Source organism: Vidua macroura, chromosome 4 (assembly GCF_024509145.1).
Source record: "Vidua macroura isolate BioBank_ID:100142 chromosome 4, ASM2450914v1, whole genome shotgun sequence".
Taxonomy (NCBI): domain Eukaryota; kingdom Metazoa; phylum Chordata; class Aves; order Passeriformes; family Viduidae; genus Vidua; species Vidua macroura.
The window spans coordinates 4773126-4917304 of record NC_071574.1 but is presented as its reverse complement, the minus strand read 5'-3'; the positions used below and the strand labels follow the sequence as shown (position 1 = coordinate 4917304).

General features: G+C 41.2%; 1 protein-coding gene across 2 annotated transcripts; it reads left to right on the top strand.

Moving 5' to 3' along the window:
• Positions 1-26333: 26333 nt before the first annotated feature.
• RNF150 (ring finger protein 150) lies at positions 26334-142357 on the top strand. 2 transcript variants are annotated; one of them, XM_053975996.1, is made up of 8 exons: positions 26334-26799; positions 94086-94336; positions 100419-100490; positions 100864-100946; positions 107153-107249; positions 112871-113081; positions 134205-134364; positions 141239-142357. In XM_053975996.1, exons 1-7 carry the CDS (start codon positions 26334-26336, stop codon positions 134321-134323), a joined length of 1299 nt encoding a protein of 432 aa, XP_053831971.1. In that variant the 3' UTR covers positions 134324-134364; positions 141239-142357. The 2 variants fall into 2 exon arrangements, with proteins under 2 accessions (XP_053831971.1, XP_053831970.1); XM_053975995.1 differs by lacking the exon at positions 141239-142357 and having other exon boundaries at positions 134205-141209.
• Positions 142358-144179: the final 1822 nt, after the last annotated feature.

The following is a 144179-nucleotide window of genomic DNA, read 5'->3' as shown; positions in this document are numbered from 1 at the left end:
GGGAGAAGCAAACAAATTGTTGTGGGAGAATCAACAGCGGCCTCACAAAATTTGGGAGTGTCTTCCTTGTGAAAAACGCCAATCATTGTTTTTTTAAAAGTTTTAAAGTTCAATAATAATAAAATGGTTATAAAAATAGTAATACAATTAGAGTAATAAAAATTTAGAGTTAGGACAATTACAAGACAATAAAAAGCAAAGAATTACAGACGTCTGGATGCTCTTGGGCCCTTAAGCCCGATAAGCATCCCTTGTGAACAAAGGAATAACCTTAAAAGCAACAGCCTGTTGCATATACAAACCACTTCATGATTATGCATATATTTTATTTAAAACAAGAACTTCGTCTGGTACTTGTCAAAAAGTTTCTGTTAATTCCCAGGTGCCTTTGAATCCCAGTCAGGCTTGAAGAAGTTCGTTTCTGTTGATAAGGAAAGCCATAAATTCCTCTCCTCTGGAGAATTTAGGGGTTTCTGTAATTGTTATCCTTGTGCAAAGAATTCCTTGATTATCTCATCTCTTTCTTGAGCTAGTTAAAAAGTATCTTACATAGTATAGTTTCTATTTTAACATTGTGTTATAACCTAAAAATACATTTAACACACCACTTGAGAGAATTAATACAGCATAACTTTCCAACATTACACGTATAATATTCATTGTAACATTTGCGAAAAGCCAATCATAAAATATGCATTTTTCACATTCCTGGAAAGGCAATGATGACACATGAAAATCTGTGTCTCCCATGAAGTGAAAATCACATTCCATAAGCAGAAGGCAATTTTCAGGATGGATTATATGACCCAAGTACAATGTGAAGCAACACAACCACCTCACTCGAGGTTATCGACGCTCAAAGCACACCAAGCAATGCCCTAGATCTTACTAATATGAAATATGTATCAAACCCTTTCTGGGCAGAACACCACGAAATTCACTGGAATGCCATCCATGCACTCATCTTCCATTAAACATCTGTGCAATACATCTTCTAATGATTTTCACAGAGGGGTTTTTAGGCAATATCCATCTGCGACAGCGACTTGCGTAACGTCAGAGGAGACAGAGCTGCGTGCAGGGCTTTTTTTTACAGCACGAGTATAATTTCCCTTTTTCAGCTACATTGTATTCCTACCATTTAGGTTAAGCAAGACTTCATTTTAAAAACAGCTCAAGCCACAGATGAAAATTTTCAGGTGCCCATTACAACCACAACTAATCGTAATTACCATGCGCAAAATTCGGTCTCTTGACAAGTGGGAGCCGAGGTGCAATTGCCTCTGTGAAAAATGCATGTTTTATGATTGGCTTTTTGCAAATGTGAAAATGAATATGATATGTGTAATGTTAGAAAGTTAGGTTGTATTAATTCTCTTAAGTAGTGTGTTAAATATAGTTTTAGGTTATAACATAATGTTAAAATAGAAACTCTGCAATGTAAGATACTTTTTAACTTTTTTAAACTTTTTTTCTTTGGTTTTTTTTTGTCTCATAGTGTCCTAATCCTCACTGTCCAAATTTTTATTACCCTAATTTTATTACTTTTTTTAATAACTATTTTATAACTAATAAACTTTTAAGATTTTAAAAAGAAGTGATTGGTGTTTTTCACATTCAGCAACAAAAAAAAAAATCGCGGTGGTCGCTAATCTGGATGCTTCTTCTTCATGAGAAAGTGTGTGGAAAAGTAATTTTTAATTCTTGTCAGTAGCCATGGCCACACGCTGTTTAACTAAAAACCTAAGTAGAAAATACCATCTTTTCTGAGATGTTAGAGGCGTTTTTGTGTAAGTCCCACTTTTCTTAATGAATGTCATTAATCACCAACATTCTTGTATTCTGCTTGTGACCATTGTAGTCTGTTTTAGGCAGCCATGAATGCAAGAACTCAATCAGGATAAATGTTATAGCGTTGGAAAAGAATACAGAAAGTTTTAATCTATTTTATAATCACTATCCTAGTCAGCTAATCTGCTCTCAGGAATGAGTGTAGCTGTTGAAAAAAGGGCTATTATACATGCACAGGTGTGACTGGGCATTTTTACATAAACTCACGAATGAAAAAGAAGGAGAAATCTAGAAAAACCCCAAGGAGATATGTAGACACTAAGATTTTTATCTTAGTTTTATTTTACCCTGTGAAACATTATCTGCCTCAAATATGTTTCAGCAACCACCCTCTAGATGGCAGGAGTTTGTCACTTCACTCATGAACATCTTATTTTCTGAACCAATAGTGGCCTAGGGCTGTAATACAAGTGAATTTTAAAAAGAAATTAAATGAGAATAGCCAATTTAGAGCTTACAGAACTTCCATTAGCAGTACTGGACTAGTCTCTGGGGAGTTGCTGCAGACTTGTTTCAAGGAAAATGCAGAAAGTAATGAGAGTCAGCCTCATTTTTGGAGGTGTTCTTGGCCTCTTTGCGCGGGAAGGACGGTGAGTGTGTCTCTGAACGGTTATCACTCCTTATTACCTGACAGAGGCTCAGAACTGTCACGTCTTCACTTAATGCCTGCTGTCTGGCTGGCCACGATAACAGGCGAGGGCCACCCGACACTGCCTGGAAAATGTATTTGTCTAGTCAAGAGCTTTCAAGGCAGCACATGTCAGCACACTGGTGACTGTCCTAACCCTAAGCTGAGCTGCCTGCGGAGGTCACTGGAGAGAAAAGTGAAAGCCACTTCTGTAAGCTAAATGATGCAATGACAGCAGAGCTGCTGGGTCTTCCCATGCTAAAGGCATAACCCTGCAGCAGCATGCACTGGTTTTCTCTTCTGTTCCACTCTGCTGTGTCATCATGCATCTCATAGAGTTTTACCTGTCCAAAGGGCCAGAGGATGCTAATGAATCAGAATCTCTCAAAAATAAATGGATGTCCGTGATACAGAACTAAGAAGTTTTTAGCAGCATCTTTCCACCTCGCTGTCTTTTGTGTTAACCTTTCAGAGACGTGTGGCAAGTCAGAGCAGTGGCATTCTGGATTACATACTGATTGCTGGTCAGATACATATTTTTAAGGCAGTAAATTCACATTTCAGATTTTTGGGTGTTGCAAACAGTTGTCTGAGGGAAGGTGGGGTTGCTTTTTCCAGGGTCAAAGCTGAGTAGTGCCATTGCAGCACCATGTACCAGCTCACATGGACACTGACCATCTTCAGGGCTGTTCTGCTCACTTCCTCTTCTGCTCATCTCATAAAAATTCTTCCTTTGCTGCGAGAGCACGTTTCAGGAATGGACACTTACTTATTCCTTAAGTTACTTGTGTAATAATAAAGGATTCATGCCTTCTCACTTCTACTACTGAAAATCATAGAGATCAGGAAGGAAAATCAGGAAATTAGGTGTGTGCACAGCCTCTATCAGAATGGCAATATTCTGGGGCAGATAAGACCTTCATATGCAGTGACACTGGACTATGCTGGATGACAATGAAATATTTTTACTGCCTTTTGCTGTGATATCTCAGTCCCTTTAAAGATACAAGAAAGCATAACGTCTCTCAACTTGAAATAAATACTGACCTGAGTTGTTGTCATTTACTACTAATTGAATGAACAGAAATTTCTTTTTTCTCTAAATAGTATGCTTGTTCTGATCTATTTAAACCTCTCTTGCCTACCTGCCTATTACCATAATTATCTTCATTATTGCAATGTCTACTTGCAGCATTCAATATGTTCTCCTCCCTGGGGATTGCATTGTAAAATAGGTGCAGCATACACCTTTCTAAATGACCTTTGAAACAGCATACATTAAATTTAATTTGTTTTTAAATCCTGACCTTGCAGCAACAGACCTTAAAAGTCATGTCAATATTTGTTTCATGTAAGATAATTTTCTCTGAAGACATTTATACTTCCTGATTTAACTACATAAAGTAATGGGAAAAAAGGAAAATAACTTGAGGCAAAAATCTTTAGTGACATCTACTGAATTGGCATGTTCAAATATAATATTTTAAAATAAACATCCTAGAATTAGATGTTGTAGAGATTTTTTGTGTGTATCTTTTCTTTTCCCCCTGCTGTTATACCTGATGCTTGCAGTCATTAATCTTAGCCCTCGAAAGTCATCTCCCGAGAAATTTCTAGATGGTTATTTTGTCTGGTCAATGTTTGTGGAATGTATCAAGAGGGAAAAGAAGAAAGAGAAGAGATAAAACAAAAAGAGAGATTTTGCTGTTAAGTGATTAGGGTCTTGATTCAGGGAGCTCGCTCACTTGTCAACTTCTTTATTAAAATCTATTAATCTTTCCTATGATATTCAAGTTGCATTTTTTCACATTTCTTCCATGGCTTCAACAAAATACTGAACAGCATTTTTATCACGGTATCTTACTGGAGCTTTTATTTTGGTTTTTTTTGAGATGAAAGATATACAGTAAAGCTAATACTGGGATTTATGTGCACAGTTAATGTGCCATCATTTGTTAATTACCATATATTAATTAAGATTGCTGAGGTGAGGGGATAGTGCAAGACTAATCAGTTACTCATTTTGTAACATAAGGAGGGAGCTATAATTTTTTGTTACGGAGAAATAACTTGTTGTCTGCTGGCAAGTTATTAGTATTGTTTTTCCATTATGAGATTGCAATATCATAAATTACCTTGTTTCTCTTCCCTCTGATCCCATCAAAAGGCTGGCACATAGTGATATATCTGCTGCATAGGTGACACTGGGAGGCTTTGTTTGTGAAGAAGAGGAGGGAGATGCCTGATAAATGGCAGCACCTGCGTGACAGAAATGAAAAAGGTAAAAAGGAAAAAAAAAATCAAGGTCAGGCAGAGGATGACTGATGACAAGAATTTCTCTCTCGGTGCTGGAGGCTTGTCAGGTGGATCTGGCAGAGGAGAATGAAAAATGTGAATGTTTTAATTGGTCACAGGATATGAGAGCAAGTCACATAGGTGATCAGGAGACTACCAAGGTGATCAGGAAACTGAGAAGCCAGTCCCGTAGGACGAGGCCAAAAGAATGTGCTGTATCTGTCAAAATGAAAGGTTGGAATGGGAGAATGGGGTTTCTATTGCCACTGTGTCTGTGCTGAGTTAGAGGGGTGAGCAAAATGCCTATTCTGGCACAAGAGCAAACCAGCACGAAATTTTACAGCCTGGGGCCACTTGAGGGGAGAGAGAGAGAGAACAGTGGGAGAGAGTCAAGGTTCAGGGGACGTAGTTTTGTGATGTATGAAGAGAGCTGACACAGTTTAATCTGGAGAAGGAAAGGCTGAGAAAGTCTAATTGCTGTCTTTGAGGACCTAAAGGAAATTTATAGAGAAGACAGAGCTAGGCTCTTCTCAAGGGTACCCCGTGACAGCATGACAGGCAACAGTCACAAGCTGCAGCAAGAGGAATTACAACTGGTATACAGAAAAAAATGCTTTGAAGCAAGAGTGGTTAAGCAATGGAAAATCAAGCACTGAGGTCAAGAAGCTCTCTTGTATTTAGAATGGATATTATTAAAACAACACAATTAATTAGGTAGGAGGGGGCCTCTAGAGGTCACCTATGCAAGTCTCCTGATGCAAGTTTCTACATCAAATGAGGCTGGTCGAGGCCTTGTCTAGCTGAAACTTGAAAGTCGCCATGGATGAGGATTGCACAACTGCTCTGCCCTTTTCCCAGGATTAACAACCTTACCTGCAAAGATCCTGAATAGGAGGATCCTACTGATTTCAAAGGCAGTTGGACTGTGTCCTAGATAAGGTAGAATATTTGTTTGCCATATTTTTCTGAAGTATCTGTTCTAACAAATTCAACATTTCAGCTGTTCCGTGTTTTTCTTCTGTTATCGAGCTGTGTGACATGTTCCTCTTTGGTGTCACTTCATATCTAGATAGCAATTTTTCTCCTTTAATTATGGCTTTTCCTTATTTAGTAGAGTTCATTTGTAGAAATCTTATGCAAATATGAACTGAAAGGTTTTCCTGTCTAATTACAGCTCCATTTAGATGACATTAATATCAGTGGCACTGAGCACTGTCTGAATTAAATACTGAATTTATTCAGCTAATGAAAGATGAAGGACAGATCATTTGTTTTATGGCATACAACATGGGTGGCTTAGCTGTTGATTCAGAGGACTGAAAGAGAATTTTTGCATTCTCTGCAAAACATTGTAAAGACATTGTAAAGAGCTCTCTCTTATAATCTCTTTCACAAAATTAACAAGCTCCCATCTTACTTGCCCTCACCGTGTTTTTGAAAAGCACTGTGGGCAAAGAACAGGATTGCACCCAGTGTAGCACAGCATCATACAGCAATTCATCATATATTGAATTTCACAGTGTAGGTGATGTAATACCTGTATTATAAATAAGATGTTTGAATGCAGGTAATCGAGTGTCAAATCAGATGCTTATGGCACTATGAAAAATGACACTTAGAACAGGCATGGATATCAGTCCTCAGTATTCTGATTGATTTAGAAAACCCATCTGTTTATGTTCCACTACTGTTAGTTGATATTCTGAAAATAGTTTCTATTCATTCTCATTTGTGTTTTATTAGATTTCATTTATAACAGTTCTATTGCTTCTCAAGCACCTGTACATTTAGACTTTTTGAAATGTCATTCTAAATAGTCATGTGCTCACCATGGTCACTAAACCCCTTATTTCTATTTATTGTGGAGTAATGAATCTGTAGTCCTACTCTGAGCTAGAGCTTATCCACTGGTGATGTATTGTGCAGTACATTTCCATTTTTATAATAGGTTTTTGAAGCATAGTGCTATTAAAAAGCTGAGCAAAAACCTTTTTGATGGATTATGAGGGGGAATTGAAGGGTTTGCTCCAATTATTTAATTGTATTTACATATTATTTAAAACACTAGTGAAAACTGCAACACTGTTGGCAAGACAAAAAGCAAGACAAAATCAAGCAGTTTCTGAAAACAGCATTCTGGGCTGTGAGTTGGTTTCTTTGCTCATTTTTACTAGGTTATATCTCTTTTTGACAAGATAGAGTTCTGTAATCTCTGCATTGAGTGTGTGTCTGATGGGTCCTGGAAGTATCAAGGTGTTTGAGGAGTTGTTTGTTTGTTTAACTATGTTTCTTGTTGGCGTCATGTCTCTGGGCAGACTGTTGCCATCTGCACCTAGGATGTGGCTATGTATTTTATAGGAAGTTAAATATATGTCTGCAAGGGCCTCAAGGCTGTGGATTTGCAATTTGCATCATGATCAGTGAAGTTAGAAGGGAATAACTTTTGGTCACTGCCTGCTTCTCTTGGTCTGACCTACTCTGAGCTTGAAGACCTTCCAGGCATCCTACAAAAGCTAGTTGTGTAACAGATTTGGGTTAGGAGGTGGATGGGATGCCCCTGGCAGCCAGTATATTTCTAGAGCATTTCATTTGCATCATTACCCAGCAGAAGTAAAATGTTGCTTGAATTTTGTTTTTTGAAAGTGGCTGCTTGGTGAAGTTTATTTGCGTAGTGGTGTTTTTGTCACTGGTCAGTTAATTTTAAATCTAATTTGTTTCAGAGAGCTCAGGCCTTTTAAATGAGCTCACTGTTTTCCCATGTTAAATCCAGCTAAAACAGTCTAGAATGAACTGGAGCACTGGCCTATAAAGGAAAGGCTTCACAGCCCATTACTGATCCCCTGAGCCATCTCATCCCCTTTACTGTCATGTAATGTTTGTTTAATGCAAAATTTCCATATAAAGCCAAACAAAATAAAACCCAAAATGCAGAACAGCAGCTCTTTGCCATTCAGATATTAAAATGTGAAGGTAGTGAAAATGAGATTTCCTTTCATAAATGCATTACTGAACTGAGGGGTACCCTCACCAGGGAAATGCCACAGTGATGAGAAAAGTCTCATCTCAGAGGAGGAGGTGGCTGAACCTCTTTTGGCACCATGGGCTGGAGTCACTGGGGAGTTTTGTTTTCAGCTTCAAGGGAGGGGAGGCCCTTGTGGGAGCCTGTGAGGATTTCTAAAATCAGTGCTCCAGGCCAGGCTGTCACTGTGCATGTTGCCAAGTATATCTGGGCAGGAGTGTGTCACTGTGTGACTGACTGTGGATTTCTGTGCATAAGGAAGCACATCATTCCATGAGTCACTGCGGATTTCTATGCATGAGTGACTGTTTCTCTGCTCAAATATGAATAAATAACATTCAGAGCCTCCAGTCATTCTAAAAAGGTTTAATCAAGGCTATCAAATAACTGGATTGTCAAAAAACATTCCTTGCTGAATTTATTCATGAGGTTTTAGGGGCTAAAGAAAATTCAGCATCCCAGCAGTTTCTCTTGGGTCGTTTAAAGTTCCCAGAGAGATCAAAGGAAGACCTCTAATTAAGATCTTTGAAAATGTGAAGCCCAAATGGGATCACTTGTGTGAAAGGTGGAAATGATGCGTTCAGAGTCCTGTGCACATATCCCCTCCTGTGGGATGCTTTCCAGCTCAACAAGTGCCTCTGCAGTCACTGGTGGATCTGTCGAGTTTTGCACAGCATTGGGTGTTGACTGCAGCATCCATCCATCAGTGAGTTGGGGGTTGAAGGTACTTGGCAATGAGGAGAGAGCGTGTAAAATGGGAAAGACAGCCTGAAAATACTTGCTGAAGGTGCTGGGAGAAGGCAAGGGAGAGAATTTCAGAGCTCCCTTGCTGAGGATAAGGTACAGTTACGTGCTTTCCCATGGACCTGCTGAGTCTGGCACTTTGCACAAGACCCTCACCTGGCCTGCCCCTGTGTCCCGCTGCCCCCACTGTCACCTTGGCCTCACCCTGCCTCTGCCCTGTGGTGGCACCCGGGGGAACATTTGTGTCACAGCCTCCCCCACTTGCAGGTCTGTCCTTTCAACTCGATCTCTCAGAAGCTGCCCTGCCCCCACCACCACAGTGAGGAACAAATGAAGGCAAATGGGGTGAGTGGGCTGCTCTGTGGATGGACATAAAGACCTTCCAGGAATGCTATGGAGTTACCAGAGCCTTTCTAAAATGCTATTTTTTTCACCACAAAGTTGGTGAGTGAGTCTGAATTTGACCTTGAGAAGGTTTTGAAGAGAATGAGGCAATGGTCCTTGTTAGGGGGTGAAATTTCTTCATTTCACAGTTGGACAGTAACAAGCATAAGGAGTCTCAGGGAATAGCTGTGCCCTGCATCTTTTAAAGAGCAGTGGAAGCACTGGAAAGGTGTTCTGAAAGAAAGCTAGAGAAATTACACATTCTTCCCTCTGATTAACCCAATCTGCAATTACATCAGACTGTGGCAGCACATTTCTCTCTCAGGGTTTTTCATAGAGGTGTACAGAGAGAAAGAAAGAGAAAACAATTTCTATTTCTGCTCCTTGTTTTTCTCATGTGGAATGTGCTTGGAGAATTGTTTACCTGGGGTGATTGCTTGATTGGATTCTGGTGAGGATTGTTTGAGCCTGGTGGCCAATACAACCCACCTGTGTCTGGACTCTGGCAAACAGGGTCACAAGTTGTGAGTGAGTTAGATATGGTAGTTAGAAAAAGTAGGTTTGTAGTTTTAGTATCTCCTTTATATAGTATATTAATGAATTATAGCATAGTTATAATAAAGAAATCATTCAGCCTTCTGAGCTGGAGTCAGACATCATCATTCTTCCCATTGGGTTCGCCTGCATTTTACAATATTCAGCCTCAACAGTTGCTCTTCAGCCTGGTGGTAAGCTCATCCAAATGGGTAGGTATCTAGCAGATAGCCTTGTTTACATCTGACATGAAGTGGATGTAAAGTTTGGAGTGATTTAATTGCTACTTTAGCCTCGCTATGTAGCAATGCCTGCCAGAGGAATACAACAAATGCAATGTGACACAGCCCATCTAAGAACAGAGCTGGAGGTGAAGTGCTAAAATAAAAGCAGTTATTGAAAGCTAGTCAATTATTATCCTTGGAGAGTTTGTTTCCCTATCTCTGTTGTGCAGCTACATCTCTAGTGGAGCAGTTGCAGCTCATAAATAGGAAGTGGGAGTACTACAGAAATCCTTGGGAAAGAAGGATGCAGAGATAAATGCAGGCAAACATGAAATACAATTATCCAGCTTGGAAATGGGTTGCTACACAGTTCTTATTGCCTTTCCTTTGGGGAATTTTGCTGACACAGACTTTCCACTTTCATCCTGTGATAGAAGATGGCACCTCCCATAGTCCCATACACATTAGTAACCCTCAAAAGCTTTTGTTCACTGTGAACTGAAAGACAACATCCTTGCTGCCTACTTGATCACTGACAGGCAAGGCTGCGAGGTGTTCCCTGGTGGAGGCTTGTTGGCAATTGATCGATATGCAAAGCCTCTTGGCCAGCCCTGGGTAATCCTGAAGTGCCTGCCCTGTGTCTGGCTCTTACAGGGCAGGCTGTAGAGATGTCCTGGCTGGGCAGATGCTGGAGCTGCTGGTGGCTGTGACATGTCTCTTGGCCCTGGTTTCTGTCCTGAGCTTGTGGGAGCTGGCTGTTACCTTGTTTCTGGTCCTTGGAGATACGGCCCTGCTCCAGCCCCTTGGCCCTAACAAGCGGACCTTGAAATGAGCTGAGATTGGTTACACAGTTTAAGGTCGGCATTTCAATCCCCTCTCAGCCCACATATCACAGGGTTGTCGTCCCTGGTCCCTTGTTGGTCAGACTTGTTGGCCTGTACACCTAATCATTTTTCTATGTTTTTGGCACTTGCCTTTCCTGTTGCAGCTTTTCATGCCTTTCATGCTGATTTCAGAGCTGCTTCCTACAAACGGGAGAAAAAGTAAAATTGCAGTTCTTATTATGCCAGAAATTCAAATTGCTACATATGTCAGTATTATTTTGCTTTGAAATAGGATCTCATTCAGCAAAATAAAACTGTGAGAGGAGGAGGAGGAGGAGCAGGAGGGAAGAGAAGGAGGTCCCAGGAATATTCTGGATGGTTTAGTGCAGTATGGCTGTATGACTAATGAAAGCTGGCATACTGGTATAACCTGTAGGCATTAATAGAATATCTGGGCATATGCATTATATTATTTAGCACACAAAGTTCATTTGATGGAAGATATGAAATCTTACATTAAGGCTCACATTCGGTATAAGAATTAAGGGAATTTTGCCTGCATAAAGTATGTTGCAGTTTTCATGGGAAATACAATAGAGATGTAAAACAATTGGAGTTGGTTTTTTTTTTTTTACTCTACAGAAGGTAGCCATAATAATTTTGAAAATTTTAGATGATATATTTTTATCACTTTCCTCTAGATACAGCATAAAAATGGATTTTGTCAGGCCTAGTAATATAGTTTGAATATTCAGAGTGGTTGAACATTGGACTATGATTTATGTAATATTAAAAAAATAACTTTCTACATGAGCAGAAAGTCATCTATTTGATTGAGCTAGTCAGTATATTGCAGTGTCCAGGTGTAAGCCACAGTACAGTGATTTCCTTGTACAGTGTGTGTATGCAATTATTAAGAATATTTAAGGTATTTTGTCTTTATTCCCCCAACAGAATTCCTTTTTCTGTTTGACTGTTTCTCTAATGTTAATTAACAGCAATGCTGGTAAGAAAAAGTAAGATGAGGACAGTTGTGGATAAAATGTGAAGGAAATATTAATTGTGGGATTTTTTATTTAAAGTACAGTGACAAATATACTCTATAGCTAAAAAAATTGGCATGTAATATATCCATGAAATCACTGAATTGGATTTCTTCCCTTTTGCAGTATTTGTCCTGCAAACTTTTAGTATTTCAATAAATTGTGGCTACTTATGAGGATAGTCTGCCACTGGTGCTAATTGAATGTTCCTGGATTGTTAGGTCTGATCTGTGAGGAGGTTTCCATGGTGATATCCACAGATGATACTATGGCCACTAGAACAATTTCTTTGTGCTGATGTGACTCTCAAGTGCCTGTCTAGCTGAGGATGACATCCCAGCTTGGCTGAAAATCAGTAGGAGTTTGCTGTTGACTTTAGTGAATTTGGTGTTGTCTCTATTGTGACTGGGTCTGGAAACTGCTCTGGAATCATACAGGTCCCAAGTGAAGGCAGTCTGTAGTCAGGATAATACTTCTGGTTTAAATTGTTCACTGTGTTGCTTGAAACCAAGTGGAATTTACTGGCATTCAAACCCACCCCCAGACTGACCATGCCTCCACACTAAATAAGTTATGCAAGCCATTTCCCTCACAACTCAAGCCCTCTGGGATAATTTGATTCCATTGCATGGAAGCCCTTCGAATGGAGTGGGATGATCTGGCATAAGGGATCATGAAAATACAGAAGATGGTTCTCTTTCAAAGAACTTGCATCTGGATATGGATGGGCTTCTGAGAATGATTGGGAAAGAAGAAGGAAAGGAGAATTGGCAGTGATCAAAGCAAATAAGTTGCCTGGCTACGTTGAGATTGATGTGTTACCAGCTGAATAATTGGCACTGGTTTTAAAGAGGCTTTTGAAGGAAGACAAAAGGATTTGCTCTTCTGTGTGAAGCAGGTGGAAGAAAGTGTGGCAGTGCTTTTTGGGAATTGAGTGGGCAGAGGGTATCACTGTGGGCGAGGATGCAGCAATGGCAAGCTTGAGAGGGATTGCAGTGCCCATTTTAAGGGACAGTTGGAGGCAAAAGTATGGCATGAACAACAAGGAAAAGCTAGTGGATGAATATTAAAAAAGGGATGAAAAGGGCCAAGATATGATGATTTCATTTTAACAGTACTCTGAATTGCCCTAAAAATAGCAAGTGCCAGGACAAGACATAAGGAAGCTGATGAGATGGGTGAAGGAAGCTACATAAGATGGGTGAAGTTCCTGTTACAACATGAGATGGGTTCCTAGATAAGACTTTTAATGTACAAGTGTGGTTAAGAAAGTCTATAATTTTCAAGAGATTTTGTGAAAAGAAATAGCAAGTTTTAGAAGTAATCAGGGTTAGAGAATCTTTGGAGTATAAAACAGTTTCCAAGCTTTTCTACCTCCTTATTCCAGTGAGACAGTCTTGGATCAGGTAACAATAGAAAATAAGCATTTTTGTAATATTTCAACTGGTTTTTTAAGTTAAGAACAGGACAAGGGACAAGACTGTTGAAGGTCCAAAGATCTCTTAAGGACGGATGTGAACTGTGATTTTTACTATCTCTTCTCTGGGACTGATAAGTAGCCATTTCTCCTAGCAAGAAAAATGTCCCAAATAATATCCCCTTCCTTGAACCTTGTGTTAAAGTTGAACTATGAACAAGTGGAAAGGTTCAAGAATGAAATTTAAGGAAAGTGAGAAAAGATGTATTAAAGGTACATATTTTTTAAAGCCACTTTGAATTTACTACAGAAACTTTTTTTTTTTTTTTAATGAAGAAAACAAAACAGTTTTAGTTGTGTCCGCTTTATGTTCAGTTCTGTAACTCCTGAAAATACTGAGTAAATCCAGTACACTTGTGAAGACAGCTTTCCTCCTGGACTGCAGAGAAAGGGTTCTCATGGACCAAGGATGACCTCTTGTGGTTAGTTCTCTAGTAGAGATTCAGGCTTGGCCCATGTCTAAAAGAGTATGGATATTTATTAAATGAGGGAGAGTCACAACATGCACTAACTATTCCTATAGCAATCCTTTATTTAAGTGGGGAGCATGAACATTTTGCCTCTTTGCTGGAACTTCACTCATGTTGAGCTTAATGTTCCAAGCTGAAATGGTGCCTTTTTTTTTTTTTTTTAATAATCCATAAAAATGAAACAAAAAAAGCAAATAAACTTTGTGTAATTAAAGCCTTCCAAGTAAATGTTCCTATCAGTCTAAATGGATACAATGCAGAAGTTGTGGCACTGTGCTGGGATACAGGAAAGTACCATATTTTCACTGTTTATGCTGAGGTAGGGACTAAATATTCCGCATCAGCTGGAGAAAAATGTATTTCTAAAATGTCTTGCTTATAAGTAATCTAATTTGCTTTCACACTGGCTGGTGTTTTCAATACTTTGTACTGACAATGTTATTTTCAAGTTACCACTACCTCTAGTCATGTAAAAACTTGTACTATTTAAGTTTGCATTGTTTATGTTCAACCGTGGTCTGGAAGTTCAAAATCTATTGACTGACCTCCTTGTGCGTTTGAGAGAGGAAACAATTTGGTTTTTGTAGAGCACCAAAATCTTTGCTAGACCTCCTTTATGCCGCTGCTAGGTAGTGCAGAATGCTGTGAAGTGTGATATGCAAGAAGCCCTCAGTGCCTGTGGACAGACCTAACATTTGTAACATTGTTCTCTTTGGGCATGCGTTGCCAACGTTACTGTAAAATCTGTATCTTGAAGATTGGGAAGTCAACACAAAAAAAAAAAAAGTCTAATATCAGTATATCAGCGAAGGAGCACATCTAAACTTCTCAATAACCTTGGGAAGAAAGGCTTGATTAGAAACAGAGAGACTTCATTACCATGACATGTCACTGTAACTGAGAGTCTTGGAAAACTCAGAGACTGCAGTGTGAGGCATCTCAGGGCCATGTTTTCCTGATGGTTGATGTTAGCACAAAGCAAACATCTTGTGCTTTGCTATCTAAGCCAGTCATTTCTGGCAGGCAGTGTAGTATGAGCTGGAGGCAGTGATGGGAGGACAAATCAAGTGCATCCTTGTGCTTTACTTTATGGTTTGACACTGGCCAAATTCCATGCACCCACGAAAGCCGTTTGCTCACTCTCCCCTGCCACAGCTGGGCAGAAGAGAGGAAAAAAAAAAATAACAATGGGTTCATGAGTTGAGGTGAGGACTGGGAAAAAACACTCCAAGGGCAAAACAGGCTCAGCTTAGAAGTGCAAAGTGAATTTATTACTAACAGAGAGGAGAATAATGAGAAGTAAAATAAGCCCTTAAAAAAGCACCTCTTCTTCCCCAAATCCCTCCCTGTTTCCCACCGACAGCTCAGGGAGACAGGGCAGTCTCTTGGTCAGTTCATCACTGAGATTTTCCTCCACTGCTCTGGGAGAGGAGTCTTTCCCCTGTGAGACTGTGGGGGAGACAGTTCTCCACAAACTTCTCCAGCATGGCTGCAAATCTCACAAGCAGCAGTCCTCCCAAAACTGCTCCAATGCGAGTCCCTGCCACAGGCACACAGTCCTCCTAAAAATCCTCTCTCCACCAGGTCTCCCCCTGGACCAGAGCCTCCTCCAGGCTCTCCCACTGGTGAGGGCACCTCCCCCACGGGCTGCTGGTGGATCTCTGCATTCCCCATGGATCCCCATGGGCTGCTGGTGGATCTCTGCATTCCCCGTGGGTCCCCAGGGGCTGCAGGGGCACAGCTGCTTCACCATGGTCATCTCATCTCTGGTGCCTGGAGCACCTCCTCCCCTTCCTTCTACCCTGACCTTGGTGTCTCTATGTAGTTTCCCTCACATGTTCTCACCTCCTCTTCTTCTCTGGCTAGAAGAAAAAAAAAAAAAATTGTGCACTTTGTTTTGATTTTCTTCTTAAATATGTCATCACAGAGGTGTTACCAGCTTTAATTGGCCCAGCCTTGGCCAGCAGCAGGTCCATCTTTGGAGCCATCAGAGATTGGCTCTGTCAGACACCGTGGAAGCTTCCAGCAGCTTCTCACAGAAGCCACCTCTGTGCCCCCCCCGCTGCAACCACAAAACAGGATGTGCAAAACCAATACAGCTACCTACCAAGTACCACAGGCTGTCTTAAAAGCTTTAAATATAAATAATGATGTAAATAACCAACTAAATAAATAAAGTTTTTTATATGCTTACAGAGGAGGTAGAGCATTTTCTTTTTGGGGTCCCTTCCCTTCTGCTTTAAAAAAGAGATGGAAGATGCTCCAAGAGAGGCCACTTACCCAGAAGACCTTTCAGCAACATGCCCAACTGATCTCCCATTCTTCAAAGATGATTATGATGATGATAAAAAAAAAATAGCTATTATAATTATTAAAAACAGAACGTTAGCAGAAAGCCACAAGTGTATCTATATACCTCTGTAAAAATTGCATGCACACACATGTTTCAAATCACAGGATCTTCCACCACTCTCAAGAATGGAAAGTAATGTTTCTCAGACACAGCCTTCCTTCCCTTCTGTAGTGCAGAGCCCTGACTTGCCCCCACATGGTGAGGAGAGGAAGCTGGAGGCTTCTCCTGTCTCAAGGTGGAGAGAAAGTCCCTGCTCTTTCTTTGATTTCTCTGGATGTCCTAACAAGCTAAAGGGATGAGAACTTCATGAAAAATAATTGCAGCCTTTTGTCTTCAAAAACTTGCCTAAAGGCTGATTTTCTAAAAGCCAGAAGGCTTGACATTTGCTAAATATGGCAAAATATTTCTCTTAGACCTCTCTGGACTATTTGGAAGCAAGAAAGCATTTGGGGAAAAAAGTTTTTGATGGCTTACATGTGGCAGGGCGGGTAGCTGCCACTAGTACTAAACCAAGAACTCTGTTTAGAATTGAAGTATTTGAGGTAAAGAAACCAGAACAAGGCTATGCTGTGACTAGAGAAAAGAACATTCGTTTTTTACTAAATGCATGCTTTGCATTGTCATCAAAATACAGGCAGGGCAGCTTTGCTACCTACTGAAATATTTTGCTAGTTTTTATTGATGTTATGGATAGAAGGAAGAAAGTGATTTATAGTGGAAGTAAGTTTTTCTATATTCATGGGTAGCTTAGGAGTCAACTAATGAATTTCTACAAACTTACTTTGAAAATCAAAAATTAGTTTGTAATGTTTGAGAAGCATAATGAAATATAAACCTCTATATACATTCTTGAAATACAAACAAGTTGAAAATTTACCTTTTTTTTCCTCCTAATTTCTCATAAAACATGGAGCTAGGAATGATACCTGATAATAAAAACAATGTTAACAATTAAAATGTTAATAACATCATTAGTGTTGCAGGAAATCTGAGGAGGTGATCATAATGGACTCTCTTACAGGAACCCTAATTAGTCATTGCTATCTGTAGCAAAAAACAAACAAACCCTTACTGACTCCAGAAAAGCCTTTTCTTCTCCCAAGACAATGCTATAATAAACCATTACATTGACTCGTATGACAACAAAACTTTTAGTCTCTTCACAAAAAGCAGCTTTTAGACAACATATTGACTAAGGCATACGCCAAGTAAAGGTGTAATGTAATAAAGGGATTTCAGCAATTTAATTTTCTGTCAGACAAGCAGCAATGTTATTGCAAACTGCTGTGCTCAGTCTTTTGTTCAAAAAAAAAAAAAGATCCATATCAGAGATTAGGACTAGAACTTGATGAACAAACTTCCTCAAATGATTTTTTTTTGCTAAAAGTGTACTTATAAATCATTCATCAGTTCTTCCCCTGCATGGGCCATTTCTCTGTCACTCCAGCATGGCCATTTCTTTGTCACTGCAATTGTAGTGATAAACAGTTTATAAATGTATGAGGTAAGAGGATGCAATACAATGCAATGTCTGAAGTATTTGAGTGATGAGTTCAGAACACTTACTTTTGAAAACTAGCCTTACAGGAGGACAGAAATCTAAAGCACAAAGGGGATGAGAAGAGGTAATAGCCCAAAATTTTAAATCTGAGCTCTGTCAATTTTTTAAGCAAACACTCTGTATCCTTTTTCCTTTAATTCAGTTCAAAGACTTGATAGGCTGTAGTCTGAGCTGCAGTCCAGGAAATACCCTTCCTCTTGATTTAAGAAAGATCCAAGGAAGGAAATAAGAAAATGAGACAGCAAAATCTTAGGCTCTCATTTTTTTTTTTCATGGGCTTGGCATCCCTAGGATTTGGTGCAATTTTCATTCAAACTGGTGTTAAAAATACCATTTGAAGCAGAATTTAATATCTAGTTATGAAAGTGCTTCCCTTGAGCAGTAGCACTGCTTCTAAGAACCTGTTCAGTCACAGCTTTCAGCAGCAAACCATCTTAAGTAGCATATGTAGGAACATCATAAACTATGCTTAATGTGCCACAGTGTTTTGGCTATAACCTACAGATATGAGAGTCTGGAAGTACAGAGCTTGTAAAACTCTCTGTGACAGCACTGTCTGATGTCTTCTAATAATGTTATTTATGCTGTTTTTAGGGGAAGGAAAGGAAAGAAATCTCCTGACAACCTTTAAAGCTAAATTTGGATATGGACAAAGGGGATTTCCTGGATCATCTAGTCCAAACCTTGCTATTGAATGCCATCATTTAATAATTCCTTCACATCGGTTTATCATGTCTTCTTTAATTCCAGTTAGGTAATGAGAAAATTACACAGTTCTGTTAATTAAAAGCTTTCCTCTTTTTATTTTCTTTTATATTCATTTATATATGATCAACTTGCAGTCTTTTTCCTATGGGCCAAATCCTAAGTTGCTGTTTTCCTTCCACTGCATTTAGCTTTCCTGATATACCAACAGAGACCATCAAATCCTGTTTGGTTTTCCCCTTGTTGCCAGGCTTTTAACTTTCTCATAAATAATTCTTTACTCCCTTGGTCTCTCAGATGCCCTTTTCTGCATCTTCTACAAGGGCAGCTCCAGGTGGGTTTTCTTGAGGCATCACATGAAAAGGTTTGTATGCCCCCCCATCACTGCTGATCCTATCTGCTAATGCATTTAAGGCCACATTTGAAGAGGGAGGGGGTGTTAATGGGATCTTTGTGACACTGTCGTCTTCATGAACCACTCTCCCAGGCAAGAAGCTTCCAGTTAAGAGCAGAAATACGTCTTTTCAGTCTGTAAATTCATGACTGGCATTATGCACTACTGAATTTCATCACATCTCTCTCAGTTGCATCAATAAGATTTTGCTGTATTCCATACATGCCTTTCTCTCAATTGCCAACGGCACCTTTTTTTATGTTGTCAATGAATTTCCCATTTTGTTTGTATGCACAGTGATCATTTATGATCCTCTTAACGGTGATCAGTCCCAGGAATCTCTCTTGGGAAATTTCTTTTAGTAACCTCACCCATCTGTTTTCAGGAGAACGTATTACTGTCTTCCATTTGGCCAAGCATCTGTGACACTGTTTAAATCCTCTGTTTAAGGTCACTAGCAAGGTGTACTAGTACAGAATGCCCAATTAATTCAGGTATATGCTTCCTGTCTCTCAAGCAAGACCAGGAATCTCTGCATCTGTTTGAACTGCCCCAGAAAATCCCTCTCACCATTATCCTATCTATTTTTCATTATTGCATGCAGAGGCTTGTTGGTGATTGCTTAAGGAGCAAGATGCAGGATATCTGTTGAGCAAGTAACTTTTTGTGTGACTACTGTCTGTTCTACAGCATATTCACTGATAAGTTTCAACTAAAATAGTGCAAAGCAAAATTCTGCCACTAATTTGACAACTGCAGTAATGTTTTTTATATATTGTCCACAATATACAGGTTTTTTTCTGCACAGAGATTCAACTCTGTATTTCTTTTAGGCATTAGAGAATGGCATGAAGCTGGCAACTTCTGCTTCCAAGATTTATCATTGTACTGCAGAAGTTATGAGCCACCTAACAAGCACTTAGCATGACTCTCTTTGCTCCAGGTCACATAAACTTCCAGCATGATCATCTCTAATCACACATTTCTCTGCAGCTTCTGCTGCAGGTTCTACTCATTATGCAGTCTTGACTAATACATTTCCAATTTGTCTGTTTTTTAAGAAAGAATTTCTTTTCTTGGTTACAGTTTGGTTTATCTTCACAACACTTTCCCTGGAAGATGATTAAAACACTAAAAACTGACACCATTTTGGAGCTGTGTATTAAGATATCCTGCCTCAGCAGGCCTGTGCTTCACTCTCTGCGTGTCTGCCAGCACCAGAGCAGCGAGCGCAGATGCAGAAATATAAATCTGAGCACCATTGCACAGTTAAGCTAAGTGCTGTCTCCAGTTGGTCAGGGTGACTAAGGGAGATGCTCATCACAGAATTTCCCTCATTTTCCCTCATGCTGTGGACTGTGGAAGATGTTAAGTGTAATAACAGAAGCTTGTGGGGGTCCTGGTCAATCTTTGATATTTTTAATTATACATGCCCTGCCTTAGAGGGAGACAAGTAGGAAAGGAGGAGTACATAAGGTGAGAACTTATATTCAAGTTCCTGGTGTCCTGTAGGATAAGCCACCTGGCAGGAAATGCCACCTTGGCTGCCCTGCAGACCTGGGGCTTGGTTTTGCCCATTCACTTTTTCTGTGAGACATCTAAATACCTCCCTTTATAGGAGAGCAAGGGAATAACCTAATAACAGGAGAAAACTAACATTTTGATATTTTAACATTGCAAAGGAAAAGCCAATATTTTGACTAAGGGCTGAATAAACCTCTAGTTGAGGTTAGTGAGAAATGTGGAAAATGCTGAAAGGTTAAGGGAGCTGAACAAGCTATTGCGAAGCGAAAGAAACTGCAGAAAGGTGACTCTTTCTTTCAACATATTTTTAGGAAGCTATAATAGTATAAGGAACAGGCAGAAAGGGGTTCATCAGTAGTCATCTCCTGGGATGTACTTTACAAAAAAAAAATTAAAATCTTTAATGAAAGCAGACACTAAACAAATATGATGAAACGTGGCAGGTTTTGCCTTTGGAACACAGGGAGCACTATCTCACTATGAAAACTTAACAGAGATCAAAGAATGTAAGGCTCCTTTGAACTCTTTTCATAGTTTTTAAATGAAAATATCACTTTCCCTATGAATTCTATTGAACTTTTCCTTTAGCTCCAGTGAGCAGTTTATTTTGGCTGAAACACAGATCCCTTTTTGTCTGGGACTTGACTCAGAAACTTTCTTTAGAGCGTCAAAGTATTCTCAAGAACATTTCAAATTTACTTAAGTAAATGAAACCAGATCTACAGTGGCAACTGTAGTGATACAGAGAATGTTACAGTAGAATTAAACAGTATCTCAATCTAAGGCAGGATTCTGGAATAAAGTGACAGGTAATATAGCTATTAGCATATGAATAGGATGATGGATGGGGTATTATCAATGTCAGTTAGGATCAAAAAAAGATGTATGGTTCAATTAACTCTCTAAATGAGCTGGCACAGTGGAGTTTGTAACTCAAAGCACAGTATTGGCAGCAAATGGGTGAGGGGATGGTTCTGTTTCATTGTTTGCATGGTCTCGCAGTGTTAACATCTCTTCTGCTCTTCTCCAGATGTAGAAAAGAATCAATTTCAGTCTCATAGCCAGGCAAGGCAAAAGAATTTCTTCTCCTGAGCACACGCAGAGAGGTCATATTTCAGTCAGCTTTCCTGCTGTCCATGAGCATCAAGAAACCTTCAGACTGCACTGAAGTTAGCACTAACCCCAGGTCTCTCCCAGTCACCCATTCTATGGCCCTAACCCCGTGGGGACAGTCACACCAAGGCAGAGGGAACTGACCAGAACCTCCTGAGAGGAGAGAGAGGAGGGACTTCTCACCTACCCTGTGGTGTGTATTTTCTGTAAGTTTGCTTTTGCCTGTGCCCAGTTCAACACAGAATGACTGACCTTTGGGACTGTCTAGGTCCTGTATACAACAAGGCATCAAGTTTGCACACTCTCTATTGCTTCCTGGATGATCTTCCCTCTAGTGATAAAGGGAGCCAGCGCACCTAGTATAGGCTTTTCCAACATCCTGCAATGCCACCTTCAGTAGTCTTCTGGATAAAGATTCTTAAATTCCAGGTAAATCCTCCCCACTTCAGCAGAATTTAGGCAGCCTAGTACTTTAAAGTCTAATTTTTAAACTTTTTGCCATTTTGCCTCTTGGCAATGAGTGTGCCGAGAAGCTCAGACAGAGGTCCACAAAACACTATGGGATTCCATAACAGAGGGCTTTAGTAACCTGGTGGAGATTCCTCATCTTTAGCTAAAGAAATTTCTGCTATTTCCTTTGAGATCATTTGGGTTTTGGTACGGACACACAATCCAGCACAATGCAAGCATAGTGATTACCTTTTAAACGAGAAAGGGTATAAACTAAGGAATTTTACCTCATGAAAGGGCAAAGTGTTGTGGCATATACCAGAGATAGTCGTGCAGTGGATTTCAATGTGTCCTTTGCTCATTATCAGCTGTTGCCTAAATCCAGCTTCTGAGTTTCTCTATATTAAGAATCAGGAGCTGGAGTTCCTCACATGCCACTTCTTTTCTACTTATTAACCCTATTTCACACACTCAAGTTTGAATATGATGGTCTTGTAGCTTTCTGCAAGGTAAAGTTCTGATGGAATTATTGTCACTTCGAAAACATGGAAAACGGGGAGGAGAATTTGTATTATGTTGTTAAAGTCACACATAACATTCAAAATCCAGATATACACCTCTCATCCCAATGCTACTGATACTGTAAAATTATTTTCACTTGCATATAAAAGTAGAGATTGTGCTTCTCACTGTAATTTGGGCAATGAGATTTGTGACAATGCCTAGTATGCTTCTATGGGTTTGGGTTTTTTTTGAAGGAGAGGACATAGGGTAGGGTAGGGTGGTGGCAAATGTCTTGCTGTCCTGAGAAGAAACATTTACAGCTGTACTTGAAAGCATAGTGTTCTTGTGCCAGGACCAGAAAAGAGCTCTGGGGAAGAGATTTCTGTGAACAGAAAAAACACAGGAAGAACCACCATCAACTTTGACACCACACTGGGTGATTTTAAGTCAAAGCATTGATCTAGTTAATTTTAGTTCAGCTTTCAGCAACAAAAGTAATGAAGTATTCTGTTTTCTTTATTCAAGAGTATTTTCAAGGTGAGAAGTGACCACTAGATTATAAATTAATTGTGAAGAATGCCACATCTTACACTTGAAGCATGCTTTCGATCTGTGTTTGTTTGTTTAATTTAAATATAAAATCAGATTGTCTTTCACTTCCCAGGACCATCTCACTTCTGAATTTTCTCTAGTAGACAGGTACTGTTTAATCAGCTACTACTACTTAATCAGCTACTTTTGCTGCACTGTCTAGTTTAAACTTTGGCTCCTGTTATGTTTTATCCTCTAGCTTAAAGACCCTATTAGTACCTGCTATTATAGCCCTGTGATGGTACTTAGACAATGTAATCACATCACCTCTTTTCTTGAAAAGTTGAATAGATTGGGCACCTGAAGACTCTCCCTGGAGAGGGACTACTTCAAATTTTTTTTAGGGTTCCTTTCTTAACCTTCTCAAGGTTCTCAATATCTATTTTTACAATGCAGATACCAAAACTGGACAGTTTTCAACATTCGTCTCACTGGTGTTTCAAGCAGAGCAAAAATCTTCTATTTCCTACTTGTTGCTCTTCTGAAACATGCAGGGATAGCTGCATCCTCTTTAGGCCCCCTTTTCCCTATGAATATAGGACAATTCTTTCCTACATTGACCCCACACCCTTCCCTGTGTGCAGAGTAAACCACACACTGCTCCAGAGTGGCTGGCACTTTCTCATCTGGAGATGTGTTTTTACATCAAGCTCTATTAAAGCACATTCTGTTTCAACTAAGTTCATCTTATCTGGTCCCTAATAGGTTACAGTGTAATGAGAATGTCATGTATCATTGAATAGCACACTTGTCAAAAACCTGTTATGGATGTGGCTGTGTAACTTTGCTAACCACACTGATCACTTCCTCGCAAAAACATTAATCATATTTGCTTGGCAGGCCACTTCCTATAAAAACACTTTGTCCATACATTGGATCTTTTTTCTCTCTTGTTTTTTTTTTTTTTTTTTTTTTTTTTCGAGTTGTTTAATGTCAGCCTAATCAGCCTGTAACTAACTGGTCACCTTAATTAATTTTTCTGGACCTTATCAGGAAACTGATCACTAAATCTTTCAAGATTTTCCTGTTATGCCAAGATTTCCTTGAAGTAGTGTCAGAAAGATAGTTACTCTCTCAGTTCTCCTGTCCATTCTTTTGGTATTTTATTGGTACGTGTGTGCCATTTTTCTGGGTCTGCTGTTTTTCATATGTTCTTAGGAGATACTTCTTCGTTTTTGAGTCCATAATCTAGCAAACATGTCCTCCCTTTCTTTCAAAATACAATCCTGAAGTATTTGTTAAATATATATATATATATTTTAGCTTTCTCTTCTAATAATACTCCTTACACTTCTAAATATACAAATGCTTTGCTGCCCATAGCCCTTCTAGGCATGGATTTTCCCCTTAGGGCTTTTGCTTCCCTGATGAAATCTCAACACTTTCTAATTAATGTTGATTGTCATCTACTTTTGCATTTCAATGTTAGTTCTACACAGTAATTTTTTCTTCTCGTTTGCTGACTTTGCTTATTCAAGAATGGGCTTTCAAGGAAAATTTTCCTCTTGCTTAATGGTAGACCTCTTGGTGAATTACCATATTTCCCTGTAAACTTCTCTATTTTATTCCCCTATTCACATTTTCCTCCCAGGTGCACTTTTTTCAGCTTTAGGGAATTAACTTTTTCAAAGCAGCATGTGTGTAAAACATGGTTAAGGCTTGTTTGTTTGGATCATGGGCAACTACGAACATAATTTGGAAAGAGGCAAATATTGACACGAGTGAGATACTCAGGCACTCATTGAATGAAAGGGAATGGTGTTTCCAGCAGCAGGTTTTACTAATAGGGGCTATAATAGGCACTACCTGTAAATCATATAGGACATTCTTTTGTTACTGAACATAGTGATAGGAAAGTGGAATTTTGGCCATCATTTGCACTAGCATAGACAGATACAGAATCCAGCTGTCTTTTGATCGTTTTGAAAGGTGTCAGTCACGGCCAAAATTCTTTTGGGGTGTTTCATACACTGAAAATCCCCAATTCTGGATTTTCACCGAACCAAAATTAAACACATCGTTTAACTGCCTCCAGAGAGCAGCTCCATCATTCTTTGAGGCTTTCTGTGCTCCTGTCAGTCACATCTGATTTTAGTAAACTCGCCAGTCCTTCCCATTCCGGAAAGTACAGCCGGAAACGTATTCGGTGTGTCTTTAAAAACCACAGTAGAAGCGACCACCCCTCTGAGCTGCGCCCCGTCGCTGCACTGTAACACTGACATTTGCAAACTTCTTAGCGCCTGCTGCTGCAGTCAGGAGAAGTGAGAAAACCAGAGCAGAACTGGTGCTGAAGCTGGCGCTCGGAGGTGCCGAGCTGCGCTCCCGGGAGATGCCCGGATCCTGGCACGGGCGGCCCTGGGACCGGCCCCGCCGCTCCCGCGCCGCCGCCAGGTGCCGCTGCCGCGCCGCGCCCGCCGCCGGGGCTCCCCCTCCGCCGGGAGCCGCTCTGGCAGGAGCCCCTCCGCCGGGAGCCACTTTGGCAAGAGCCACCTCCGCCGGGAGCCGCTCTGGCAGGAGCCCCTTTACCAGGAGCCCCTCCGCCGGGAGCCGCTCTGGCAGGAGCCCCTTTGCCGGGAGCCCCTTTAGCCGGGAACCCCTCTGGCAGGAGCCCCTCCCCCGGGAGCCCCTCGGGCGGGAGCCCCTCTGCCAGGAGCCCCTCTGCCAGGTGCCCCTTTGCCGGGAGCCCCTCCGCCGGGAACCCCCTCTGGCAGGAGCCCCTTTGCCAGAAGCCCCCTCCGCCGGGAGCCCCTTTGCCAGGAGCCCCATCCGCCGGGAGCTCTTCTGGCAGGAGGAGCCCCTCCGCCGCGAACCCCTTTGCCAGGAGCCCCTCTGGCAGGAGCTCCTCCGCCGGGAGCCCCTTTAGCCGGGAGCCCCCTACGCCGCGAACCCCTTTGCCAGGAGCCCCTCCGCCGGGAACCCCTTTGCCGGGAACCCCCTCCGCCGGGAACCCCTCTGGCAGGAGCCCCTTTGCCAGAAGCCCCCTCCGCCGGGAGCTCTTCTGGCAGGAGCCCCTCCGCCGCGAACCCCTTTGCCAGGAGCCCTTCCGCCGGGAGCCCCTTTGCCGGGAGCCCCTTTGCCCGGAGCCCTCTCCGTCGGGAACCCCTCCGCGGGGCTGGGCAGCGCTGCCCCTCTGCCAGGAGCCCCCACCGCCAGCAGTCCCTCCACGGGGCCGGGGAGCGCAGACCCTCCGCCGGCAGCCCCTCCTCCAGGCACCCCGTCCGCCGGCAGCGCGTCCGTGGGGCCGGGCCGGGGCTGAACCAGCGCTGGGAACTGCGCCGCCGTGTGCGCGTCTGGAACTCCCCCCCCGCGCCGCCCCCTCCGCGCTCTTCCCCGGCCGCGCTGCCAGCAGCGGGGGAGGCAGCTGTGCGGGAAGGGCGAGGGAGGGGAGGAAGGGGCAGGAGGGAGGAGGGAAAGGGGAAGGCGGAGACGGGGCCAGCCCGAGGAAATCAAACGGCCCCGACATGAATTAGGCAGCGGCTGCAGAGGGGAGGGCCCCCTCCCCCGCTCGCTCGCTCGCTGGTCCCGCACGGCGGCGGCAGGAGCAGCGCCGCCCCGCTCGGAGCGGCGGCTCGGGGCGCGCACGCACACACGGAGCGGCGGCGGCCGGGCGGGCGGGCGGGAGGGAGGGCGGGGGGGGGCCGGCAGATGAAGATGGCAATGTCTGTGATCCAAGCGTGCCGCAGCCTGGCGCTCTCAACATGGCTGCTGTCCTTTTGTTTCGTGCATCTGCTGTGCCTGGACTTCACCGTGGCCGAGAAGGAGGAGTGGTACACGGCCTTCGTCAACATCACCTACGCCGACCCGGCAGCCGGCAGCGCCGAGCTCCGCAGCGAGAAGAGCGAGTGCGGGCGCTACGGCGAGCAGTCGCCCAAGCAGGACGCCCGCGGGCAGGTGGCCCTCTCCGCCTCGCCCGCCGACCGCTACGCCTGCGACCCCGGCACCCGCTTCAACGCCCCGGCGCCGGGCAAGAGCTGGGTGGCCCTGATCCCGCGGGGAAACTGCACCTACAAGGACAAGATCCGCCACGCCGCCGCCCAGAACGCCTCCGCCGTCGTCATCTATAACGTGGGCTCCAGCAACGCCAACGAGACCATCACCATGCCCCACGCAGGTGAGCCGCGCCACCCGCAGGGGTGTGCTGAGGGGGCAGACGGATGGGACCCCCTTTTTCCAGCCCGCTCTGCCCTCCCGCAGCCTTGAGGTGGGAGCTACTGCGGGAAGGTGTCCTGGCACCTCCTGACAAGGAGCAGGATGGGCTGTGGGCGTCTCTGGGTGATGGGTGCCCATCGTGGGGTCCATGGAGCTCCTCTCCGTGCTGCCGTGGCAAAGGATGGATGTGCTGCTATCATATCCATAGCAATGCACGCCGGTGCTCCAGGGATGAGAAGTTTGGAACACGTAAAGTTTGGGTCTAGTCAGAGGAATGGGACGCTGATCCCACTGTGGGGCACCGGTGTTTTGTTGTGTCCTGTGGCAGGTGCCGTGTGGGATCGAGTGTGGCTGAGAGCTTCAGAAGAGGAGAACTTGCTGGGTTGTGGTGCAGGCTTATCAGGAGGCGCAATAAAGTAGAGAACACGGTGTCCACAGTCTTGGCTGCAATGGTGTAAAAGCTGTGAGATCGAGTAGGAATGTCATGTCTCTGATTTGGTGAGAACATGAGATGTGTTGTCCAGGACTGGGATGTGGGGAGTGTTTCACTCCCCCAGGTGAATGTTCTGGTGGAGTTTGTGCTTGCAGTATCAGCACATGGGTGGTTGGGTCCCAACATGTGCTTGTCAGCTAGAACCCAGTCAAAATCCAGTCATTCAAAATAACCTAAACCCTGGCTTATGCCCACAAAAAAAACTCCACTGTTTCTGTACCAGCGCTTGATCTGAAAGAATGTCTTAAAAACGGTTCACCAGATTTATATTTAGGGACAATGTTTTCTGCCAGGGGTCACTTGTCTTTTATACCAGCTGCCTATGCCATGGAGATAAGATGCCACCTATTGTGAAATCTCAGTTTGGTTTCCATCCAGTTAACTAATCATGCCCAGCTGTTTTATGCCTGTTGAATCTCAGCAGAATTGGGGTAAGTTGAAACACAGAAATGCTGCAAAACAGGATGTTATTCTAATGACACGTTACATTTCCACAGTAAACTAGCTAGGTTGGATGTGCTGAAAAGCAATTTGTTGCCTAACCATAGTGCTAAAATACTGCTGATGCAAAAGTAGTGATCTCGGAACCTCTTGTGTCCAGCCTGTTTCAGAGATTAATCACTTGTATTGGGCAAATTAGTGTTTCTTTGGTAGGGTTGGTGGAAGATGGAGCTTTTCTTAGTGTTTTCCTTTGGTTTTGTGAGATAAGCAACTTGTAACCTCTTGAGCTTCCTGAAACTATGTTTTATAACCTGCCCATGGTTTAGCAGCTGTTCAGATTATACTTCTTGCTACTTTAAGTATCACAGATTATATACTAAGAAGTATAAAGTATTAGGAGCTTGGCACACTTATGCACCCTCAAAATAAAGCTCAAGCTGTTTTAAAACTTAAGATGCAGCCTAGTTTATTCTTCTCTAGTAAGTTTCTCTAAAACTGCCAACATGCTGGATTAATTGTTTGCCTGTTTTTAAAGAATGCACTGAGCTGTTTTCCCACACAAACAGTGTTTTATTAAGAAACGGTGGGAGTAAAAAAATGTGTCTAACCTTTTAAAATGTTTTAAAATGTTTTTAAAATGCTTTGGTTTGTTTTAAAGTCTAAGATGAAGTAGGGAAGGAAACTTTCGTACTGCAAGTGGCCTCAGAGTTAACGAATATGAACATAGTATCAATTATCCTGGTAGCAGCTTCTTCTGTGTCATATGATTCCGCAGGATTTGTTCTGAGAATCCTTTCTGAGTACTGAATTGATACCCAGCAGTGGGTTTGTACAGCACCAGCGGCTGAAACAAAAAGAAACTTTCAGAAATTAATCTGCCCTTGTGGAATATGATCAGTGAGACTGAAGGACTTTGCTCCTAGATTTCATGAAGTTGTCTTCGTTCTAAGGATTTTTGTTCAGCGAAGTTGAATAGTGGTTGTTGGGCTTACCTTAGAGAAAACCTATCCTCTCACATGGTCAAAACTGAGAGGAGTTTCAGATCACAAGTGAATTTTTCTTCTGATGAAATAGAAGAAAAAAAAAAAAAAAAATCATTCTTAGATATTTAGCAATCCAGCAGGGATTCAGAACTTTACTCTCCCTCTGGTACTGCTGTTACTCTGGGACAAAGTGAATAGTCAGGCTGTGTAAAACTGTGGCTGCAAGTTTCTAACTTGGAACCTTTGACATTTGCTTGTTCCCAGTCTAAATGATAGCACAAGATTCAAGGGAAAAATGAATCAGTTTCTTGGTTTCTGAGTTCAGCAGCATCTGCAGTGCTCTGCCCACGCGAAATCCTGGAGTGAGAAAAAGAAAATTCCATCCTGGAAAATACTTGGAGGTTGAGAGGGAAGGGTGAAATATGACCTAAAAAGCAATTTTATAGTCAAAAGAAATATGATGTTACTCCCTTATTATTTTCTGTTTCCCTCTCACAGTTTTTTTTTGAGGTTTCATAGAAGTTTAAACTCTTCCTATACAGAAAAGTGTATCCGGTTGCATAACAATGTGCTTCTGCCCTTACTGAATAACTTTAAAGAGTAATACTCCTCCTAAGAGTTTTTTTTTTTTTTCCCCTTACATACATTCTTCTCTTCTGTATGCTTTGCCTTCTTTCTCTTGTTGTCACTTTCCCACTTTCTGCTTCTTTTTCTGCTCCTCTCAGCCTTGTTTCTTCATGTCTTCCCCCGGGCTTCCTTCCCTGCCTTAACCACGTTACTTTGCCATTTCATAGTGCTTTGCCCTTGCCACTTTCTTCCCAAGGCACTCTTTCTCTTGCCAAAGAACTTACCTCATGGCTCTATGTTTAATTATATTTCCTGTTTTCTGCTACAGCCATGCCAATGTCCCATTGCTCATGTGGATCCTCCTGATTCTGAAATCTATAGGCAACTGTAGCAAGATACTGTGTGTAGGGTTCATAGACCTCCCTCCCACCACCCCCAAATCAAAACCAGGGAAGTATTATCTCAAAGCTTGTTGTAGAAATCTTAAAATATGACTCTCCAGGATTTATTTATAGAGCATACAGCACCAAGTGTGCAACTTGAACCGCTTCTGTCACCCCGTGGAAAGACTTTGCTTTCAGGGAGCTTGTGCTGAGGTCACTGCTTGCACACCCAGAAGGATGAGGTGGAGTTATGACATCTACATTCACAGGGAGTGTGGAGCTCTGGGATTCTCCTGCTAGGATGTCCTTAGCTTGTGTATCATCTGCTACAGCCTGTGCAAACAGGCATTTTTATTGGCTTGAAGGATGGCATAGGATCTGTGAGTATGACTTGGTTTGCATTGTGGCTAAGTAGGCTCCAACCAGAGAAGGAAAAAAACATCTAGAATTTCTATTTCAGGTGCTTTGCATTTCTTCTAGATCAACCTTCCTAGCAGAAAAGTACTCTAAAAATGCAGAGGATGTTGTTTTTTCTCCAGAAGAAATCCATGCTGTTGGCTGGGGTTTCTCATTGAAGACTTTTCTCACTCAGACCAAATTAGCCATTTTCTAGGTCTGAAAAGGCCCCAGCCACTGTGTCTACATTAAATAATTTAGTATTAATTTGCAGTAGTCTTAGTACCTGTTGTAGCTTATATCCTAACATTTCCTCTGAGCTCTGAATAGAGACACTAAGAGAGCCTTCCAGAAGGTGATTCGAGGTGAGAACTTCCTTCTCTACAGCTCATATTTGAGGGAACCTACATGGACCATTGCTAACTTGGGAACCTATCAGGTGCTTGGGGCAAGGGAGGTTAACTGTGATTGTACATGATTCATATGTGGGTAAAAATCAACTCTGTAATAGTCTACACAGTTTCTAAGATTCAGTTGGAATTCCGAGGTGCATCAGATTATGTCACAGAACGGATATTGTTAACATGTGAAGTAAATTGCACCCTGTGTATTTTTGCACCAGGCAGTGTTGCATTCTCCATATTCTGCTTTTCCAGTGCATCCCATCACCAATTTTAAGTCACATGCCTCACCTATGGCAGCCCCTTTGTAAAAATGGGCAGATGCCTCAGGTTTTTTTTTGTAGTGGCTTGTACACACAGCAGCAAGTAGCAGCTGTACCTTTGATACATGAATCTCAGAAGTGGTCTAAGATGATTCTGACTTCTCCCCCCCCTCTCTGGCCCTCAAGTGCAGGGGGTGTATGTGCCAGACTGCATGAGGAGGGTATGGCCATCCCATTGCAAATTCAAATGTGTCCCTCTGGGGCCCAGACTCAACCTGGGAGCATTCAGCTCAATAACAGTCTCTTCCTTTGTACTCAGATTTTTGTTCCTTCATCAGATTTTTGTTCATTCAATGACTGGTCTTACATTTTACATATTTTAAGATGTGCTGGTAATAGTTCAGGCTTTGGCCTGCCCTGTAGATTTGTAGTGATGTGCAAATTAAAAACCGAAGTTGAAGATTTCTCTCTTTACAGACTTAATTCAGTACTGTAGCTGCATTTGTTTCCTTATTAAAACAATTATTTTCCTAAACTTCTGTGGAATTCTAATGAGGAAAATGTGCTGAGAGCATTCACACTGAATTTACATATGGAAAAGTGTGAATTAACGGAGGGCTGGAGATTTCAGCCTTCTAGAGTCTGCCACAAGTTTTTTTCTTTTCCATACACCTAAGACTGATTCCTAATAGAAGCTCACTCAGTGGGGAAATGGAGATGGAAATCAGTGCATCTTTGAGCCCTGTCCATTGAGGCATTGCTGGGAGGTACTGCCATCCTTAAGAACTCAGAAGAGCTGCTGGATCCATCATGTAGGCCTGGCTTTCTGCAGTGTTTGAAAATGTAGTTCTCTGCGTTTATCAAAATTCAGGATTTCTAGCTGACAGGCTGTCCCACTGCATTCCCTGGTGAGTCATGCTTCTGCTGCTAGTTCTGCTCTGAAGAGGTTCTAGACTGCTTTACTGCCCCTGTGTTCAGCTGTGCCAGGTGGAGGGGCCACTTGGTGCTGGTAGGTAACTAGTTCAGGTTAAACTGAATTGAAAGGAATTCATTTCACCCCCAAGGACTAGAACAACAAAATAATACTAGTCCCTGGCACTACCTGGGGCTTCAGCTGGGGCACTGACTTTCACCATTAGATGAGACACTTTTTACCTTGAGTCTTGCATCTCTCAGCCTCACAGCTGGGTCCTGTGTCTCCTTGAGAGCCCACTGCAGTGGGAAGTCAGACACTGAGTCCAGTGAGCTTTGGATCAAGTAATAAGGTATGGCTTTCCCTACAAAGTGGTGAAGTATTGATTCATTGAAGATTTCATTGGTCCTTCAAGGTTATTGATTGCAAAAGCAATTAGATTTCTGCTTTGGATACAGTGACATTCATACAAGTGCTGTCTTCAGATGTCTGCAGTAGGAAGTGACACAGCAAGAAGAAAATCTTCTTCAGGAACAAAACTGTATCCACATCCACACTAACTGCTGACTGGTGATCTGGAGCAACTCCTTTTGGTATATAGTCCTTAGGAGAATGGCTTGCTTTTGAGAAAGCAGTGGTTTGTCTTAGTCCCTTTGATATTTTATCTTTAAAATGATACATCTTAGCTTGGGTTATTAGAATATTGTGGCTTAGTGTAGCTCACTAATTGATGCAGATATATTTCTGTGCTACCTCCCTTCACATCACAGAGGACGGGAACATTTTCAGCAAAAAGGGAGAAAAAACTAACTAGTTCAGTGTTGGCACTAAGTCTTCTCCTGGTGAGAGAAGAGGACACTTTCTACTTTTCTTATGTAAGCAAGGGCTTAAAAGAGCCCATTATTGTGCAACACTTGTTTGATGGAGCTCATGGTGCTTTGTCATGTGAGATGAGTGAGTTTCAAGTGATGTCTGCCTCTGTACACCACGAGCCAGGCTGATGAAGAGTTAAGTCTTTATGAAGGGATAGCCCAACAACTTCTCCACTTCCCAATTTCTGTGCATAGCTAACCTGCACAGAAACAGCAATCATTTCAAGACAAGCCCCACTTCTGCCCTTTCAGCTACATTTGAGTAACAGTCACTCGATGACTCCTTTGGTGCAGAAGGGAGTGAACAATACAATCATTGACTCATAGAAATCAGATATGGAAAAGACTGAGTAGTCCATGTAATCTGCCACCTTACTAATTCAGGGCTGCTTCCTACAGTGTTACCATCCACTCCCATCACAGTGCTTTTTGCTTAGCATCTTGCAGAGGAGAGAGTTTCGTGGTGCCTCAGAAACAAATGCAAGTCTGTGTAAGGAGAATGGTTCTGAGGCAAGAGATACAAAATGTAGGAAGATGTTAGTTAGGAATACTATACCTTGCAGTAATATTAAATTCACATAACTTCCACAAAGGCACAGCAACTAAAGGGTAAGGTTAAAAGCCAACTGTATCCATTGTATGTCACAGGGGAGTTATATGGCAATTGTGAGAAGAAAGAAGTGGCCAAATATTTCACAGCTGGTTGTGTGCAAACAGGCTTTACTGTGCTATGCCTTTATTCCACAGTGGGATGTGATCCCAGACTTTGTTCATGACCAGTGCTCTCCTCATTTCACTCCTTAGTGTTTCGGTTTCTCTGGAAAAGAAGTCTGGATGGCTGAACCATGCCCAGGTCAGGCACTGCACAGTTTGACTATCCTGAATGTGGATGAGCAGGGGTCAAAGACCCCCCAGAGTATCCTACTTTTCCTGAGTGCATTTGGATGTAGTATCTCATAAAGTAATTCTCTTGAGAACTACAATTTCTCTTACCTGGAGAAGAAAACCCAAAGCTCTTAGATGCAACCTTAACTTTAAAAAATTAACCATACTAAATCTACCATCTGTGTATCTACTATCTGATGCACTGGCCACATTAGTATAAGTAGAAGTAATTCTTCAGCCAGAGGAAAATTACTGAGTCAGGTTCTTACCAACTGCTGGAAACAATGGTTTTTAGTTTAAAAATGGGCAGGGGGGAAACACCTCTTCATTCACCAGTTCTAAATAAATAGGTTGTAAATATTGTTTGCATATGAAACATCAGTACTATGCAGCTGTGTTTTACAGGAGGGGTCTATCAGGGGCATTCTTTACTTTCTGTCTCCTCTTCAATAAATTATTTGAAATAAACCTGAGAAAACTGAACTGAGGAGAAATGAAGGAGATGATGAAAAAATCAAACTGTTTGTTTTATTGCTGTTCCACACTGAAATATGAAAAGCTAGTGTATTCTATTCTATGCTACTTAAAGAGAAGAGCTTTTAAAAATAATTGTTCATTTCTTTTCTCTCTCAAGAGTGGCCAGTAAATAATGTCAATAATCTGAAGTGCTTGTTCATTTGCCTCTGACAGTATAATCATAGTGATATTCAATTATACTGCTAGACCTGAGAGTCTGTCAGAGTTTTGGTCTCGAATTTGATGTGTTTCACTGTGTTCATGTACAGGATATTTCAGTTTGAGGCAAAATTAGAAGGAAAAAAATATTTGGGAAATAGTTCCCCAAAAAGTATTTGGGAAATATTTCCCAAACCCAGAAACAAAAATTGCTGCCATGTAACTCCATTGAGTGCTGGCTTGAGTATGCCTTGTATACTTCTTAAATGTAGATAGAAACATTAGATCTGCCCAGGAATGCAGTTCCTCCAGGAATACATGGAATAGGGTGGGCTGGCAAGTGCTCCCTTATGCTACACACTTAAAGACATAGCTTTTTAAAAATAATTTGCGTTCCATGGTGTTGTGAGCCTTTATCATGAGAGAGGACCTCAGCAGTGGGGTGCTCCCTAACAAAGCAGTTCTTTTTGTATGGTTTCCTACCAAGACAGCCCCTTACTACTGACATATTTGTCTATGAACCATCATCATTTGTCACTGAAATGGGTTTCATGACATATGATTTTATTCTTCCTCATAATTTGTTCCATATCTTAGTCTTCCTCCATTTTTTATATGCTTTTTGCTTTGCTTCTTACTGTTCAAGTCTCTCCTTACAAGCCATCTCTTTTTTGCAAGTCATTGTAAGAATACCTCACCACATATATGTATTATATTATTTAAGGAATTAACATCACATTAATCTCTGGCTTCCAGCTTTATAAATCACACATCACTAAATTGTGCTCCTCTATTTTTTGTTTCATTTTGCAGTCCTTGTCCAAAAATTCTCTTTTTTTTTTTTTTTTTAGCATGGTCACTGTTATTTTACATTGAATGTGCCTGTCATTCAGAATGGATTCAAGAGCCTTGTGGGTAGTTTCTTCTTTAACTAACATATATGCCTAATCTTAAGATGGCTGTAAACTGTGTCAGTATTAGTTGAATACGTGTTGTGCTGGGTTCAAACCCAGCACAATAAGCTCTGTGGTTCTATTGTTTTGGTTAAATTGATTTGTGGAGCACTTGAGAAGCTTTTGCACCTAATTGTTATTCTCATAGTGGCAGAGCATTTCCAGATCCTCAGGATCAAATCTCTGGGTGTCTAACAAGTTTCACTATAAAAGATTTCTTGCATTTTCCAGTTATGCAAAGGATCTCTATCAGTAACTGATAAACATCTCTCTGGTTTTACATCCTGTGGTGCTAGCTAAAATGTTCCTATTCTTCTTCCTTTTTCATTTCAGTAGCTTCTATTAGAAGACAGAAATTATTTCTGCTTTTCCTTTGCTCTTTCAAAAATCTCTGTGTTAGAGAATCTTAAATCTTCAGCCACATTTCTAGTACATGTCTGTGTACTCAAAAAAAAATCAGTTTTTAAAACAGGACAGTCTGATGCTGCAGTCACATTCATGATTGCTTCTTATACTTGCACAGAGTATGCTTTCCCCTCTTGTGCCTTTTTAAGCTTTTATTATATGCTTATTGTCTCCTAGTTTTACCTGACATTACCATGTTCCTTGACAGAGACAGCCTTTGCAAGACTGTAATCTCTGTGCCTGGTCTCTTATTTCTCTTTATGTGTCCATGTGTTTGAAGTACCATCTGGTTGTCCATCAAATCCATACCTTTACTAAACACTTTATCAAAATATCTCATGCTGGAAAATGAGGAGATGGAAAATACATTATGTTGAGTAAAATACATTATGTCTTTTTATAATTCCCTCTTTGATGTATTTGCCTTGCCTTCTCTTTCCTTCAATCCTTTATTTTCTACCTAATTTTTTCCCTCCTTTGGTTTTTTGGGTTTTTTTTTCATTATTATCCCTGCTTCCAGTAAATCTTTTCCATGGACTTCTCACCCTTTTTTTTTCCCTGGTCTTCTTCCCTTTCCCTTTATGTGTTCTGCACCTGTTTTTCATCTCTAATATTTTGATTTTTTTTTTCCTTTCTGTCCACTCCTTACCATGTTGACAGAAGGAGCCAAAGGCTATTTGCTTTGCATAAGCATTGACTGTAAGAGGAAGCAGAGCAGGATTATGCTCTTTTGGTGGTTTTTCCTTTGCAGCTGACTCTGGGTTTAAAGAGCATCTGCTGTCTGCTGCTCAGGGTGGGCTCAGAGGAGTGGGACACCAGCAACTGGGAAGTCCTCAGAAGAGTGACAGGCATAGCACCTTTGCTGTGCATAGAAGGGGTTTGTGCTGAACACTCCTAAGTATTTTCCATGAATTCTTAAAAGACTAAATTATGGTCTCCTCTCTTTCATGCTTTTATAGAAGATGATTAAGTTTCCCCACACTCTGGATGCTAGAAAAAAACTGATGGGAATTTTTTCTTATCAGAACTGGTTTTTTTAGGTAGTAAAATGGATTTTCAACAGAAAACTGTTTTGGAAAGTTTTTGCTCTCTGGAAAAGTCTTACAGGTCTGGTTTGAAGAAAAATTTTATTTTAGTAAATATTTTATGTTGCTGAATTTCAGTTTCAGAAGCAGTTTGGTTTCCCTTTTCCTTTTTATTTTTTTTTTTTTGATGCTGCAGTTTAATCAGCTTCTACTAGCTTTAGATACTAGTTCCCTTCCAGAGCACAGACCTGACGTTTTCCCCACTCCCTTTTCTGTGGGAATCTATGCATGCATCTCATCATCATCAGTATTATTTAAAGGTGCTGGCCTGATGTTTGCAGTGCTGAATTTCTTTTCCCTGTGTGTGTGTGACAGCAGCTTAGTCTTCCCACTGTGCAGTCCCTAGGCTGTGTAGGGTCTTTAGCCCCTGCTGCTTGTCTTTACTAGCAGATTTCAGCACCGTGTCTAGATACACATGGGAATGATACTCAGTGTGAGGTAAAGATTGCTCTCACAGGCAAAGGATAACAGGGATCAGTAGCTGTCAATGCAAGTGAAATAAATTCAGGCTTGTGGTATGATGCCAGTTCCTAAATGGTTGCCCATACCTTAATGTTATTTGCATGGGACTGGATAGTTCTCAAAATGCCAAATCCTGGTAAAAATACCCCATTCTCTGGGGCAATGATAGTGGTATTTGTACAAGGAAGCTTAGAGAAGGTGTTCATAGTAGTTGTTATAGTTTTAGGGTACTTCTCTGGAACTACCACCCAGCTCTTTTCCACACTTGGAGACTCAAAACTGCTCTCGCAGAAGCTCTATAGGATGGGCAGAGATAAACCCTATGGAGTGAAGCATCAGCTTTTCACAACAGGATCTCTGCAAAGCCCTTAGCTGGGTGATGGTGATGAACCAATGTCAGCTTGGTATTTCTTTGTGACTGTTGCTTATAGGGAGGAAGCTGCAAGAAAAGGCACTTGCTATAAAAACAGTCTGAGCCACTTCTATTTTTTAGTGTCTGAAGATAGCTAGCAAATGCAAATGCTAGCAAATAAGCCTCCACCAACCAACCATTTGCTGAAGTTTGTCTTGCAGCGTGAGCGATGTGAAAGCCTTTTTCTTCTAAAACTTTTATTTAACTGTTGAATGCCAGCACAAGGAAATATTGTGATAGAATGCAACCTAGAGCAGCAAAGCTATCACAGGTGAGGATGACATAGTTCAAAACACAGTTCAAAACATGATAGTACCATCATTCACTTTGGTCAGAGAAACAGCTGAAATAGCCATTAGATGAAAGTCACGTGGATGAACCTGAATCCTGGAGAGGTGAATTCATGTTGATGAGAAAATAAAAGCCATCAAAGTAGGTGGTGACCCCTGTGGTCTCCCCATCATGTGGGAAGTCTTTCTTTCAGAAACTGTGAAATGTCTTTGACTAATCCATATATCTTAAACCTCATTTCAGTTCTGCACTGACTCCCATTTCTCACTGGCACCGACTGTCATGATCTTTGGCATTTTCTTGTTTGCTGCCTCACTGCTGTTTGTCCCAGTTCCTTCCTTGCTGCCTTTGCAGGTGGTGGGATCATTCCTTGCGATGATGAGGTTCTTGGTCAGCTCCAGTTTGAGCTTGGATGTTTTTCTCTCTTTGCATTTAGCAGTTTTGCATGTTTGGGAATGGGTGGTTGCATTGCTCCCAGAGTGCTGCCCAGTTGGACCCACAGGTGAATTAGATAAGGAAAGCCACCAAACAGCTTAGCTGCCTGTGAAAGCCTCTGTCTAAGGCAGCTGGGATCCTCTAGGGCACACTGATTCTTCAGGGAGCTCATCTGTCATCTTCACTCCCCTGACTTACTGACTCCTGCTTAAGAAGATGCCCAGGAAAATGTCTTTTTTCAATGTTAGTGGGGGGTTGTTTTTTGTTTTTTTTTCTATCTATAAGCATTCACTTTTATTTATTGTATACCCACACAGCCTTTTTCCCTCCCTTTTCTTTCCTATCCTAGTCTAATAACCAGAACTTATTGAGATGCAAGTTAAGAGAGCCCACAGACAGTTTTTAAAACAAAAATATGATTGCATAGCTATTTATTTCCAAAATTATGGCTTCTAATGGTTGTTAGTGCAAAGAAATTTTTGGTGCCAGAGAATTGGTGTTATCTGGTTTCTCAATATGCATGACATCACTTCTTTCTGCAATAATTAGAAGTTTCATTCCCATTAACTAATTTATCTAACCATCTTTCTGCTATTAGACTTACAGAAAATAACAAAGCAAGCACTGAATTTTTAGTGGAAAATATCTCCTGTTGAGTAGATTTGCACATTTGAAGTGTAGAATCTGTTCTTAGTTCTTAACCAATGCTGTGTTGAATTAGCACCGTGACTACTGCTATCTTTCCATATTCTGGCCACTGACCAGAAATACTTTTTGGCAGTGCAAAGACAGCTCTGCAAATTCTATCACAAAGCTGTTATCTTTGGCTCTCACTAGCCAAATGTGTTGTGGATTAGCCCAGAAAACAGGAGCTGCTGTGCATATGTAAAGCAATAGTCTCCTTGGTAGTAACGATAGCAGGGAGGCAATTTTAATGGGGTCTCACCTGGACTAATACAGCAACTCCTAAAATCTCTTCCTTGCAAATGAGACCAATACTTAAAAACCACTTCTGACTTCAGTAATCTAGTGATTTGGCTGTCATAAAACTCAGTAGTAGGTATTTTAAAATGATCTCTAATGTCTACCTCACATTAAATTAATTTGGAGAACACTTCACGGCCCAGCGGAGAAAAATGTTTGCAAAAATAGTTATACTTAAGCTCACATTTAGTTCTTGCTGAGAATGGACTAGAAGTTGAGCACCTTGACTAAATGTCACTGAAAGTGGTTCTGTGAGGAAATGTCATCTATGAAATATGTAGAAGTGTCTGACATAGCCCAGGGGCTTATTACTAAGAATATTAGTGTGGTCATCTCAGGTGAAGCTTATGCCCTTCTATAGCACTGTGAATACTCGAGATTCTTACAATAAGCACTTTTATTTGAAATTGTAAAAAATAAGATACATATACTTTATATATGTCATTAAAGTGGTGCCAGTTAAAAGAGATTATTTAACTTTATTTCCTTTCTCCACATAGTTTGGCTTCTGCTTTCTGGGTTATCAGCCATGTCTGCATCACAATATGAAGCAAAGGTGCCTCTCAACTTCCAGTGAACACTGTGCCCCTTCCCTCTGTGGAAAAGCTGGCTGCCCAAACCCTTTCAAACCCAGCTGCTGTCTGCTCTCCACTGTGTTTTATTTGATGTTTGTCACCATTGCATGCAGAGGAACAATCACAGCTGTGGGAAGCATGGACAGCTGTTTAGTTATTTGCAGATGGCTTAAAGACATGTATCAACCAGTCATTTGTACTTGCTAGGTGAGCTAGAGGAGTTCATGTCATTTAGAGTAGCCACACAGCATTTCTTTGCTAATCAGGGAGTTGCCTAAATTGGAAATACAAGTATATTATTAGATATACAAGTATATCTAAGGCCAATCTGATACACAGCAGCTCCTTACGTTACACCCATTCCAGTTTGGGAGCAATTATTGTAATGTTTTGCAGTTTTGGTTCCAGTAGATAAAATTTTGCATCCTTCCTTGTGGTCTTATCAGTCAGCCAACTTCCTTTTGCTTTGAGGAATTCAGGATGGGTTTCCTTAATATTCCCAGTGGTACATATCAGTTTTGGATAGAACTTTTAGCCATTTAGACATGTTGAGATGATGGGGAACTGTAACCAAGGAGGAGGGAAGTGTAAAATTAACAGATGTTCCTCCTTTAGACATTCCTAAAAAGCTAACTGCCACATATAGTTAAAGGGCTCTTCCTGGAAAATATTCCAATTATTGCTTCTAATAACCTTTAAGTACATTCGGGTGCCCCACAACAACATGTGTTAACTTCACAGAAAGGCTTGCTGGACCAGGCAAATATTAATGTAGGATACACAAGTGCTAATGAATGCCTGGGGTGAATCCATAGTGTCTTGAGTGCTTTGCAAATCTGTATTTATCACCACAAGCCTCAGAGATGTTCCATAATCCATAATGCGAATGGCCTGCCGTGCGAGCGGAGGTGATTAGTATCTGCTTGTGAGTGCTGTGCTCTTCACAGGCCTGGGCCCTACTTTGCCTTCTCCTGTATCTCCTTGGTTAATAAAACAGAATTGGAATCCATCCATCAGTGAATTGCTGCAGGTGTGACTAATTTATAAATAAGCCTGATGCTCATGCTGTTATCCGCCAGTTGTCTCCACTTGTTGGCAAGAGTTTCAGGCTCTGAGAATGACTTAAGTCTTTATTCATAAAGGGCACGATATTAAGTCAACTTAAAAAAAAAAGTAATTACAATTTCGTTTTGGTTTCCGTCTTTAATAATGGCAATGTCCCTATCACTGAAATGGATCATGTTCACAGCATGTAAGCACCTCCAGGCTCTAGCAGGGAAGAGATTGTACCTTTTTTTTGGGAAAGGGTGCTGCTCTGCGCAGGCTTGATAGCATGAAAACTGAAGGAATGAAGTTTTAAACAGGTGGGTGAATTTTAGGTCCACTTTTATAGCTACTTTGAAGAAGCACACAAATGACTGGAAAAGTCACAAGAAGTTCATGGAAAAGAAAAGCTTCTCCAGCAGCAGTATTCTGATCTCAGTTGTTTATACATGGAATATTGGGATTAGACTGGGCTCTAAGCTGACTTTTCACAGGCCATACTTTCCATATCCACACTACTTTCAGACCAGCTCAGGTGCAGATTTCTGAACTTTTCAGGTTAGTCACTATTTAAGGGTCTCCAAAGTTCCCATTTCATTTAATTATATTTTTGCATGTTATGAAAAGAATTCCAATAACTGTCCTGTAAATTCCAACTCCCAAATCTTTCCTTTAGAAAAAGCATCCTGAGATTGCTGATTTCCAGAAATGCACTTACCTATGCCACTTATTTGTAACCTGACTTCTGAAATCCTAACCATGCTGAAGTCAATGGCAAACCTTCCTAAGGAATTCATTGCCAAATAGATCAGGAAAATGAATACCTGAGCTCATGATATCTTCTGCTGCCCTCATAGCATTTAACACTTTGTCAAGTACAGAAGAGCCACCAAAAAACATTTCACCAGCCCTGGCAATGAAGTATCAGCAGTCAGCATTTCATATGAATTGTACACATCTGTTGGATTCAAGCAAAGCATCAGACAACACCAGAGCTTCATTAAGATAATTCTGTAAGTGCATAAAATGATGGGTCAGCCTGTGAGTGCCTTGAGCCTGTAAATATGAACTGGCATCGAGTTCTCCAGCACATTTCACAAAGGGTCCACCTGGCCTCAAGTGAATCTATAAAATGTGTAGTCATTGTTACATTTATGATATAGGGAGAAGTTAATTTTCTTACCTTTTGAAGAGCTTGAGAATAGTAGGTCATGTCTCGTGTGTATTTCTGACAGTGGGCTTCAAAACATTTTTTTCTGAAACCTCCTGACAGCTAAAATCTGGTTCCTGCAAGGCTTATGGCTTTTGTGTGAAGTGAAAGGAGCTGGGTTGTGTGGTACTGCTAGAGCTGTGTTAGGAAGGGGCTGAGAAGCTTGGTGTGCATGATGCACGTTCCTTGTCTCCAAGGGCTGGGAGAGAGGGTGCTGCCTGACAAAAGTCACAGTCGAGATAAAATCTCCAGAATCTCAGGCAGGTACTGGCTGGATGCACTGCAAAAATACCTGCTCTAAATTTGGAGAGTGAGATCAATATGGTTTTCACACCTTTCTTCACTAACTGGTGTACTAAGAAGGAATGGCAATGATGACAGCCTCATCACGAGGGGACTGCTTCCGTGGTGGTTGTTAAGAGAATGCTCAAAATTAGCATTCACTGTCTCCAGTGAAGGAATGGAATCTGTGTTTTATGCCATCCATCTATATACCAAATAAATATGGACAGTTGTCATAGAAATAGTTACAGAGACAATGTCTATCTACATTAAACCTAGCAGAGGTCATTTCTAAACTGCTTCCTGTCTGACCAAGTTAAGATGGCATTTAATATAGACTGAATTTGTTCCAGACAGAGGATTATTTGTTATTAAGTCTTGAAATACAGGGCTGGTTGGTGATCTTTTTTATTTCCTTTTTTTCCATAAGTTTTCTAGAAATACCATTCAGCTGAAGAGACCACAGTGTAGGCAATGCCACATGGTGATTTGAGTGCCTTCATCCTGACATGCATATTGTGTTTTGAGTGGTGTCATTCTGTTTTGAGAGCTTGTGGGATTTTCAAAACCACTGCTATGTTAATCTCATTTGGGTTCTCTAACATACTTCAGATCACTCTCTCTGTTTTTCAGAGTCTGATTACAAGATACTGAATGATGATTTGTACAGCAATTGGGCTGTTTTCAGATTTTCACTACACCTTCATTTTGGAAATCTTTAACTGTTTAGCCTCTCTGTAAGTCTTCTGCATGCTGTATTACAGTGAAATTCTCTGCTAATCAAGGTGCTTGCTAATGAGAGAATCACTGTCTCTCGCTCAGTAGAGGCACTGCTGTATCCTTAAGACATCTTGCCTTTTGATCTCCTTGATCCAGATTAAATGTAGGAGGCTAAATTCAGACAGAAATATCAAATGCACAGCAGTGCTTAACAGAAATGTTACAATTACATACAAGTATGAGAAATCAAAGCAGGGATTCAGATAGGTGATTGAGCATGGAAATAACAGGGTAGCTGAAGTTCATTATTTCAGCTTGTAGTTCTATCTGCTCCTATGTAGATATTGAGTCATCCAAGGATAAATGAAGAGAGAGAATATAAGCTGTCATACAAGAACCAAGGTAAATGGAATTACCTGCCTTTCATGTCCTCTCTCTATGGGCTGAATTCCTCTCTGATGCCATCCAAACACAGAAATGCATGAGCAACACTAATATTACCAGCAGACGAAAATTTTCAATAGTTATGACTGGCATTCCTCCCTGGGAGCCAGCGTGCGTTTTGTTTGTGTTTGTTGTTGGGTTTTGTTAGGTTTTTTGGGGTTTTGGGATTTGTTTTGGTTTGGTTTGGTTTGTTTTTTTAAGGGGAGAGGAAACAGACGTGTGAAATAGCATGTAAGTATCTGAAACTGCATGATACAAGATCTGAGTTGCATACTCAGGGAATAACTAGAAGCTACCATTGAAGATTGGCTTAAAACAAACCTTGCTTTGGAATCAACTGTGCAACTTAAGTACATCCCTTGACATCTTCAGCTCTTTCTTGTGTACTAAATCTTGCTAAATTTGGGGCAAGATTCAGTTTCTGAACATCTGAAATCTGAAATGTTTCATATAAAATTCTTGTTTCGAGTAATTTAAATGGTTACAAAATTCAAATTCAAACTCTGAACCTTCCGGCTGCGGTACAAGTTCAGAAAATGAGATTTCAGTAGGGAAATATAACCTTTGCCTTATCTATTGCAAATAGATCCAACATGGAAAACTCTTATAATCAGCTGTAAAAATATTTGCATGGGTATTCACCTGAGACTTAAAAAGCAAGAATCTAATTGGCAATGTACTGTAGTATCAGCATTATGTTAAGTACTTTTGTTTTCATCATCCTCAAAGCATGCCTAAATCTCAGAGAGAAATGAGGAAAACCATATCATCAACCATACAAAATCAGTCACAGCTGTACAAAATGTAGTGTGGGCAAAAATGTACCCTTTGGTGAAGCCTGAAAATACTGGCAGGTAACTCTGACAAAAGCTTTGTTGTAGGAACGTGGGCACGTGTGACACACACTAAGCATCAGCAGAGCATCATGAATTTGCCTGAGAAGCATGTGTTGAGAGGAATGTATTTCTGACTGAAGAAGAATTTAGTTCTGAATTTATTTCTTCATTGCCATGTTCTTGTAAAAGTATAGAGGAAGAGCTCTGCCTCTTTAAAGATTTGGACCCATTTATGCATATCACTCCCATGCAGGCATAAATATCTTTATTTAGGAGTAGATAGCATGAATCCTTTGCCTGTGGGTACAGATGTGTGTATGCCTGTGTGTCCTTATTCACATACATGTATCTAAAAATCATCCAGGGAGACCAGCTACAGCAGGTAACCCTCACCTGGTGTTGAACCCACAGAAGAGCCAAGGATGTAGAGATCCCATATCATTATTTGGCCAAGAATGATCTATGTAGACATAAACAGCCCTATTTTTGATCTGCACATGGCATGGTGGTAGTACTTTTGCTGGTTTGCTTTGCGATTCATCTCGATTGCAGTTCTGCAGGACACAGGGAAAAAAAAGAAACAATAGATCTTTTAAAAATGTTTAGAATGTTCTTAGAAACCCCTCTTCTGTGTGCTTTTCTGATTTGGGGGAATTCAGGAGAGAGGCAGGAAAAACAAATTGTTTCAGCCAACTTGAGGTCTTAACCTTTCAGGTATTATAATGCAAATTAAATGTGTTGTCTTGAAATGTAAATCAAATGTTTGATACAGACAATTAATAATGCAATCCTGCAACTTGTATATGCACAGGTGTAACAGAACAGGGGACAGGGGACAGGAATTTGCCTTCTATTTGACAGCTTTTCAGAATACTAAAAGCAAGAGATTCCATCTGGAGAATTTCTAAGTTTCTGAGAACAAAAACGAAATTAATGTTGTTCCCATACAACAACAGAGCTGTTCAGGTAGAGCTTTTCTGCTCTACCTTCCTATAGTCCCAACTGCTTGATTAGAAATGAGTTAGAGTGTGATCTCTGTGTTCTCCATCTAGACACGTGTACTCCCTGGTAAGCTCAGATATGAAATTAAAAATCCTGTTAGAAGTGTTTAGATCCTTAGGTAAAAGCCTTAACTAAAAAGACAAGGTTCCTTGTAGGAAAAAGAGAGATTAGTTTTACAGTGTGGGCCCTCGTGCTGGAAATACTCATGCGGGCATGTACCATGGATGCAATGAACTTGCTTGATCTATTCATAGCTTTACTCAGTGTATGTTTTTACCCAGATGGTGCTCCTTAAATTTCACTGGACTGTGTGTATGAGCAGCAGTTCACACTAAAGATCACAGTGCAGAACAAGAGTCCAGGTAGCAAACAAATACGCTTAATTAAATAGACATTCACAATTAATTAATGCAATACTTATGACCTTTTTATGGTGTCTCTCTGCAAGAAGGATTTGTAAGTTTCAAAATTGCTAGTAATTACTGTCTTGTTTTTGTTTTGGATAATTTTATTTCCAAGGATAAATAAATAACATTCAGTTTTGAGAATGGAGAAACATGCAAAAAGGGTGGGGTAGCCAAACCTTACAGTGTGCCAGGAGTGGATTCCACCCTTCCAGCATCTTCTTCACTCTGTACTATTAGATTATTCTCATCCCTACAGCACCTTGCTTCTCCAAGCTTCCTATTTGATAGTTTTGGTTCCATATGTTTACTCTTTTCATATGCTTGAGCTCCCACCAAGACTGGTTTGCTTTTCTTTTCTAGCAAGACTGAAATTTCCCTCCATTTTCAATTGAAGTCTATTTGTATTCACTTCTTTCATAAGCTCTTCTTGTAATTTAATTTTTAAATGTTATCTTTTTCATATGCATTCTGAAATTCTGCTTTAATCTACCAATTCGTAGTTTTGCAAATTAAAAAGAAAAAAAAAAAAAAAAAGAAAAACATACCTGTAAAAGGGGGAAAACAATCCAGGCAATTACATTAAACATGCTTACATCAAACTATAGTTAGACCGAATGTCTTTCCCCATGTTCCCTCCCCTCCTACTGAAATAGTAGATTTCATGTTAAATACAAGAGTTGAATAAAACACTTTTCTTTTTTTTTTAACATCCCCAGCAGCCACTGAATGGTGTTTCACCTGCTGATACCCTGATACTTGTACAGTATGTATCTGGTACATATGAACTCACCCAGGATGGCTAATTTTTAAAAGTACAGGAGGTTTTTTGTTTGGTTTTGTTTTGTTTTCCTCTGCAGCATGTGTCAGGAAGCTGGCTTCCCTTGTGCTGTTTGTTACTTTAAAAGCATTTGAAAATACAAATGCAATGATTTAATTGAGCTCAATGATTGCCAAGTATTTTCTGTGACTTTTAACAGGTTCAATTACTAGATTGGGATCACATCAAAGGAGCTGAAGGATTATTAGCATTACAAATCTGCTTCCTGATCAGAACTACTCAGCACACTGAGTTTAAGGAGGGGAGATTAATGTATTTCTGTAAAATTAATTGAAACCACCTCAAGTTCTAAAACAGCCTCTTGTATACTCCATAAAACTTCCCTCTCTAGGGAGCCAGGTGCTGTGAGGTGCTGATTGTCAATTTTAAGCTAATGGCTCTAACTTTGGAGGCTCTACAGAAAAGCAGTGAACATGGGAATAGTGCCCCATTCCCTCTTGTTTTCTTCCTTCCTTGTCCTCCTTCAAGCTGCATGATTCCCACTCCCATACTGCTGTTTGCTGCCCTTTTAGATCTTCCAAAATGAGTTTGGCTTCAAAAAGACTTTTTTAAGATTAAAAAAGTCATGTTTGTTTTTTTTTTTTTTCTGGACCCTATCAGACCTGATTCAGCCCACCCCTGCTGGCCTCGCTGAAGGCTTGGTGAGTGGTAGTGCTGTGGCAGAAATGGCAGCCTGTGATGAGAGGACCATAACTCTGTAAAATGGCCTTGTTCCCACCAAAAAAAAAAGCAGAGGTTGGAACTGCATATGGATTAAGTCTTATGTTGAGCATCAAGTGCTATCTATCTGCAAAACAGAGCAAGTAGTGTGCAGGCAAAGCTCAAAAGCCCCTTAGCTTCCTAACCTGAGGTCAGTTGAGAAAGGGTTCTCATTCCTGGATTCAACTTCCAGTTTAGGGGAAGGCCCTGTACCTAAATCCTTTGTGCACTGAAATTTTGCTCTACAGAAAACTATCTGATGCCTTTTTTAGAGGACCAAGGGTCTGGAATTAGTGTAAATAACTTACACGTGGGAATGGGACTGTCAGTGTAATGTGTGTGCCCCAGCCTTCCAGCCTCAGACTGTTGACACAGTCCTTTCCTGCCATACATCCTTAGGCTGTTCATACTGGTTTTTGACATCATTTCTGTCACATCAGCTGCAGCTTCCCACTCTCCAGGTCTTGGCATGCCCTGTGGGTTGGCTGGCTCAATGATATTCCCTGTCCCTGCAGAGCCATCTCTTCCTGTGGAATAGCTGCTCTATCCTTGATGGCCTCCTGTCCCGTTAGCGGTTCACCCTCACTTTGCCTCTTTCCTCTCTCTTTTGACTGTGATTTCAAGTCACATCACAGCCACACTGTTCCAGGGCATGCATTTTCTCTTTCTTAGCCATGTGCTTGCCTGGTCATGTTTAATTAGTGGTTTTCCTAAGGGTGGTCTCTGGTCTTCTTGCACAATTTCAGTAACCACATCTTCTTGAAATTGCTGTAATATTCTGACATGTAGTGGAACTAAATGTAGAATATCCGTCTTCCTATCCAAAATGTTTTAAAGGGCAGGGGAAGATTCTCAGAGAAAGACAGCTGTGGTCAGGGAAGAGCAGTTACTTACACTGGAAAATCTGTGAATGCATGTTGGGTAAATCTGCCTGTGGCTTCTTTGTGGTGGTGAGGATGTTCATAATTCCCAGGAGCACATAGAAAGTTCATGCTCATTCTTCATGCAAGTGCTGCATGACTAGTCATCTCATGTCAGATGAGGAATATTGTAAAAGCAGGCAAACCTGGTGGGAAGAAATGATGATGTCTGACTCCAGCTCAGAAGGCTGAATGATTTCTTTATTATAACTATGCTATAATACATTAATATACTATTTAAAGGAGATACTAAAACTACATACCTACTTTTTCTAACTACCATATCTAACAACTCCTGACCCTCTCTCGAGACTCCAGACACAGGTGGGTTGGATTGGCCATCAGGTTCAAACAATCCTCACCAGAATCCAATCAAGCAATCACCCCGGGTAAACAATTCTCCAAACACATTCCACATGGGGAAAACAAGGAGCAGAAATAGAAATGGTTTTCTCTTTCTTTCCTCTGTGGTCCTCTATGAAAAATCCTGAGAGAGAGAAGAATGTGGCTGCCACAGAGAAGGAGCTAGAAGTGCAGCTCTTCTCAAGGAAGTTTTTCTCATCAAGGCTAAGAGCAGCATCTTTCTCTCTATGCATCTCCCTTCTGTCCTTTATAACTTCAATGAAAAATTAGAAACTGCTTTTCCAACATTTCTTTTGCGTACATAATGACCTACTTGGCCATTGTAGCTTCAAAGAACCATTATGCATTTCTGCTCTACCTTCCTATAGTCACAAGCCTCTCAGATCATCAGATGCTCTTCGGACCTAATAGCAGAAACTGAACAATGCAAATCATGTCAAGATTGTGAAGAGCCTGAAACTGAAAGTCCAGGTCAGTTGTAACCAGGAGTTGTTGGCTTTCTCTTCTGCAAAGACCCAAACAGGTATAGTTCAGTCTTTAAAATCAAGGCATATCTTGTTTTATGGAGTTCTATCTGATCAGTCTAGTTCATGAGTACCCAGCTGCACATCTCTCAATGGCAATGAATTAGCTAATTAATTTTTTTCTGTATTACACTGTCTAGGCTGTGGACAGCATCTTCTCCTTATTATTTTTCACATCTCTGCATTTTCTTGTGACTTGACAGAACTGAAATTAGATCATTGCAAACAAACGGGAACCCAAACTTAAGGTAGTTATGCAACTTTGAATATGACTTCTTTGAATAAGACTTTGTGAATAAACCTGTCTGTGGTTAGGATTCTGGACTTTTTTTAATCCTATGCTGTCTCCTTATCACAGATGTATTGTCATTCATTAACAGTTAATTATTTGTAGCAGACTTGGCAAAATATGAGATTGTAGCATCTGAGAGATAAAATGTGAAGGTATTCATTCGTTACACTATGACACGAAATAACTCACACAAGAAGGCTAGATGTAAAAGAGGGAAGAAAAGAACTAAAAGAGAGATTTGATTTTCTGACTCCACTATATATAGAATAGTAAAAGTGGTAGTGGACTGGAGGGTGAAATTGCCACCTCTCCGACTACACTGGTCAAAGCAACAATCTATCAATTCTCTCCACTTACAAAGAAGATTGTAAAACAATCATTATTTACAAGAACAGTGTGAGAAAATTCAGTAGAAATATGTAAACATCAGAAGGCATTTTAGAAGAACTTTAAAACTCTCAAAAGAACACGGTGACATTCATTGATTGCAGTAAGAATGGGAAAGCATTTTTCTCAGCAAATGAAAAGGTTTTTATTCTGTTTTGTAGATGGGAGATGGAATATGCTAAAAATGGAACTTAATAGGCTTCCACATTTCATTTGAATAGTCATCAAGCAAAGCAGAAGATCTGTGTGGCATCAGAGTATTTGGTCTTAGTACTGAATAAACGTGGATTGTTATTTCTTTGGCTCTTTGGGTCTCCCACAGAATACAGTACATACTTCACATTTAAAATATGTACTCACTTTGCATTTAAGAAGGGGCCTTTTTATATTAGAGAAACTTACACAAAGGTCTGTGATGGACAACAGAGAATAGCATTCACCTTCATTCAATATTGCTTTTAATACATCAGATGTTACAGAATGGGAGCAAATGCCTCTTAGGTCAGTGAAGATGGATGAGGAGTTATAAAGCTGGTACTAGAGTCTAGTATCAGTATAGGCTTATTGTGAGACTCTCCATCACCAGCTGGAAAGCAGTGTTAGGAAAAAAACTTATTATCACTGAATCTTGTTAGGAAGTGCATAGTCAGTCCGCAATTATTTTGTCTTAATGCAAGAAAAATGCATTCTTTGTGTCTCTAGAAGAAAAACAATTAGTTACCACATTAATACCAGAGAGATAGGCATAATTAAATGGCTTTCTATGATTTTATTCTGCTTTCAGCGTTCGTTTTCTGAATGCCATGTGTATCAAAGTTATCATTTACAGCTCTGGTATCTACTTGTCAGAGAGCAGTTTATGGCTCAAGCCAGTTGTTTATTTTGTTTGTTTAAACTTAATGAGGAGTGCAGTTGACTGTCCAGTACACATACCTTGGCTTGGGATATCTTTCTCTGGCACAGGATTGAAAGGGTCCCGCCTCAAGTCAAAGACAACTTATTTCTAAGGCTGGGCTTAAGGCAAGTCAGGCTGGTCACTGATGCAAGTGCACTGGTCTGTGAGGGCCTTTGACAAGAGGTCTTCTGAAGGAGTCTAATAACAGGTTTCCAGGTTTCCTCATTGTGTAGCACGTTGTCTCAGAGTTACATGTCCTGTGCCATCATTTCACACAGTTTCATTGACTCATCAGAGGCTGGTTGCCAACATTGTGCATCATCTGTTAATGCCGGGAGAACAATCTCATGGAAAGGCAGGCGTGCCTGTTCTGGAGCTATTCAGAGCTCCAAACAGGATGAATGCTGCAAAAGAGGAAATAGAAATGGCAAAAACGTACAAATGTTTGGAGAGCCAGAAGACTAGTGCAGGAGCTGTCAAAGAAAGAGCACATAACAGGAAAAAGAAGTAGATGAGAAATACAGGAATGTGAGATGTGGTAGAAAACCTTATGAAGGGAAAAACCTGAAATGTTTGTCAAGGCAAGAATTGTCACCACACCAGGAGCAGAGTATGGTATTTCCTAAGGTCTTTTCTGTTTCACCGCAGTTTGATGATTTGATTTTATTAGATAGGGTGATTTTACTTCTGTTCATTCTCATTTTCCCAGCTGAATGCTTGTGATCTAGCAGAAATATCATAGGTTTATGGCCTCATATAGGACTACCTCATTGTAATGTTTGATAATGCTCAGTAGAAGAGGAAAGCTGATTGTCTAGAGTAGCTGAAATAAAATTTGTGGTATTTGCTACAGGTATTTTAAGTGGTATTTTTATCAATATTTTGAAAAGAAGTACTTATTCCTTCCCTAGACCTGTGGAATGAAGTTCTGCTCTGTGTGTGCAGATGTTAACTTTGGTGTGATCAACACACAGTGACAACTCAGTGCTGAGCTTCCTCCCACAAACCAGCTTAAGGAATACTCACCGGGAAAACAGGGATGTAACACAAGTAATGCAACTCATGCCTCAGGAGAATTTTGTCTAGCTCCCACTGAATTCTTCACTGAGGACTGTGGTGCAGTCAGGTCCTCACAAAGAAACCTTTGGAAGGCAGGCAGGGAAGAAAATACTGCAAGTTGCATTTCCATGAAGTGAAAGCAGAATTCTAAATAGCAGCTCCTCTGTGTAAAATATCAGAGTAGGGTAATCTCAAATGCCTCATTTTCTGCAGTGCTTGTAAATATAACATCACACACTTGTTAATAAGAGAAAAATGAGATTGAATTTACCTGTGAAATATGAAAAGATGGCATTGACACAATAGTGCAGAGGTGGAGGGCTCTGAATGTGTTCTGGCATTACAGCTGTCAGCCTCCCTGTACATGCAGATGTCATACTGTCAGAATTCAATAGGGTGAAATAGGTTTTCATTTTAGATGAACAAGACCTCCAATTATAACCTCTTACGATTCCAATTACTGTACTCTGTGAATGTGTTTAACATCAATTCAGCCTGTGGCACAAAAGTCCTTTGCGTGTTGCCAGGAACTACAGTGCTGGTTGCAACACTCTGCTGTCTGTAGAATAGGGTGGAAAAAAAACACCTGTATTTGGGTTTTGTACCTTTTAAAAATGTGTCTTTCAAGCTTCAAGTTGTCACTCTTACTCTCAGTCGAGGACTTAATTTCTCTTGATAATGGGTGAAAGTCCCATCTGGCCAATTGCGAGCTCTATGGTTGTTTAGAAGCGATGATTTCTGATTAGTTAAAGAAAAACAGTCTTGTTCCATGTATTAACATTTCTGAAATACATGCGATCAGAGTACCGAGTCTCGTGTAGGAATTATGGTAGCCCTAACTGTAGGAATAAAATTTTAGTTGGCATTTTTCTTGTATTTCTTGAAGGGAATTATTTTGTTGAAAAAATCATGTAACTGGTGGCTAAGTGAATAAACTTTCCTACATTGTATATGTGACCCTGAAAAAATCTGTTTTGCAAATAGGTCCTCACAAGAGAATGTTCATGCATTGAAGTAAAAAAAAAAATGCTGCCAGGTCTTATGTATCTGTTTTAGTATTGAGATAAAAACACAGCTAAAATATCTTAAACAATACCGTTTCTTAAAAGAAAGTGTTTCCATTTTAATTCCCTGTCATAATAGTTTGGAATCACAATTGAGTTCCATTATCTTTTTATATTTATGACCTCATGCAACTTCCTGTATTACTTGTGCAAAAACTTTGCTTTTTCAGCCAGATGGGGTAATTTGTTACACTCAAATCTATACATTTTTAAGATATAAAGTTCTTATCTTGAAAGCTGTGCATTTAAATATACTAAGTTTCTATCTCCATTTAATCATAGTCCTGAGCAGTAAGTCCACTTGTGGTTGCCTGTGTGCTTAAGCCCACGTCTATTGTTGTGGCAGTGAACAGTTGTCTTTTGAAGCCTTGTCTGATGAGAGAATACTGAAGGTACACCAAGACTTAACAGCTAGAACAGAGCTCGCCTCATTCGTTTGCTTGTTTGCTAAATGTGACATCACAGAATTTTGCTTGCAGATTAAGAAAATTTGATGTGCAAGTTATTGAAAAGAACTAGTTAAAGCTTCATCTGTCTCTCTTCTCTGAAATTCCTTGCAGAATAAAAAAGTCGGTAAAAAAAAAAAAAATCTGTCACTGCAGATGGAAATGGTAGTATTAGCATTAGGATATATTTCTATTGTAATAACCAGAAAAAGCTATTTGTTTTGAAAGCTTGTCTACTATGACATATACATTTCTATAGCCTTGCAGCCTTGTTGTGTTCATGCAAGTATATGGTTTGCTGAGCATTTTCTAATTTAAAACCTTTAAAAATATGTAGGTTTAGTCCATGTATCTCCACCTTTTGATTTACTAGCTTTTAAAAAAATACATGAGATGTAATAGCTACAAAATAATACATAGCTCTAACAGATTAAAGTATATAAGAGTATTATTTATCAGACATTTTGTCAAATCCAGACCTGAAAAAATAATCCATATCTGGGCTCTGTGATAAAAATAACAGTCGGATATATTTTGATCATGAACTAAAATGAAATTCAGCTGTCTGACAGCACTGTTGATCTTTTCCTGTGTGCCATTTAATCTGGTAATGAAAGACGTGCTATCTCCCTCCCCCATATGTTTAACTGGAACAATTTTTTCAGGTGCTAGGCACCTGTGGCTCTAAACCAAACTAAGTGCTTTTTGTAGCACAAATCAAGAATTCTGTTTCAACACAAAACCCTCTTCAACAAGTTCTTTTTATTGCCCAGATGACCATCTGCCCTTGTAAGCTCTTGACAGTGCTATTTTGGGATGGTTTCACTAGTTAGCTCTGGAATGATTGGAACACATCCTAACAGCAGCAAAAAAAACTGATGCAAAACAAGTGTACTTAACTCTAGCTCTGACATGCTGGTAGATGATTTTAAAATCATATTATATTTGCTTCAAAGGAAAAACCTTTAGAGAAAATAAAGTGAATGAGCAGTGGAAGTGGCATTTAAGGCATGCTCGCAGAGTTTAATTCCAGATTAAGCTTTGCTGTCTGAATGCCAGTGTACTCACTCCCTTGCCATAAAAAGATCCTGTCTATATCTTCACTTCAGTTGATTGCTAGAATGTAGAGAAAATGCTCACTGATGGAGTGAGATACAAAAATAAGTGCTTCAGATTAGTACAGTCAGAATTTGGAGTGCATGGTGACTTCTGCCCCTGAGAAATGGTCCTTTCAGGCATTTAAAACAGGGCTTGGGGCAGAGAAGCTGTTTTTTCATTTTGTTTACTTAATGACAAATAGTATTTTGTTAATAGAGAAATCAGTTTGAGAGCAGGATATGTTTTTCACAAAATGAGTGTTTGACATGTCCCATAGTAATCAGTGCCTGGCTTGACTGTGTTATCTCACTGGCACCCAGTCTAAAATTACTGGGAAAAATGCAAGTGAAGTTGAGGGCAGAACCTGCTGCAGATTTACCATCCTTCTTCCACCCCCAACTGGGGCTCTCAAGAAATGAATATACTTGAAGAATTTGAACAAAAAATAATAAAGAAAGAGGCAGTCAAATGCAGAATGTGCCACAGAAAGTTACTGATGAAAGTTACTACTTTTAGGAAAAGCTAAAATAACAGTGGGTTAAGTCAGCACAGACAGCTTCAGGAGAAAAGAAAAAAAAACTTCTCAAACCTGTATCATATACTTCATGACATTAACGTGTGTTTTCTAGTTACACTGTAGGTTCTTGTACGTGCTGTTCCTCACCAAAAGCCATGGAAGCAAGAATTTATTCTTGAATCTCCTGGAGAGAATGGGCATAGTTGGACGGGGCATGCTGCTCCTAATGGACGCTGCAGTGCTCCTTGGTGATCCCTTGGAAGGGGAAGTAAGATGCATGTAGCACATTTTGTCACCACAGGTGATGAAATAGTACATTTTGGGGGCTGAACCTGCTTATACTAATAATAAATGTAATTTTTGGTCAGTGCTGAACTGGATCTTCAAGAACACTTTCTTTTGCTCTTTCTTTATTATTTTTTGCTCTGTCCTATGGAACTGGAATCAAGTAATGAGGTGCCTGAATTACTTTGGTTTTGCTGTGGCCAAGTTCAGCTAAAAGTTTGGTAGTTTTCTCTATTTGTTCAATGCTGGTTTAAAAGAAAAACATAAATGCAACACACTACATTTTAAGCACACATCCTTTTGTATAGGTGGACATCTTCATTTGCTTAGTTTAACCATGTTGTAAATTTGTTTTGTTGCATATCACTGCTCCAGGTTGTGTCCCTTTCAGTGAGATTTACTTTTATTATGCAAGCTCTAATCCGATATGAAAAGTTGCAAATAGTTAATGGCTATGGCCTTCAAGGATTTAACTTCGGTCTTTTTTGAGGGATGCAAAGCCCCTGCAACTCTTCTATTAGTGAAAACAGTGACTGCTCAGGACCTTTGAAAGGCACATCCCAAATCTACCTGTTTGAGAATAGCCCTCATCCTCAGAAGCCCATTTCTTGTTATTTCAGAACTATTAACAAAGTTGTTTATCTCTGGGCAAATTAAGTGTATAATTAAGGGCATAGTTTTGAGTGTTCCAACAATCAGAATGATTTTGACCCTGAAATATGCTATAGCATATGCCCAGGCTGCCTTCTTCTGGAAAGCATCACCTGAAGTTTATTAAAATCAAACTTTGAGCAACAAAAGCATTTTAAATTTGAAGTTTTTCTAGCAGGGCCTTTGCTCATTTTGAATTTCATCTTTTCGCCATCCCTGTGTGTATTTTTCCTTAGCACTATTTGTCTATAGAGATATGCTCACTGATTCAGGCCTATTAAGCAGGTTATTACAGCAGTGGAATAATTTTCACATGAACCTACTGTCTTGATTTGAAATAGAGGCGCCTGCCAAGGAAGGTGGGAACTTCCCTTGAAATGGAAAATATGATCCCCTTCCTTTCAAATTATTATAAGTTTGAAATTACAGGGCTTTCAGGCAAAGCTATGGGAAAAGGAGTAACAGTTCTTTACTAGAATAGATATGTGGAACAAGGCAAGCAGCCAGCCTCATGTCAGCAGCCCGGCCAGCGGAGCAGCAGCAGAGCCCCACCCGCAGCCGGCTCTCGGCTCTGGGGCGCTTTCCCCTGCGCTGCAGTTCCGCTCACGGCCGCCAGGGGCGCTGCTGGCTCCCGGCCAGGCAGGGCTGGTGCGATGATTCCCCCGCGGCTGCAGGGGGCGCTGTGGCGCGGGCTTGGCCGCCTCTCCGCATGGCCACGGTGGCTCAGGCAGCAGGAGAGAGGAGAGAGGAGAGAGAAGAGAAGAGGCTTTCCTTTACAAAGCTGCGGGAAGGAGCTGGTGTCAGTGCCCCTCAGGTCTGTAATGGACTACAGCAGGAACCCTGGAGCAGCAGGCAGGAACAACAGAGGAGAGCTCGCCCGGGGTGTCAAACAAAGCGTAGTGAAAACTCCAAAGCTGCGCCAGGAGCCGCGGGGGTGGAGCGGCCATGGGAGGTTGGGATAAAGCGTAGCAAAAAGCTCAAAGCAGCAGCAGAAAACAGCAGGGCCGTGCAGCGGCTGCCAGGCTCCCACAAGCAGCCTGGAGACGCTCCCCTGGCACGGGTTGAGGGTCAGGGTCCCGGGTTTTCCCCTGAGTCTCCCAAGCAGATGGTGAGGGGCCTTCTCACCGAGACCAGGTGTTGAAAAGGTCCCAGTTCCGTGGCTGCTCTTCCAAGCAAAGGCTCACCCACAGTAACGAGAAGCAGTAAAGGACAGAACTCCATGGTGGCAGCGAATTCTCCCCATAGCAGCAGCAGCACAACCATCTCTCGTCCAGTCCCGAGAGAGAGAAGCAGAGCCCAGTCCCTCACCCTGCAGCTGAAATCTCGAGGTATCTCAGCCTTTCCCAAGAGGAAGTCCCCCTGTTAAGGGACTGTAGCCAGCTGCACCACTTCCCCCCATCTTGGCCACATCCTTTATCTCTCTTAAGTATCCCTTGTTCAGGTCTCTTAGGCAACAAATGGGAGAAAAATTCCCTGAGGGAGAGAAAATAAAAAAAGGAACAAATCCTAACCTCTAGCACCTACTCAGAAGTGAATGCAGGTACCTATAAATAAGCAAAACTCACTTTCTTCTTCTGTCGTTGCAGAAGTGTCTAAAAAAAATACCAACAAGGGTTGATGATATCAGATAAAAGATGGTTATGTTTATGTAAATATATATATATATATATATATTAAAAAAAAAAGCAAGTGCAGTTAACAGTAGACCAGAATGGGGCTAGAAAGCTGGAAAACAAACTTGACCAGGTACATGTCATTATTGGAAAAGTTTCTGTAATCACCAAGTCATGGATTCTTTGAGTCCTTGGGTTGTCCCCTTCTCTTTAATATTGACCAAATATGCTTCAGCAGGTCCGTGGAATGTGCAGTGCCTATTCTGTCTGTGAGAGCTGTTACTTAAGATGCAGCAAGGCTCGTTTGTATGGAGGCCTGGGTACCAAGAACACTTGTCAGATCACAGCAGTTGTAATGAATTGACCTGCATTCCCTTCCCAGTGGAGTGAATACCAAGAGCTTCCCAATACTTACTGATCTCTTTTTGGAGAGTTTCCAGTGGAATAACTTCATTCCATTTTCAGAGTACTTTCTGTTGCATACTGAGGATTTGAGTAACATGTAAAGTGCCTGAGTGATTGCAAGCTCCCGGATAAAATTAGGACTAAGCTTCCTTGTGAGATATCCCATACTTTTTAATATTAAGGATGAATATGGGAAAGATTATGAGCAAGAGAGGACATGAGATGAGAACTTGGACAAGAGATGTACAATATATTGATGGTCAGGGATAATTGGTTTTGGCGTATTAATAATCTGGTTTTGTAACACCCTTTAAACATTATAAAACTGGATATATAGAGGTAAATGCTACTCTGTAAACATGGAAGACACACTGTCAGGTTTTAACTGGTGGGTAATTTGTCTGATGGTAGTGTTGGATCCTCAATATGCTCAGTGGGTTAATTTTGCACTTCAGTAATTTCCCTGAAGAGTTTTTGCAGTGCAGCAGCCACCTGTAACAAGAAGCTCACAGAGCAACAAAAATCAAGGCGATGTGTTCTCAGGATAGCCAGTGTTCCCCACTTGGAGCAGTATTCCACACACTCCCCAGTTGCCAGTGGGGAGTGTAAAGTTGCCAGTGGTGATGACTAGGTGGAAAATCAGATATATACCTTTATTTATTAACAATCAAAAAAAAAAAAAAAAAAAAAAAGGTCACTCTATTATCTCCATTATTGGGAAATGTACTGCATATGGATCAGCTGGAAGTCCTGAATGCTGCATAGCTCATGGGAACTAAGTACTTCAGGAGGGTGCACAGAGGCAGAGACATTTCAGGCTGTGGTTCTGGTGACTACACAAATTTTCAATGCAAAAATCCAATTTAGATGATGTTGATTGTCTTAGGTTGCAAATGCAAGATGTGGCTGGGGGTGTGTATGCTATTGCCATCTGTTAGAGGTGGGGCAGTTACCTTCTGTTCATTGGGCCGCCTGTTAGAACCAGGTGGGGCAGTTTGCTTTATCTCTTCCACAACCCATCCTCCCTCTGGGAAATATCTTCTGTTACTGGGCCAGTGAGTGTCACTGCATGGCTGATACAATTACATCATCCCACTGGGAGATGCTCCACCCAGGGGAGGAGCCAAGCATTCCCAACTGGATATAATCAGAGATTTGGAACACCACAGGCAGCCTTTCCCCACTGGATTCCCAGAGGAGCAGCTTTCTTTTCCACTGGATTCCCAGAGGAAGACCAGGCCCATCTACAACACCACTGGACTTTCAGAGGAAAACTCCACCTTTCTACAGGATCCCTGTTCCAACAGAACCACATCTGTCACTGCAGGAGGACTGCAGCCACCATTTCAATTGGATTGCCACCACCACCCTGACCCACAGGGTGTCAGGTCGTATTCTGACTCTGTCAGTGGTTTTCTCATACTATTGCATCTGTATTTTGATTTTCCTAGTAAGGAACTGTTATTCCTACTCCCACATCTTTGCCTGAGAGCCCCTTAATTTCAAAATTATAATAACTGGGAGGGAGGGGGTTTACATTTTCCATTTCAAGGGAGGCTCCTGCCTTCCTTAGCAGACACCTGTCCTTTCAAACCAAGACATTGGTAAAGTGGTGTCTCTCATCCTGGACCTCTGTTTGCATGTCACGGCTCACAGGCTTCCACACTTCACGGAGCTCCTGGTGCAAGCAGGAGGCTTTCCTGGCAGGTTGTGATGCACAACTGTGACAGTGGGCTCGGATACTGGCTGTGGTTTATATCTCTCTTTGTGCTGTTGGGAAACGTTTGAATTACATTGTCTATTCAGCAGCTCAAAAGTAGGGTTGCTAGAATGTTTCATTAGGTATCCTTTGACAACTTCTTTTTTGTCTTCTGTTCTGAAAGTAGAAAAAGTATTTCTAACCAAGTCTGAATTCTAAATTCTCATTATTTTGGTCAAAAAAGATGTTATACGTTCCTTGGAAAGGCATTAATATTGGGTGAGGGTTTAATCTAAGTTGATGGAATTAAAGAGAGATTATTTGGTACTGCTTAACATGCAAAGATTCATTGGTCAGGTATAACAATATTCTTTCTTTCCCTGAAAGCCTGTTTCAGATTGAATTTCTATTTCAGTGTCAAAGATAACTTGATCAGCTTGTAGCAAGCTGTGGCTGAATTGTACATAATGAGAGAGATTTGTGTGATGGGAGCATCTGTATGTGTATGAGCAAGAGGGGGAGGAAGAAGGGAGGGATTTTAGCTTGTTTAGAAAATAAAATGTATCATTAATCTAAATGTGACAGTAGCATAAGCTGTGAGGACTGTCTTCCAAACAGCATGCTATGAGCATGCTTTCTCTGCTGCTCTGCCAGCTGCACTCACGTTTTTTCCTAACTGCTGGTTTATTTTCCTGGCACTTGGATGAACTGACTGCTGCCTCTGTCAGAAAAAAACATTGTGGGGAAAGGCTGCCTGAAAAACAGCCGCTGAAAGAATGATGTGCTCAGATGCAGTGTAGTGGGAATGAAGGGGCAGAGGAGAGAGGTGCCAGTTTGTCACTGTTCCCTAAATCTGAACACCAGGGAGAGGCTTCGTGTTGTCTGCCTGGAGTCTTTGAGATGTGTGCATTCAGGAGTGATGTGTCAAAGCTAGTGGAAGAAAAGGATTTGATGAGAAAAATCTGTCTGCAAAAGCTGGGTTTGTTTCATTTTTATACCTTGTTGGGAATGATCACCTTTCTATTTTGCTTCCCTTCTTCGAAAGCTAAATGCAAAGGGAGCTATAGGAAAGAATATGAGTACCTAATAATTTCATGTATTTGTCACTGCTCTGCTTTGCATATGTGGTGGTTTTCCCTCTTCCTTGAATAGACATTTCTCCTTTAAACACTCTGCAAGTGTTTCTTTTTGTGGGGTTTGTTGGTTGTTGTTGTTTTTTTTTTTTTTTTAATAACAGAAAGGTCATGGGCAAGTGAGCAAAAAAGCAAAAGCCAACAACATAAAGTAAACAGCAATTATGACTAAGAAATGCATGGAAAAATATGCATATGTGTACAGAAAGTTTTTACATAAACTGAATATAAATACAGTGAAAGCAGAAGAGGCTGAACTGCTGCCAGCAGGATAATTATATAATTATATAATTATCCTGCTTGATGTGCTTGTCTATGAAACTGCTTTTTCTGTGCTTTGAGATATAGCTCCACTAATGAGGTGGGTCTCAGTCCCAAAATTTGGTCTCTGTTCCTTGGGTATATGTTCTTCACATATACAGCTGTATGAGGAATATGCCTGCAGCCTTTTGGAAATGAAGCACAGCCCTTTTAGGTAACACTCCTTGTGTCTGACTGGTTTCTGGGTCACACTTTTTGCCACTTCCCATCTAAGGGAAGATGGTGGTGGGAGCTGGAACAAACAGAAAATCAGAATCACGTAGCGCACACAGCAATTCACCTCTCCTTTCCCACAGCAATCGCGTTAATTTAGATGTATTTCCCTGATTGCTTTTGTGACTGAATTCTCCTTTACCCTTCCTTTGCTAATTAATCATACTCTTGTGCTTAAGCAGAAACTGATCTGGTGGGCAGATTGACGTGCTGCTGTATTCTTTGAAGGTCAGGAAAAAGGATGAGGCTGATGGATGTGTGACTGGAAGAATCAGATTGTCTTGCTGTTGTTTCACACCAAAGTACTGGTGTTTTGAAAAATAACTGAGTCTAAGTTGAATATTGCATTACCTGGGACCAGGGAGATGATTCTGGGTGAAATTTTATTTTACTGTTTTGTTTCATTAGAAGATTATTAGACTTTTTTTTTCCTTGTTCTCTTTTAGTTTTCTGTCTGAATTCTCCTCATTTCTTTGAGCTGTCCTTGTAACTTTGCTCCCTCCTCATGCATACACATGCATGTTGAGAAGTAAGTTTCAGAGCTCCATTATTTTCTTTCAGATCCTCAGACTTTCTGTCTCCTCATTTGCCTCTGTTTCCATCTTTCCGTTTCTTGTCCCCTAAAAAGAATCCCACAGACCAGTATTTCTTTTCTTGGAGTTGCTACTTTTGCTGAAGACATTGGTGTTGCAGGAGCCTGCTGATGAGTGACTCTGTCTGACCCCTATTCCATGTGTCTCCACCACAGGTCCATGGCTTAATGCAGATGGGCACGTTTTGATGAGTTTTTTTCTGTACTCTTTAAGAGAGTAATAACTAACAGCAGGACTCCAACATACTCCTCTTTCCTAGCATTCTGTCTCTTCAGTCCCTGTATATTTGTGTGGTAATATGTTCCCGAGTGAAAATGAGGAGGCTTCAAATCTAGAAACACTGCATTTTAATGGGTGAGTTTAGAATAATTAAAAGTGTTTTCCTATTGGTATGCTCTAGATAAAAGCATGGAGACTAAAGATTCGGTCTGGAAGTTCCCGACGTATATCAGAGAGTCACACATGATTATACAATATGTACCCAGAAAAGAGATCCCAGTGAGATGAGACAGCATCTGTTCACTGAACCAAAAGGACCTGCTCTTCTGCTCTGCCCAGCTTGGCTTTGCTATTTATGCATCAAAGTTGGCATTTAAACCTTTACTAGAGGTATGATTCCTCAGCTTTGAAAAGGCACACATCGTGACAAACCATTTAGAGGACATCATATTGCCAGAAAACATGGGATTTACACACACAGCCTCAAATGGGAAGCCTCACCCTGGGCACCAGGGTGTCTCATGTGTCTGCTGTCCAGAACAAAAAAAACCTGGCTTTGGAAGCAGGATTTATTCACTCAAACAGAGATTTCCAGTACCCTTGTAGGCATTGTAGCTTGAGCTCCCAGTGGTTCTGCATTGTAACTGCCATCCCTGAGCAGCTTCCTCACATACCCTAAGGAACAGAAAGTGGCACAGCACACCTCTTTTAAGGCTATGGAATTTGGTGGCAGGAGGAAGTGTCTTGGGGGGACTACTGGAAATAATGCCAGGAGCATTGGACAGCAGGGGAAGAGCAGCTAGAGCACGTGATAAGGGACATGTGAGTGAAGCATATAAAAAGTGTAGGTTCTTTGTAGCAGGCAGATAATTAAAGAAACTTAAAATATAAGAGCCTGGTTTTTATACACTGGCATTTGCTTCTTGACAGAAAATCACATCAGTGACTTCCTCCTGCTGTAGCAGAAAAGTATTTCAGGCTGGATTTGTCTTTCCATAGATCTTTTGATGTATAAAATACGTCGGTGTTCTGTAGGTTGGAGAGGAATTTTGTCAAGTCTAAAGGGTTCACAGTCTGCAAATTCACTTATTTGTCAATACTGTAGGTGACTAATATGAACCAAATTGATGGTTCACCATTGTTTTGAAGTAGATTGGTCTTGATGTGAGGAGATATTTTCAAGGAAGTAGGAAGCCCAAAAATAGGGGTAAAGAAAATATATGCAACACAGCCATGACTGGAGAGTCATTAGCAATGATATCACTAACTAGGCCAGACTTAAAATCTAAATGGGAAGACATGTGGATTATGCAGTGGGAAGCAGTATCTGAATAAGCCACGGAGGAGTGCCAGTTTTATGAATTTAAACAAAAAGCTCATGCATTTAAAAATCTGGCTGTACACAGACTGGCTTGGGAATGAGTCAGCCTGGTGGCCAGGAGCTGGCTGGGAGTGCTGCTCTGGATGGAGCCGAGCCAAGCCACCACTGCTGGGCAAACCTGTGCTCTGTGGCAGCCCAGCCTGGGCACGGGCCCTCCAAAGGAAGATGGGAGGAGGGAGCAGGGGAAAACCAAGAGGCAGGAGCCTGGAGAGACTGGTTTGCAGGACTGTGCCTCTGCAGTGGCCGTGGAGCCACGTGCTCCACGTTCTGGCACGGCACTGGCAGCTGGCCAGGCTCTGTCCTGTCCTGACCTAAAGCTGTCTCGGGCATCTGCCTGATCTGTCTAAGCCTGGAGCTGGCTCCAAGTTACCCACTGAAGTACTCACTATTATTCTTAATGAGTTATCAAGAGCTCAGATCTTAGCCAGCAACATGTGGTCAGTACATTTGGATTGTTATTTTTAACTCTGTAAAGAAAGAAAATAGTTGATTATATTGTTTAAGCTGTGTTTCTTCTAAACAGGAATTTCCTTTTTAGCACTGCCATATCCCTTAGCGTCTCCTTTACCTCTTTCATAGTTTTTAGTTGCAGTATCAACTACAAAATAATGTCTTCAAGTCAAAAATATCAGACATTTTAGCTGACAGTGCAGTACTTGCTTGTACAAGGTCCCAGGGTAGTTTTCTTTCTTTTCCTAGCTCTGAATGGCAAAGTAGATGGGACACACTTACATGGAACAGGTGTGACAAAGGCTGGTATTAGCAAAGTAACATGGCTGAAGGATAATTAAGATTTTGCCATAAGAAAGACGGATTAAAATGTCTACAATTAATAAAATGCATTACTTAACTCATAAAATATGCATCCAGTCATGGTCCATAAATAGCTATATCGCAAAACTTACCGTGATGACAGGAAAAAAAAAAAATATTGGGAATACTGCCTGGGAATATAAAGGCACTATGACTAAGTTTTATATCTTCCTTTCAAGGATAGCTTTGATATTGAGTGCTGTTATTTCTTGACAAAAAGGTATATTAGATGGTATCTGATATTTGTGTATCAGTGGCATATGTGATATGAAAGCTAGATCTGCTTAAGGTAATAACTTTTGAAAAAGAAATCTATTTCTTTAAGTTTGTTATGATGTTATTCTTTCATTTGCCAACACATCCTATATACTAAAGAGTTTTTTTGCATGAATCTTTACCAACATTGTTCTAAGCTAGAAGGAAGAGGAAGAGATCCACCTGCCAGAAAAAAGACATGCCTGGCTCATGTTGTAGTTAAATGTAGGGAGGAAAAAAACCCAAACCAAACAATGAATACAAATGGTAGGCAGGTATGAAAGTGGGTTCATTACATGTTGAGCTCTGCACTTCCACTGGCAGTGCCATACATTTTGATTTTGTTGCCTTTTTTATTTTCCCCCATAGTTAATGTGTTGGAGTTTTTGTTCAGTTTTCTAAAATATACTATTTTCTTGTTTTGAACTTTCCATGTCAGTGCTTTACAGAAGCCTTTTTTCACTGTCACCACTGCTAAGGCCAGCTGCTATAAGGGGACTTTTTAAGAAACTACTATCAGTGTTACAGAGGCCAAAATTGTCCTCTGGATGTTTTAGTGTTGAAAAATCTCCCAAAATGGAGCAAGTAGTGATGCTAATTAATCCTCCTTATAATGTACTAAGAGCTCTGATTCCTGTTAGTTAAATTTCTTTAAATAAAAAAAAATATAAGAGAGACAATATTAATTAAATATGAGTAGGATTTTTATTCTTAATGACTCTTTTAATGTAGTATTGCTTATGCCTGGAGAATGACTGCAAGTGTGTCAGAAAGTAGAAGGAGAAAAGTTGAAAACCATATTTGTAATGTTCCTCTCCTTTCCTTACCCACCATGAATATTGCAGTCTCCTGCTATGAATTTTATTGTATTTCAAGGTACTTTTTTTGCCTACAATGATGTAGTTCATCGTCACATATTTCATTGCAGGCCTTCAACCCTCATTGTTCAAATTTTCATCAGTTAAATTCCTCTTTCCAACCTGTTTTTCCAACCTGTCAGTTTTTCAAAATGAAACCATAAATTGCTGTAGGTTTCTTCTTTGTCCCTTTTCTGTGTGAGACTTGAAAGTGTAGTCATTGGAAGTTTCCACTTTTTTTTTTTTTTTTAATTAAGGCTTTTTTTTTCCTTTTTATTCCACAAAAAAGCTATGAGGTCCAGAAACAAGAAAAGGGGAGGTTCATGCAGAACTACTTATTTTTTCCTTTCTCCTCTCATTTCCTTTGTACTTCTGCTTGACATTCAGATCATTTTTATCTGAGGATTTGTTTCTGGAAAAAAGAGGGATAGCTTCCCCTCAACCTCATCAGCATCTCTGGACAAGCCCAGCACCCCCACTCTTTTAGAGGTTGCTGGAGCATCCCACACTGGGAGCATCCTATAGCTGTTGAGTGCTTTGTGGCTGCTCAGAGCTTCAGCAAGGTGTGAGGATGTGCAGCTTCTGCAGCAGGATCCTAAACAGGTGGGGGTTTATTTCAGGAAAGATTTGGAGAGCTGTGTGTTCTCCAGGCTGCTTTGTAGTGACATTTGCAGGTGGGAGGGACAGGCACAGAGCAAAGTCCCTAGGGAGGAAGCACAGCCACCACCTTTCTAAGTGCTTCCATCAATCTTCCAGCCCAAACCAGAGCTCCCATCACAGTCAAGTTTCCCAGTTACTTTAGAAGTTAATTGAGCCAAATACATTAATTTCTGGGTACATTTAAGATTTTCATTATGTTTCCACAATACGATTTCAGATTTAAAGATTAACTATGCTTGTTACAGAATCCCCACAGAAATGTAAGATACGAACTGTACTGTTCCTTGTCTTTTCCCTCTATGCTGTTATGAATATGCATGTACTTAGAGGAGCTGGTTTTGTTCTGAAAACTCACTCTTCCACACTTTGTACATGATAGGAGAAAGCTCTTATACCTTTTCCCTTCTATTTTTTTTTTCACTTGCCCATTAGTGAATTATTCATAAAAAGGTCTCAAAAGACAAAGCATGAAAAAGTAGAGTACCTGAATTCCCTGAGATTTTCATCTTGTGCTGCTTTTCAGTAAAAAAGTGCTGAAGTGATACCTACAGCTGAGTCTGTGAAAAGCACTGTAGAATATATAGTATGTGATCCTGGGAAGATCCAGATCTGTTTAAGTGCAGGAGCCTCTGATTTCAAAAACACTTTAATGGCTACTCATAATAAGCATTCCAGCTGAAGCCTCATATTTTGAATGCAAAAGAGACCATTCTGTGAGAAGGAGCTGGGTTCTTCACCTTTGCCAACTTATTGTTTTCTTTTCCCTTGATTTATTCCCTTCTTTTTTTTTTTTTCTTTTTTTTTTTTCATTATTCCTTGCTTTGTGATGCTTGCTTGTAGAGAAACCTGTAATAGGTAATGATGTAATGGATAGAGAGTAATAGAAAGACAACAGCTCTGCATACTTAAATCTCTATGGTCTTGCTGGTACCAACGTTTCTCATACAGCATCAATTTCAGAAGAGCTTGCTTGATGATGAAGTCTTTTACAAACTTCATGCTTGGTTGTGTCACAGATCATACTAATGGTTCTAGGACCTTGTTAAGACAGTGAAATTAGGAAGTCTGGAGGAAAAAAAAATTAAAATAATTTAAAGATTTTCTCCTCTTGTTTTAAAATGTCTGATGGTAGCATGACTTCTCCAAGTCTATAGAGCTATTGTGGCAGAAAAGTCCTAAATAAAAATCAAAGAAATCGTAAAGCTTTTTGTCTTGATGCAAGATTCAAATGTGTTGTTTTGGCAATTGTCAGCACTTGAACCACCCTGCTTTCTTTTTATTCTTTAATGTGCTTTAGAAATTAAAATAAAGGCATGGAGAAGTTTATTTCTAACACACAAAATCTGTGAAATCCTCTCAGCTCATAAATGATACATTTGGCCTCTTCAGTTTCATGGCCCTTAACTATTATTCAGGGTGATCCTGAAGAAAATTTCTAGTATCTGAGGTGGAATCCTGTTGCTTTTGAATCCCACTGCCAATGACCATGTCTGGTTGCTTGCTTTTTTCCTGCTGAAAAAGTGCACTGGAGTAGGTGCAAAATTATTGGTACAGGAATTGGTTCTAGACAGTGCAGAAAGTTATTTCTTTCATGGTGTAATTTTACAATAAAAACCTTCTCTTTCTCATCTCATGAATTCTGATCTCCATCTTTTCTGAGTATTCTCCCATCTTTTCTGAGTATTTTCCATCTTTTCTGAGTATTCATCTATCATGAATTCTCCATCTTTTCTCAGTATTTCAGTTAGTACACTCAAGATTCAGGAGAGATCTTCTGTCATTAGAGCTTAATGTGATAAAGCATTAGAATATTACTTTGTATATTTAATAATGTTCACTAATCCATTGTGATTAGTGAACTTTGTCATTAGAATCATAGTGCAGTTCCCATAAAGGTTTTGTTTGGATCCACTCCTTGTTTGTGTGTCCTGCACTCTGAAAAGCCCATCTAAGCTGGTGTTAAAAGACCATGTTCTGCTGCATCTCTTACTGGAGGCTGAATTATTTAGAAGAGGTGAATGAATGTTCTTTTAATCTAGAACATAGAAAAAATTTGGATTTCTGGGTTTTTTTACATTTAAAAAAAAGCAGTATACATTGAATTTGGATAGGCAGATGTATGGAAATAACAAGACATTTAATATTTTTTTTTCAGATAGTTTAATTTTACATTCTCCACCAATGCTTTAATAATATTTTTGATAAAAATGAAATGTTGGTTTTTATTTTCATTTTATACTCACATGGATGTCTCATTCTACAGGGAGCAAGTTTTTAGTTGTCTGATCTGTCATCCTGTCCATGAATCCTTACACCAGTTGTTTCTGCTCCCATATTTTAACCACTTTTTAGTTAGAGAAGAAAAAAGAATACTGTTCTGAGCAAAAACACTACGATGATGATGATAAAATTTCTAAAAAATTCTATGAGACAAGCTGTAACAGAGTTACTCATATCTAAATGCAGAATGAGAATAGACATCAAAGAGAAGTAAATATACTAATACTTGAAATCTGTTTAGGAGAAAAAAAATGTTTGTTTTACTAGAACGCACCTATATTTTACATTACTACAGAATGTGATTCTAATATAATTTAAGCTGATCTAAGGTAATTTGCTACATGTGTACCAGCACTTGGATTAGAGTTTGCTTCTTGTAATTTTGTTGCCGTAATAATGCCCACAAAATTATGCTTTTCTTTCTTCCATACTCCTTTATGGACTCAGTAAGCCTTGGTTTATAAATGGACTACAGAAAAAATCCTGGATGGTGCAGAAATGTTTGGTTTGTGCTTTGTCCCAAGAGGGAAAACTGGCTTTTTAATTCTGTCTTACTAATAACAGGATGATGGGGTGAAAGTAGGCAGATAAATGAGAATTAAGTTTTCTTTGTTCCTTGTTTACTGGACATTGGAAAGCTGCTTTCTGTTGTTTAGTAAATCTAGGATAATAAATGTGTAAAGAAGTATCTTCCATTACTCAGTCATAGCATAGCAGAGAAAGACAAAGGTAGGATAAATTCATTCTTGTTAGTCATGTAAAAAAATCATGTTTTACTGCCTCATGCACAGTAGTTATTCATTTAGTCAGGTTCCTCCTGGAGCATAGAATAGGGGGAAGATTAGGCACAAAATTTGAATGACACCCTTATGCTTTCTTTATCTGCAACTTTGTGGTTTAAACGGATGATCCATCTGGTATTTTCATCCTACATCGAAAGCTCTTTCTTGAAAACTGTTTTGTTATGAGAAAGAATAATTAAGCTCTCTAGTTTAGTGCAGGGTATTCAAATTAAAAACTTGACCAAATACTGATGTAGTTATGGGAAACAGGTCCACTGACAGCCTTCCGTTTCCTGACTGTAACATAACTTCCTTTATTGATGTCAGGCATTTGTGTGGCAGTAGTGGGCACAGAAGCAAGAGCCTCTGGGGTTTCTTTGTCCTGCTTCATGCATTTGCTTTCTTGAAGTGCATTATAAAGGGGATCCAAAAAAAGACAAAAACCTAAAGCATTTTGTACAAGGTGTGGTCCCAATCCTATTTCAGTCCAGCTGCTTGCAGTCTAATTACCTCATTTGTCCTGCCAGGGTGCTCAGACAGGAGAAGCAAACTGAAGGATTAGGTTGAGAAGCTGAATAGGTGCCCCCCAATTTTCTGTTCTGTCAAACCAAGGCCCTGAGAGTGAGGAACTTAAACACTTTCTCTAAATACTCATTAACTGGGACATGCTGCTTTGACACTAGGTTTGAAATCTCCCTTTTTCTGTTACCATGCAAAAGGAGTCTCAATGCTGAAAAGGTTTAGGAAACTTTAACTTTTATATAGAATCACAGAACCATAGAATGGTTTGGGTTGAAAGGGACCTTCATAGATCATTGAGTTCCAACCCCTCTGCCAGGGGCAGGGGCACCTTCCACTATCCCAGGTTGCTCAAGGCTTCACCAAACCTGAACACTTCCAGGGATGGGGCATCCACAGCTTCTCTGGGCAACTTGTGCCTCACCACCCTCATAAATCTCTTTAGCTTGTAAGAGAGAAGGATGGTGGGTTTTCTACCTAGGGTGGTCCTGATTTCATTGTGGGTGCTTTGGCTGGTTAATCACTTTATAAATAGTGAAATAGTTTATATGTAGTTTAACCAGCTTTGAGGTCTCTGAGGAGGTGTATGCTAGTGTTTTGAAGAAAAACTGTTCTGGAATGTGATGGCCACAGACACAAATGCACACAAGTTGGCAACTTGAGCTTTTCAGCAATGGCAATGGATCCTCAAATGCAGAATGTCTGAGGGCTTGTGCCATGGCACCAGTTCAGCCAGGATTTCTCCCAGCTTAGACTGACATTAACATAAAAATGTTTTTTGAGCGAGAAGAGGCTGGACTACAGCCCCAGCTAAAACTTTGGAAGTCTACACGTTTGTCTAAATTACGTGAGAACACCTTGACTACAGAAGACATTTAATCATAAGAATTACTCTCTTGGACTAGCTTTTAAAATCAGTTTAGGGGAATCTCTGGAAATTTGTCTTTGTAGGTAGTATCTCTCCTTTCTGCTTAGATAAAGACTTAATGCTCAGAGACTGATTATGTTCAGACTCAAGGATTTGGCTCAGAACCCATATTAATGCAAAAGTGCAGGAACTATGCAGGTTCTTTGCAGCCATGAACTAAACTATAAGCTTATGAAGAACTTAGCCAGGCTCCTGCTAGTTAAACAGCAGTGGAAGAAAAGTTCACACATGGAACTTGGCTGTTTCCATTGAAGTTAAGGCATTTTCATTCCAAGAAGTACAGGATCTGGTTTGTTTTTCTTCTGACACTGGAAGTGAATCTCTCAGGTTTTTGAACTCTGAGAAGCATTATTAGAGATTTTTTTCCACTTAATATAATCACTGCTTCCACTTCCTGAATCTTTTTGTTTAGTTGGTCAAAATTGTTATTGGCATCATTAGAAAAAACACATGTGCTATTCTGAGCAGGGTGGTGGTTAATTTTTAAAGAGTTCTTTAGTAGCCTGACATACTTGCAAGAGTACATTTCTATATCACTAAAGGCATTGCACAGAAAATTATTTACCCAACTTAAGCTAGAACTCAAGAGAATATTTTTGTGATTTCAGAGTTGGTTTTATGACAGTATAAATTTCATTACTTTCCTACTAAAAAAAAAAATCTGAAACTGTACTGTTTCATTGTACATTGCCTGTAGTTTGTGTGTGGCAAAGAACCAAAACATCCAGAAGAAGCTGAATGTTTGTTTGTCTTTTTATTAATAAGCTGTTGGCTAAATAAATTTCCATTGTTAAGAGACTGGGACAGTCAAATATTTATGATACAGACATAGGGCACTTTCTTTTAAAGGCTGTGTAAGAAACATCTGGCCAAATGATTGAACATCTTTGGAAAATGGAAATTTCTGGGATTAATGGTCAAGGATTCTCATTGCACGCACTAACTCTTAAATGAGTGCAAATGTGTTGCATGGATGGCGTTGTGATGGCTGCTTGTTTGTACTGTAACTTGAAGATCACTCTTCCTGCAGCTCCATTTTATTCCACACATCTGGGCACATCATGCACACAACAGGATGTCAGTGCTGTTACTCAGCTGTGATCCAGTGGCCCTACACATATGCACTAAATTGGTCCCTTAGGCTGCACTTAAAATTTCTTCTCGTACTTATTGCTCTGTGTTAAACAACATAGTCAACTCTTTTGTCAGTATTTGTCAGTTCTTCAGACTTTCAGCAATTCTGAGATGCCCTCCAGCACATAGCACTGCAGCCTAAAGAAAGGCAGCAGAGTTTACACTGGCAGTGTAGTGTCTGGATTGCTACATTTTTAGCTTTGGATGGATTTAATGCCTCTGCAGGGAAGTGAGCTGAAGGAGGAGGTGCTCTAAAAATCACAGTCCATGTTCAGCAAAGCAATTTGCAGAAGATGGACCTCAGACACCCCTTCCCAGCCCAGGCATCGCAGCTCTTGCTCCTCTAATCTCCCATGGTGCAGTGATTTCTGAGGTACCTGTGCTAAGCCATGCCTTTGCCCTCAAGGTACTAAACAGGCTTACAGAGTGAAAATCCCTTGTCTGCACAGTCCTAAGGACCAGGTTAGTCCAAGGCTGTCCTAGATGTTTGGGAAAGTTCCAGCAAGTATTAAGGCTGGGTTATGACTTTCAGAACCAGGTACCTCCTAAGTACCTATGTGCACATCTCCTTTCCTCTGCAGTGAGCAATGTACTTTACTTATCTTACTGTAGTGTGTAATACTTGCAAAAACTTAAAGTTGCACACAATAATGGTTGGATTTTGAAGCCTGGACAAAATAAATTCTTAGAACCTGTGTAAATGTGAAAAAATTATGCAGAGAATACACAGGTCCTAATTTTGAAAAATCCCCAAGTGTTGCTCTGATTTTGTCAGCTTGTTGTTGTCCAGCTGCTCAAAAAAAAAAAAAAAAAAAAAACAGCAGCTGCTGTGTCTCACTGCCTGCTTCTTTCCTGGTAGGTGCTTTATGATTTAAATCACTTCTTTAGGTGGAGAAAAGCAGATCTCTCAAATTCAGCAACAGCCGTTTACATTGACTTGACAGCAAGAAATAAATCCATTAGAAAAAGATCACTGCAAAAATAGAGGAGAATAGGCCTGACTAATAAAAAGCTGCTGGAAGCAAAAGAAAAAGAAGACATACTACTGGGGTTTAGCTCTCTACTTAGGAACATAAAAAACATACATGCAATTTTATACATTTAGAAGTAAATTGTTGTTAGATGAGGTTTATTTGTCATTTTAAAGGCAGGTTTTGATAATATGCATTGCTTATAGTTCTAGAATGATATCTTAGACAACAGCTTTCATGTTCTATGGGGGCATTTTAAGCAAAGAGTAGGCTGTCACCACATTAAATCCTTTTGCCATTTTTGACTGGAGAAGAAATGCTTCCAAACTCTGTACAAAGATAAGAGAAAGACCAGAGTGGGCTGCTTAATATTTGTGACTCTTTATGCCTTGTGCTTTTAGCAGAGTGTGGCATGGCTAGTGGGGAGCTTCCCCCCTCAAATCAGATTATCTAACAGTTAATCTGTTTTGTTGGTGTTCTCAGCAACAGCAGCTCATTCAGGAACAGACTCGGGGCAGGAAGGGGGAGGTCTTCTGAGAGCAAGCTGTTTCAACCAAACATTTTCCTTTTAGTGATTCATAGGATTAAATTGCAGGCTGTTGCCTATGGAACCTGGCATTAACAGCCAACACATTCATCACACTGGCTTTTCTCTTCAACTTTCCTTATGGAAAAAAAAATAGAGCCATAGTTTCACCATCAGTCTCCCTTGACCAGCTTCTAAGGCTGTGATTACGTTTTTCATCACTTTTTAATACTGACCAGACCCTGAGTGGTTAAATTGACAGTCCCATCATCTTTTTTCTTTTCAGCACATACAGAATAGTCCTGAAATGAGCTGAAATCGATCTCTGCTAATGTTAGCCTCCTTCCTTTATAGATAGATTATTGTTGTTCCTCAGCATATGTGTGGGAAGTATTCATATGTAGCAAGACTATTTCCTTTTCACCTAGAGGACAGATGGGGATTGGGATACATTTATTGCACTGTCTTTTTCTTGTTTAGATTAAGTCCAGTAGATCTCGCTGTGGCTGCTAAGTTGCAGTTTATACAGTGCTTGGTAGTTCGTGGGTCTGAGCGGTAAAGCCTCCTGTGTTCATCTTCCTCACTTTTCCTGACATAGAGGGGGGCAGGGAGGACAGAGGTCTAATTAGGGAGAATGAATCTGTGTCTTGTACGTGCTGCTCAGAGGCTTTGCTGTCTCCTACCCACGTTAGTGCCGCAGCCAAAGAGCGCACCCCAAGGGCACCCTGGTGCGGACCCCGAGTGCTTTGTCTGTACGGATTACTGCAGCGTGCTCGTGCAGGGTGAATCCAGGCTCTGCAGCTCCAGCATCCACAAAGCCTCTTCGCAGGAGGAAACAAATTATGCTGGCTAGCACGCAGCATTTGCTAGGAGGTGAAAGCTTAATGAAATCAAGGAAATGCGCAGTTCTCACAGGTTGCAGTGAGTGCAGTGGGGATGTTGAGAAACCATCAAAGCCTGGTAATAGGCACTAAAACTACTGATAGCCTTGCCTTTTCAGGACTGCACTTTGCTTTACTCTGTGAAAATGATGTAAGACCATGTTTTGACATCACGGAGATGAGATTTCAACCAGTACAGACAGGGCTGAACTAATAATAGCCTAGGGGACAAGACAAGAGCTAGACAACCCTGTGCCTTCAGCTCAAAGCCTCCTCCTCCACAGCTTGCTTCCAAACATGTTGAATGATGTAGGGAAACTCACTTTTCGATTCTGTGTCTTTATGCAATATGTGTTTTTTGCCTGTTTCTGCTCAGATGTGAGTATCTCTGGTATATGTCTAGCTGTCATGCAGTGAGGGTAGGAATAAGAGATGTTAAAAGTCTGTATTTTCCCTGCAGGAGAAGATGTGTAGATGTGGCACTTACAGCCATGTTTTAGTCCTGGGCTTGGCAGTGCTGGTTAAATGGTTGGACTCAAAATCCTTTTCCAACCTAAACAATTCTATGATAACAGGAAAGCTCAGTGTGCAGTCACAGGGTCATAGTCTGTGTATATCTTTTGGGAATGTTGTGTTTGCTTAGCTGGACTTGCTAAACTTGAACTAACAACTGCAGGGAAGCGTCCTGTCTCACTGTATACCCCTGTTATTGCTACCTGGATATTTCTGTCCGTGGAGAGTGTATAAATGTCACGGCAGGGCTGTGTGTAATCTGGAAGATGCCATAGTGAGAAGAAAGTCTCCTTGGGCTACTGGATCAATACTGGTGGATTTGTAGCTTCTAGACAAATAGCTAGAAGGGTTGTGGATAAGCCTCAAGGGTGGCCCTCTCCATTCCATTTCCAATGGCTGGCAAGCAACCATGTCTGGGGCAGCCCAGGTTTTTGGATCATCTGTTCGTCTGTTTGCTCTAAGTTTGCTCTTTTCCCATGTCACTTTTTGGATCTGCCCTACGTATGATTCTAGTTGTAAGTGTAACCTTTTCACTCTTCTTTGATTACCATGGTCAATCAGTCTGTTTCTAAGTCCGCATCCCATTCCTCCCTCATCCCATTCTGGGGGATTTGGTGGGAAGAGACACCTTGTCCGGTGCCAAAGGGTGTTCAGTTCCAGCCTTCCTGTTCAGCAAGCAGCTCTGAAACACCACCAAAACCAAGCACCCCTTTGGCCCCATGTAGTTCGGGCACCATTTTTATTTAATTTTGTAGCCCAGGGTCAATCTGCCTTGGCCCAAGACACGATACAGAAGTCTTTCTTTACAGTTCCAGGTTTCTGCCTCTTTTGGGTCTGTTTCTGCAGTACCTTCTAAGTAGATGTGTAAAATTCCAATAAAACCAGCAAGGTTTTGCCATCAGAGCATTTGACTAATATTGTATGCCAAGCAAAAACATTTTGGAGATTAACTGTGTGCCTGTCATCAGTATGTACTATTTGCTTATGTAATAGGTTTGTTTATTTGGTGACTTTTGACACCTACAGTTTAATTTTGCCAACTCTTTCTTTCTAAAAATGAGGAAACAATTGTATTTGATGATCTTAGAGGTTTTTTTCCAACCTTAATAATTGTGTGATTCTACGGAAATATAGAATAGCAAAAGCAAAAATGGATTTTGTGAAATTATAGGATAGCAAGAGCAGAAATTATACTTTTTAATGTAAACAAGTTGGTTGTAGGGAGTTAATGAATGAAACAACTACTGAAAGACAAAAAGCATTATATTATTGACTAGAAATGTGAAGTATCATGTATAATTCAAAACTTAAGTCCCCCAGGAAGAGTTCACATAATGTACATGAAGTGCTGAGCGGTTTAATAAACAAGGAAACCAAAAAGGGCAGTGTTTGCTGTAATCCAGACATCTATTTAATGCATACAGGTATTTGCAGCCAAGCAAAAAACATGGGTTTTAACACTGAAGTGTTTCTTAGTGAGAGGAATTGATAATATCACTGTGGTTAAGCAGATTAGAGCAATACAGCTGTCTTCTTCTCTTCAAACGCAAGAAGATTTTATCATACCTTTGAAACTCTTGGAGATTCACTCCTCCAGTCAGGGGTAGTGATACAGGAATTTCTAAACTGAACATCTGTGCTTGCTGCACTTTAGCAGTATTATGGGTTGGTAACTACTGAAGCCATTACCAATATACAACCTAACAGCATTTGCCTCATTTTCAACCAGCGTTGTAGATAACTCAGTGATATGAGAGCTTCAGTTCCTTCTATGGTTACCTTTTTCATGAGAACTTGAGACTATGATGATTTCTAAAAACTTGGCATTGTAATGAAAGCTTGGGTGAGCCAATCTTTTCTCAAAGTTGATAAGTGTTGCCACTGATCCATGAAAGTCGCTTTTGTTTTTTCACAGCTAAATTTGAAATGGGAATTGCCATCCCAGCAAAAGCCACTGATGTCTATCTGCAATGGGATAGCTGAACTGCTCTCTTTCCTGAAGGGTCCTACTGCCCTTTAGCGTTTTGGGTAGCACTTTTGGTCAAACTAGCACCAGCTTGCATAGGCTGCATGTTCCAGTCAGCAGCAGGGCTCCTTGCATTGGAATGACTGCAGTTTCTCTGAGGCTAGATGGAAGTCAGCTTTTGTTTGTCTTTGCGTGCTCCATTTGGTACTGTCTAATCTGCCTGACATGTGAGAACTGATTTGAAAGCTGCAAACAGTATTTCCTACTAAAATGAAATCTGAAGAAATCAGACTCAAGAGAATCTTTTATTTTTGCATGCTATTTTTTTTTTCATGTGTTTCTGGATGGCTCATTCCCTCATGGGGAATGAGAATATCATGGAGTGACAGATTTCAAACTTCTAGGTCAGTGCAGCCTGCTGTACTAATTGCCTAGTGACCTCCCTTTTGGATCCTTGGCAAATCCTGTCCTTTTAACAACATGTGCTTCTGCTATGACCTCTGATTATGGGTATTAAAAAAAGTACTCCTTGACTTTCCTCTAGCTTCTTGTAAAGTAATAGGTTTTGGTTTGTTTATTGGCCATTATTCCCTGCGAGCTTTCTGCAACCACTTTTCAACTGAGATTAAGCTGAGATGAACAGATTTGTGGTTTGGGGCAGCCTTCAGAGTGTGGAATAGAGTTCTTTGGTCTCCCACAGATGTTGTCCAATGGCAATAGGTGGATTGCTTTGGAAGGCATTCATTCTAGCTTTTTTAAACCAAAGTTATCCTAAAGTGGCAGCACTAGTCTGAATGAGGCAGGTCCATTTATTGTTGTAAAGAGCAAGGCACCTGCAGAGATTTCTAATAAACATTTTTAGGAACCACCATGATGTAGCAAGTGCTACAAACTAGTAACTGAGAGAGTCGGGTCAAAATAGCATTAGAAGGGACCTTAACAAGTCATTTAGGCCAGTGCTCTGCTCTTCACAGTAAAAACAACTGATGCTACGGGGCACAAAGTTTTGGTTTGCATCTTTATTAACCTGAGTGCTCTTACACACTCTGCTCTTCCCGTACTGACTTAAATGTTTTGCACAATGCTCCAGGATTCTTTAAAAGGCCCGCCTTTTATTAAGCTAGGTGCATTTTGTTTGTAGATGGGATAAATGCTGTCTGAAATATCTGTGCCATTTGCATGGTACTGAATCTTCCATTGTTAATAACCAGACAATGCTTTGTAGACCAAACTGCTTGTCCTCCGCTGGAGGGAAAAAATATCTAAAGGAATGCACTAGTAAACTTGAAATCTTTCTCAATATATACTCTGTCTACATCTTTGTAGAAAGAGCATTAAACAATCACCACCAAAATCCTGGATATGAGAAGACTTTCATTCCATTTTAGGTCCTTTGTTTTGTTCTTTCTCATTTGCGTTCTGGAAGTGACTGTCTGGTTTTAAGTGTCAGAAAGAATATTTTGGTATAGAAGTCCTCTGTGTTGACTTTTAATGTGCCAGTCTTTGAGACTGCCAGGCTCACCTTCCAGGGAAATGTTACATAATTGAAGTGTCACATAAAGTGTGTTGCTTTTTGGCTAAATTCCTTTAAAGTCTTTGGTATTTCCCTCTTTCATTTCTGAAGTTCCTTCATTTCATGTCATAAACACTGACCTTGCTGAACCCTTGCCTATGAATTGCTTTGAGACTGGGTGACCACAAACACAAAGGGAAGTGAGAGATTTATTCAAACTTGACATTAATGCAAGCAAGTGGCATTTAGAGGCTTTGACCTTCATAATAGGAACCCCAAAATATCTACAAGAAACAGGAAACTGATGTTTAACTGCTTTAAACCTAGAATCAGAAAAATTAGCAGGGAAGACCGAAGGTCATGACACAAGAGATTTACACACCCGAGCACACGGACAGCAGCATTATCATTGCTAAATGTGTACATAATGCATTAACTTTGCATTAAAAACAAAATCCATATCCTCGTTCTGATTGGAAGGACAGGCGCCGGCCAAGGAAGGTGGGAACCTCCCTTGAAATGGAAAATATGATCCCCTTCCTTTCAAATTATTATAAGTTCGAAATTACAGGGCAAAGTTATGGGAAAAGGAGTAACAGTTCTTTACTAGAATAGATATGTGGAACAAGGCAAGCAGCCAGCCTCATGTCAGCAGCCCGGCCAGCGGAGCAGCAGCAGAGCCCCACCCGCAGCCGGCTCTCGGCTCTGGGGCGCTTTCCCCTGCGCTGCAGTTCCGCTCACGGCCGCCAGGGGCGCTGCTGGCTCCCGGTCGGGCAGGGCGGGTGCGATGATTCCCCCGCGGCTGCAGGGGGCGCTGTGGCGCGGGCTTGGCCGCCTCTCCGCACAGCCATGGCAGCTCAGGCAGGGGAGGGGAGGGGAGGGGAGGGGAGGAGAGGAGAGGAGAGGAGAGGAGAGGAGAGGAGAGGAGAGGAGAGGAGAGGAGAGGAGAGGAGAGGAGAGGAGAGGAGAGGAGAGGAGAGGAGAGGAGAGGAGAGGAGAGGAGAGGAGAGGAGAGGAGAGGAGAGGAGAGGAGAGGAGAGGAGAGGAGAGGCTTTCCTTTGCAAAGCCGTGGGAAGGAGCCGGTCTCAGTGCCCCTGGGGGTCTGTAATGGACTACAGCAGGAACCTTGGGGCAGCAGGTGGGAACAGCAGAGGAGGAGGTTCACCCATGGTAGGAGAAGCAGTGGGAGGACAAAAGCTCTGTAATGGCAGCAAATCCTCTGGGCAGCAGCAACCCAGCACCAAACCCCACCTGTCTTCACTCCAGTCCTGAGAGCAAGAGAGCAAAGAGGGCTGAGCCCAGCCCCTCTCACCCCAGCAAAACTCTCAAGGTATCTCTGCAGTTCCCAAGAGAAAGCCCCCCAGCTAAGAGACTGTAGCCAGCTGCACTCTTCTCCCATCTAGGCCACTTCTTTTATTCCTCTTATGTATCCTTGTTGCCATCTCTTAGGCAACAAATGGAAGAAAATTCCCTGAGAGAAAAGGAAAAAAAAAAAAAAAAGGAAAAATCCTAACCTCCAACAGTTCTTGTTTTGTCAGATTTGTCATCTTTTGGGTATGTCAGGAAATCCATGAGTTTTGACTCTTAGCACAGGCACAGCTTTGATGGAAAGTGACCACATGCTCCAGGGTTGCTGCTGCCCTTGCCTTGAGCCACTGCTCAGGTACCTGCTGTGTCCAGCTTCTTGGCAGAGCTGTGCTCCCATGCCTTCTGCAGGTGCAGAATGATGCCAGAAAAGCCACAGAAACATATATTTGAGCCTTCTGCATTAACTGCCAGAATAATGTCAGATTTTTTTTTTTTTTTTGCAGTGCACTATTGCAAAATTTGTTTTACATTTCCAACTGAGGTGTAGGCGAAACAGCTGTATTCTTGGAAGATCTGGTCTCTCCTCAAGTTCTGCAGGACTCTGTGTCATAGTGACTGGTCCCATGAAACCAGGCTAATCCCTGGGTACTAGATAGGAGTAATGCAGTAATTGCTCATTTGAGCAGAGAACCTCCCACAGGGCAGGTAACACTGTCTTAGTTCTTGATTTCATTTCCAGCCTTTGCATAGTAAATGTCTCAAGAGCCTGTAAATAAAGGTAATTCCAGGAGAAATGGACTGGAAGTGTTTGCAAAGAAAAGCACCTGAAATAAAAAATTTTAGCTGATATTTTCACTCAAGGAAATCAGCCTTACCTGCCCTGGTGTTCCAAAGAATGGTTTTATGCAACACAAGATTTTCTTTGCACCCTGTAGGATATATCAACAGAAACATGGAGTGGTGTGTATATCCTGCAATTGCTAATGTGGTCAGAGATATCTCAGCTTGATTTGAATTGGGTCTTTCCTTAAGTCATTTCTCATGTGAATACTTGAAAGGCTAAGAAGCTGTAAGCAGAAGAATAAAGATTTATTTCCCTGCATTATTCAAGTATGAAGCATACAGCTCTATCAAATTTGATAATAGTTTTGTAAAAATAATGGCATCTTCAAAGAAATACAGGGCTTACATCTGAAAAACACATCAGAGCTACAACCCTTTTCTTCTCATCATGCCCACATGCTTTTGACAGTGGGAAAAGGGTTTGCTGAGCAGATGAAGAGAGATTTATTGATCTGCAGGGGAACATTCTTCAAAAATTGTAACTTGTTCTAATTAATTATTTGGAAACAGCATCTCTGAAATGAAATTGTGGAATTGTTTTAGCTAAAGCATATACCTGGCATTGATTCATTCAGATGCTGTGTAAAGCGGTGTTTCATGAAGTCTGCACTTCTGTTTTGCTGAAAATGACAACCTGTACAGTGCTGGGACATACTTCAGGATTTTAAGAAAACATTTAGCCCTTATACCTGCCAGGATATTTGGGGCCCTGTTTCCTTTCTCTAGGATGCCTGTAACTTCCATACAGAATCAGTAAGAATTGCTCATATCCTATGCTGGGAAAATAAGGCCTGTCAGGCAGTCTATTAAAACCTGTTGTCTAAAGAGCAGTGTATAAATAAAAACAAACAGCTTTTTCAGTGGTGGTAGATGTTTTCCCTTCCCTTCAGTAACCCTTCCACAGCTAACTTTACATCCAAAATATCCAGTTCTGCATTGTTTTAGGCAGTGGGGGTATTTCACTTTCATTTCCTCGTGGGGAGAACCAGCTTTAAGGAGAAAAGGTGTGTGACTTCTAACTGGAAGCACAGACCTTTCCTTCCTGATTAAGGCGAGAAAATAAGGTTTACATGGCATTTGCTTTTCATATAATATAATATACATGCACCTTTGAGGTGTTTATATTACTGTCATAGCAAGGTGTGCATTAAAAAGATTTTAAAGAGAAGCTCTATATCCAAGCTCCACATGGATTGCAGAACTATAAGGTTCCAGAGCATAGTTGTTTCTCTGTATTGCATTAGAAAGCATTCCAGTGACTTTCTCCTCGTGAAGTCAGGAAAGATAAACAGTGTGCCTCTATAGAAGTATAAATATTTTTCTCCAAGACATTTAGACTTTCACATGCTGTTGAAGATTGTTTTTCTTTCATTTTTATTTTTTTCCATCTGTAAGAAGGCCTGCATATTCAAAACATTTTCAGGCTCGGTGTGTAGTTTTAGCTTAGGGTGGGTGTATCTTGCAGAGCTTGAAGTTTGGTGAGCACTGCCAGCTATTTCTGGGTTCACACGGTTCAGTCGTCTCGTTGAAGCCCGAAAAAACACTTCTCTTGTGTTTCATTTGTGGAGTTTTTCTTTTTTTTCTTTTTTTCCAGTATGTCTTTGTTTGTTCTGTTTCTTGTTTTGAATTAGGCTTTCTGCTCTTGAGCTCAAGTTGGAACACCACCTTATGAAGGATCATTTGTGTCTGGTAACGTGCAGCTTGTGTTGCCTCTCCAGTCTCCCTTCTGGAGCCAAGGATGACCGGCTCAATAATAAACATTAAGGAATTCATTAGTGAGAGCCATGTGTGAACAGCAGCCTCTGGTGATCTTGAACTTCCTGTCAACTAATCTCATTTTATCACTCGTGTTCCTTTAATCCCAAATGCTAGTGGCAGTTACAGTGGCCAAGACAAGTATTGGTGACTCAAATAAACACACAAACACACACACACACACACACTCATGCACATATGCATCCTTGCTCAACCCTTGTTTGGACTTCTGTCCATGTAGAAAGAGACACAGAAAAGTTTGTATTTTGTTAAATTTTCTTCTCAGCTGAATGTGCTTGACATAAGACCAGGGAAGCTTACCATCTCTGTTTCAAAGCTTCTGAGGAGTTTTTGCATTTTTCTAATCTGATCTGTTTACTAAGGATAAGTTTCAGTCAGCATGCTCCTCCCACAAAATAATCTTTCCCTGTCTAATCACTCTCACAGTTTAAAACTCTATAATTTATTTGTGATTTAGTTCTGATTTGAAAAGACCATCTTAAAAATTTAGCTATGTATTTTCCAATGTAGACAAAGACCCTCTTATTCAGATCAAGTCTGCATATACATATATGTAGATATAGATATATATCTATATACACATTATATGTGTACACATATAATCAAGTCATCTCCTGGTTCTGTTTTCAATAAAGCTTCTCAAATTCTTCAGGTCTCTCCAAAGAAAACCTCTCCACAGCCACAAGCATTTCCATTATTCTGTTTCTTTCAGTTCTTCTTTGCTTCTGCTCATTGTTTCCTGTTTATGAATCCCAGGATTGTACTTTTCTTTGCCACTAGGTTACCTCTGAACTCTACCCTGATTTTATTTTCGTTGGCTATTCTGCCAGACTTTCCAGTTTTCAGTCTTTTTTTTTCACCTGTTTTTGTTTGGTTGGGTTTTTTTCATTTTGTTTTTGGTTTTTTGGTTTGGTTTGGGGTTTTTCTGGGGTTTTTTTTGGCCTTGTCTTTTTATCCCCTGATTTGTTTGCCCATTTTGACTTCCTTGTTCTTAGAAATACCACTTTGCTTGAAGAAGTGCATTAAGAAATGTGCAGGGCCACAGATGATCCCTGGCATCCTCCACTCCCATGATGTACAGAGAGGCCTGTAATTTACTGAGCTGTATTTTACTCTAAAAGCTATCATAGTTCCTAAAAATTATTCTAATCTGTTTGCATTGGTGTAGATAATTAACTATGTCAGTGTGTTCACCATATAGGAAAGACCTAATATTTTTCTTCTGCTTGGTTTTCTTTCTTTTTTATTAGACATTTTAAGTATTGCTTACTCTAAGGGATGATAGGGACAGCTGGAAAATTGCAAAATTGCAAAATTGACAGTGACTAACAGAGATTAACAAAATAAAACTTGATTTCTTGACAAATTAGATGAATTTTATTACCTGCACAATATACTTTTGCCCTGGTTTTTGTCTGATTTATGCTGATTTTACTTTTTTATTTCAGTGTATGGAATAGATCCCCAGTTTTAATCAGCTTTTTACCATAATGCCTGAAAATAGAGGCCAAAGATTGAACAGCCCTGCCCCATCCTCAAAATGGAAGGTTTCCCTAACAAGGTTCTTGAGCAAGATTTCTCCAACAAAAAAACAAAGAGAGACTTTGTTATTCATGTTTTTGTCTGAGGAAAAATGAACTAAGACAGGGCCCTTGTTGCTGGACCCACAGGAGTGTTTTTTCAGGAAGATATAAAGAAAAGGGTTGCTTGAACTGAAAAATCATTTCAGTATTTGTTTGTACTTTTCAGAATGATTTTGTTATGGATTAAAGCAAATGAGGGCTAATTACTACGTGAAAATTCAACTGCTGCATTTGCAGAAGGTGCAAAAACGTTTGGCATCAGTCTCCCCCGTGACACCAACAGGAGGTGACAAAGAAGGTGGATCAGGCTTGTGGCAACAGCTTACACTGAGCATGAACAATTGAACCCTCTTTTCTTCCTGGGGAAATCTTTCAGGTGGCAGCAACTACAAAAAAATGTTGGCAAACAAGCCGCTACTAATCAAACCTCTCCAACCCCTATATGGAAAAGTATGTTCAAAGGTATGGAATGGCTTCCACGTGAGGAATGGCTGAGTAAGACAGGGATCACTCAACTTAGAAAAGAGAGAGCTAATGGCACATATTGTAGAGGCATAGAAAACTCTCATACAAATCTAATAGCACTGAGGGATGTTGGAAGGTTTGGACGTGTGCTGGTGATATGCTGCCTCAGCTTTGTCTTATTTCACTCTGCTGTTCCTCACCTTCTGCCTGAGATGTTACTTATTTATCCTTTTGTTTTGCTTTTTACCATTTATTTTCCCAATTTTCTCTCTTTTTACTCCATTTTAATTCATTATCCTTTTATCACAGACTGATAAAAACAGTGCTTTGCACCTCTGGGGACGTTTTCCCTGAGTGAGGGAAGAGGAAATTCCTTGAAGTAATTTTATGAAATTTCCGGATTGTTGCTCTGACTCTGTTTCTTGTCCAGCTAATTCAGGGTCACTTGAACTGGAGTAAGCCCAGCAATGTTGCCTAAAGCCACAGCAGATGTGCCATGCTCTTTTCTAGCTCTTCACTCTTTCAATCTGTGCTTTTTGAACCACAAACCACTCCAGCCCATGCAGAGCCATCAGAGCTGTGTGTGGTTTCAATCAGAGTTGTCTGAATCTCTTGGTCTGGGGATTTTCATTCGTCTTCTCTGGAAGAGAAAAACACATGCCCTGCAAGGCTGCTCTGACTGGCAGGTTTGATGGTGTAGGAGGAAGAAGTGCATGGTCTTGCCTCTCCAAACAGGAGACAGCATCCCTTATTCCCTTATCTCCAGTCTGCAGCCCGTGGTGTCCCATTCCTGAGTCACTGTGGAAGTGGGGATCACAGGGAAGCTGGGGTAGGCTTGGGCTGTCCTGCACAGTAATTGGAGAGCTGAGGTGGCTCTGCTGGCTGGTAGGGTGACCTGCTGTGTCTAGGAGGTGCTGGGAGAGCATTCACCAGGTGCCACAGCACCTTTGAAACTGGTTGGACTTGCACTGGGAACTGACAGTTCCAGTCTTTGCCTCAGTGATGAGAACCACTGACTGGAACTCAGGCATTTTTGTTGAAATCATATTTTTGCATACATGCCTTCTTCTCCTTTTTCCTGTTTTAATGGCTTGGAAATGTCCTGATTCTCTACTCTCCAGGGGAAAATGTTGTTTATTTAGTGTATGTCACTAATATTTCTTTCATGTTATGAGTAAGTGGGCAGGATTGGTCAGTACATTAAAAAAAACACCAATTCTGTGTCTTAAGTTTAGATTAGAAGCTTTGTAATAATGCATGTAGTTATAATGATTAATCTCCATAATAATGACAGCATTTTTTTCTGTGTAGAGAATATATATTTACACCTTTCTAAGAGCACCAGGAACGTTAACTGGTTTGTGTTTGCATTGTACTCTACCCTGACTACATAAGATGCTATTTAAGGCTTTTTTTTTTTTTGGTACAGTTCCACTGAAAATAACAAAGCAGCTTCTGCTTTAGACAGCATGTGTGTTTTGCCAGAACTCTGAAAAGGTTGTATTTTACTAATAAATTATCCCTGTAGCATATTTTGGTCTGAGTTGGAGCATAGCTGAGCTGTAAAGCCTGCATGAAGGAGTAATTCTGGCCCCCAGTACATAAAAAAGCCTGTAAGTATCCCAGTGCAAATTCCAATACAGAAAGCAAGTGGCATATGCCATTAGCAGTATATCTATTGTTTAGAAACTGAGGAGAAATTCTAGGGAGGTCTTCAGTGCAAAGGCTTAGCAATTATAACGAAATACTATCCTGGTTAAGATAACAGTGTGTCGACAATTTTTGCCTTAGGTTGGGCTGGGATCTAAGAAAACCTCTTGAAGAACAGCCTGTTTTCTGTAATTAAGTATGAATAAGTATCACTACATTGGTTCGTTAGCATTGGTTAGTTCAGCAGAATGATGAGCTGATACAGTAGGAAAGAAGCCCAGGAAAAATGCAGCTATCATGCTGGATTTGATTTTGTGAGCTTTGTAGCTGTTTACTTCTTTTTCCTTTGCTGCAGTTGCTGCATAAAATTTAGAGAAAGTCGATATATTCTGAGCTCTTACAGCCTTGGCAAGATCAGCATTGATTGCAAAAACATGAACAGAAATTTCTTTGTCCCTTAACAGCAATAAAGTGTCTGAAGCTGCTTTCCACAGGAAAGATCACAGTCAGAAGCATCTTGCCTCTCCTGGATTTAGCATCAAAAGAAGTTAACCAAGAACAGCTCTCCTGGAGGTTCTTGTTGTCCAATTCAGGACAGAATAGCAAGCTTTTGCATCCCTTACTTAAATGCTGTAATCAGTCATTTACATCAGTGCATCTTTTTTCCCTATGTGTTATTTAATTATCCTGATAGATACTTGTGCTTCTGCAATGACAAATGTTTCATAGCAATTGTATCGTCTGAGGAAAAAAAAATAGTTTGAGTAAAAGAATTTCCTAATTTCCTTCTTTTGCAAATGGGAGAAGTTCTGTAGGGAGAAGGTGTCGCTGCTCTCTCCATGGTTACTGCATTTGCCTTTTAAAGGAAACCTGATTTATAGTTAAATGTTTTGAAAGATGGGTAAAGGACCAAGGCAAGTGCTAGCAGTGCCAAGGAGAAGTGGGAAATTAGTGAGAGGGTAAGTTGAAGGAAATATCTCTCTGCTTTGTAACAAGGAAAACAAATTGGAAATGTCGGTGGGTGGAGATGAAAACTCCTACATCATCTCAAAGCAAGGGCTCTAGAGTAAAAAAAGAAAGATTATTATACGGTGAAATCTTGTGTTCTGATAGCTTCAGTAGCTTGATATCCACAACAACAGGGCTATGTGCTGCTAGGCTGTATTTGCTTCTGGCCTTCCCCTACATTTTTTTCTTCTCAGGCTGGGCGCCCCAGAAGGGCGTTAGCTCTGCCTGCCCGGTGTGTCTCAGTTTTAGCAGTGGGCACAGAGAACAGTGGCATTCCTGTTTTGCTGTTCTGCTGGCATCTCTCCTCCTCCAGCCAACAGGGTGTGAGGGCAGAGAGGCTGCTGCATGGGGGTGCCTAGGGGGTGTCAGTGCCTGTGGATCGCAGAAGTGGGTGGACAGAGACGTTTGCGTCCTGCTCTGCAGCTTTCCCACACTGTAGGCTGAAATCCTTCCTAAAACCTTCCCAGTCCCTTGCCCTTGGTGACAGTAACACCTTTCTGGGATGGGCTCTGAGAGAAGAGGTGGCCAGGCCCATCTGCAGGAGACAAGTGTGATGTTCAGCATGAGGGTTGGTGGAGGATGCAGTCACCTCATGTGTTGCTGCTGCTTTCCTCTGCTTTATGCTGCGTTCATACCCCTGCGGGGGACATTTGGTGTTCACATATGTGGCACAGAGCTCAGAGCCATCAGCCCACCCTCCTGCCTCCACATCAGAAATGCATCCTTCTGCCTTGGGTCAGTCCCTCACTGGGGCTTGGAAAAGCAAGAGGTGCTGACTGCCTCAGCCCCTGTCCTTCCTTGTTCATCACTGCTCTCAGAGGCAGGTACCGTTTCCCTATTTCGGCTTAGACAGAGACTTCTTGGTATAGTCAGGCCTCTGACTTCGGCCCTGTTGTTTTGGTGTCATGACTTGAATTAAACTTTCTTCTCTCCACAGGAGTTTAAACTTTCAGTTCCCAGTTAGTGTGAAAACAAAACTGTGGTTTGAGACCAAAGGTCCGTCTGTCTCGGATGGTGTTTCTCATAATAATGAACAGCAGCTGCATAGGGAAGAGAATAAGCACGGGGTAAACATTGAATCCTGCCTGTCCAGAATGGCTCTCCCAGCCTTCAGCAGTTTGTGATCCCTAGGTGTTTTTTGTACTTAGTTGTTCTTGGATGTTTTGAACACCTAGATCCTGTGTTTTAACCCCTTATGTTCCCTTCTTCTTTTATTCGGAGCTACCTTTTTGGCTTAAGCATCTTAGGTGAGGAATCTCACTGAATAACTTAGGACAAGCTGATCTGTAGCTGCTCATATCTGTTATGAAACCTCATTAGAAATTGGTGTCCTTTCTAGTCCTCTGGCACTGAGACAGTTTATGTAAGAGATTATAGATGACAGGCTGTAGTCATTCACCTGTGACACATGATGTGTTGACTATGTATTACTGCCACTTACTGTATATTGCTCTTCTCCTGCCAATGTTTTTCCTATAGTATCATTTATTAATACTTCACTTTGAGGCCAATGCCTTGAATGCCCAGTAGGGAAAAGTTCCTGCAGGGAACAGTCCTTTTACCCACTTTGATTTCTTACTAGTAGTGTAAAATTTCCCTGTTTGCCTACATAAATGTCTAGGACGTTGTTTAAACAATATTATGCTTCTTCTTCCCCATATTGGGTGAAGCTCAGAGATCAGGTTTTTGAAAATATTGCTTTGATTTTCAAATGTACTTTCTGAGTTCTCAAAAATGTAATGTAAGGCTAAGGTGTTGGGTTTTTCTAAGAAGAAAAACAGGTAGCAGCTGTTATTTTGATCGCTGTATAATTGCACCATACAGAATAGAAGAACTGAGCTTGAGCTCTCAGTGGATAGTCATAAAGACTTGGAATCCTTGTTGCAGTTATGAAGATAGTAGTTCAAGGGCAAATTTGCAACTGAGATAGTACGTCAGTGCCAGCTTGGATGGGGTCCTGAACAACCTGATCTAATGAAGGGCATCCCTAACCATGGCAGGGAGGTTGGAACTAGGTGATCTTTAAGATCCCTTCCAACCCAAGCTGTTCTATGATTCTGTGATATTAAGGCAATTCACACAGGCATTCTCATTAACCTATATACCATTTCTCATGAAACTTCATTGGAAATATACCAAACACAAATATAAAGCAATACTCTTTTTAAAGAGAGCAAGATCTGCAACAAAAGGTAGCATCTTCTGATGGTCAAACAGACTGTTCTTGTCTGTAGCTTAGACAATCACCACAGCACCATCACCATGGAGTCCTCTTCATTCTCTTCAGCAGTAGTTTTTCAGCTGAGTTGCTGTTCTGGAGAGGGAAAAAAAATAGTATTTTTTAACAAATGTCTGTTCTTTGCTCCGAATTTGCTTTAAAGTATTACCCATCATCCAGACCCATAGCATAAAATCCATTCCCAGGGAAGTAGGCAGCAGCACAAGCTGTGGCAGGAGAGCTCAGTGGTTGGCAGCACAGTGAGTCCTTATGCAGAGGGAGCACTGCTGAGCTCCCAGGAAGCACCACCACCACCACCACTGAATTCCCTGACACTGCCTGGGGCTGGCACGCACTGCGGGCTGAGCCTGGGTGGGATGTGGAATTGGTTAGATTGGTGTCTGTTTTACTTCCTCACAATAGCTGCTGGTTACTGAAATGGATTCCTAAAAACGAGATCATTTCTTCAAGAAGTAAGGAAGAGTTGCTTAGGCTCTTGCACCTTCCTGTAACGTTTCTGTTCCTGCGCTCTGAGCCAGATTGAAACTGGGCAATATCTGAATTCAAAATAGTGTTTGGATTTTCGCTTACAAAATCTGTAAAAGTAAGCAGTTTACTGATTGGTTTTGATCTACAATATAAGACAAATCTTCATTTATATCTTGATAGGATGTCTTGGAGAGAAGACTCTATGTGCCTCCCAAATTGAAATTCTATTCAAATAGTTCAATTAACTTTTCTAACTGACTTCCAGCTGTTGCCAAGCATGAAGGATTAAATTGCCTATTCTAAAACGTGTCAGAAAGACCACAGTTTAGAGTCTCCATCAAAAACTGACAAAGCACTAAAGGAGCAGCCCTGCCACTGCTGGGCCTGACTGCTAATGAGAAGAGAGGACTGTGTTCAGTGTCACCTCTGAAAGCACCCAGAGCAAAATCAAGGAGTACCACAGGTTTGTAAGCACAGCCTGCAGCCAAGGTGTAGCACTTATGTACATCTTCTGGGTGTAAAACCTGTTCATTTCTTCTACAAAAGCCACTGTTACTGCACTAAAGTTTTTCATTTCCTCTGTCACTAGTGAATAGATGGTTAGCCTTGAAGTCTGCAGGTTTTGCATGAATGCACACCTGTTAAAATGTATTTCCATAGCCAAGTACTGCATGGAGAGGGTGAGTTTGGAGAGGGTCTTATGGATCTTTTTCCAAAGCATGCATTTTCTCCACCCAGAAATATATGATTAGGCAGGTTTCAGCAAGTTAAAAATACTTAAATCACCCCAAACGCCTGTTTTTTCAATTTCTACCTTACTTGTTTTGTTATTGGCTCATTAGGAGAGAACACTGATATGTTAAATGTTTCCTTAGCCAAAAAAAAAAAAAAAAAAAAACAAGTATAAAATCCATTCACTGCAGCCTGAATACCTATGACTTATGGACTCTGATTCATCCTGACAGCTGCTTAAAAATTCATGTCAAACTCTGCATTAATGTTGGCCAGAAAAAGAAAAGAAATGTGTTAGGGAACAAGAGTGCCACAAAGTGCAGTTCCCACTGTGGGTGTGTTTAATGAAAGGCAGTGGTAGCATTTAACTTGCCAGGGAAGCATCAGTTCATGTTACTAGATCCTTTCTCTTTTTTAAATCTGTTGAGCAAATGTGTACTTGGGCATAAAAATGCACCTCTAACACTGATGTCTTATTATGTTATTTCCCTTCTTTAATTTGCATACTTTTTATGTATGTTGCAGCTTATGTGAAAGTCAGATAATAGAAATATTTTGTTTAAAAAGGGAGAAAATATAAATAAATTACATTATTTTCCTTTTATTTTTTTCCTAATGTGTACATATTTGAGATTAAAAACATAGCTTAATAACATGATCGATAAATAGCATTCTTTATAATGTCTTGGAGAAATTATCATAAAATCAGTAAAACATAAAAAAAAATCTGATTATTATTTGTCACTCTCTGGTTATTTTGTCCAATAATGTTTCATTACAAGTGGTAATGTTTTCCAAGAAAATAACCAAGTAGCTTGAAATTTTAATATATTAAGGGTTTGAATAAATAAAAGCAGCTGCTTTCCTCTTGGAATAAGTGTCTTCTACATTGCATTTCAAAACAGTTTTATTTAGTATATATCCATGGCAATTTGCTTAGTGTCCTGTGTCCAGAAATATATTAAAGCTATATTAAACATAATAAACTAGAATATAATTGAACATAATTAAACACAATGTTAAAGTTTTTAAAGACCCACAAGATTCAAGCTAATTAAATCGTTAGGATATTACCTGTATTTTCTGCTGGAAATGGGTTTGCCTCTATCTCCATTTTAATAGGCTTTCAGGTGATATCCATGCAGTGCCCTGGGTTGTACTGACAATGATGTTAAAGGTCAGTACTGGATAAGTCAGTTGGACAGAGTGGTGGCTTTTGAGGGCAGTTGAATAAATTCTGTAATTTTGTCTGTTGAATTTTTGAATTGTGGGTTCTTTTTGGCTATGCATGAGATTGGTGCTTTGGTTTTCCCATAGAATGAATTTAAAATTTTTATTTTTCTAAAAGATGAGGAAAACAACAAAGGAAGCCATGTGGACAGCTAAGCCCTGCTCCAGACAATTTGTTTTTTTGCCTGCAGGAAAATTACTGCTACGGCACCAGTGCCCTTCTCAGCCACTTTGAGACTTGGCAAATTCTCCCTAGGCCATTAGGGTAATGTTTGCATTAGCCTTTTGTAATAAATAGGTATCAGAAGAGTTGCAAGGCTAGATTTCTCTTGACTGCTGATGGTGGACTCTTGGTAGAAAAAAAATAAAGCAGAATAGCTGAAAAACAATAATGCTTTATAGAAGAGTATCAACAGGAAGGTTATGTTTTAATCATGAATATCTAAAACTCCTGACTCAGCCAAACATCTGATCCTCCCTATCCATTGACTGACCTGTTCATAATCAGGGAATTATTATGATGGAAAGCCTCATGAGAGGAAGAGGGGTGGTGTTTGCACTTCTACTCTGAGACTTGAGAGAGGAGGGTTCAGTTCTCAGCTTCATAGCAGATTTCTGTGAGCAGCAGCAGTTATTTCAGTACCTCCAGTTAATCCAGCAGAATTTTATAAAGTTTCCACCACAATTAGTGTTTTCTGCTGAACACCACCCCTCTGTGTATATCCAAAGTCCTGCCGAACAACTCATGGCCTTCAGCATCCAAATCCAATTGAAAACCTGGTTTATACCTCCCAGGGTTTCTGAAGAAATGTCTAAGCTGGACTTGGAAGACCAACATAAAATACTGCACTGGTGAAGCTCATGTTGGATACCAGCTTGGAGGGAGAGGGATGCTGTTGAAAATGCAAGTCACCCTCCCACACCTCCATTTCTAAATGCCAGTTTGTGATCATTTCATTTGCTGTTGTTCCTAGCACATTTTTACATTACAATATACCCTGTCGGTTCTTAACTACTTAGAACAATTGGCTATTGCAAAACATAGTTTAGGTAAAAATTGTCTACATGCTTGTTTCATGAAGTGAAAGAACAGAATATCCCTAATATTAAACTGCAAAGCAGTGGTAGTTTATTTGTGAGGCCATAAAAGGCATTTAACAACCTGGTGAATCCCAGATAATTTCAGACCACATACATTTCGTGTACACAGGGGACTTAAAATTGAAAAGAAAGAAAAGAAAATCGTTTCAGCAATGTGTGATGGAAGTAACATCAAACAGTGCTGTACAGGAAGGAAAACTGGTGTGGAGCTAGATCAGTGGAGGGCCCAGTTCACAGGGACATGACAGAAGGCTTGGCAGGACTGGAGGAAGTCCCTGCTTCATCCCATTAGTGGGATTTTGCTGCCTCAGCTGTGCTGACGTGCATCCTTGTGGGGCCATGCTGCAAGCTGTGTCAGGGGCTGATCTGGGCTGCAGAGACAATTTTTTGTGGAATTAAACAGTGACCTTGGTTTTAAGCTTGTGTCAGTTGGAGAGTCAAGCTCCCAGCAAATTGCTGTATGGGCTTGGGCTGTGGGGAGCCACTGGGAACATGCTGAGCTGCTCTTTTGTTTGCCAGCCTGGTGCAAGAGCAGTGATGCTTTGGCATATTCCAGTTGTGAAACCATGTGGGAATCTGTGATTGAAAGTGTTTCTGATCTGAATGCAGAATTTGGAGGGGCTTCTCTGACAGACTCGTGACCCTGGGAAACAGACTGTGATAAATGTATAGGGAGTGGTGGATGCAGTGTACCTCCCTTTTTGCAGTGTTTACAGCAATACCATCGAGATAAGCCTCAGTAGTGCTAGAAATCTGTGTTTATGTCAACCCATGGAACACATTTTACATATCTCACCAGGATTCGTATGTAGAAAAACACTGTGTAACTGCTTTCAGTTGAAACATTCACCAGATCCATCTGACTTCCGTCTTGGTAAACAGAAGGGAAGAGCAGAAGAAAGCACTGCTTTCTTGTTACTTTTTTGCTGAAGGTGGACAAATCAGATGGCTGGGCAATCAGCAGTTGTAGGAAGTTCAACAAGTGCCAGTGGCAGATTCTGCACGTGGGATGGGGCAGCCCTGGATGTACTGGGGGACAGAGTGGGCAATGAGAGGCTGGAGAGCAGCGCTGTGCAAAGGGCCCTGGGGGTCCTGCTCGATGCAAAGTTGGATGTGAGTCAGCAGTGCCCTGGCAGCCAGGAGGGCAGCTGTGTCCTGGGGGGCATCAGGCACAGCATGGCAGCTGGGCAAGGGAGGGCATTGTCCTGCTCTGCTCTGCTCTGCACAGGGGCCGCCTCAGCTCCAGCGCTGGGGGCAGTTTGGGGTGCCACGATAGAAAAAAGACACGGAGCCATTAGCGAGTGTGCAAAGGAGGGCCACGAGGATGGTGAAGGGCCTTGAGGGGAAGTTGTATGAGGAGTGGCTGAGGTCACTTGGCCTGTTCAGCCTGGAGGAAACTGAGGGGAGACCTCACTGTGGTTATAACTTCATCAGGAGGGGAAACAGCGGGGCAGGCACTGATCTCTTCTCTCCAGTGAGCAGTTATGGGACCTGAAGAAATGGCATGAAGTTGTGTCAGGGGAGATTTAGGCTGGATATTAAGCAAAGATGTTTCACCCAAAGGGTGGTTGGGCACTGGAACAGCCTCCCCAGGGAAGTGGTCACAGAACCAAGCGTGACAAAGTTCAAGAAGCATTTGGACCAAGTTCTCAGGTACATGGTGGAATTCTTGGGATGTCCTGTGCAGGGCCAGGAGTTGGACTTCAGTGATCTTTGTGAGTCCCTTCCAACTCAGGATACTCTGTGATTCTATGATTGCTGTTTGGTGATCACTTGTTTAACTTAAGCTTCCTTTTCTCTCTCTGTCTGATAGGCTTAGAAGATGTTGTAGCAATAATGATTCCTGAACCCAAAGGAAAAGAGATAGTGAGCCTCCTGGAGAGGAACATTACTGTGATGATGTACATAACCATCGGGACACGCAACCTGCAGAAGTACGTCAGCCGGACCTCGGTGGTGTTCGTCTCCATCTCCTTCATTGTGCTGATGATCATCTCCTTGGCGTGGCTGGTCTTCTACTACATCCAGAGATTCCGCTACGCAAATGCCAGAGACAGAAATCAGGTGAGCAGGGCTGGAATCACCGTTTGCTTTTCCAAAAATCACCACGGGACTTATTGCAGAAGTAAAAGTTAAAGAAACTGTCGATGCATAGTAAAAACAGAAAACCGAAAGAAAGCCCAAGAAAGTGAAAAGAATAGGAATATAAAAATTACTCTGGCTGGGAAAATCCAAGACTTATGTCAATATAGATGGGATTCAAGAAAAAAAAAATGCATATATATTATGGGTTTTTTTCCTTATGCAAAACACAAAAAAATAGACAGAAAGGTGATGTTTATTTGTGAAAATATTGTTGTGGTACGTATAGCCAAAAGTCATAGCAATGTATATAACCAAGGACCCTTGAGATCAAAATGCTGACTAAAACATTGTGAGGTATGTGTGTGTGAAGCAATGTTCATTATAAGGGAAGAAAGGGGAAAAAAACCCTATTCTCACTTTAATGCTTCCTTAGAAGGGTCTTGGGCTAGAAAGACAAACTTGTCCCTCTTTATTTGACAATGATCACTGAACAGAACTGTAGTGATAGCCACTAATGTTATTAAACCATTGTTATTGGTTTTGGCATCTTGTCCAAAGCCCTTGAAAGAGATAAAAAGCCTATGGAGCTGAGGAGAAGTCGGTAGCAGTGGTTTTATAAAGCACTGCCCATCTTTATGGTAGTTCAGCAGTGAATAATAATAGCAACAATAATAATAAATTTAATATTTTCTTGGCCAGATGCAACTGTCTCAGCAGAACTGGGAAGCTGAGGCTTGTACATTTAATTCCAATGGTATGGTAGAAAATGTCATCAGTGTATGAAATTTGAAGAGATAACCATTTTACTGCAGTGTAAAAAATGCATTGTAATTCAGAGAGGTTTCTGAACCCTCAATAAATTACTGCCAGGGCCAGGAGGGTTGCCTTGCTTATTCTGCAGAAAAGGTAAAACTCAGAGTATTAATAATCATCTTGTAGTGAAAAGCCCTGCTACACGCTCTGTAACAAATACTTGACGTGTATCCCTCGCCTTCCCCCACTGAAATTCAGGCATCCTCTGAGCTAGAGAGCAGCTACTCTGTGTTTACAGACAGAAAGAATGTATTTTCCACTGAAATATACACTCTGAAATTTTGGATAGCAAGCATGAGACTATCCCAGCTGGAATTTGAACATCATTGGCAGCAGATTCACTGTGAATCTGCAACGGCTGTGATGATTTTTAGATGCTTTGTCTGCAAAAGCACATGCATGCCTAATTTGTGTGTGTGAGTAAGTGTACTTTCAGTCAAGTAATTATACAGGCAGCTTAGCAGTGTAAATAGATGTACACAAACATGAAACGCAGCAAAATAAGAAGCTCATTCAGGTAATATATTATAGTTTGAAGCTAATGTGTTTATATGTTCAAACATATTTCCTTTCCAGTATTTTCTTTCCAAAGTTTGAATGAGACCACATGTACACAAGCAGTTGTCCTATGGAGGGGTTTTAATAACTTGGCTATTATACTAGTTCTGTTCTTTAGAAGAATTAGAAAGGGTGCCTCCTAAGTATTTACATATTATTAATTATTAATATTATTCTTTTGGAGGGCAATACTGGGCAATAATAAGGGGCAACCTAAAAAGTTTTCGTGCAATTTTCTTCATACAGTTTTGTCTGACATCTAATCTCTTTTATTAGCTCTTTTCATATGAAAATGCTAGCAATATACAAACAAAACTCTATTATTTGTGTTAATGGGTTGCTGTGGCTTTTTAGTTTTGTTTCTTTTAGTGCTGGCTATGGACTATAATGATGTAGGTAGTTCAGAAGAGCTCAGCTTGCTCTTGCCCTTCCCATGAGTGTTCCTTTTTGTTTTCCATCAAGTTCTGGGTTTTTTCTTTTACTATGACACATTTTCTTGTAGCTCAAGGATGGGATCACAAATTTCTGATTAAAACCATACTGTCCTTTTGTCAAGCCTCATAAACACTTTTGTCTAGTTCTTCTCTATATGGTGACTCTCCTATCCAGGTCCTCTTCCCTTCTTCCATTAGGCGTAAGTTTCTGAGCAAGCAGTAAATCCAAAACAAACTGATTTAGTTATCCATCAAGAAAGCAATGAATCCAGCCATTGGGAGAGGCAGCTAGAAAGACTGAAAAATCTCCTGGAATCATTTCCTGTGACTCCACAGTGAGATGAAACCTGGACATAGTCCATCTACATCTTCAGCCACCACTCTTCCTCGTCATGTGTGCAAAATCTAAGTTCACGTACCAGAAGGAAGGCACAGCTTACTCCAATTAGGTGCCTGATTTTGATGAGTGGAGAATCAGGATTTCAAAGGTTCTTGCTGAATGCCAGGGCCTATTCATCCCAACCTGGCTGAGAATCAATGCAGTAGAGCACAGAATTGACTTCCACTATGGGCTTGTGCACCTACAGCCAGGGTGTCAGCTACAAACATGGTGAGATATCAATTTTTATTTTAACACATTTAATTTTTAAGAGTACCTCTAGCACAGACAACTGTACATTACATATGGAAGTAGAAGATAGGTAGTAATATTCACATGATTGAACCTTTTTTTTCCACCTAACAAGATGTCCAGGAAGTTGGTCGTTGCCTTGACGATAAATCCTTTTGACATGAAGAGAATAAATTTGTGTAAGAAAATCTGTTTCCTCAGTAGCTTGTTCCTGGAGGGCTCCTGAAGATGAGAGAGTTGAGAGATTTCGTAAAAGGCTGTGGAAATTGTTTAAATCAAGAGATATCACATTGCAGAACTAATTAGAAGCAGTTTAGAATTACATGACAAGTTCCAGAGGTAATTCAGCAAAATATAACCTGATGTTACAGCCCTGTGACAGCCAGAGCACAGACTTAAAAACAGCTACAACAACAACAAACCAACCCTGTCAGTCTGTCAGATTTCATATTTCACCAGTAATAGTAGGGTTCTCTTTTTATTGTTTGTGAGTCGGGAAAATGAAGAGGGGATGATGTTTCAGTGCCAGATTTATTTACCACATTTTTTCCATGTCCCTCCTTTCCACTGGCTTCTTGTTCAGAGGAAGTTTTCTATACAGTCATTTTGAAACTGGTTGGACTCCTCAAGTTTTGCAGGACAGTGGAAGCCAAAGCAGGTCCATTGCACTGGACTTGAGGAGGATCTTTTGTGTCCTAGTTTAATCTTCAGTATGTGATAAATGCATGTAGGGCATTTATCTGAGGAGGAAGACTGGTGGCTGTGGCTTGGAATGAGAGTTTTGGGCCACTGAATAGGGATGTCAATCTTTGAAGCAGTTTGGGAAGATGCTTCCCATGATGGAGTCTGCAACCTTTGTCTGTGGATAGATGTGCCTGATACCTCGTGCTGGTGATGCATCTCGCTCTGCACAAGGCACAAGGTGGTCTCCTTGCAAAGGTGAAAGTTTGGTAAGGCCATTAAGGGAGAAGCACTTACTGCAACTTCTCTTCCACAGCATTTTTACTTTCTCAGGAGCACATAAGTGGTGCTTTCCATGCGACTGTCCTTCCTTTTTAATGAGCATTGCCATCTCCTCAAGACCACTGCATCTGACATGCTTAACTCCTTCCAGTCCAGTACTGAATGTTGCAGCATTGCTAATGAGATTATGAGATTTATGACTGTAAATCTCTAAGCCTCACTTTAAACCCTTAGACTGCTGCAACGCCTCTTATCTTTTAGGAAAAATAATTGGTTATTGATAGCATGCCTTGCATTCAAGTGGGAGAATTCTTTGAAAGTATGGCTTCAGTCCAAGAAATTCCTGTTCTTTCAAAAACTAGATTACTCTCATTTACATGTAAGTTAAGAACTTATCTGTTTACAATAGAAAAGAGAAAGCAAACATGAAAGCAAGCAGATCAAAGATGTACATGAGTTTTTAATCTTGTCCTTTCCCCCTCAAGAATGTGCAAAAAAAGAACTGAGACATTGCATTTATTAAAGTAATAATAATGATAAAAAGGGATCACAAGCACTTTCTGAAGCATGACATAATGGCTCTTGTCTTGCTGCATGTTATCAGTCTATCTTTGATTTACATTAAAGAACCAAATAGCTGACAAGAAATGTTTCCAGCTCTCATTGATTCTTTTATTTAAGGGAGGCTCTGAGAAAAATGGACCACAGAAAGAGACATTGTCTAACTACAAGATACTCCTTCACATACAATAATTAAGTTGCTGGAAAGTTCATATGTAAATCTCCTGATAGCCAAGATTGTTTTCACCTCTTTAGCCAGATCTGAAATTGCACTCTGCTTTCAATATTGCATGTGTTTTGTCAGCCTTTCCAATCCAATAAGCTTACTCTCTAAATTCAATCCAGTGATTTTAATTGAATCTGAAGACCAAAGTGGCAATTTACTGGCCATATCTGTGTGGTGATTAGGTCTCTACTTACAAAATAAATATAAATATAAATCTCTTTATAAATCTATCTATAAATATAAATATAAATATAAATATAAATATAATATGTATAAATATAAATCAACTTATAAACATCAAACTTCCTTCTCTTTTTGGCCTCATGCTCTCACCCCCTCCAGCTGGAAATCCTTCCTGCTGACAGGCCCCTCTGAACTCTGGCACAAGAATTTCCCAGCTCAGAAAGTTGAATGTCTTCTGAATCACCAAAGGCCATAAGTCTCTCTCTTCTCCAGGAACACATGGCTGGAAATGTGGCTGGGGAGAGGAGGTGAAGGGAAGAGTTCAAGTCATTTATTGGTGGCAAATTGGAACGTACTGTATCATGAACTGTTATAAAGAAGACATTGGAGTGGGCATTGCTGCATGAAACCATGTGAGAGAGGCGTAGAAAAAACGGGGAGTGCCCAAAGCAGGGTCACCAGTATGGTCTGGAGGCAGAAGCACGTGGCATCTGAGGAGGAGTGAAGGGAGCATCCCAAGCTGGGTGGGGAGCCGAGGAGGAGGAAGGGCTCTGCTTCCAGCTGCAAAAAGGGTGGCCAGAGAGGAGTCAGAATCAGCCTCTTCCTGGAAGTGCACAGGGTAATGGTCACAAATTACCAGAAAGGGAAATTCCATTAGTATGTTTAGAGAAGAAAAAAGGCTGAGATTGGTTAAGCGCTGGAACAAATTATCCGCAGAGGTTGTGAAATCTCCTTTCTTGGAGATAGTCAAAACTTGACTAACACAGCTCTGACTTTGAAGTTGACCCAGCCTTGAGCAGGGGGTGGGAATACATGACCTCCCAAAGACTTTTCCAGCCTGTGAGTCTGTCTCCAGACTGCCTTGTTGCTGCAAGTGAGCAGGCAAGCCCTTGGAGCGCTGCTACAGGAGGAAGCTCCGTAGCACAGGGTGCTGACCAGTGACTGTGATCCCTGTGATCTTCCCAGCCTCTTGCAAGGAGCAGACACGTCCATCTTCAGTGTCTGAGGACAGGGTGTTTTGTGTCAGGCTGTTATTACATACTTTAATCCTGGTGGCTGTGACCCTGCCAGCACGGTAACAGTGTTTTGGAAATATGGGAGAACAGTCAGAAACATCACGTGGGTAATCACTTTATGGTCCACTGGAGGGAATGATAGAAAGGCAAAGAATGAGCAAATGGTTATGTATGGACAGGATGTTACTGCAGGACCATTATAGTGCTTTACCTGTAAGAAACTGCAGATGCTTCCACCTCGTTTTTATAAAGTAGGCAAATCTGTATTGCAGGAAAAAAAGACAGGAGAGATTATTCAGAGTTTTTGTTGTTAAAAAATTAACAGGTCACTTTCAGAAGTTGTATCTTGCTGAAGACCACGAACTAGTTATAGAACAATGAAATAAAGTTCAGCATTCACTGCGCCAACTGCCCAGTATTTTTTTTTTTTTTAACAAGTGTCATTAAAAAAAGAGAGGGAAGAAGTAAGATAACCAAACAATGGACTTGTTACCCACATTGGTAGGCACTGCTGCAGTGTAGCACACCTGCTGTGCCCTTTTTATGAATTATTATGTTTATATTTATACACTGTGCTGTTACATGTACTTAAAATTATTAAGAAGCCTAGGGAGAAAAAGTTTTGATATCTGCATGAAGAGATGCCCTTTGCTTAAGAGCAAATTTTGTATTGCAGCGCCGGCTTGGAGATGCTGCGAAGAAAGCAATCAGCAAGCTGCAAGTCAGGACGATCAGGAAAGGTGACAAGGTAATTTTTCAAAATGCTTGTTGCTAAATTAAACTCTGTGTTGAGGATTCCTTCAGACCTCTGGGACAATGAGGCAGAACAGAAATGCCAATTGCTTATTTAGCTACTGTGTCCTTCGGGTGGGGGAGAGGGTGATTCGGTTCAAGATGAAGAAAATTCTGAAAGTTAAAACATACCAACTAAATCTGCATGCTTCCCAGTGCAAGTTTCCAGCTGGAAACATGTCAGAAAATCTGACTTGCTGGTTTTGAAATGCATGACTGGATTTGCAATCTGCTTCAGTGACTGTTTTACTTCATCACATAGGCTCTTGTATGAGGAGATTAGCTAACAAAATAAAAAATGAATATGATGAATATTCTCTTTCCTCTAGGAGACTGAGCCAGACTTTGATAACTGTGCTGTTTGTATCGAAGGCTACAAGCCCAATGATGTTGTCAGGATATTGCCTTGCAGGTAAATTGAATGTGCTTTTACCTCTAAAAATCTCTTCAAGACAGTCTCTGCTCTCAGTTTCACACTGATAACACTACCTGAGAAATTGGGGAGGGAAGGGTGAGTTTATTATTTTGGCCTATTCCAAATCTGTTGGTAAAGATATCTGAAATGCCTCTTTATTCAACGTGAAATGAAACTAGTGATGGTGGTGAGACGCTGAGGGTTTAGTATGGTAGTCAGAAATTTTGTCCGACCTGAGCCTATAACAAAGTCTTCAGTAGGATTTTTAAACTAAAGCTTTGATTCATCTGTTTTCCTCGCTGTTTTTTTTTTTTAATTAGAATAAATGCCTTAGGAGAATTTGCCTCTGACTTGAAGGTGAGTCCTGGCCACAGCAGCCAGGGATAGAGCAGGCTCCTGCTTCCGATCGAGCTACTTCTTTTGTTATCCTGGGCCTGAGAAAAAGATGACTTTTGTCAGAAAAAAATCCCCAGCCACAGAAAGAGATGCAGCGAGTAAAACACGCCTCATGTGAAGATGCCCTGTGCAGCACATCCACCCACAGTGATGTGACACAGGAGTGCAGCCCCTAGCCACTCCTAACAGCTGTATTCATCTTTGTGCTATTGCACTGTCATTTGTGAAGTGTTACCTAATGGAGGATTTCTCTAAGGAAATCAATTTCTTAAGAAATTTCCTAGGATCAGTTGCCCCTAGGAGAGCAACAGCAAGGGTTTGATTTCCACAGAAATACAGATATGAAGTGCTGCACATATAGAGCAGAGATTTTATTTTTTTCAATAGAACTTCTTTCTTCTCCTGAGTCATGTTCACTGGCTTGAGAAACCGAAATACTTGTTTATTTTCCTGCTATGTTGTACCCTAGTAGATATTTGAATGTTACAAGCTGTCCATTTCTGTTAGTTCATGTGATTCATTGAATCTGTTTACTGCCATCACTAAATGGCTAACACAAAGCAACAGATTAATCATAAATTTGACCTACTGTAAATCCCCCACAATGACAAATTGCATGTGAACTCTTTTTTTTTTTTTTCTATAAGCAGACAGAAACACGTCACTTCATGAAGCAGAAATACGGAAAAATGAGAAATTACCAGAAAATGATGACCTTGGTTTGGCATCAATCCTGTTTGCACAGAAGCAGAATAAAACTTGGAAATGTTGCATGATAGAGATAGGCAGTGTTTTGAGGTAGATCTACAACAGCTTAAATATATGTCTAAGCTTTAGCTTTCACTTGTGTCCCACCTCATAATTCAATGAGCCTTTGTAATCCACAGCATTGCGTCAAGCAGAGTGAATAGGAAACACAGAGTTAACAGGTGGTGTTTAGCTCTTGGCTGACTTAAAAGGTCACCCAGAAAATGACTCATGCTAAAAGGGTAGCAGTAGCAGAACTGTCTTGTAAAATACCCACAGTCTGAGCCTTAGCAGTCTGGAATTATAAAAACTCAAAGATCTTTCTCAAGCAGCTATTTCACCAACCCTGGCTTTCCTGCTGCACAAACTGCAAGGGCAGTGTTTTACATACTTGCACGGGTTTGAACTTCTGAAACATGAAATAGTACTCATGTTTCTTTCTGCTGTTTTCAAACTCATCTCCTCATCCAGAACAAAAAGTGGATTAATGTCTGTTTCTGTGAAGTGAGTAGGAGTGTGTTATATCTTGATAAAGACCCACAGGCTCTGTAGTTTTCCTGCTCCAGCATCCTCGGTTAAGCTGTGTGCATTTTCTAACACGGGAACCTCATTAAGCCTCCATATAGCAGTGGATGAGCTCTGAAGTCAAAAAGTCATGTTTACTAGGACTTGGGCTGTTTTCCCAAATGTCTTCTCTTTTCTGCTGGCACTGGGATAGGTGTTTTTATGTACCCCACTCTGGAAAGCTCAGAGGAGAATTCCAAGTGAACTTGTGCTTCTTCCTCTTTGTCTTCATCAGGCAGCTCCCACAACTGACTGTAGAAACAAACTTCACTCTACAGAGTGTATTAAATAAATAAGGAATGACACTTGGTAGAAGTAAAAAGTGTTGACTTGCAGCCGGTTTTAAGTTTAATGGTAGCAAACATCTCTGAAGTTGTCTTTAAGGGCACTGCCACAAAATCAAATGTAACCAAGTTTATTGTTCCCAGAGTGACATCTCTTGTCACAGCCCTACTTCATTCTGCTTGTCTTCCATCTCCAGTTTCAAAACAACATTGCCTTTTCTGCTCTAGCTTTGGAGAAGGTACTGGTCCTGCTGCTCCCAGTGTGTGCTTTTTACTAAACTTTTCTAACTTTACTAAACTTCTACAGAGAGGCAAGACATTTCTTTCAGCCTTATCTCTGCTGAGTGCCTCATAGGTTCTTTTTTTTTTTTGCTGTTTCATTTCTTTCACCAATAAACACATTCTCTGACCTCATTCCAGCTTGTTCTTTTCCCCTGAACCTTCACTCCAGTGAAACAGAGAATTTTCACTCCTGCTTTCTCTTTTTATTAGTTTCCTGTGAAAATTATTTTGTCACACACATTCTTCCCTTTGATTCCTTCCTCTCACCCTCATCATCTTCTTTTGTCCTCCTCAGAAGTAAATAATACAGCACATGCACCCCAAAAAATATCAAACCTTCTTGTTGAATACTACAGTGCTACTCAGTCTCTCACAAAAATTCTAAATCCTTTACTTCAACCCTAGGTCTAATCCAGGCAACTGATGCTCTTATTTAGGGTTATCAGGGATGTACCTCTCTTTCTGCATAGGTGAGACTAGGAGTGGAAGGTGGGAGGAGAACAGTTTCCCTTAATCTGGAAAAAAAGCCTCTCAAAATTATTGGCAAGCTGAACACCTTACAATAGTTGTACTGAAATCATCATCCTCATCATCATCATCATTATTACTGTTATTATTGTTATTATTATTTTGGGCTGAGTGCAACATGATTCTTTTCCTTGTATTATTAAAATTGCGTCTTTAAAAAAAACATAAATGCATTTCAAACTAAAGCAATGTCTAGTTAAAAAATTTGAAGTGCTCTTTAGGTAATAGTAAATGGAATGCTCTGGGACTTTGAGGTTCTTTTCTTTTGTGCTCTGTGAGCTTTGCAGAGCCATGTGCAGCCACAGGAGAGTGCAGGAGGGATCCCAGGAGGCCACCACCTCTGGAAAAGCACAGAGGCACTGGCACACGCGTGTCGTTCTTGGCAGCTTTTTCCAACACACTCTGCACTCTCCTGGGATGAAGACTGCAAACCCCCTGATAATTTATTGCAGTGCTTCGTTACCTTGACTGTGGCACAGCTTTTCTTATTGTGTAACCTGGATCTCACTTGCTGCAGTTTAAACAACATCTTTGTGCTTCTTATCCCTGGGAGAGGTAGGGGACGGTTGTTTCCTTTCCCTTGTGAAAATCTTTTTGTATGAGGTTGTGACAACATCTCGCCTTCCTCTCTGTCAACTAATCATTTGCAGTTCTTTTGAGAAACTTTTCAACTCGTCCAAAACAACATCGTTTTGCAATGAATGTGGTTGCACATAATACGGAAAAAAAACCTGCTTTTTTTTTTCCTAGCTTTGACTTTGATTGTCAAAGCCATGTCCTGAGCCTGAGCTTGAAACATCTCTTACTGTCTTCCTGTATGGGTCATTACTTCTCAAATCACCCATGATTGCTCTATCCTCTCCTTCCATTTAAAACTTGCATCAGTCGGAACTGCAAAGGGAGGGATTTTTGTTGCAGTTGATATTTTTACATCTTTCTCTTACCATGTGACAGTGAAATTCTGCAGTTGCTCTCGTTTTACTTTATGCTGACCCTTCTTTTGCTTGAATTTGGAACATAAAACAACTGACAATTTGTTGAATGCCATAATACATAGTGCTACACCTAATAAACTTTCAAATCCAGATCTGCAAAGCCTGCCACCTTGCTTTTCTGCACAAATGTTTACATGTTCAAAATAGATATTATAAGAGATCTAATTGTATAATGCAGTACAAAAGTTTGAGAAGGCAAATCTTTATCTGATTTTCAGTAGCATTCCATTATTCTGTGGCTTTCTGTCAAAGAATCAAGTTCCTTCTGTAGTACATATTAAATCTGAAATTAATTGAGTCATAATACACTGTGCTAAATTAGTATTGAGATGTGCAAAGTGACAAGATCTGTCATGTTTTTAAATTACTTGTCATTGTTAGGATTTATTTTAGAATATTGTTTTTGAAGCCAACTTTAGGAACACTGAACTTCAGATTTTACAGTCTTTAAGGCATGAAAGTGTTCCAAGCTTTTGATGATGAACAAACATCATTAAATTCTCTGGATATGAACCCCAGTTTGACTGAGGCTTTCAAAGCTGGAACTTGAAAACAAAAGGGGATTTTCTGGTCTATGGTAAAATACCTTGGTGGAAACTATGTAATTTTTATTCAAACCAGATTTTGGAAATCTGTTTTGTTTTCTGAGAGATTAATAAATATCTCAGGTTTTGTAAATGGGCCTGATTATTTTGGCACAAACATGCTTCAGATGTTTGGTGATATGCATATTTATGAATTTGATTATATAATTAATTTCTTAATAAAGAAAACCAATCACTGGCAAGAATTTCAGTATTATTTCATGTAGCTGAAAGATAAGACATCATGAATTAACATTGAATTAACAAACTCAAGAAAATCTGTTGGTTAGACTTCTAAATGTAAAATCAGACACGCCTAAGAATGTGTATCTTTATGCTTTCACCTATTCAGAATGCTTGTCTGATGATGTGCTGGACATGCCCCTTCTAAGACAGAAGGAAGGAAATGTTAAGCAGGACAGAGACCAAAATCTGGTTCATTTGTTGCTATCCATTAGGTCAGGCCGTGTTTGGAGGTACAGCTTTGAACTTCAGTAAGGCTAGTAAAGTAGTGGCTTAAACTTCAAATATCACAATGCTTCATTTGATTAATCATGTTGACATACAGGATCAAATGAGATTTGATACCCCGGCCAACTGATATAATTAGACTAGACTGAACTTCCAAGAATGTGTTTGCCCTTTCTCATAGTTGTATAAAGTGATACAAAGGACAGGAAGGCAATAAATTCCCGTGCACTGATACAATGCATCTGCTGACCCATTCAGTTCAATCAGTAGCAGTTAAATATTTAGAGTGACTTTGGTACATTAGGTGACTCTGGCTTTCTCAGAGATTGCATTTCCTTGTAGAGACTGGTATGTGCCGTGCTCCAGGCTGAGCCTTAGGATCTTACAGATATTTAGGTATTTCAAGTCTAACAATAGACCCAGCACTGCCAAGCCCACCACTAAAGCATGTGCTCAAGTGCCACATCCACATATCATAAAATACCTCCAGATGCCACTTCCTTGGGCAGCCTGTTCCAATGCCTGACCACCCTTTGGGTGAAGAAATGTTTTCTAATAATCCTAGTAACAGAACATGCTGTCAAGAGAGAATACAGTCTGCCATACACACACTAAAGATCTCTACAGTCATTATCAGTTTGTTAAAGGCAAAGCTAAAACAAGAAACTTTCAGTTGCTCCACCTGATTAATGTCTAGGAAAAGTAGTGCCCAGCAGCTACAGGGCTCAGGTAGTTGCTTGGTGGTCACTTCAGACTCAGAACAGGATTAGCAACAATTCCTTCAGGGAATTGTGTAGGAGCTCTCTCTGATGGGCAGCTTCAAAAGAGCGGGGAAGTCAGAGAGAATATTTATAAAAGCACTGTACTGTTTTTTTCTGTTTAAATGAAAAGTATCTTTTTTTTTTTTTCTAATTCAATTTATTTCTTTATTCCTCTATCCTGAAAAATACTAGACCCTCAATGGCTTCACATTTAAATGATGCGTAATCAGGTTTGTCTGTAGAACTATTGAGAAAAACTAACATGATTTTTACCTTTTCCAGCAAGCAGCTTTTGTTTACTGGCAGCCTTTAACATTTAAAGAATATCGGGTTTGCTAATGCATTTTGTATATTTTCGCTAAGTCTCTAAATATCTATATCTTCTATTTCAAACACATTCAAATGTGCTTGAGTTGCTGCAGGAATCATTTTAGCCTTGTGTGTGTAGGACCTAGTTCTGCAGTCCTTGAAGAGGTCACGAACCGCACCAGTTGAAATACTCTCACTGAAAAGAATTCAGAATCATCTGGTACTAAGTGGTAAATGGTGCTGTGGTGCATTTGAATTAAGATATCCTGGTTTTCATTGCAGGCATCTTTTCCACAAGTCCTGTGTAGACCCCTGGCTGCTAGACCATCGTACCTGCCCGATGTGTAAAATGAATATTCTAAAAGCTCTAGGGATTCCGGTAAGCACTTTGCAGAGCAGCCCATCAGGGCAGAAGGGAAACCCCAGCCACCTGAGTATATCCCTAGCCTTTGCCTCTCTGTTCCCATCTTACTCTTTTTGCCATATTATTGAATATTATAATATAATTATATTATAATGTAATTTATATTATCATATAATTGATTGTTATATTATATATATATTATCATATAATTGATTATTATCAACCTCTGATAATAATTATAACGTCAATTAATTATTATCTACCTCTGTCCTGCATCCCACTCGTATTAGCAAGGAAGAGTGTGGGTGTTGGTTGAGTGTTGGGATTTGGGTGTCTCTGGCTGCCTGCTTGGTGAAGCAGAAGATTGTTCACTGGTGTTTTGGTGGATTTATAGAATCTTTCACATAGCTTTCAGGACTGGATTTATTTTTTTAATCATGTCCTTGGTTCAAATCTGAAAGCAGGGAAGTCTGCAAATAAAATTTTCTTTGCTACACTCACCAAGGACAACTAACTGCTCATTCTGGGGATGCAAGTCCTTTTTCTATCAGATTTCTCTTTAAAGTCTATCTGAAGCAAGGTCTGTACTTTCCTAATTCCAGTTAAGAGCCATTTCTCCCAGTTACTAAGGACGTGGTGGAGCGCATGACATACAAGAAATTGTTAAGCTCTTTGATATTTGGAACATTCAAACGTGGTTAGAAACTGCCAGAGTAACTGATCTTTCTAAGTCGCACGTTTGCACTCAGATACCGTGTGTCCTGTCTGCCATACACTGTCTGCCAAGTGGAGCTATCACAGAGCTCAGGGCTTCACTAGGAGGGAGTGAGTCACTCTCCTCCACCGTGCAAGGCTTGTGAAGTTCCATACTGAAACACCTCCAGCTGATGCATTAGCAGGTGCTGCAAATAGCCCCCCGACGCACAGGCAGTGATGCACCAGCTCGCATTTGAAAGAGCTCCATAAAGTGAAAGAGCTCCATAAAGTAAAAGAGCTCACGTGAACATACTGGGGAGCTGGGATAGCCACTCTCAGAGAAATCAGTTTCAGAGACAAGGAAGCAGGCTGCAGGCAGGTATGTTAATCAACCTAATATCATCCAAACTGAAAACATGCAAAGGGGGAAAAGAAGGAGGGCATTGTAGCTAGGGCTACTTTTTCTGCTAAACATGCATATTGTCTTTAATATATTTAGAGGCGATGCAACTGTTAAATCAGTGCTTAAGATGAAAAGCCCAAATGAAGGCTAGCTCTGCCATTCAGCATCTCTGCACCTAGGCTTAAATACAGAAACATTTCCCCAGGTTCTGTCTGGGCTCACAGGCCTGCTATGAGCAGTCACACAGGGCTCTGACACCTCTTCTCCCTACCCAGTGTATTGTTCCATGGCTTCCCTGTGCTTCTGACAGCACCATACAATTTCTCCTCTCACGCAGGCCTGTTCACATTTTTCTCCAAGCACTTCATTAATGTGCTCTTTGTCCAGCTTCACAATCAGGGGATATAGGCAAACCAGAGCCATGCTTTCTGGAGGCCTGCAGTGAGATGTTAAAGGCTTTCCAGAAAGTTTAGTGCTGTCAGAATTTACATCCAGGACGTGGCTCTCACTGGCTTCGCTGGCTGCTGCTGAAGGCTCAGCATGTCCACAGGCTGTTTGAGGCTGGGCACAGCTAGTGGAACAAGAAACATGCCCAGAGGCCACGTGTAGAAGTTTTGGTTTACATGGCTGGATTTCACTGCCTATGAACAGCTCTGTAGTGGCAGGTGTAGAAGTACCTAATTGCCAGGAATAATTGAAACACCGTTACATTTCCTCAACCACTGTTTCCCTTCTCATAGCTCCCTTTCCTCTGCTGTACAGTACAGCAGAACAGGGATCTATCCTGCTCTCCTCACTGAGAGCTTTCTGCTTGGAGCTTCTTTGGAAATAATTGTACTGAGCATGTAATTAAAGATGCTACTGTAACCTACATGAACTACTGGTTCAAATTAAGATTTCCAAATCAGCTTTAGTGTTGGTCTGTCTTAACAGTAAAAATAAAGCACTTGGATGTTAATGTTCCACTAGCAAAGTTTGTTGGTTTTTTTTTTAGGGGATTTTATTGTATGAATTTCTGTAAAAATTTCCTGTAGGTTGTTCTAAGACAACAAGCTGAAAACAGCCCTCTTCATCTCTTGGAAGAAGCATGCTGATGTACATGGATCATTGGATGTGTTCATGAAGGGAGAGTCTTATCCCTCAAAGTGACTTACAGTAGGAGCTGCTGTCCATGAGAAACTGGAGTAGATGGTAGCCTTTGTGTCATGCTTCCTCTGGTTTACAGCAAAGGAAGTGGAGGTATAAGAGCATCTGGTAGCTTGAGGGTTAAAAATTCCTGTACTGCTGTCAGTTGCTGCTCTTCCTCTCTTTTTTCTACCTTCTCTGTCTGAAATACACCTCAACTCCTGTTTGTTCCTTTCCTACCTTATGCTCTCTCCTCCTTCTCCTCTGCATAACCCCTCCTGCCCAACCTGTGTCCTTTTGAGCTCCTGCTCAGCTCCCAGGACCTGATTTCCACCTGCACAGAAATCATATTGTCCTCACCCTTCTCACTGCCTAGCACCAGCTGAGGACAGCCCGGGGTGGACATCATTCCTAAGGTGTGCTTTCTGGTGCTCCCATGAGCCAAAAAAGCCACCAGCACACATGAACTAGTGTTTTTAGAGACTCATCACTTAGCCAGATGTCCATAGGCCACTGTGGGAAAAGATGCTGCCCTCAAAGAACCTGTAAAGTTCTAGGGCTTCTCAGTGAGAGGTGGCAAACATTTCTGTAGAGTGGATAAAGCAAAATGTTGTTCCCTAACCACATTCTTGACTCTCGCTGAGCCCTCTTAGCTGAAATTTCCACACACAAAAGAAGAAAAAAGCCTTAGGCAGGCATCAGCCTCTGATGGGAGACTTGGGTGCAAATTTGCCAAAGCCCTTTTGCAGGCTTTTACAATGGGAGGAATGAGGAAATCTTAGCATAGACAGGCTATGGGGGATTTTTTCCTGCCAGCTGCATGTTTGCCCTATGGTTGTTATTAAAGACTTGGCTTGTGTGTCTGTGCATATACTGTGCTTCATTTAGCTGGAAGACTTTGGATTTTCCAGGAAAGGCTTGGTTAAACCCCAGATATCTAAATGCTTCAATTCAATTCACAACTAAACTCTGCATTTACTTTGTAGTAGAGACTTCAAATATTATCTACCCTAAGCTCAGATTCCCCAGGCAGCCAAGAGGCACCAAAACTCCTGCGCTCATTTTCACAGCTGCTGAGCACCCCAACACCTCCACTGTTCTCCACTCTGCAGCTCCAGAAGATTATTAACTATCTATCAGCACATGGCTGGCCTTTTCCACTCTTTGCTGGCAAATCCAGCTCAGACTACACCAGCAACATTTGAAAAGGATTACCTGTGAAAGTGTCTTTCACTTTTCAAAGAGCTACATTGCTATTGGGACAATCAGATCACATAAAACAGTTTCCCTCTGCTTCTCCCTCTTTCCTGCACACATCTGCTGGACATGCAGTCAGCTGCATTTTTGGCAGCAGATTGTATGACTTGAAGCTATTAACTGAGATCCTTAGCCAAACCCTCTGAAGTCAATACAAAGCTTTCCCTTGACTTTAGTGGAATTGTGCTCTCGAAGCACTTACATGCAGGGCACAAGTGAAACCAATATAATTAAACTTAGCAACTGTATCTGGTTTTTTTTTTTTTTTTTCTGATCAGTATTTAATATAAATATTTTCATAGCATGCTGCTTAGTTTGGGGCATTTTTTTTCAATTAAAATGATTCACGAGTAAAGAGATTAATTGTATCAAGCAATTTTTTTTTAAATCTTTAATGTTTGGTTTGACTTTCAATTGTAATCCCCCTCTTTAGAAGGTTTAAAAGTTTGTGATAAAACCCCATTCTAGGAATAACTGGAATCAGAGCAAAGGACAGACAACTGGTCCCCTGAAAAACTGAAATAATTTTGCCTATAGGAGAGAGGAAAATAGGCCTTTTGTTTTTAATATACACTGCCATCAAAGGTGAATTAAATTAAAAATGAAATTCTGAAAACATTCTTTTATAACAGCTAAGAGAGAGGGAAAGAGTGATAGATCTAAGGGATAATTTTGGCTCCCTGTCCTACAGATAAGTGATTGGTACTTCACTTGGAAAAGTACAGATTCAGTGAGTTTCATTAACACCTGGTATAGTTGAATGTGCCTTTTTTATCCCAAATCTGAGGCATTCTTGTTGCTTGTGCATTAGATTGGAGCCAGACAACAACAGTTCTAGTTTTCATTCCAAACTTCAGTTTGTGGGTACAAGACTGCTTAAATTGCCTGTCTTTTTCATTAGAAACACTTGTGAAAAAAAATACTTAAGAAGTGACAACAATCCGACAGGGAATGTGTGGAAAAAGAGAAAACATGCTAAGTTCCTGATTCTGAAAAAAAAAAAAAAAAAAGAAAAAAAAAGTAAACATATGGTAGCCTTCAGTACTAGAATTCAAGGAGATTTCTCTTGTGTTTAAAGTTAAATCTCTCCTTAAGCCTTTGCTGTATCATATTTTGCTTAGTTTCTTTGTGCCTGCTGTGGAGATAAGCAGGTAGTGAGATTTTCCAAAGGGCCTTGGCATGCAAGACAACTAAGCATAGGGAAAAAAAAATCAGAGTACACCTCCTCTGACATTGGCCATTTGAATGTTGGGTTTCCAGTCTGCCAGCTGAAGCCCTGCTTAGTGCTGAGCAGAGGGAGCAATTCATACCTAGGGCTAAGGGATGAATCACATAGCAAAAACATCTCAAACCCCTGAAGTTTTGAGGAAACCTAAATGAATGATCCAGACTAGCTGTCTGGTTCCTGGAGAATAAAGATAAATGGAAACAAATTAACATTTCCTAACTTAACAAGGCCTCTGTCACTGGTCTTGCTTCACATAGCAAGAAAAACTGTGAGTCAAAAAATTCTCTTCAGTTTCCCATTATTGTCTACTTGTTTCTTTTCTCATAATTGTGTTTTGTAGGAAATACAGTATTAGCAAAGATGATCTTTTGATGTTTAGAGACTTGTCTTATAAACAGTTTTAGCTTCTAGTTTTGCACCACACACATAGATGCACCCACAGGCAGTTCTTACTGAATTCTTATTCCAGTAAGCTCAGATACTGGCTCTGTAAAATGTATATTTGAAAAAAAAAATAATTATTAAAAAATATAATTGTTCCCCTTCAGCTCCTGTCTCTGTTTACATCTGTGATCTGATTCAGCAATCTGCCTATGTTGAGCAGATCATACCAATAAGTGAATTACTTTTTTAATGTGCACATTCCCAACATTCCCAAGCCCTTTTAAAAGTATCAATAAGAATGTTTAGCAATTGTAGGTGACACAGTTTAATACTCAATATTTCCATGGCATACTTTGGGTCTCTCTTCCAACAGATTGTATTAAGTTTTAAGCACATGAAGACAAACACTGTGTGTTTATTCATTCTATGCTGTCATTTTCCAACACTGAAATAAAGCCAAAAAAATCTGACGAAGAGGTAAGAAGTAAATAGAACCTTTTTATCAGGTAGGAGCTCGATTTTTCTCCTTTTTCTTCCCATTAGCCAAATGCAGATTGCATGGATGATATACCTCCAGACCTGGAAGCATCCACAGGAGGAGCACCCACCAACCAGATCACAGGAGCCAGTGACATCACTGTGAACGAAAGCTCCGTGGCCCTGGATCCCCCAGCCCGGACCCTGGGAGTGCTGCAAGTCATCCAAGACGTGGACTCCTTTCCCCAGGCTGGCGAGGGTAACTTCACAACGAGCAGTAAGTTCCAATTTCTGGCAGGATTTGCACTGAAATAAATGTCTAGAGACTCCAGCCACAAACCCATCTCTAGTGAGCAGCCTTTGAGGGCTTTTCATTGGAGCAATGGCCTTATTTTAAGGCCAGAAGGGATCTACAGGGTAAGTAAATTTAATTATCACGTGTTCTGCTGTACTGGACTGATGGTCAGAGTTCCTGTGCTTGAAAGCCTGGGTGCAGTTAAACAACGCTGATTTTTTGTACAAAAAAAGCAAAAAGGAGAATTTTACATGTTTTCAGTGTCTTTAGTTTTCACTTGTGTAAGGTGTGTAAGTGGTACCATTTGAGCAAGTAATCCTCAAAATGTCTGCATGTCTCTCCGTTCCTAAAAATTATATTCTCTGTTAAAAATCTGTTTCTGACAGTTTAAAAGGAATGTTGTCAGCTGTTTTGAATGAGGACTGTGCTAGTCTAAAATTCTCATTTTTAGGCAAAATAGCAGATCAGTAGAAAATACCTATCTGGTTGATACCAGTTGGTATATTGACAAGACTGTTATAGAAAATCATCAGATGTACTCGAAGAGAGGTAGAAAAATGTGATAAAATACAGTTTTGTGTATAGAGATTGTGTAGGTTCTGGAGAAAAGATACATTTTCAGTGGTTTCTAGGTACTGCTATGGGCCTGAGCATGGAAAAGAAGGTAAGTAAAAATATTATGTGTAAAAGGTAGGAGAGACATGATGACACTAGGCTGAAATGATTTTACATTGCTCTTCTTACTCTGTGGAGAGACCTGATAATGCCATTTTCTCTCATGTTGTCATGCCATGTCATGGAAGTGAAAATAACTTCCAGAAAGACTGGACTTGTGACCTTAGATGCTGGTGACCCGGATTTTTACATTCTGTTTTGTGGATTTCAGGTTTCAGGTTTGGTCCTTTTATGGTTTAAGTTCTGGATCCAGCAAGGAGTGAGCTGCAATGTTATAATCCCAGCCATCTTCCATGGCCAGCCTGCCAGCTGGGGACATTCAGTTTTCTCAAGTCTCCTTCCTTGAGTGCTGGCAAGAGCCGTTCAGAACAAGATGGGATTTTGTTCCTTCCAGTAATTGTTTTAAAATGCATTTAAGGCTGATTTTAAAAACAAAGGAAAGATGGCACTACAGTGTAATAAAGACTGGGCGAAATGCTGGTCTCTGCTCTGCCCTTTAGCACTGCAGAAGCAAGTAGATCCTCTCATGGATAATGGTCCTTGCCCCACAGTTCTCTGCAAGTTGCACACTGTGAAGGCTGGGAAGGAGGGCTGTGGGGTGCCCCTAATAGACACAGCTGCATGACACACGCTGGGAAAAGCCAGCAGCCTGGTCCCAAGCCCAGCATGAGGAGCAGACTGTGCTTTTCATCCCAGGAGCTTGTCAGGCTGAGAAGCAGCTCTTCTGGTTTCTCACCAGGCGTAACAATGGTGTCGAGGGTGCCAGGGAGCACAAGAGCTCAGTAATTCTCCAGGCACTCTCTTCCCTCCAGAGTTGTTTCAAGAGCTTGCAGAAGGACCAAACACATTTTTAATTCATTTTCCGGGTTGCCAACTGAGTTAAGTAACTGGGTGAAAAGCTTTCTCAGAGCCAGCAGAACACTGCAAGGCTACAAAGATGCTTGATTTTGCCTTGGTGCCCTTTGTTTTCCACCTTACCCTCCATTTCCCCCCTTACCTTTGATAACATTGGACAATGGACCTGAAGACTGGACAATCCTGAGGGCTGGCAGCAGAGCCCACAGACAAGGAACTTGCACCAAGACCAGGCACACAGACAGCAAATTATGGAGCATCAGGAGATCGTTGTCTCCTGAAGAGACTGGCCAGGCCCAGGGAAGGACTGCGAAAAGAGTTTTGCTCCTGGTTATGAGAGAGAGAGAGCAGGAGAAGAGCTCAGGGAGAGAAAACTGGTGGATTGAAGGCTGCAAACCTCACACTGTCAGAGGTGTGGGTGGGGGAGCAGGCCTTTCCAGTGGCTTTGAGAGGAAGGAAGACCTGAGGAAAGCTCAAAGCACCTTGGGACCTTCCAAAAGCGAATGTATGCCTGCCTGTGCTGTGGTTGTCACACAGTCACTCAGGGAAATCTGGTTTAATACTTAGTTAGCTGCTGTCATTCATTCATCGTTGACGTGTAGGCATGAATCTTCATCTGGATTTCTCATCTAAAGGGCAATGCAGTACTTGAATATTTGTCAGTGATGGATGTGCAAGTTTCCCTGCTGTCATCGCCGCATCCAGCGTGGTGCATTTTGCAGTAGTTCCCAGAAAAGTCACTTAGGCCCTTTTTACAGCAGAGCTGCAGCAAAGAAGAGGTCTTTGGTTGGGAGTTAGGGGAGCTGAGTTCCAGCAGTTATGGGAATTTGACTCTCTAGTTGCCTCATGTGAATTTGGAGGGTTCAGGCAGTCTGAAAGGTAGAACTTGGCATTGCAGGCAACCTGAATTCTTAAAGCAGTGAACAGGGACCATCCAGCAACTTATAGATAGTTGTGGTATGAATCCAAATGCTAACTAAATCAGAGGGCAACTGTAGGCTAAATAACTGGGTCACAGCTGTCAGAGTAGATGGAACTTTATAGGCATTGTGTCTGTTTATTGTATTTCTCCTATCCAGAATGCTCAGTTACACAACCACAGAGCTTGCTGAGCGTGCCCTTTCTGTGAACTAGCCTGCCTGGGAATTTGTAAGTGATGACACTGATTGCTCCTAGGAATCTTTGCTGCAGTTGCCAGGTCCTGGCCTCGTTATATAGCATTACTGATGCCAGCCTACTCCAAGGCTGAATCTGCACTGCAGATTCAGAAGTCTTTTCCTCCTTGTTATTGAATCTGTGCAGACTCCAAGGCTCCAGTGCAGCCTTGATGTGGCCTACTGCACCCAGCACCACAAGTCCTTGCATCCTCCCTTGTTCCTCACAAAGTTCAGTGGTCCAGGAGGTAAAGAACTTGCCACCTTCTTTCCACCCACTTCTGCAACGCTTTTCACTTCATTGTTGTTACATCCTTTTTTTGTCTGTTGATTAATCATTCTGGTATTGTTGTCTTGGTTTGGGTTTAATTTCCCTTCCTGTGTTTCCAGTGATTATTCAGAGCCAGAAGACCTCCCTCAGTGTGTCTGGAGGGAGGGTATTCCCAGAATACTGTTCACATTGGGTAAAATGCTGTCTCCATGATGGCAAAGCTCCTGCTTACTTCAGTGGGGCCAGATTTTAATTTCTGAAACTCGGCCAGTGCTTTTCTTCTTTTCTGTGTGTATTCTTTTCTGTGTGTATGCTCAGCAGACATCTCATCTTCTCTCCCTCCCTTTTGCTCCCCATGCTCCTGATATCTGTGGGACCCTCGGAAATGTAGTGTACTGTGAACATCTGGATGGGACTAAGCCCTAGGATTCCTTGCTAAACCAAGGATCTCCTGTTTGCCAGCACTGAGCACTTAAAAATGGACCAGCAGTTTCTCCCAGCTGCCTTTTAGCAAGATCTAAGCCTTCATCAAGTCTCTTGGGCATATCCACAGCCCAAAGTCTGTTCAGTGTTTAGTCTTAGTGATGGTTTGCTGTCTGTGGTGGGATATTGTGGAGGATCCTGGGATAGCATGTTCTAATCTCTGTAACAGGTTGCTGAAAAGGTATTGATGGAAAAAAATGAAAAACTGTAGTTTTGAAAAAAAAAAGGGGGGGAGGGGGAGACTGGACAGGGGGAAATAGTGTGAAATATGTAAGAGTTCATCTCAGCTGAGTTTGCTGCTCTGACTTTTTCACCTCTCCAGAGCATACAACAGATGACAACCTAAGGATCTTTTTCCACAACAATGCATCATAGCAATCCGTGGCACCTAATTTTTAGTAGTGACTTATGCAAAATGTTAACATTTTTGGAAATCTCAGTGCAGGTGGAATTTCCTGCTCTACACATGATATGAGTGTGAGCTGGACCTGGCTAAGATCTGAACTTGAAGGAGCTCTGAGCTACACCAGCTTCAGAGGGTGGATCTAAGATGTGAGGAGACCATTGCAATATTCTTTGGGTCGGGCTCAGCTGGGATTGAATGATATGTTTAAAAAAGGTAGTTTTCTGGGAAAGTAGCATCTAGATATTCTAAAGGCATGGTAACACTGGCAGGTGAAAAGTAGTTATTAGATTTTATTCTTCTATAGCATCCATGGTCATTTATCTCCCTCGAGCACTTACTAATTTCTGCAGTAAATAATGTGCACTGTCTTTGCCATCTCTTTGTAAATACTTCCTGTTTTTTAATTTAGACAAGCTTTTATATTCCATTCTGTGGGCTGTCTCATCCCACCACATAGGGCCTCAGAAATCCCACGAGTACTATCTCTGCAGCTGGAGGAAGATCCATAAATAATTCTACTGCACACATGAGCAGGACTTTCAGTGTGGAAAACCACAAACTTTCCCCCAAGGTGTCATATCACCTGCAAAGTCCACAGAGTCTGGCACACTGTACAACAGTGTGGGCAGTCTATGCAGTATCAGTAGTTCCTTTCTGCCTCTCATTTTGTTCTTTCCATAAAACCCTGCCAACGTACAGCTCATCATGACTGCTAGGACCCTTTCAAATCTCTCTGATAGCTCTTCATTGCTCTTCATTAAATCTAATAATATAACTTTTCAAGTAATTATTTTGATCTGTATGTGTCTAAAATGTCTTTGTGAAGAATAGTCAGCCTTTGGAAGTGGATGAAAGTGCATGATAAGAATCTGATCCACTGTTGTCTTGTAACCACTTGACTGTTCCTCCTTGCTATGAACAGTGGGGTTTTATAGGTGGAATGTAAAGAGGGAGGAAAAGGTGGGAAAACTCTCTAGATACTAGTTAAAACAGCAAGTTATTAACACTTGCATTAGCAAGTCCTAATCCTGTCCCAGAGAGAGAATTCTGATGGGACCTAGTTAAAGACTGAGCAGATTGGGCCCCATGTGCCTGCTGTGTGACGTAAGTCCTGGTGGCTCTTGTGGGGATATTGCACTGAATAATTGTCATGGAGCAAAACTTCCAGTGAGCTAGGTTGCTAGATTGTTTTGGGACTAACACTGATGCCAACATAGCACTGGTGGTTTGAAAGAGTCATCAAGTGAAACATAGCTGGCACTAAAAATGTACTCTGGCTTATCACATACACCTACAAGACTCCTGCCAGACTCTGAATGGACAGGGAAGTTTTCCTGTTATAAAACTGCTCCTCCTTTCCATATGTTGAGAAGTGAAATGCAAAGTGTTTCTGCATGGAGAATTGCAAAAGGGGGTGTACAAAACTGCTGTGAATCAAGGAGGAAATTTAAGTTCTAATTTATTTGTTTGTTTTCTGTTTCACATCCTCGGTGAAACAGAAACTGTGTACAGAGCAAGGATGGAGACAAGAGGTCAATAAGGTCCCTTGTCCCCACTGAGCTTTAATATGGCTCAGTCAGGGCATGGTAAGCACTCACAGCAGTCTGGACTGACCTAGGGTCCCAAAAAGGCTGCAGATGCCACAAAGGTTGCTTAATATTTGAGTCTAGGAAGAGATATAGAAGATAGCGTTCACTTTCAATAGTGGAAGCTCCATTCTTTAAGTCCATTTGAAGTCTATGGCAGTCCCTGGCTTGCCCCTGTCTGTCTCAAATTACATTCCTGCCTCCATGTTGCTTTTATGTTGTGTAGCTGCCTTGGAAGCCCGGTCCAGAAGCCAACCAATTTCTTCCTGGTGGTTTTGTTTCTTTTGGATCAGTTTTCTGATCCAGAAGTTGTTGTGCCAGTACAATAGGAAGAAAGAAATGTGGAGCACAAGAGAAGAGAGGGACATAGAAGCCAGCTTCCACAACACTATTCCCAAAAGCAAGCACACTATCTCCATCACCACTGGACCCTACACAGCTGTCTATTTTGCTAAAAAATCATAATAGACAACTAGGCAAAGAAAGGATGGAGCTTCAAATCTCATTTGAATGCTCATATCTGAGTATACAAGCATTTTATTAATGTTCAGGGAATGGAAGAGACATAAGGGATTTATTGCCTCTGACAATGAAAATAAGGAAGGGAAAGTGCTCCTGTAAGAGTGTAGGTATTTGGTTTGCTTGAGAAGGTTTTGGTAGCAAGGTTTGCTTGAGAAGGTTTTGGATGCTGGAGCAGCCTGTATTTTCAGGACTGCACCCCGTGGAAGGGAGCCATGCTGGAGCAGTTAGTGAAGAACTGTGCCTGTGGAAAGGACTTACATTAGAGAAGTTTGGAGGCCTGTCTCCTGTGGGAGTGTCCCCATGTTGCAGCATGGGAAGAGTATGAGGAGTCCTCCCCCTGACAAGGAAGGAGGAAATGTGATGAACTGACCACAACCCCCATTCCCCTACGCTGCTGGGGGGAAAACAGGAGGAGAATTTGGGAGTGAAGTTAAGCCCAGAAAGAAGGGAGGAGTTGAGGGAAGGTGTTTTTAAGATTTATTTCTCCTTACCCTACTCTGATTTGATTGGCAATAAATTAGATTAATTATTTTCCCCCCAAGACGAGTCCCTTTTGCATCTGATGGTAACTGGTGGTAATCTCCCCCTGTCCTTAGCTGGACCCACTTGCCTTTTATTGTATTTTCTCCACTCTGCCCAGATGAGGAGAGAGATAAAGTGACTACTTTGGTGGGCTCCTGGTGTGCAGTCAGGGTCCAGGCACCACACTGTGTTGGTGCAGAAGTGTGTCCTTAGATGTGTCATTCCCAATTGCCCTGAATGTGCATTGCACGTGTGCAGGGGAAAAGGGGACCTGAGGACCAGCACCACTGATAACATAGCTATTGTAAATGCAGGTGAACCCAGTGGGAAGGAATGATGATGTCTAACTCCAGTTCACAAAGTTGAATGATTTCTTTATTATAACTATGCTGTAATACATTAATATACTATGTAAAAAAAAAAAGATATTAAAACTACATATCTACTTTCTCTAACTACTATATCTAACTAACTCACAACTTGTGACTTTCTCTCAAGAGTCTAAACACAAATAGATTTAATTGGCCATCAGGCTCAAACAATTCTCACTAAAATCCAATCAAGTAATCACCCTAAGTAAACAATTCTCTAAACACATTCTACATAAGAAAAACAAAGAGCAGAAATAGAAATTGTTTTCTCTGTCTTCCTCTCTCAGTGCACCTTTATAAAAAATCTTAAGAGAGAGAGAAATGTGCTTACTACACATAGCTTGTTATCTTTCTCTATATTCCAGTGTCTTTAGCAGATATCTGGATGAAACACTGCACAAGAAAGCTTTTAAAGCAAAATTGACAATGTAGAGTAAAATACAAATCTGAACTGCAGAGAGACCAGATGACTTCATCCTAGCTAATCTCTTTGATTTATACTTGACAATAAAAGCCTTGCCTTGCAAGAGATATTCAGTATCTTGCATACAATTGACTTGATTATTTACATTTGTAATGTCTGTAGAGTTTTATTCTCCTTAGTTTTTACTCAAAAGCCTCCACTGAAATCATCAGGAAGTGCTGTTTAAGATACAATGTGCTTCTCTGATTCTGAATCTTTTTCTTATCAATTCAGAAACAAAACCAAATGGGAGGCACAAGGACCCAGCTTGGATCAGCACCTGAAAATAAGAAGTATGGCAGAGCAGTGGTTCTACAGTAAGGCAGACAGAGGAAGGGGAGGATTCCAGGGTGCCTCTGGATAGGCAAGGCAAAAGTAATGCTCACCTATACTGTGCAGAGCTCAGAGACCCCTGCCAGGGTCAGGCTGTGCTGAATCAGTCAGTGCATACACAGCTATGGACCCGCTTCCAGAAACCTCACAGGTAAGAGCAGATCACAGCAAGCAAGCTGGTCTCGTAAATTTACTGGGAAAAGAAAGACAATGAAAAGGCAGCTGTGCCTCTTGGAGGGTAAAAGCAAGAGGCTGAGGTACAGGAGGCACTCAGAAAGTAGTGGCATTTCTGCAGCAGTCACTCTTGATTCTGCTTGCGTGTGTTTTGTTCTGGCTGCATTGCTTCGTGAGTGTCCATTTGCCTTAGTGCTCCACAGTGAAGGTAACTCAAATGAAAGAAGTCAGACAAGAGCTCTGCTGAGAAAGTGTTTCCAGTCATTGGCACATAATGTTTGTCACCTTATTCATCCAGGCTGTGAGCCTGTGAACGTGCAAGAGAATCATTTGCTCAAGGAAGCTGACTGGTTTCTCATAAGACTTTAAAGGATCATGCTCATGCTTACACCTGTAGTTCTTGTGTTGTAACGAGCAATTCTGATTTCTCAAAAGACAGGAGAGAGTTGCATTTAGAAGAGATCAAGTGAAAGGGAGTGGGGAGTGTGCATGTAACTATGTGATAGTTTTTTGCATGGTAGAAAAACAATCTTACAGGAGATGTTTGGTCTGCAAGAGGCATCTGGGACTGCTCTGCTCTAAATTTTCTCCAGTCTCCTGTAGGGGCAACAGCTCAAACTTTCACATACAGTTTCTAACACTCTACGATTTCAGCCTCAAAAAAAAAAAAAAAATCATCAGTGGTATTTGCTCATAAAATAATAGTGAAGTCCTACTCATTTTTCATCACTTTCCTCCAACCCCTGCAGAAATTAGGGTGCTTCAGGGATCCTCCAGGTTTGCAACAGTAACAGTAACTTCACCTAGAAGTGAGAGTTCTCACTAAATTCTTAGTTCCTGGACCTTCTGTTGTTCTGGTTGTGGGCAATTCTAAGTGAAGACAGTGCCTGAAACTGATGCTTTGAGACTGATAGGCCAGATGCAGAAACTGGCTTATGAGTGTTTTTAGAAAATAGGAGTGATTGGAAGAGAAGGAGCTAACAGGTCAAGCCCAATATCCAAGAGGAAATACCCAACTTCTGGCATGCACGTTAGAGGATTTTCTCCTGCCTGAGAGCCTGGGAGTGGGAGGGGTGCATAAGCCCTCCCATTTAGGGGCGCTGAAAGTAGGACCCATGTGGATCTATTCTTGCCCAGCTAGATGCCATCTTTGCCATGCCAGTGGCAAGGCTGATATCCTGGGGAATATACTCAGCAGGGTGCACACAGCATCAGGGTTGCATTAATGAATATCCACCCAAGCTGGCTTTTTATTGTGACTTTCTCTTGCAAGTGCCAATACATCTGACTGTTCTTTTCATTGTGACTCATGTTAACGTATCTGAGGCACTCAGGGAGCAGGCAAGAACATAGGCTCCGTTGGGTGGCAATAATTAAGCCATGAATTAATATACACAATGTGCAAAACAACTCACCTGGAGATCTCTGTGAATTTTTGCTCTATTTTCCACTCTCTAGGCAGCATAGTGCTGTAAGACAATGGAAAAAAATGCTCCTACAGGAAAAGCACACAGAAAATGTATAGAATAAGGGTGCCACTGGCAAAGTCAGAATATGAAAAGCACTTAGCTGAAATAGCTTTATGAAATTTATTAAATTGTAGCATCTCAGTAGGGGGAAAAAGTCACACAAAGAGGGTTTAAAATCTGCCAGTTCCTTGCACAGGTAATTAAATAACACAGTGTTGTTATAAAAGTGTTTTCAGCTGCAAAGGTTTCTTTGGGGGACAGCCACCAAATGTGGTGTGTCACGTATACATGAGAAACCTGACTTCAGATTTTGCCCCCGAGTGCTCAGGATATTGAATTCGACTAAGGTGTTGCTAAACTTCATTACTTCCCTGCAATTGCAGTTTGAAAAGGCACCAGCAAATTCTCTTTCTGCGCATGAGTACCTGTCAATCTGTGAGACCAAAATAGCCTTAAAGAAGGAAATTTTAGAAAAATGACCAACCTGTTCTGGGAGATGGAACATCCTTCCATCTGTGCAGAAACCTGAAGCCTAAGAGTGCACTTCCAAGGAAACAGTTTTGGAGGAAAGCTTTGGCAGAAAGGTTGTGGTTTTAGTTGTTTACTCTCAAAAGGTAAACCACTATAAATGTATATTCCACAGGGCAGAAACAATTACATGGGTTTGCAGTAACTCCTTCTGTCTCTTTTTTATTCCTAAATTAATCCTTCATTGTGACTGAAAGATACAAGACCACTTCCCTTGTAAAAACTTAAAATTTACTTTAAAATTTACTATAAAGTGGTACTCAGCTTCTAAAAGCCCCTTTTCCAGACTAGATATAAAATATACCAATATTTTAATCTTTTGTTTTTGGAAGGCTTCTGGGATTTAACTTGTTCTGGAACTGCCTGGGAACCTCCTGGACATGACCACTTTTCAGTGAGAGGACTGGAAAGTGAAGAAACTTGAATAAAAAAGGAATGGCAAAAGGGGTTAAAACCAAACTTGATGTCACAGAGTTTTGACTCTAACTTTACAGTGGTGTACCCAAGGGAAATAATAATGAACCATGCAAAGGCATTTACATTTTTTGAAGTTACATGCTTGGTTTCCAGGTGGTTAGAGTGGTATTGTTACTTTTATTTTTCTAGGGAGGTATTGTTATATGGGGTAAAAACTCTTCCTTCTGCCTCTCCAAGGAGTGTTAATGCTCAGAACACAAAAGAAGGAGGAACAGGACTATATAAAACTTAAAAAGTTGAAACAGAGACAAAGGTTTTTCATGCGGAGAAACAGTGGTTTTAAGTTATTCTGTTTCAATTTGAGTTTCACATGTAGAGTGTTAGGGATGTCTTGAGCCTAGTGGTGGTGGCCAAGTGACCTAATGAACATATTTTCTAGTAAAAATTCCAGCTGCAATTTGTTGAAACTTAAATTGACCTTTCCCATCCACTGCTCTAAGAAGAAACTCAGCAAATGGATGTCTTGGGTTCGGCCTTTGTCGTGTTCCCAGGAGCATTTCAGCAAGCATCCCTGATAAAAGCTGGGCTTTGGAGGGGATTTTCTGATGCCAGAAGTTGTTCAGTTGGAGCTACACTGTGACTGGAGGCTTATTTGAAAGGGAATGCTAAACGGCCCTAGATTTATACAGCCTAAAACCAGTTTCTGTTGATGTCCCTGCAGGATTTCCTACCAGCCAGACCCAAGGCTCCAAGGGCACTTTGCAGATGAGAAATTATCCTCAGATGCCCTTTAGCCAGCTTCAGTGGCCTCTAGGTGAGACTGAGTTCCCTCCTCAGTGTTTGTTTTGCTCCTGGTTGCTCCTCTCTGGGTTTTGTCACACTCAGCATTTTGCAACCCAGTGAATGGAACTCACGTTTTTGTCACGTTACTTGTGTGAACCATGAGCAAGGAAGCAAAAGGAGTAGGTAAGTGAGGAGGGAACATGTGTGCACTCTTGCATTAGGCTGGAGAGACAAAACTCAAAAACCCTGCTATGCTCTTTTTAATACAGGCTCATTTTGGACAGAAAGGAGGGCAGGCAGGAAGGAGACACAGGATTAGAATGAGACTCACATTAAATTAATTTGAACTCTTTAAATCGAAATTGTCGGTTTGGTTACAGTTGTTGTAAAGGCTGATTTTATTTTTTTTTCTTCTTTACATAAAGCTATTTTCATACTTTTTTTTCAGACAATATTTCAGGCCAGGCCTGGCACTTCAGATTTATTTTTAATGGGAAAAAAAATGTTGAGCTATTGCATGATTGTCAGAGGAATGTTCCAGTTAAAAGGAGATTGGCATCAACTGATTTAAATTTTACAAAGTGAACATACAAGATAAACAGCTGACCTCTTCTTTTATGAAAGCTTTTCTTGATTGTTGTTCTGTATCATGTGTTCTCTGTGAGTGGATTGAATGTGCATTACTGTACTCAGACAAGCTTGTTAGAATTTTATTTGGTCCACTAGCCCTACCACAAGACACAAGTAACATTTTGGACATCTCTGTTCCAAACAAACAGTGGTTCTATACACCTCCTAGTTATATTTCAATCCTCATATCATGTGCTCGTGATGGGGTTTATATGTGCTCATTTTTCTTTCCTGTGAAATGCTTTTGATTAGGTAAAAAATATTGCTTAATCCTCCAAGTAAACCATGAAAGCAACCTAAAGAGGATGCAAAGGACATTAAAAGGGTTTACTTTTCCAAAAGAAAAGGTTTTGCTATAATCTCTTAGTTTGGGGGTTTATTATTATTTCTAAACTAATGAAAAGAGACACGTTTCTCATAAAAACAGCCATACATGGACCAATTAAATTGGGCAGTTTTTCTTAACTTTTCAGGAAGTCCTTGTAGAGGTGCTCCTGATGGAAACATTGGGCTGTTGCAGACTGCAGAAATCTACTTTACTTTTCCTGCTAGTACTCTGTCCCATTTATATGGGACAATGTCATCTCCTACCTGCCAATCCATAAGTGCCAGCAGCACTCTGAGTAATTTGCACCCTCTGCAAAAGGCTGACCCACAGACCTAGTGGCATACAAAGACCTTCCCAGTACACAGACTATCCAAATAGTGAGAAGTTACTAACTTTTAGGTGTGCACATTTTGATGCTGGGGGTCTTGATCAGATTTGCTTCTCAGTCAGAGAACTGGCCACAGCTGTAGATACATTACTGATAGTGAAACTATTGAGTAGGCTGCAGGGAAGATCAGATCTGGGATAAAGCTGTTCAAAAGCTGCATAATTACACTGGAATATAAAATGTGTTGCAAGGTTTGATAGGCTTGTGATGTTTAAGGAAAGGAGAGTTAGCAGCTGAGCTCATCTGTCACTGTAGGATGTTGAAAAAAAATTAAAGCTCTGTGGTTTGGTGCTGCATGAAGGGGTCTTTTGAAAGCTGGGTATTAAGGCTTTTAGCTGCCACCCATCTGCAGTTCTGCACTGGCACAAAGATGAATGAAGTGGCTGGGGAGCTGGTGCAGTGGATGATGCTAATTGCTAGCAAATCTGAAAGGGATCGTGTCGTGCAGCCACTACAATTGTGGAGAGTAGACTCAGCTACCCAGGACATCCCTTCCAGAGCAGGTTTCTGACAGCTTCCACTTCAAGCACAGAGTAATTAATACTCCCTGTGTTAAAGGTACTGTTGCATTGAACTGGTTTCTTCTTGTCTGCCCTTTTTCCTGCTGTTGTTTTAAAACATCAACATGTAAGGCTCCAGAGAAGAAAAATCTGAGAATAGTGACATATTTGAGGTTAATTGGTTTAAATGAGACATTTTTGAAACCTCCAGAAGTCAGTAGTACCTCATTTTAAGTGTTGTCAGTGGTCAGTAAAAGGTCAGAGCTGTCCTTTCTGTGTCTGTATGAGGGAGGACCAGATACAAGAACCTACCAAGAGTGTATCTGAACAGGGAGCCCTAGAAATTAAGTGTACACTGGTTTCAATTAATAATAGGATTAAAACTTCCTTCTGTAAGGATTCTGTGAAAGTGGATGTTAAAGATGGCTTCCTTGCAGAATTTTTAATTAGGGACTTCAAAAGAGGAAGTGTATGGATTCTGTAAGAAGCCCATAGGGTAAAAATGCAGGTGCTGGAGTAATGGGAGCTGCTGCCTATAATCTGTCCCCAGCAAGCCTCTCCTGTAGAAAAGCAAGTTAACCTTCAGGCAATGCAGTCAGACCCTCACTCAACACTCACCACAGCTGGCTCAGTGATAGAGGCAAGAAAGGCTCTTTTTGCAGGGTTTTATTCCAGCAAAGTGTGGCTGAAGGAGACCCAGCGAGGGAAAAGAGGAGAACCACATGGAGTGGGCAGCTTAATAAGGGGAAGGGGTGGGGAGCAGAGCTAAGGGCTGGGCAGAGGGGTTTGGTCTCCAGAGAAAGGGGGGGTGGCCACCATGGATACCAATCCAGTGAGGGGACAGGGAAAGGAGAAACCAGGGGAAGTTGTGGCACAGAAATCCATTTTGGAGTCTGTCTTTTTCTCCCCAGGAGGACTGACTCTGTGGTAAGTAGTTACTGCCATTGCCAGGGCCGAGGGCTTGGGAATTGACCGCGGCGGGGGAGTTCATGGGATGCTACAACAGGGAGGAGATTTAAACTGGTAGAATGCTTTGAGAGCACCTACAATTTGTTTTTAAAAACTACTGCAATTCTCGTAAAATTAAGAGATGACACTTCAGCTCGTTACATTCTTCTCCTTCATTGCTAACAGACATATAAATTGTTTCTTCTGTATGGAAAAATGGCTGTTCTTATGTAATTGGTCGCTCTATAATCTGTTTGCCTATGTGCCCATCCTAGAAGAGAAGAAATAGTGAAGCTACAGTGTGTATCTGTAGTGATCTGTTCAGGTTCTTACTTTGTTTCAATCTATGCATCAGCCCTGCCCGCAGAATAAGCTACTATTGCTAGTGCCATACCATCAAGAAAGACTATGTCTACAACCCGATGGAGTTTGGGAGACTGAAAAGCATGTTCTTTGCTTTTAAACTGGGATTTTTTATAGAGTCATTGAGAAATTGGTGGGGCTTCATGATTTTGGGTTGTTTTTTTTTTTCTGTTGTTACAAATTTGTCTACAGCTGAATTGCACTTAACTCAATCTTTATCTCTTCAGCTACAGTAAGCAGATAAGCTATGTCCTGTGACAAAATATGTAACTAAGATGTCCAGATCAAATCAGGTTAGATAGTATTGTGAAGTCAAAAACAATGTTTTCTCAGAGTTGTGCTGTTTCTGTCAAGTGTTCTCTGTTTTTATGGACTTGCAAGAATTAATCTTTAGCCTAAGCAGTGTACTTAGGTCCAATGTCGCCCAGGTTTTTGGGGACATGTACCTGACAGTCCTGTGAGCATGTGGCAGGAGACTAGAGGTCCATTTCTGCAAGTCCACATGTGTGAGCTGGTGGGAGGGACACTGGTTTCACTGTGAGGTGCCAGAGGGTAAAAAGAAAAAGGTGTGACATCCAGTGTTAGGGTCTCTGCACGTGTCTGTTGTTTGTGGGCAGCCCTTGGGTAGTGTGGAGCATGGGGAAGGATGACCATAGAATGCTGTCCTAATCTGCTCTGACTTGTCAGGCACAGTGGTCTGGCAGCTGTGCCCTGCTTCAGGCACTGGAGCTGCTGCTGCAACAGAGTCAAGCCCATTCTCAAGCATGTTTTTTTCCTTATACTGAACAAAAAGACTGTTTTTCCCTTAAAGTAAAAGGTAAACTTCAAAGTTGGTAACTGCATTTTGCTAGTGATGGCAGTAAAAATTACTTATCTGATATGCAGGTTCCTCTACCACCTCTGTGGGGTTTTTCTCTTCTGACTTCATGACTGTGTATATATTTTTTTTAATATCTAATGAGAAAGACATCTCTGGGTGAAATTTTTATTATGGGCATTTCCAATGGAATTGGATTTCAGCCAAGGTTCACTATCCCCAACATGCATGATGAGGAGGGAGTTCCTACCAACGTGCACAAAATTAGGTTTCAGAAAATTAGTTCTATTACTAATAATTTTTCAATTTTGATGCTTGGCTTGAGATAATGGGGTGTGATTTCCAGATGATGATGATGATGGCAGCCCTTCACACTGCAGGATGTTTAAAGACATGTGTTTGGCTGTTTTTCATTAAGAGATGCTGTATATTCTCACAAACCACATACGCTAGAAAAAGATTAAGGGAAGAAATTTTGTTGCCCTTTTATTCAGTAGTAAGGAAAAAAACCCCAAGTTTATTTTGGGAGAGCCTCCAGTGTTTTACGTCATATCCAGACCCATCTATCACATCTCTCAATCACTTAGGGGTTTAGTGCAGGTAAACATATTTTTGAAGTGTCCTCTTGAATTAATCTTGCCAGGTCATGGCATGTGGTTCTTTCCCTGTGTGCTGGTGTCTGGGTATTCTTTGCAAAATGTTTCAGACATCATCTGCTTTACCTCCTGGGAGAAGCTCTGTTGCCATTAGTACATTCACAGAGCTCTGGCTTGTTATTTACAAAAACCTAACCTAACCTTTCCTCCCAAAAGCAGTTACCACACAAGTACTTGTTCCCCTTGCTGCTCAGATAAATCTCCCTCTGATTCTAGGGAACAGCAATAAAATATTTCCCCAGTGCTCTGTTCTCAGTCGTAGCCAGCCAAACTTCTTCATCCCTTTTATTAGCCTCTGTGTACAGAAGGACTGCATTAGTAGCAAGGGGTTTTATAACCCTTTCCCCTCAAACATATCCCCACTGTTTCTTTTGCATTTGAGATTTTATAGGCATTTTTAAACATGTTATTTTATTTTATATTATGTTAGTGCAGCTATGGCCCATTCTAAAGTATTACAATTCTCAAGATGATATGGAAGGAATTTGAGACTTGTAAAATGATCCAAGGAGAGCTGTGAGATTATTAACTTGAGAATAATTTTAACAATCAGTAGTAATTTTAAAAGAAGGGGTCTTAGTGATAAATTTATTTGGTATTGTTGTGAAATGAGTTGCCATTTGAAGTAATAATTTCATAAGATGCTCTTCCTCTTAGACTAGAAACAGCCAAGTGATGCAATGGCAAGGCCACAGTAGGAGGTAACAATAAACTCTGTAATGGGAAAGTGCATTCCTAGGTAGACAAAGAAAAATAGAGGACTCTAGCTATGTCTCTCTCATACATCAAATGTGATGAATTGTATCCTGGTTGTTCTTATATTGGAGACAAAATCTGAATAGCACTGCTTGCATTGGCATTCTTCTGTGGCTTCAAGCTGAGCAGAATGTGTTTTGATAAAGATCCCACATCAATGCCTCTAGTGACTCTGGATATATTTTCTGATCAGGTCCTCAAAGCTCTAGGACATGGTCACATTTCTGGTTTCTTCTGAGGCAAAATCCTTCTAGACACATCTGGATGTTTTCTCAGAAGAAGTGAGCCCTAGACTGGAATAAGGTTCATGGTAATGCATGCATTTCGGATACTTGTCCAGATCTGGGAGCATAACTAACACCAGGGATTTCTTGTTTTTGTTTAAATCTGTCTTCACAAACCGAAGAGTTCTGAAATAAGGTGTATTTCACTACAGTGAGGATATGAAATGAGTAGCAGTACTTCTCTGCTTGCTCTCAAATGGGTGTAATAGCAGAGAGCTACCCAAAGGTCTGGAGAAGGAAAAAAGTGCCATCTTAGACAAACCTTATATATATTTAATGCCAAGAAGCTTTTGTTGTTAACATTTTAGTGTGGTCTCCTTTTTCTGCTGATTTCCTGGATACAAATTGCTTATTGACATTTGAGCCCAGTTATGGGCTTTTACAGCTTTTACAGCTCGCTGAGCCTGGGGGGAAACTCAGCTTCTGAGGCAAGCTGCAACAATTTTAGGAGAGCCTCATGGCACTATCTGTGTCCTAGGGACATCAAGGGACAGTATGGGATGTGGCCTCCTCGGGAGGAGCACAGTGGTGAGCAGGAGTGAGGCCTCCATGGGTGCAAAGTCCACCAGGGTTTCTTCAGCTTGTTTCTCACCCTTAAGTGGGTCATTGTAAGTATATCTCAGCTGGTGCCCATGCCTGTATGCTTGGCAGAAGAATGGGTTTGTAAATGCACTTTTCACTCTCTGTTCAATGCTTAGCTCCCTCCCAAGCCTCTTGCAAGCAGTATCAAATTCTTAGAAACCCATTGTCTGACCTCTTTCTTTTGGAATATTTATTAGTGTACAACAGTTACAGACTTACACCAATGGTTATGAATAGCAGCAGCAGTAGATAACTATTACTAGCGTGCAATATTACTGTTTTCAACACACCAGAGTAATTAGCTACTTTCATCCTTGTTTGATTGCACTAATATTCAAATGTAAGCATCCCTTGGTGCACTTTTCAAGAAGCAAGAGCTGTACCACCTTTGTGTAGGCCACTTCCAAATCTACAAGGTCATATTCTTCCCATGCTAGTGTTATTGATTTAAAGTAATATTGGCTACACAGGGAGTTTGGTTAATTTCATCTCTCGAACGAATGTGTGTCAGGAAATACAAGTGAGTGGAAAAAGTCTGTCTGGACAGGCAGCATGCTGTGGTGTATTATGTTTCCCTGACATGAGAGGAATGTGGCAGGGAGGTCTACAGTTCCCTGCTGTAGGCACTAACACTCTGGCTGGAAAGCAGCTTGAGATGTGCCTTTTGCTTCATTAAGCACAAGGCTTTCTGCCCGTGGCAAGAAGTGCTGTAAAGCACAGTGGAAGTATTACAGTGTGTGTGGTTAGACAGGGTTGCCAATTTCAAGTAGCTAAAATCACAAGGCAGGTATTCCAACATAAAATCTGTCTAGAAAATAGAGATTTAATTTTTAAAACACTTAGTTTCCTTTTTGCCTCTTAAACTTCATTTATTTTTAAGTGAAAGGTGAGATCTCCACTGAAAGTTGAGATCCTCATTTGATCTCAGGACTTTAAGAATAACAGCAAATTACAAAAAACTTGCAGAAGGGCCATAAGGGTTGTTAAGAGAGAGTCAGGCATCTTCTGTAGAAGCTGTGTGATTGTATAAGCTTTGGCATTGTAAACAGGATCTGAAAGGCAGGGATGCAAAATGCAGGCTAAGCTCCTGGCACTTGCGACATCGTTGAGGTTTGCTTAACAAATCACAGTAACTGTGCTGGCTTGTGTTATTGAGCAGTCAGCCAAAAAAAAAAAAAAAAAAAAAAAACCAACAAAACAAACCAGCACAGTCTGGCAAGCCTGTGTTGGGTGCGGGAGCCACGGTGAGGCAGTTTGCAGACCTTGCAGCCAGACCTACCTACAGCTGATCAGTGTCTGGTGTAACTTCTGCAGCCTCCCAGAGTTTCACCCTGTGTGTGCTGGGGTCAGGACTCCTGTTTACAGGAGCCAGCAGGTAATGCTGAGGGGTGCATTCATTTCCTTACGTTGCCTACAGCTTCCAAAGAAATGGCAGTGCAGGTGTAAGAACGGTGATATCCAAATTGTTCTCCCCACTCTGCCAAAGCTGTAGCTTTAGGGTTTTGAACTGCTGCACTGGTATCAAGCAAGGAAGGTGGAGTGCTTCTCTTTCTGGGCATTATCACAGTGCTGGAAAAACAATGTCAGAGCATAGGCATGGATGTTTTTAGGAGCATTCCTCATTCCTGCCAACCTGCACTTCACTTCCAAAGAAGACTACAAAAGCTCACACTTTGCAAAGACTAAAATGCAAGCATTTGAATAATTGTATAGGATTTGTAAAGTAAAACTCGAGTTTGCTGGTTTGGAGGGTGTGTGCTGCTGTACGTCCATCAGCTATTAGGTAGGTGAGCTGCAAATCTGTTCTATCTGCCTGTCTTGAACTCCTGAACTTGAGATTTTTTTCTTTTTTTTTCTGCTGTGCAGCCCTGGAAGAAACAACAATTCTTGAAATAATATTTCAGCATTATTAAGCACTGCTCGTTGGATGCTCTGACATTTGGTGTTGGCAGCTCTGCCTGCCTCTTCAGCATGCTGTCACTATTGGCTGTCACTATTCAGCCAGTCCTTTTCTTCTGCACAGCTGGTTCAGATGGCAAACACCTTGTCTCTCAAGAGTGCTCCAAGTGGCTGTTCAACATGGCTAAACCTCAGGAGCTCTGTGTTGCAAATATAAACTTGTTCTTCAGCATAATTTTCATTGTTTTTAACAATCCTATTAATTATAGAGGAATCCAGTGGTCTGAAACCACATTATTCTGGCTCAGGGAGCTGTTACCACTAAAGATGATGCTTTTGGTTTTGGAGGTGTGTGAGATGCTCTGATGTACTCTAGGATCTAGCAGCTCACCTGAAGGTTCAACGTCATTTAAGACCACTGAAGTCTGCAGGATGTATCATTCAGCTTGTAAATACTTCCTCCACCTCTGGTGGAAACGTTTATAGTCAGAAGCAATGCCTTGAAATGTTTACTAACGTCGTATTGAAAGGGCAAAAAAAAAAAGAGATAGAGATGTAGATGTTGTGTGCATTAATTATTTATCTTGCAATCAAGAAAGTATAAAAGTAATCCAGGGTGAAAACTGGGAAGAATTGTGAAGGAAAACACTGACTCTTTCAGTTTGAATAATGCAGAACCCTTTCAAGCTTTCTCCACAGAACATGTGGTCTAATCCCAGCATAAGTAAACACATGTGGGGGTTTTAAAATTTAAAATTAAAAAAAAATCATGCTGCTCTTGAGAGGTGATTAACTGCTCACTTAGCTTCAAGTGAATAATTAAACTGTGAGGAGTTATTATTTTCCTGGCTCCTCTGTCATGTTTCTTACTTATTAATTCTTAGATATTCAACTTCTAGACTTTTTAGCATCAATCAGGCTTTGCTTCTATTGTCTGAAAAGTAAAATATGTGAAGGAAAAACTGCCACAGATTTAAATACATTGTATTGTTACAGTATAAATACCATCTTTGTAATTAAACCACTTGAAAATATGAACCATCAAATTTTTCTCTCAGGGACTCAGCCACCTATGAGGGTTTTGTGCCTTTGAAAATCTCCCTAGTGTGCTTTGCTTCTCCTGATTGTTCTTGGAAGAAAATTGGCTTTTAGTCCTTTAAAATCTCTTGGCTTTATTTGCTGCTAAATATACACATGGTAAGTGCTGTGGGATCAAAACAAAAACAAGTTGCTCTTCCAACTATGTGATTTGCAGTTTGGCAGAAGTCAATAATACAACTCTTAGTGTACTTGGGGTCATGGTGCATTAAGGTAGATCCCTTTGGCCTAGATCAAGAGCCTGCAAGGTACCTTCAAATCAGAGGAAAGAGGGAGTTTAAGCAGAGTAGAAAAGGATGAGAGAAGCCACATGGAAGGTAGCCTGGTGCAAAGTCCTGGATTTGTTTTGCCCTTGTCCAATGCCAATGTTCCTACATTAGAGTAGTGCACTTAATGAGAGTTTGGGCAGATTTTTTTCCTGTGAGGAATGATTTCCTGATGACTGAGTTGCTCCACCAGGTACCTGTGGCTTTGTCATTAGTGTGCTGTCTTTGTGGGGAGAGTAGGATGATGCCAGGTTGAGAAAGTGAAAGGGGACAAGGGAGGGAAATTCTCACATGGTGGGAGGAAGTTCATGAAGGACCTGGATGAAAAGCCCTGGGATGATTAAGAGAAGAAAATGTTACCTATCCAGGCTCCTTTTCATCATGTTTTTCACTATGAATGGCTTGAATTTTGAGGTATTTTTGAAGTGTTTTAGACAGATATTGAATAAGAGCAAAGTTTGTAATCTAATCACAGTCTCAGTGGCGGAGAGACCTCTGGATTCCAACCTGCAGAACTAAAAATTAGTAACACATTAACAGAAAGACATGAGCTTTTCCTGTCTTTTCTACCCTCACAGATGAGCAGGAGCCAGCAGTCAGCAGTGATTCAGATATTTCGTTGATTATGGCAATGGAGGTTGGACTCTCCGACGTGGAGCTTTCCACTGATCAAGACTGCGAAGAGGTGAAATCTTGAAAAACAGAGATCCAACACTAAACTCCAGGGGAGTGTCACAGGTAGGGACCGAGTCGGCTTTCTAGGATTTGGACCAGTCACGCATATGCCTCCAGAGCACTGTCACTCCTGCACACTCCATACTGAGATGGTCGTGAAAAGCAAAGCAATAGCAACTGTTTGTGTCTGCCTGGATGCGGTTTCATCATCTACACACCTTCACCTGGGAAATGGACACTTCCAGTTTACCCACGTGCTTGAGAGCAGTCACGGAACTCTCCACGCGGCTGAAATGACAGCTTGAGTGTTTTTTACACCTGTTCAATCCAATTTTTGTTGTGGTTTTTTTTTTTTTTTTTTTTTTTTTTTGGGAAGGCCTACGTTTATTTTGTTTGTTTGTTTGTTTATAGTTTGTTATGGATGGACACTCTGTTTTTATTGACTGACCCCAGCTTTTTTCAAGAGTTCAGTCCAGAAATCTGAATTCCCGTTCGTTGGTCACTTCATGATCTGACCAGGATTTATCATTGCCTTGTTATTTCTGCATGAATTACGTGTGGCTGGCTTCAGAAGGTTGATGCACCAGCACCCTGCATTAATGTAACTCCTGCCTTCATTAAGTGGCAGGCTTGGAAATGGTATATTCTGAAGGCTTTTATTTGTAAGAGAGCTCTGAGTTAGCAGAAATTTGGGTTAAAACGACATTAGTATGTCTCTTACTTAGAGCTCTGTTCTAGACAAATATTGTACAGTGTGAAGAAGAGAAAGAAGAGCTTAAAGAGTCACTCCATCCATGTAGTCCTGCCCTGAATTTTATGCTATTCACAGGTGTCATTACATTAGTGTCCTTCCTCCAAGTGACAATTCAGTAGCTGGAAAAAAAGATCTAGCATAACATCACTTCTTAATTTTACAGACCAAAACCAGATCAGTGGGCTAAAGGAGCATCTGAGAGGTTTCCAGAGGGTGCTTATTAACAGTTCTGCATTAAGCAGGCGACAGTGTTCTTACAAAGGGTCTGGAGATGCTGCTGTCAGTGTCAGAAATTGCTAAGGGAGCAAGAAGCAGCTGTTTGAAATGTTTAATTCCTGGTTTGCTTTGGGTCTTTTCCCTCAGTGTGTTCCATTTCTTACATTTTGACAGCAGTTTTTGTCTGCTTGCTGTCTAACAAGAGTTCAGGTGGTTTGTTGCCCTCCAGAGTCCCTGTCAACACTGTCAGAAGCATAACAGAATATTTGCAATTTGTATACAGATATGTACACCAAAATATATTGGAGAGGGAATTTGGAGAGGGAATTTGAAAATAAAAGAACTAGTATAAATCAGAACACCTAAATAATAATGACCTGACATAATAATTTATTTCATCCTGAGCTCTGCTTTCCAGGTAAGAGCTCATTGTTAATTGTTCAGTGTGTGATACGGTTTTTCAGTCAAAATACTCAGCTGTCAAGAAGCTTACTGTTACACAGGAATACACAGTTTCTGTTGAGAGTCAGATGATTTGAATCACATTACTGCCTCCAGAATCAACAATTCATGTTACATCGAAATTTCATGCAGAGGTCAAACATTTTGACTTGGCAGCGTCGTGGTGGCATCTCAAAATGCAACTCTTGGGCCTCACTGCATTTAATCTCCTTGTGGATTTACTTGTTAAATGTGAAAATCAGCTTCCAGCCAAAATTTGTGTTTGTCAGGTTTTATTCAGGAGCAAATATGTTTATCCCTAAAATTTTGGCTGACTTGCTTCTTCAGTACAGAAAGAAGGAAAAAATATTCTCCATGCTCTTTTGTCCATTTAGAACTAATTAAGCATTTTGTTTAATTTTGTTTTATGTTCTTAGTCTCTAAATTGCAGGGTAATCTTGAGGTAAAGATTTTAAACTCAAAGAGGGCAGATTTAGATTAGATATTAGAAATAAATTATTACTGTGAGGGTGGTGAGGCAGTGGAAGAGGCTGCCCAGAGAAGCTGTGGATGCCCCATCCCTGAAAGCGTTCAAGGCCAGGTTGGATGGAGCTCTGAGGAACCTGGTCTAGGGAAAGATGTCCCTGGCCATGGCAGAGGGTTTGGAACTAGGTGGTCTTTAATGTCCTTTCCAACCCAAGCCATTCTGTGATTCTATAAAAATGACCCATAAATGTGCTCTTACATCTTTAGAAGCTGTTGGAATGAGAATCTTTTTTTCAATTAAAGAGATAGAGGCAGCTGGAAATCTTGGTTAAAAAAGAAAGTTACTGACTGTTCCAGAGGGTACATTAGGTTAGTCTTGACAATATTTGTGGTTCTGTAATCTTGTTTTCCTTATCTTTTATGTCTTCTCTACTCCTTGCTGCTATGGGAAAGGCCTGACACAGCAATGTTGAAATTGATCCCTACACACGAGAGTTTGCACAAGGTACTGCATCAGCTCCACTTAAGCTCTGTAAAAATGCTGAAATCAGGTTTAAGTGGTGCTTACGTCAAATTTTGACCCAGGAATGAAATTCATTTCAAACGACTGCAGGGGAAGGAGCGAGGCTGGTTACATACAGTCAGGGCTCCTTTTAGAAAGTCCACGCACTGGTACAATTTCTTCTGCAGCACTGGAGCCTGGGTGCTACACGTCACAGGAACATCACGAACACGATGTCCAAGTTGTCGAGTGATCCTTTCACATATGCACACTGCAGCTCAGCACACAGGCAGAGAACTCCTGGCCAAACTGCTTGGGTTTCAGAGGAGCTGTCACAAAGTCTTCATTTTATTTCATGAACTGAATTAAGTTGATCTCAATGGATAGATTGACCAATTCGCTGTTGCTGTAGCAGAACCACCCATGGCACAGCAGAACAAGCAAAATCTGGAAAAGCGAGGCAGGAGGGGAAACTCACAGCTGGTACTGAGCTGGGTCCTTTGCCCAGCAAATCATTAAAGGGAGCTGTGCTCAAAAAGGCACCACAGATTTGGTAATTCAGACCCTGCATGTATTTCTGAGAGTTAACGAGGAACTTTGTAGAGGTCTCGTGCTGTGCACACACTTTTCCTAAATATCCCATATTAGATCTGGTCCTTTGGGGTCCAGAGGTGGCCACTAGCAGAGGCAGGGTGCCAAGCTGGGTGGGTGGTTTTGGCATACCACCAATTATTGATATGCCTTTTAGAAGAGGCGTCCTAGCAAATTTGGGTCGGGAGGCTTTCTACTTTTGTTTTCCCAGTTCTACCTGCAGGTTCACTCAGGGAAGATGTTGTTCCATCCCTGTCCTCAGGTGTTCTGCAGCTCTGAGCACTGTTAAGTGATGATGAGGGCAAAGCTGGGTTACGCATCACTGAAGTAAATGTTTTATTCCATCCTTCTTCAAAAAAAAAATGATTAATTTTGGACTTGCATCAAAATCACATTATTTTCAACGGGTCTTCTATGAGCATAATTAAGCCCCTGTGTCAAAAAGAAATGTTTTCCTGAAGCTTGACCTGATTGACAATATTCTTTGCATATATAACCTGTGACCTGCCTTGGGAATTTGAGGTGCTTCATAAGACCTCCTGATGTGTGTTTGTAACATGTATGAAAGCCTTAATTCTGTATATCTGTGTGCCCATGCACACCTTGGTACTGCTGCCCACTAAGCCTGGCCATTAGGTAGGTGGGGTTCAGCTGCTGGGGATGCAGTACTGGCTGTTCAGAAGGGAAAGCAGCCTTTAGCATGCAGCCAGGAAAGAACAAAATCCTCTAGAGCCCTCTGACAAGCAGGTGTTCACGGATGTAATTCTGCAGGCTGGCGCCGTGACTGAGTGGGGTGCACCTCCTGCACAGGGGCAGTGGCCAAGGGATTGTGTGGCTCCCAGGAAAAGGCACTCTTGTCATTAAATTGGTCCTGTACTTCTCCCAGCAATTCCTGTCTTGTCATCTGAAGCACTTTTCCATGAGCAAGTGGTAGGTGGGAGAAACATTTGCCTTAGTGAGGCTCATCATCGCTCAGGATAAAATCTGGTGACACAGAAACTGTACTCAGAGTATCCTTGGATTTCTTTGGGTTTCACTAAGCTGCCTTCCCAAAGGTCTGTCCAATAAGTAGGATGCATAGGCATAGGCAGAATTTTGCACTCACAAACGACCTGATGTGTGCATGCAGATGTGGAAGGCACCAGGTCTACATCCCCTCCCCACAGCTCACCTGTTCCGGTGAGGATAAGATCTGGCACTTACTGAGGGTTTGGGTTTTTTTATTTTCTGACTGCTATAGAGCCCCAAAACTAGGATCAGGACTATCATAGCACTGCAGTTCATTCTTTAAGCACTCTATAGAATTAAATTGACATGTATGCATATAAAAGTGCACTGATGTGAGTATGGAAACTGTACTGTCATGAAAGCAGAAGCTGTTGTCCTTTTTAGGCCTTTTATTTGAGGGATATTGTGGCACAAAGAAAAAGGCATTATAGAGGCAATTTGGAAAAAGAAATTATTGAAACCACATATGATAAGTGGTCCCTTCCCCTGGATGAAGTCCCAAGGAAGTCATTGCAAGAAGGGCATTGGGGTTGGGGTGCGTCCATTTCGCAGGACTAAAATGGCAGAGAAATCCAGCCTGTTCCTTCCCAGCCCATCTCACAAGTGTTTGTCCAAGGGGTGAGCCTTTGTTGCAGGGAAAGGAGATCATGGGATCAAACTTGCGCAGTGCTGTTTCCTCTCCTGTGTTTTGTGCTGCCAGTATCTCTTGGAGAAGGGAAGGGAGCTTGCCCAAGTTCAGCTCCAGGGCTTGGTGAAAAGCAGGCTGTGGGCTTTCAGCAGGCTGGGAACAGCCAAGCTTCTTCATGGCTAGTGCTGACCCTGGGACTGGAACTTCGTGGATGAGCACTGTGGACTCATTTGATCTGTGGAGTCCATGTGGATTCATTTGTTTTGTAGCTGCAAAAACGTGTGAGTGTGTTTGGGGCAGGCAGCACGGCAGTGATTCGGCTTGGTTAGCAGGAGACACACTGTGGAGTAGTTCAGGGCTGAGGGAAAATCAGGCTGGAGGTGTTTCTTTCACAGGCTTCTTAAATAGGGGAAATTGATCCAAAATAAGCACTACTTTCATTTTACCAAGCTGTTGTTACCTGAACTGATTGATAGTTTCAGAGAATGAGGGATGTCAGGTGGACTGTTCAGGGAGGATTTGTTTGTGAAGCAGATGGCAGCTGCGGGTTGGGACAAAGAGTGAGGATGAGGGCTGCCCCCCCTCTGCCGTGCCACTTATCCCATTGGGCTGGACACCCTCTTGGCCCCTTTATCTGCCCATTTCTTCTTCAAGGAAACACCCTCCTAAGCAGGAGCTGTATTTCAAAGGGAGAAATAAAGAAATGAAAGATGTGGATTTTGAATGAAAAGCCAACGGATGATTTTTCCATCTGAAATTAATCTTGTCTCTCTCGAACTTTTTAATTGTGAATTGGTGGAAGTTACTTCTTTCTGTAGTGAATGGAAAAAGAAAAAAAGAAGAGAGAAAAAAAAAAAAGGAGTAATAGTCTTTTCCCTTTCTCGTGTATTTCTTGATTCTTGGTCCTGAGTAGCATTAAACACAATAGCCAGATCGAGATGCTTGTTTGCTCTGAATGTATACAGTTATTTCAGATGTCAAATATCTAAATGTTTTATATGTGTATGTAATGCCATCCTCAATACTTGTTTCATGTTAGGAACCTGAAATGACTGTACCATTTTATAATTAGATATGTAAAGAGGGGACAGTGGGTGGGAGGGTCTGTTATTTTTATACCAAGATGTTCCTTGTATTTAGTGAACATTTAAAATGGTTTTGTACTTGTCAAAATATACATTCCATCCATTTCCAGAAGAGAATTATTTCTATTTAGAGTAGTTTATAAGCAAACCAAAATAAAAAAAGGTGACATCCCACTTATATGCAGTTCCTGAACAAAGCATCACTATCCTGGTTTTCAGTGATGGCTACAAAGATTTTTCCAGCCATGTCTCTTCTCACATGCAGCAGAGCCGTACCAGCAAATGCCAGTGTTATAAAGGGAATTCAAATCCCAAATGAAATAAATACCACATGGATCAGTGCACAGCTTAACAAAATAACTTCATTAAGTTCAGAGACAATGGTCTGTCCCAGTGAAATTCTCCAAAGTAATCAGTCCTGCTCTGGACAGCAGGAGCAGGTTTACCAGGAGGCTTCAGCTCTCTGTCCCTTGCCTGGCAGAGCCACCAGCCTCAGCAAGCTGGGGGGATGCAGGGTTGTTATACTCCTGCACTGTGGCTCTGGGCTATGCTGCAGCTTTGGTTTGGGAAACACCTGCCAAAAAAAGGTCATGGCAAAGTCATACTGTGGCATTTTTGGGCATGGATGGCATGGGCCATCCTTTTTCTTGTAGTTGGCTTTTTCATTCCCTCCCTTTCCCCGCTACCTGTGACGTGCTGCCAAAGCTGTGCAGTAGCAGTTTGTGAAGGGTTTTTGTTTTTGTTTTTTTGCCTTTTTTCCCCTTCTGTACAGTCTTGCAAATCAACTTTTAACTCTTTGCTGACATTTTATAACATATACATCTTCCTCTCCAATGCACTTTATCTCTCTTGAAAAACGTGGGAGTCGGAGGACTACCATCTTAAAGGGATTTGCCTGAAATCATGAGACACATACTTTTTATTATTTTGTGTCCTTTTTGCTTTGTTAGATAACTGTAAATGCTAAAGAGCATAGACAGTGACTCAGCTGGGGGAAATACTGAAATGTTGAGGCTAATACTTGGAAGCATTAATCAGTAGTCCAACATGGCTATTTTTGTTATATAAAGGATTATAATGTAAATATGTGAGACTGTGTTATTACGTACTAGTAAAATATTGCAACTCTCAAAGTTGAGATGGTGAATTCCAAGGAATTTTATTGCAAGTTTTTTTTTAATAAAACGGATCTGATTATTGTGTTGTATGTATTTTCTAACATACAGAAATTTCCTGATGCGTGAAACTTGTGGGTTGTTTCTTCCTGAACTCAGCCACTGCACACTTTGACACTCATAGGAGGCAGAAGATACCAGGGGGAAGGGACCCAAGTGACTGCCTGGTCTTCGTGACAAGTCTCTAGCTCATTACTGCTCTGGTCCCCTCTGCCCTCAGCTGCTTCTAAACAGAAAGCAGCAGCTGTGTGAGAGGTAAATGCTTCTGCTACCTCAAGGGAGAGCTGCAGCCTCAGCCCAGACACGGCATGATGTGTTAAAACAGCTTCAAAAGATGACTGCTGTGCCGTGCCTCAGTGGGAATTGCACCACTGTTGTGAGGGGTCATCCAGCTGCTCTTCCCTTGCCTTATCAGACATCACTATGTATCCCTGGGAGCAGGGGGAGGAGGAGAGCCCAGGGATTGTTGTGTCATCCAGCATAGGTATGCTGCTTCCTCGAGGTTTGAGGCACAGTGAAAATCCTGCCTAAATGTAATTTAAGAGACTTACAGAAAAGTTTTCCAGTAGATGCCAAAGAAGGCAGAGAGAAGTCCCTGAAGCAGCCAGCTCCTGGCATCAGCTATAGTCCTGCCACGGGTCCCATCCTGCCCCCATCCTGGCACACCTTTTTTGCTTTCTGGCTGGTGCTGCCAGCACACACACCTCTCTTTTTGGCTGGACCCCTGGACTGTGTTCCCCCCAGGAGCCTGGGAGGCAGCAGCTGTGGGCCAGTTCACTCTCAGGTCCCCAGCCCCTGCTGCCTCCTTGCTCCTGTGCACCCACCCCGTTCATCTTTGCTCTGTCCACGACAGAGGGGCGGCAGCTGGCTCAGAGCAGGAGAACCGCGTGCGATTTAATGTGGCTTTATCAGCAGCACCGGGAATTACTTTTCTCCTCTCAACTCCTGTCAGCAGCACAGCCTGAAGCTCCCATCCCACCAGCCCTGCTCCAAGGGCAGAAGCCCTCCACACCAAAAGAAACCCTGTGTTATAAAGGGAATAACGCCACCAGGGCTGTAAATAACAAAGGGCATCCGGCAATTCATGCCTGGATGTAAGCACCTACTCGGGGCTCGTGTTACATCACTCTCTGCTCTATACAGAATTAATTTCTGGTCAAAATATGGAAATAAAGCTGTGCTACTCTGTGCTCTGTTGCTTTGTGGGTTTTTTTTTTGGTTTTTTTTTTTTTTCCAGAAGGAATAAGGCAAATTGTATTTGCTCTTCTGATTCAAGGAGGTGACACTCAGATGCATCACAGTCAATGGAGAGGATGTGAGATTCAAAGGGAATTTATCCAGGTTTGCACTGCACAGCAGTATGTACAGTGCAGGGTCCCATGATAGCCAAACCATGCTAAGAAAGAAAATGCACTTTTAGGGTACCCATAAAGGAGATGCATTCACCTGTGCTGGGTCTCAGGAAGCCACTCTGGAGAAAAACACTGAGAAGGCATTTCTCTAACACAGGGAGATCAGGTCTGGGGGCATCCCTGAGGGAATAAGACTTTATGGCCCAAAAGAAACCTAATGAGCCGGTGCATTTATCAGAATTCAGCTATAAGAAATCAGTGCATAATAGGTGAGGCTATAATTTTGCAAGACGCTCATTCCTCAGCTTCGATCTCTGTGCAAACAAGTTGCTGGCAAGTCCTGGCAGCAGTGGAAGTGGGCAAAGTGTCACCACCCTCACATGCCCGGGCCACTCCCTGCTGCAGGCTGCTGCATGGCTCCCCTGGACATCCTCCTGGACATCTGCATCCGCAGCTTGGCGTTGCAGTCCATCCTCTCACCTGAGGATGAGCAAAGGCTTGCACAGGGAGGCCAGCAGCCACTCCTGCTGACTGAAACCCAGGCAGATGTCCCTCCTCCTACTCCAGCTAGGGAGCATGTCTGTCCTGGCAGAGGGACAGAGCAGCCATCTGGGAGTGGTAATGCCCTAGATGTGTTGGCAGAGCCCCAGCTTTCATCTGTTGGAACCCAGAGCTCAGATGAAGTTGTTTCTGTGTCCCTGCTTGGGGCAGCCATGCTGGCTCCAACCAGCAGCCCCCTTTGACTCAACCAGGGCTGGGAAGCAGACACCTGCAAAGGAATAACACCAGGACAAGTCACCTCCCTTCATGCTGCACCTGGTTTTAAAAAGGCCATTCTATGGAATCATAGAATGCTTCAGGTTCAAAACCACCTCTAAGATCATCAAGTTCAACTGCTAAAACAGGTGTAAGTGCTGCCTGGCTGCAGGGGCTGAGCTCAGAGTCTTACTTTGTGGGATGCTGTTCCATGCCTTAGCATGTGTTCAGTTTTGGCTTCCTCACTCTAGGAAAGACATAGAGGTGCTGGAGTGTGACCAGGGAAGGGCAACAAAGCTGGGGAAGGGTCTGGAACACAAGTCCTGTGAGAAGCAGCTGGGAGGTTTTATCCTGGATAAAAGGAGGCCCAGGGCTGACCTTATCACAAACTACAACTCCCAGAAAGGAGGGTGTAGCCTGGTGGGGTTTGGTCTTTTCTCCCGGGCAATGATAGAACAGAGGAAATGACCTCAAGTTGCAGCAGGGATTTAGATCGGATGTTAGGAGAAATTTCTTTGCTGAAGGAGTGGTCAGGCATTGAAATAGGCTGCCCAGGGAAGCAGTGGTGTTATCATCCCTGGCAGGGTTCAAAAATATGCAGATGTGGCACCCAGGGACATGGTTTAGCAGTGGGCTTTGCAGTGCTGATTAACGGTTGGACTTAATGATCTTAGAGGTATCTTCCAGCCTTAACAATTCCATAGCTCTGTGATTCCATGTCCTTGCTGCCTTTCTCCAGAGCTCACTGCCTTTTCCTTAACTGCATGGCATGGAATCCCAGGCAGGGCACAATGTTAGGAAAGGAGGATGGAGACAAACACCGTGGCAGTAACACAGCCAAGGTATTGCCCAGCATCACACCACAAACACTCCCCACTCCCATG

What these genes read in the sequence shown, in the direction of transcription:
- RNF150 (XM_053975996.1), top strand. Translation starts at nt 26,334, where the DNA reads ATGAAGATGGCAATGTCTGTGATCCAAGCGTGCCGCAGCCTGGCGCTC. An exon ending in CATCACCATGCCCCACGCAG is followed by an intron (nt 26,800 to 94,085) that starts GTGAGCCGCGCC and finishes TCTGTCTGATAG; the next exon opens with GCTTAGAAGATGTTGTAGCA. An exon ending in TAAAAGCTCTAGGGATTCCG is followed by an intron (nt 107,250 to 112,870) that starts GTAAGCACTTTG and finishes TCTTCCCATTAG; the next exon opens with CCAAATGCAGATTGCATGGA.